The following is a 144,179-nucleotide window of genomic DNA, read 5'->3' on the forward strand; positions in this document are numbered from 1 at the left end:
AGGTGGGCTCTTTATCCTTGGCCAACAGAGCAGGCAGGTGGGCTCTTATTCTCTTGCTACCAGCGCAGGAAGCTGGGCTCCTTATCCCTGGCTACCAGCGCAGGAAGTTGGGCTCTGTATCCCTTGCTACCAGCGCAGGAATGTGGGCACTTCATCCCTGGCTACCAGCGCAGGAATGTGGGCACTGAATCCCTGCTTACCAGCGCAGGAAGGTGGGCACTTTATCCCTGGCTACCAGTGCAGGAAGCTGGGCTCTTTATCCCTGGCTACCAGCGCAGGAAGGTGGGCTCTTTATCCCTGGCTACCACTGCGGGAGAGTGGGCTCTTAATCCCTGGCTACCATCGCAGGAAGTTGGGCTCTTAATACCTTGCTAACAGCGCAGGAAGTTGGGCTCTGTATACCTGGCTACCAGTGCAGGATGGTGTGCATTTTATCCCTGGCTAACAGCGCAGGAAGGTGGGTTCTTTCTCCCTGTGTACTAGCGCAGGAAGGTGGGCTCTTTCTCCCTGGCTACCAGCGCAGGAAGGTGGGCTCTTTCTCCCTGGCTACCAGCGCAGGAAGGTGGGCTCTTTCTCCCTGGGTACCAGCGCAGGAAGGTGGGCTCTTTATCCCTGGCTACCAGCGCAGGAAGGTGGGCACTTTATCCCTGGCTACCAGCGCAGGAAGGTGGGCTCTTTATCCCTGGCTAACAGCACATGAAGGTGGGCACTTTATGCCTGGCTACCAGCGCAGGAAGGTAGGCTCTTTATCCGTGACTACCAGCGCAGGAAGGTGGGCTCTTGATCCCTGGCTACCAGCGCAGGAAGGTGGGCACTTTATCCCTGGCTACCAGCACAGGAAGGTGGGCTCTTTATCGTTGGCTAACAGCACAGGATTGTGGGCACCTCATCCCTGGCTAACATCGCAGGAAGGTGGGCACTTTATCCCTGGCTACCAGCGCAGGAAGGTGGGCTCTTGATCCCTGGCTACCAGCGCAGGAAGGTGGGCTCTTTCTCCCTGGCTAGCAGCGCAGGCAGGTGGGCTCTTTATCCTTGTCCAACCTCGCAGGAATGAGGGCTCTTTATCCCTTCCTACCAGCTCAGCAATTTCGTCTCTTTATCCCCGGCTACCATCCCAGCAATTTGGGCTACTTTGCTAACAGCGTAGCAAGCTGAGCTGTTTATCCCTTTCTGTCAGCGCAGGAAGGTGGGCTCTTTAACCCTTGTTGCCAGCGCAGGTATGTGGGCTCTTTATTGTTGGGTACCAGCGCAGGAAGGTGGGCTCTTTATCCTTGTCTAACCTCGCAGGAATGTGGGCTCTTTCTCCCTGCCTACCAGCTGAGCAAGTTCGGCTCTTAATCCCTGGCTACCAACCCAGCAATTTGGGCTACTTTACTAACAGCGTAGCAAGGTGAGCTCTTTATCACTTGCTACCACTGCAGGAAGGTGGGCTCTTAATCCCCGGCTACCAGCACAGGAAGGTGGACTCTGTATCCTTAGCTAACAGCGCAGGAAGGTGGGCTCTGTATCCCTTGCTGCCAGAGCAGGAAGGTGGGCTCTTTATCCCTGGCTACCAGCGCAGGAAGGTGGGCTACTTTGCTAACAGCGTAGCAAGGTGGGCTCTTTAACCCTTGCTGCCAGCGCAGGTATGTGGGCTCTTTATCCCTGCCTACCAGCTGAGCAAGTTCGGCTCTTAATCCCTGGCTACCAACCCAGCAAGTTGGGCTACTTTACTAACAGCGTAGCAAGGTGAGCTATTTATCCCTGGCTACCAGTGCAGGAATGTGGGCTCTTTCTCCCTGGCTACCACTGCAGGAATGTGGGCTCTTTATCCCTGCCTACCAGCTGAGCAAGTTCGGCTCTTAATCCCTGGTTACCATCCCAGCAAGTTGGGCTGCTTTGCTAACAGCGTAGCAAGGTGAGCTCTTTATCCCTGGCTACCAGCACAGGAAGGTGGACTCTTTATCCTTGGCTACCAGCGCAGGAATGTGGGCTCTGTATCGTTGGCTACCAGCGCAGGAAGTTGGGCTCTTTACCCCTGGCTACCAGCGCAGGATGGTGGACATTATATCCCTGGCTACCAGTGCAGGAATTTGGGCTCTTTATCCCTGACTACCAGCGCAGGAAGGTGGGCTCTTTATCCCTGGCTACCAGCGGAGGAAGGTGTACTCTTTATCCTTGGCTAACAGCACAGGAATATGGGCTCTTTATCCCTGCCTCCAGCTCAGCAAGTTCAGCTCTTTATCCCTGGCTAACATCCCAGCAATTTGGGCTACTTTTTCTAACAGCGTAGCAAGGTGAGCTGTTTATCCCTTGCTGCAAGCGCAGGAAGGTGGGCTCTTTATCCCTGGCTAACACCACAGGATTGTGGACTCCTTATCCCTGGCTAACATCGCAGTAGTTGGGCACTTTATCCCTGGCTACCAGCGCAGGAAGGTGGGCTCTTTATCGTTGGCTACCAGTGCAGGAAGGTGGGTTCTTCCTCCCTGGCTAACAACACAGGAAGATGGGCTCTTTATCCCTGGCTACCAGCGCAGGAAGGTGGGCTCTTGATCCCTGGCTACCAGTGCAGGAAGGTGGGCTCTTTATCCCTGGCTAACAGCGCAGGAATGTGGGCACTTCATCCCTGGCTACCAGCGCAGGAATGTGGGCACTGAATCCCTGCTTACCAGCGCAGGAAGGTGGGCTCTTTATTATTGTCTACCAGCGCAGGAAGGTGGGCACTTTATCCCTGGCTACCAGTGCAGGAAGCTGGGCTCTTTATCCCTGGCTACCAGCGCAGGAAGGTGGGCTCTTTATCCCTGGCTACCACTGCGGGAGGGTGGGCTCTTAATCCCTGGCTACCAGCACAGGAAGTTGTGCTCTTAATACCTTGCTAACAGCGCAGGAAGGTGGGCTCTGTATACCTGGCTACCAGTGCAGGATGGTGTGCATTTTATCCCTGGCTAACAGCACAGAAAGGTGGGCTCCTTATCCCTGGCTAACAGCACATGAAGGTGGGCTCTTTATCGTTGGCTAACAGCACAGGATTGTGGGCACCTCATCCCTGTCTAACATCGCAGGAAGGTGGGCAGTTTATCCCTGGCTACCAGCGCAGGAAGGTGGGCTCTTTATCCTTGGCCAACAGAGCAGGCAGGTGGGCTCTTATTCTCTTGCTACCAGCGCAGGAAGCTGGGCTCCTTATCCCTGGCTACCAGCGCAGGAAGTTGGGCTCTGTATCCCTTGCTACCAGCGCAGGAATGTGGGCACTTCATCCCTGGCTACCAGCGCAGGAATGTGGGCACTGAATCCCTGCTTACCAGCGCAGGAAGGTGGGCACTTTATCCCTGGCTACCAGTGCAGGAAGCTGGGCTCTTTATCCCTGGCTACCAGCGCAGGAAGGTGGGCTCTTTATCCCTGGCTACCACTGCGGGAGAGTGGGCTCTTAATCCCTGGCTACCATCGCAGGAAGTTGGGCTCTTAATACCTTGCTAACAGCGCAGGAAGTTGGGCTCTGTATACCTGGCTACCAGTGCAGGATGGTGTGCATTTTATCCCTGGCTAACAGCGCAGGAAGGTGGGTTCTTTCTCCCTGTGTACTAGCGCAGGAAGGTGGGCTCTTTCTCCCTGGCTACCAGCGCAGGAAGGTGGGCTCTTTCTCCCTGGCTACCAGCGCAGGAAGGTGGGCTCTTTCTCCCTGGGTACCAGCGCAGGAAGGTGGGCTCTTTATCCCTGGCTACCAGTGCAGGAATGTGGGCACTTTCTCCCTGGCTACCACTGCAGGAAGGTGGGCACTTTCTCCCTGGCTACCAGCACAGGAAGGTGGGCTCTTTATCCCTGGCTAACAGCACATGAAGGTGGGCACTTTATGCCTGGCTACCAGCGCAGGAAGTTAGGCTCTTTATCCGTGACTACCAGCGCAGGAAGGTGGGCTCTTGATCCCTGGCTACCAGCGCAGGAAGGTGGGCACTTTATCCCTGGCTACCAGCGCAGGAAGGTGGGCTCTTTATCCCTGGCTAACAGCACATGAAGGTGGGCACTTTATGCCTGGCTACCAGCGCAGGAAGGTAGGCTCTTTATCCGTGACTACCAGCGCAGGAAGGTGGGCTCTTGATCCCTGGCTACCAGCGCAGGAAGGTGGGCACTTTATCCCTGGCTACCAGCACAGGAAGGTGGGCTCTTTATCGTTGGCTAACAGCACAGGATTGTGGGCACCTCATCCCTGGCTAACATCGCAGGAAGGTGGGCACTTTATCCCTGGCTACCAGCGCAGGAAGGTGGGCTCTTGATCCCTGGCTACCAGCGCAGGAAGGTGGGCTCTTTCTCCCTGGCTAGCAGCGCAGGCAGGTGGGCTCTTTATCCTTGTCCAACCTCGCAGGAATGAGGGCTCTTTATCCCTTCCTACCAGCTCAGCAATTTCGTCTCTTTATCCCCGGCTACCATCCCAGCAATTTGGGCTACTTTGCTAACAGCGTAGCAAGCTGAGCTGTTTATCCCTTTCTGTCAGCGCAGGAAGGTGGGCTCTTTAACCCTTGTTGCCAGCGCAGGTATGTGGGCTCTTTATTGTTGGGTACCAGCGCAGGAAGGTGGGCTCTTTATCCTTGTCTAACCTCGCAGGAATGTGGGCTCTTTCTCCCTGCCTACCAGCTGAGCAAGTTCGGCTCTTAATCCCTGGCTACCAACCCAGCAATTTGGGCTACTTTACTAACAGCGTAGCAAGGTGAGCTCTTTATCACTTGCTACCACTGCAGGAAGGTGGGCTCTTAATCCCCGGCTACCAGCACAGGAAGGTGGACTCTGTATCCTTAGCTAACAGCGCAGGAAGGTGGGCTCTGTATCCCTTGCTGCCAGAGCAGGAAGGTGGGCTCTTTATCCCTGGCTACCAGCGCAGGAAGGTGGGCTACTTTGCTAACAGCGTAGCAAGGTGGGCTCTTTAACCCTTGCTGCCAGCGCAGGTATGTGGGCTCTTTATCCCTGCCTACCAGCTGAGCAAGTTCGGCTCTTAATCCCTGGCTACCAACCCAGCAAGTTGGGCTACTTTACTAACAGCGTAGCAAGGTGAGCTATTTATCCCTGGCTACCAGTGCAGGAATGTGGGCTCTTTCTCCCTGGCTACCACTGCAGGAATGTGGGCTCTTTATCCCTGCCTACCAGCTGAGCAAGTTCGGCTCTTAATCCCTGGTTACCATCCCAGCAAGTTGGGCTGCTTTGCTAACAGCGTAGCAAGGTGAGCTCTTTATCCCTGGCTACCAGCACAGGAAGGTGGACTCTTTATCCTTGGCTACCAGCGCAGGAATGTGGGCTCTGTATCGTTGGCTACCAGCGCAGGAAGTTGGGCTCTTTACCCCTGGCTACCAGCGCAGGATGGTGGACATTATATCCCTGGCTACCAGTGCAGGAATTTGGGCTCTTTATCCCTGACTACCAGCGCAGGAAAGTGGGCTCTTTATCCCTGGCTACCAGCGGAGGAAGGTGTACTCTTTATCCTTGGCTAACAGCACAGGAATATGGGCTCTTTATCCCTGCCTCCAGCTCAGCAAGTTCAGCTCTTTATCCCTGGCAAACATCCCAGCAATTTGGGCTACTTTTTCTAACAGCGTAGCAAGGTGAGCTGTTTATCCCTTGCTGCAAGCGCAGGAAGGTGGGCTCTTTATCCCTGGCTAACACCACAGGATTGTGGACTCCTTATCCCTGGCTAACATCGCAGTAGTTGGGCACTTTATCCCTGGCTACCAGCGCAGGAAGGTGGGCTCTTTATCCCTGGCTACCAGCGCAGGAAGGTGGGCTCTTTCTCCCTGGCTACCAGCGCAGGAAGGTGGGCTCTTGATCCCTGGCTACCAGCGCAGGAAGGTGGGCTCTTGATCCCTGGCTACCAGCGCAGGAAGGTGGGCTCTTTATCCCTGTCTCCAGCTCAGCAAGTTCGGCTCTTTATCCCTGGCTACCATCCCAGCAATTTGGGCTACCTATCTAACAGCGTAGCAAGCTGAGCTGTTTATCCCTTGCTGTCAGCGCAGGAAGGTGGGCTCTTTGTCGCTTGCTACCAGTGCCGGAAGGTGGGCTCTTTATCCCTTGCTGCCAGCGCAGGTATGTGGGCTCTTTATTGTTGGCTACCAGCGCAGGAAGGTGGGTTCTTTATCCCTGGCTACCAGTGCGGCAGGGTATGCTCTTAATCCCTGGCTACCAGCGCAGGAAGTTGGGCTCTTTATCCCTGGCTAGCAGCGCGGGAAGGTGGACTCTTTATCCTTGGCTACCAGCGCAGGAATGTGGACGCTTTATCCCTGCCTACCAGCTCAGCAAGTTCGACTCTTTATCCCTGGCTACCATCCCAGCATGTTGGGCTACTTTGCTAACAGCGTAGCAAGGTGAGCTCTTTATCCCTTGCTGCCAGTGCAGGAAGGTGGGCTCTTTATTCCTGGCTACCTTCGCAGGAAGGTGGGTTCTTTGTCGCTGGCTAACAGCGCAGGAAGATGGACTCTGTATCCCTGGCTACCAGCGCAGGAAGTTGGGCTCTTTATCCCTGGCTAACAGCACAGGATGTTTGGCTCTTTATCACTGGCTAACAGCACAGGATTGTGGGCTCTTTATCCCTGGCTAACAGCACAGGAAGGTGGGCTGTTTATCCCTGGCTACCAGCGCAGGAAGATAGGTTCTTTCTCCCTGGCTACCAGCGCAGGAAGGTGAGCTCTTAATCTCTTACTACCAGCACAGGAATATGGGTTCTTTATCCCTGCCTACCAGCTGAGCAAGTTCGGCTCTTAATCCCTGGCTACCATCCCAGCAAGTTGGGCTACTTTGCTAACAGCTTAGCAAGGTGAGCTCTTTATGCCTTGCTGCCAGCGCAGGAAGGTGGGCTCTTTATCCCTGGCTAACAGCGCAGGAAGGTGGGTTCTTTCTCCCTCGCTACCAGCGTAGGAATGTGGGCTCTTTATTCCTGTCTACCAGCGCAGGAATGTGGGCTCTTTATCCCTGGCTACCAGTGCAGGAAGGTGGGCTCTTAATAGTAATAGTAATAGTAATAGTAATAGTAATAGTAATAGTAATAGTAATAGTTCTGTTTCAGTTGCTGTCAGTCTTCAGTTTTTCTCCATCTGTTGCATTTGTTTATGGCCCAAGTCTATGTAAAATACAGGTCGTGAGGCAAGAGATTGCTGTTCTTCAGAGCAGAGGCAGGTGCTAAGCTGGATCATTTTTTTAAACACTGCTTCAGGCTGTGTCACCAGAAACCAGGGGGTAGAGCGCTGGAGAATTCTGAAAGCTTCTGTTTGGTACTCAGCAGCCTTTGGTTCTGCTGGCCTTGAGGTTCAGCTCCCTTGGACTTCTTTTGCCTGGTCGATACGCTTTCTCACAGTAAAGGCACCGTAATGGTATTTGGCAAACGAGGACAGGCAGACCAGACCTCATGTCCAGGGGGTAAAATGCCAAAAACCCAAACTAAAGAAAAGGCTGGTTTTAAACTTCTTGGTGTCAGCAGTGACTCCGCTCGCTTTCACCACCAAGTGGTGCTGCGGGCACTGACATCATGCACTGCCCGTGCCTGCCTGCGGAGTGCAGCATTGTCCTTTTAGAGTCGACGCTCTTTTGGCTGCATCAGTTCTCTGTGATATAAAAACTTGAGAGATATTGGGAGAGACTGTTTGGGACAACTTCTGTAAAGGAAGGAATTGCTGGTTTTATTTTGTCATGATGGACAAAAAAATAACTGATTCTAAGTCATGTCCGCTGCAGCTTATGCTTCCACAATACACTGCTCAGCTGATTTCTGTGTGTAAATGGCTTTGAAGAGGAATCCCAGGTGCCTGCTGTTCCCACAGGGACAGGCAGGGGATAGCACAGCTTCACAGGGACAGGACACACTTTGCCTTCCCGTCACCAGAAGAAGAAAGAAGAGTTGAAGAAGGGGGGTCAGGATTAACAAGGAGGTTGCTGTACTAGATGCTTTTTTTGCCTTGCTTTGTCTGACAGAAAAGCTGCCTTCTGCTAGCTGGGTCTTAGCTCAATACACTGTGAGGGCTTCTTGCTGTGACAGGGGAGAGGGACGCCCTCCCCTCTGTCAGGGAGTGTGTGACTTTTGACTCGCTTGTTCTGAATATATGATCTGCAGTTGTCATGTTTAGATTGTGTGGTGACAGTCTATCCATTGACTCCCGGAATGGGTTTCCATTTCTGTCCCTGTTTCCTTCTCCAGCTTTTTTTAATACATCAATTTAAAAAAAAAAAAAAAAAATTTTTAAATTTACATTTGATTAGAACATCATTTGTTGGTTTTGGCCACAAACACTTAATTGCTAGAAATAAGTCCCCTTTTCATCAGAACACTTAAAGGATTTCTAGCCAGTGTGGTACGATTGTTTTGGGGTTTTTTTGAATAAGATTCTGTACATGTTCCAGTGTGTGCACTTAATTTCTACTTCACTCAGTATTTTGAAAACAGTCTTAAATGGAAGAGACATTTCACGCTTGGGAGAGAAAACGAGCAGATCTTGACTCCAAAGCAACTTCTCAAAGGGAAAGGTAAACTATTTTGTTTCCTTTTGGATTTTTATTCTGATAGCACAAACATCTTGTTCTCTCAGGATTGTGTTCTCTCTGGGAAAAAACCCTTGGTATTGTCTGACTTCCTCCTTCTCTGGTTGGCTTGTTTGTTGGTTTTGATTTTTTTTTTTTTTTTTTTCCCACTCCCTCCGGAGGAAGAGCTAAGACTTATCTTTTAGGAATTTAATTTTTATCTTTTAATTCATGACTCGGAGCTCTGCAGTCATCACTCTAAAAACAGTTTCTCTGCATCCAAACACTGCTAATCCTCTATAATATGAAAGGAAAAATTTTTAACTTTCAGCTGTGGGCCAGGGCAGGCATCCATCCCCAAGGGTTTGGCAGAGCAGCAAACCCTCCTTCAAACCAGGTTTTGACAGGCACAGCCTCTCCTTCTTCATACTGAGTCTAAAATAATGAAGTACACTATGACTGGTTCAGTATGTCACGAGAGAATTATACTTACTGAATCATTTTACTGAAAAATGAAATGCATTTTTAAAGTATCTAGTAGTGCTTTGCATCTTCTCTGCTTTTCTGGACTTCTGAAGAAAAGAAGAAGCATTTTCAATAAAGTGTTGTTTCTTTGCACTGAGGCCAGTGTGTTTGGCTTGCACTCAATGTAGATTGCAGCTAAGTTTCAATTACTGACGTTATAAATAAGAGAAAGCATCACACATAAAGACTTATAGAAACATCACTCTTAATAAAAGCACCTAAAGTGATATAGCTGCTTAAATAAATGTTATAATGTGTGTGTAACATCATATGTAACAAATAAGTGTGCCTGGGTAGGCACAGGGGCTACCAGAGGTGTTGCGGGAGCTGAGCTGTTGCTCCTGGGAGCAGGGCAGAGCAAAGCCCCACGACAGCAGGACGGGGAAAGGTGCAGGGTTGATCTACTCCTTGCTGTGCTGTGCTGAGCATGTGATGGCTCGGGATAATCTACGTAAAGTTGTAGGGAAAAGACACATTTCTCTGAACGTTCTCAAATATGTATGGTGCACTTGAGCTTGTAAATTCATTTCAGCAAGGCCCTTGTTCTTGCCAGTGACATGGAAAATGAAGCCTTGAGTCCTAGAGCCTCAGCATGTGTGCTGCCTCCTCATGCAAAATTTAGCACAGGCTTTGTTTGAAAGTACTCCTTTGAACATAACTTGAACATGCTTATTTTTTTGGTTGGGATCCTAACCATCTGCAACCATCTGCTAGCAGGTGTTTCATTTTGTCATGGATTTTGTTTTATTACCTTTATCATCTTATCTTTGCTCTCTTTCTGTGCAATGTTGTACGGATCCTCACATCCCATCTAGTTTATGCAGTGGATGGAAAAATCTGCTGATCAGGACTGTTTCACACGGTCTAGTATTTTTATTTTTAATTACTTCGCCCTGACATCGTATCTGCCATTACACAGATAGGGCAGTCGTCATTTTCCAAGCATGCCCACTTGCTGAGCCTTTTTCTTCCTAGAGAAGAATAAAAAGAGTGTGTGATCAGTTGCTTTCACTATAATCCAAATTCTTTTATTAGAGGTTGATTTTTAGTGCTCTTTATGTTGAAAAATGAAATTTCTGAACCAGAAGTTCTGGTCTTACAGCACAAAATCGGTTATTGTTGCAAGAGTATTTTTCAGAGAATAGGATGTGCGTGTCTGATGTAAAATTAGGTAGTAGTAAAATGTGACATCATAGCCTCTGGCAAACTGTCTTTGAAAAATGTGAACTGCTATCCCGTTGTGATACACCAGGATGGGGCAATCTGAAGGTCTGCTAAACTGTAAAATGAAATTAAGCAGTGACTTACTATGGTGACACAATCTCTGTTCCAGTGGTGACCTGCAGTTAAAAGATACAGGTTTGAGTTAGCAACAAGCAACTCTTCAAAAGTGTAAGCAGCGGATTGTCAGTCTTCAGCTAAATGAATGGTAGGCATGGGGTGGTGATGTTTTAACGGGGTAATGTGATCTCTACTCAGGGGCTATTTTCTCTGAATGGGTCAGAAACACACAAACCAGAGGGGTCTGGTTTTGTCCTGCCCTTCCCTGCAAGAGTGGGAAAGCAGCTACTGGAAAACAAGTAGCTGTTACACTTGTGTGTTGGATCACTTGAGGGAGTTTAATGATTTATGAGCTCACCAAAAGACAAATTGTGCTATCCTGGTTTATTATTAGAGTACCTCAGCAGAGTACAGATGTACAGCTGTAATCAAAATACAAGAGATGCTGAAGAAGGCAGAAGAATACAGGAAAAAGTGATCAATATAAGCCCGACAGAGGCAGTGCTGGTGGTGGTAGTAATACCAACCCTTTGTGTGGATTTGTTACAAATTTTGCAAGCGCTTCTGTCCGTGGTGTGGCCATGGTCTAGTTGTGGCTTACTGGCAGCTGGGTAGGCGGTGAGGGAGTGGAGGTAAGGCACTAGTAAGGACAACAGATCAGCACTGGGCCAGGGAGGCTTTTAAGGCCATGCTGCTACCTGTGGAAATGCTTATACAACTTAAGTCTCGTAGGCACAGTGTTGAGGACAGCCCAGTGCGGTGGAAGTTGGTATGTTGATGTGTTAGAAGAAAAAATAATACTGGAGTTGAACTATGTGTTGCGATCCCAGCACCTGACAGTGGAAATAACCAGTGCTGGACCAGGATGCTCCATCAGTCAAAAAAATGTTCTGATGTGCAGTTACGTCAGTCATGGCTTGTACTGGCAAACAGAAGAACTGTTACAATTTTTCCTTATTTTCAGAGCCATGCACATTGTCTCCCTCTTTTTGGAGGCACAGGATTGCTCTCCCTTCACACGTGCTTGTTTCCCCTGTGTAGTCTGTGGGTTACTTGTTCAAAAAAACAAAGAATCCTCAAAGTTTTATGATTCAGAAGCATTCAAAGTTAAACATGTACTGGAGTGATACAAGTAGAAGCTTGTCTGCAAATCAAAGTGTTTGAAGTGCTTCTTTCTGATGGATTTGCGTTTCTGTTAGACTAGCCCAGGCAAAATAAACATTGTGGTTGTCAAGTGAATTCAATTTAGTTCATCAAACTGCCACTTGAACATTGATTTTTAAGACAACAAAAATAGAACAAAAGCTTTGCATTTAAAATTCAGTCATAATTACAATGAAATTAATGAAAAAAGTTTCCAGGGCATGAGCTCTGTGTATGTGTGAATAATGGGCAGAATTAAATTTTATTTGTAATAAAAAACTGAATTGAAGGCCATAGGAGTCACATGCAAAGTTGCAAGTGATTGCTATTGCCCAGGTTTTCACAACCCTAAATAATTTATTATAATTCTATATACTGGGGTGTTACATTAAACAACCACCCTTCTTTCCAGCTCCTTCTTTCCTTCTGAAAACTAGAGGGGAGCTTGTTCCAATGGATTGTTTGTTTCTGTAAAATTCAGCAACTGGTTGCAAAATGAAGCCTCATTTGAAATGAGAATTTGTGTTACTGTGAGGATGCTGTTATCTTATTTTCAAGAAATCTGAATTTATAAAGCAGATGCACATTTTGTGTCCGAAAGTCAAATCTAATATCATACTTTCAATTGTATCCAAATGTCTAGTATTTCTTTAGTGTCTTGATATGAGTTGGTTGATATAATCAGACACTCAGAAATCTAATTTTTTTTAAATTAATTACATATACATACTGTTAATGACACTGCAGCCCAGGCTGCATTGCCCAGAACTTTGGACATACAGCTTTCCATCTCACATTTGGTGGGTGTAACTCTGGTACATCCATACTTGTTACTTTTTGCTAGAATGATGTAGGCTTATTTTCTTCAGCAATGAGATATACCATTAATTGCCCTCTAACTTTACAGACACGATATTCTGACAATATTACAGGGTGTTAAGGTAAATGGAATAGCTTCATGCAGAGATTATCAGGTGTGTTTGTAATTGGACTCCTGTGCATATAGAAGTTCGATGACACAAGCTTGCTCACATCGTTGTGTGCATAACTTCTGAAATCAGATCTAGTTTGCCAGAGTAATACACACTCCAGGATTATTTTTGTTTTGTTTTGTTTTGTTTCATAGAAATGTTTGCCATAAAATCTGCTCTGAATGTTTTGCATGCTTGAACAGCCAGAAAAGTGTAACTGCAGTTCTGTATGAAGTCATATGTCTTAGAAGAGCAAAGTCAACATAGTCTGTGAGTCTTCAGCAAAACACCCATGTATTTGCTTAGTGCTCATGTACTTGTCTAAACTGAAGCATTAGCAGTTACCAATTACTTATGTACTGAGTGACTTAGGGTATGTGGCAGGATGGTCCCCTACAAAGACAAGTACAGCTAAAAACAAGGTGCAAATTTATTCAAATCTCAATGAAAGATTTGGGTGTGATACCACTGGGATCAGAGACTTTGCTAACAGAAGCTGTAGGGTTTGTATTTTACGTTACCAGAAAGTGTTTTAACTCATTACTTCTGCAAGTTCATTTTGGACACCTCTACAAGGCATTTCTGTTAATAATTTGCAGGCATTAGAGTATGTCATTGAAGGATAAAGATAACAAAATCCTTTTTTCCTAGTAAACTGACTGGCTTTTAAAGGCTTCAGATCAAAAGCACTGAAATACAGGAGGGAATTTTATGTGAAATACACATCTTGGTGATTAGCAACAGCATATACATCTATTTGCTGAACTCTGCTTTCTCCCAATGCATTGGGTGTTGATTATTTTTAAAACTGACTTTTTAATTGTAAGCCTCAAGGGCCACTTCATCAGCTCCCTGAGATGACCCTCTACTGAACAGTGAACTCAGTGATCTCATTTTGATTAATTAACCTGTTATTACATCCATGCACACAGCCACTGGGCCACCTTGGTTCATTTGTTTAACACGCACAGGCTGTAGTTTTTTGGGGGTTACAGACAGTGCTTCAGGGAGCTGATAATTTATGCCAGCTGAGTCATGTGCGTTCACAATCCAGTGTCTGTTCAGTATATCAACTTCTCGAAAGTACGTTAAAAAAAAAATCTTTGACGTGTTTGGGGTTATTTAACTGCAATGCCAGAATTGTACAGAATTACAATGATTTTAGTCTAATAAATTATGTTATTTATCAGTGGAGTTTCTTCTTATTCATCAGTACTGAAGCTGTGAGCATTGTTTAATTCATTAGTGTGTAAATTTTTGTTTTACTGCTGAAGACAGCACAATCTCTTTGGTCAGTTACATCCTTGGTAAAGAGCCTTTTTTCCCTACTTCAATCTGACCGGATACTCAGGTGATCCATGAATCATCTTGTTCCCTGGCTGATGAGCTCCACATGCTCATCAACCTTCTGAACTAACCTGAATTTGTCTGGCTGATGAAACGAGGTTGCAATAAAGAGGCTGCATCAACAAAAATAACTAAGTGGATTGTGTTTCTGTTAGTGCTGTAATTCAGCAGAAACACTTCTGAGTTGTTTGAAACAATGTGTCAGATTTGATTGGTGTGGAAAAAATGAGTATTTCAGAATACTTCTAACCCTCTCCCAACTGCTGCTCAGATGCAAAATACAGTTGTCCCTCTCTGTCTCTGCACTCCCCTTACAGGAGCTGCATCCAGTAACTTCTGACTTCATGTTGCACCACACACATCTTCAGTGGGTCCTGGAAGTTACACACTGGGTATATGGAAGTTAGCATATTATCCTCAAGTTTTCATAATCTAATACATCTCTGAGATCAAAGACACGAGCTACTTTCAAAAGGAAAGTTAGAAGAAGGTGATAATGGAAGCACCATTTAGAAACTGTTCCATTCTCTGCAAACAGACCCTGCCACTCATTTGTGAAAGCTGACCTATGCCTAGCTAAAGGTTTAACAGGATGAGGTACTGGAAGCAAAATTAACTACTTTTTTTTTTTTTTTTTTTCCCCCCCTCTTCATTTTGTTTTCTCCTTTCAGTGGGCGAGTTTGTGAGTGATGCCCTTCTGGTACCAGACAAGTGCAAGTTCCTTCACCAGGAAAGGATGGATGTGTGTGAAACTCACCTGCACTGGCATACTGTTGCTAAAGAGGTATATTCATCTGTCTTAAAATTTCCTGCCTCCCTTCTGTAGAGCTGTATCACTCTTCTGAGGATGAGTTTAAATATAACAGTGACATGGAAAACAAAAAGCAGTAGTTATGAATATTTGAGTGAATGGCTTTTTGTTCTGTTTTGTAAGGTAGGAAATAGGAGTCACTCTGCTGAGCACAATCAGAGTCCACCTTAGAACATTGACCCTGTTTCATAGCACTTTGGTTTTTTTCTTCACATTCACTTACACACTCACCATGTTTTCTGCCTCTTCCAGCTTCCTGTGTTAGTGCTGCTCTGGAACTAAAGACTAATCACTAATGCCTAGGCTTTGCTTTTATCATCATCCTCAATATGGATATTGGTATGCCAGGTGCTTCACAACAATCAAACAGGCCTCAAAGAATGCAATATATGAAGTTTGGCATAAAAGGTTAGGAGAGCTGATAGGACACAGGACTAGCCAAAGACATTTTGGAGTCAAGCACAGAGTTTTAATAATTTACCAGTGCTTTACTGAAAACAGAAATAAACCTAATATTATAATTGCTAATGCGTTTTGGACATTTTTGTCCTTATGTAGAGAGGTTCTAGGAATAAAAACCGAGATGAGCTTCAAGAAGCTTTCTGGCTGCTATTTGTTTTGGAAGCTCTTAGCTTGTATGTTATCCCACCTTCTGGAGATCAAAATTGAAATGTGCTCAGCAGCTTTTCAAATTTTCAGTTCTTGCTTGAATCATACTGTTGCCCCTCAAATGAAGGCAGCAACCTTCATGCAGGCAAATTTTAGTCTATTTTAGTACTTGCAAGCTTGGAACGGCATAACCGAGAACAACATCGTCGCTGTGCACCAATGAACTATTTTCCTTTTTTCATCTGCCTACATCACTATATCTTTCTGTCCTATATCACTATATCTTCAAGGTATAATTATGCACAACTGACTCTTTTCTCAACAAGGCTAGAAGGTGCTGTACTGGCAGAGGTGTCAGACCAGATATAGTGTGTTTCCAGTATAACAGGTATTTTAAATGTTAATCCATCTTGCAATGAACTTTTCAATAGCATTAGTACATCAGGATCAGGATGAATGCATCACATTACTGTTCTGTCTTAAGGTTTTCTGCTTATGAGGCAGACCCTGTGAGGATCTTAGACAAGAGGATATGGAGTTGTCACATATATGGGAGAGAGAAATGTTTGTATGCTGGGAAAGATCAAGGGCAGGGGAAGGGAGAGCTTGCGACTTACAATGGTCATGCAGACACAGATAGGGAGCTGCCTACAATGCAAATAGTGAATGCACACTTGACCACTCTAAATCATGTTTCAAAATTCAGAGATCATGCAGTTCACCAGCTTCAACCTCCTAAGGCAGTATGCAGCCCATTATGTTTTTTCAAGGTCTGTGATTTTTTTTGTTTGTTTGTTTCCTGCATGGCAATATTGTTACTGCTTTCTTTCTATTTTCTGTAGTCCTGTAGTGAGAAGAGTATGAATTTGCATGACTACGGCATGCTGCTGCCCTGTGGAATCGACGAATTTCGTGGTGTGGAGTTTGTTTGCTGCCCATTAGCGGAGGAAAAGGACAATCTTGACTCAGCTGATGCCAAAGATGATGATTCAGATGTCTGGTGGGGAGTTGCAGATGCAGACTATGCAGATGGAAGTTAAGAGTGACGTTTTACCCTTCAACTTGTTATTATCACTTTAAAGATGCCAGAAATCTATCTAAAAGACGTCAGTGTGGAAGTCACTGCTCCTTATAAGTGAACTTGCACATACAGTGGTTGAAAACATGTTCTACTCATTTATTTTTAACTTTCAATAGAAAAGCTTATTGTTAGGACAGTTATTTTGCTTTTGATGCCTTCATCTTTTCTTCAATGAGGAGTATTGCCATATTTATTACAAAAATGCTTAAATACATACTTTTTGACAACTAAATTATAAATACTGTACTCTAAGATGCTTAATGTTCAGTTTGGGGTACTGCAGCAGATACTCAGCCGACATAACCATTGGAGGTTTTGTAATGTCTTCATTCATAATAGGCATTAGCTGTATGCCATTATTACTGTAAGAATATTTTTCTGCTGACGATTACTTTCTAAATGTGATCTAAAAGAAAATCTGTTTTAATATCTAGCCTTTGACAGATTTGTTAATATGCTGCTGCTAAGATGGAGTACTGAGGTTTCATCTGCAAGACAGCAGTGGATGGGAAAATACCATGCTTGTCTTTACCCTTTAACATCCCCTGTGCATGTAGGCTAATTCTGAGCCAAATATGGGTTATGACTGTTGCAACTGAGAGGTCTGGTGCAGTCAAAGCCCTTTCATATCCCTCTCTTGAGCGTGCTAGCAGCCCTGAGAACAGAGTACAATGTTGCATCCTTGCAACTGCATTGAAACAACCCTCTAAGATGGCTTTCTGCATAAAACAGTAAGATCTGTGTTCGAATTCTGTTTGTGCTCCCTAGACTTCCATCACTTCATACTGTGCTAATGCAGTCTTTCTACTTCTTAGGTGATGATACGGCACCTTTTACAAATACTATACAAAATCCAATTGGGGCAGATTACAAGTGGTTTCAAGGAGAACCCTGAAAATAAATGGGGACCGAACAAAGTGAATAATGCTGGAAGTTAATAGTTCTGAATTGCGTTATGTCTGGGCTTTTTAATAATCCAAATGGAAACAAGTTCAGGAACAGTGCCGAGATGAAGGACAGAGATTGAATTGCTGTAATGTGGTGCAAAGAGATGCATTAAGACAATGGAAAATTAGAAATCATGGTGGGCATCTAAATCTTTCCCAACAAAGCATCAGTAAGTGTTGAAGGGAGGAGTTATTTTGTGAATAATGGAATAAACTTAATTAAAATAAACACTTTCCCATTGCGGTTTCCAGTTTTCTCTCATAAATGGGAATTAATGGTCACGACTGTTTGATGCAGGAAACCTGCATCAAGCAACATTGCATCTTCCACCTTGATACCTTCAGGCTTTTATCTGACTTGTACTCCCAACAGCTGTCGAAGTGTCACAACTTATAACCCTTTCAGTGGGATTTGTAAACCAGTCTTTGGACTGTTGCTGTGTTCACTTCTGTATATTTCTTTTAGGTTTGATTGGAATATGTTCTCTTAGAATAAGAAATTAGTGTAGACCTTGTTCCAATTGAGACAAATTTGCTTTTTTTCATCATATATATATATACACTCACAAGATATACATAGATCTATCTTTCATTCCTATTACCTGTCTTATCTATATATCTTACATTTATTATATATATGAAATACATAGATATAAAACTTTTCTTTCATATATCTGATCAGAGATTCCTAAAATATTTTAAATAAAAGAGTTCACAGGGGTGTACACAGTTCTGTTTGTAAATCAGATATCCCATTTATTTCTGTCTTTTTCATGTTTGTCACTGAATATTTAATTTTCTAGTCTGTTTTGTTCCTCATAAAGCAGTTTACTATCTGAAGAGATGAGTTCAAGAATAACTTCATAAATTTTGTATCCTCTAGGAATAGGAGCTGTAACTGCATTTGGATCCATTTCTGAAGTTCCAAGCAAGTACTGATAGGTTTTTTCCTCCCCTCCCATAGAAGTGCATAGAAAAGGACAATGAAAGGATCCTTTTATGGGGCACTTGCACTTCAGCTGCAGATGAAGAGACAAGCAATTTGTTGTTCTTTTACACTGACTCACTCATTTCTTGCTGCTTCTTCATCTTCCCGAGTGCGTTTAAACCATGTGTACTGGAGCCAGAAATACTCTTGAAATTTAGTCATATTAAAAAAAAAATACATTACTTGGTTCATATACAGCAGTAGGTGGTAGTTCAAATTTTTTGTGTGTGTATTCATACATAAATCAACATATGTTTGTATGTATATAAATATATATATCTTAGTCCTAAGCTGATTGTGAGGGAGGAAGGAGGAGAAGGGAAGTGAAATATAGGGGGACACTTTTCTAATGCTAAATTCCCAATACTCTCTGCTGTTAAAGCTCTGAAGTGCTTGCTAAAGTCTATGTTTTTCACCTTACATGAGTGATCTCACACTGGCAATGTTTGCTTAATCTTGAAGCCTTCCAAAGAGTCTAACATCCCCCTGTGTGTAAGTCCATCTTCGGTGTGACACTGTGTGAAAGGAACAGAAGGTGCTGGTAGCTCGTGCACCAGCTACCACCAACCCTACTGCTCAGCAGCGCTGAAGCAAAGCCCTGTGTCAGAGGAGTTTTAGGTTCATGGAGCCCCTCTCTGGGCAGGGAGGGAGTATGGTGTTGGGAAAAGTGTCCATCAAAGTATTTTGATCTGGAATCATGATAGCTTTTACTTGGGTCAGGTCAACTGAGTGCAAGTTGTTGGTGTCTTCCAGTTGATGGCTTTTAATGCACACAGGGTGCACTCCAGATCATGAGACACATGCTGTTCTTTTCAAGGGGGGGCACTTGCTCGTTCTGGAGAATTCCTGTGTTTGGTTTGCCAGTTGTTTTTGAGCCCACTGCAGCTTGGGCTGCGGTGCTGTCACAGATGGACGTTCTTCCTACCCAGCATCTGACCACCACCTGGGTCTGGGCATAAAAGGATGTGGCTTGCCTCGTGCTGTGGCTTGTTGGCTGTACTTGGGAAAAGGAGGAAGGCTGTATTTTGGTGACGGGTGTGATATACCCTCTTTTGTTCATGAGGTCAAGAGGCAGGATCCGCCTATGCTTTTGAAAGTGCGTCATGTCATGCTCGTCTTGAAATAGCATATAACTCTTATTAAGAGTTCACAAGCATTTTTTCAGCAGTGGCGCTCCTTGCTGTTATCCACATCTTTAATTAAAGTTTACCTTGAAGACTGCCTGAGGGACAGCCAGATGCAGGTGCTGGCTTTCAGTATAGCTGCAGAGCTCTCCCTGCATAGCTAGAACTCAGCCAAGTGACCTGCAGGCTCTGGCTGCCCTTGAGACTCGGCACAGCCTTGTGGCCTTCCTGCCTGTACCTGGGCTTTTGCTCGAAGCTTTGCTGTCCTTGATGTCCAACGTTGAACATCTTTAGGAGTGATGGCCAAGATGGAAACTTCCAGGTTTTCTCTGTCTACATCTATCTCAAACGTGCCTCTCCTCATCTTCCTGTCACTGTGTGTGAGACTTCCCAGGCTCTACTTCCCACCAGGGAAACTGGCTCCTGTCATTTTCCTTCTTTTGCAGTAGGGAAACTGAGGCACAATAAGTCTCACTGTTGAGGGTTATACAGAAAGCTTTTGTTTAAGTCATCCTGTGGCTCAGGAGCAGAAGACGGTGCCTTAACTTCAGCCAGGTCTCATTTTTCTAGACAATCTGAATATAATTTCAAGGTGCAAAATAGGAGACTTAATTTCTCATTGTTTTTCCCTCAGCAGGTTAGGGCAAATTAATTTTGTTCATTGGGTTTATAAAACATATGTTCAGGCTGATGTAATGATTAGGTAGTGTTGTAAATGTCACATTGGAGGGAGTAGTGTATTTTATAAGGATTTGGTTTACAGTTTCTCATAAAATTCTGCCAAGCGAAGTTTTATGGTTTGTTTTTACTTGCCATTAGGATAGTTAATACGGTAGGGTTTTTTACTACAATAAATAATCCAAAAGGGTGCAGTCCACTTTGTGCTGATAATTAGGCATCTGTGAAACTAAAATAAATGTGCTATATAGCATGGTAATCAAGTTGTTCTCTGGTTTTGCAACCCTGTACCAGACTGAGCTTAGGGATGAGGGCTCATCTCCCAGATGCTGAAAAAAAAAAAAAAAAAAAAAAAGTGCTGTATCCTTTTGGACTCCAGAAAGAGCTTTTTTCGTCAATGGTATTTGGAAAACTGACTTTTTTCTTAATTGCCTCCTCCAAGTCTAATCCAAGAAATCCTGAAAGGCTTTTAAAACTTGTCAATTTTTTCTAATGGTGAAAGCGGCATTGTATATGTGCCTGTTATGCTGAATTGTTGCCGGGTGAGACCTTATGCTTTTAATTATCAGTCTTGGTCAAGCATTTGGGGAAGAGGAGTCACAGGGGCCTGACAGAATTGTTCTGAGTAATTTGTTAGAGATCCTCACTTGACATGGAGGAAGCATACATTTAATTTCTTTAGCTTTCTACCTCTTCTTATGTCTTTATGACTTAAGTGGTACAAAGATGTTGACACACAATTTACTTAGTGTCTTCCCTTCAGAAATGTCTGCGAGTTAACCTCAACATCAAATTAGTTACAATCAAAATTCCCCAGAGTGCTGTCATTAAATCAGGCTGTCACAAGGTGTGTTTAAATTGGCCGCGGTCATATAATGCCCTGACCTGATGTAACAACTCACTGAGTTCTTGTGGTATGTTGCACTGCTGCCTTGGCACAAAGTAGGCAGACAGGCAATTGAGATGTCTGCCTGTGGCACATGTTTATGAAGAATGCCTAAGTAAGTCGAATTTAATGGGGTTTAGTAATTTCTGTACTTAGGAAATTCTCTTTCCTTTTGCAAGTGTAGCTTTGATTAGCTACTGTATAATTCCCTTTGTCTGGGTCTCTGCCAGAGCAGTGGGAGAGTTAATGCAGGCAAGAGTTGGGAAGCTGTTGATGTTTAATTGTGAATGCAGGTGAAAGCAGGGAAGCGCTACAAACAGTGTGACAGTTTTTTAGTGTTCTCTATGCTCACAGTGTCTTGTCCACAAGGACATTCGAAAACATGAAATCCTCTTGCCCCATTTCTCCCCATTACATCTCCCTGTGTTCCTCTCACCCTTGTTTTTCTCCTGCTCATCTCTTCAGAGGTATTTGGAAAGATAGCATTGAAAGAAGAGCCTTTAGGGGACTGTTTGACCCGGGCATATATCTGGCCATTGCATATTAATTGACCAGGGAGATTAAGAAAAAGTAACCAAAATGCTCTAATCTTCCTTATCTGTTACTCTGATGGGTACTTTAGGTTCTTTGGCATTCGAACTACATTCAACATGGAGGAAAAAATTGGCAAAACTAGGAGGATTAAGGTGGTGATGTTGAATGCATTGCCTTCTCCCATTTCAAAGAGAGGTTTCTGTGTTGCATCCCCAGAGAGCCTTAATGGGACAGGCTTTCAACCCTATGTCGTCAGCAGCTGGCTGTCCTTGTTTTAAGTACACTGCAGGGAGGGTGGCTTCTGACACCTGGAGTAAACCCCTGTTGCAGCCACATGGGCCCTGGGGTATCAGGCCCCATGCAGTGGGGAAGTGCTGCATGTCTGAGGAAGAGTCAGGGCCTGAGCAGTGTCTGGATATAGAGCATTCTTGATGCAGAAATCGGGGGGAGGGGTGCAGATCTTTCCGAGATTCTTGCTGCTACTTAAATCCTTCAATTTCTTCATACTTGTGTCTAGTATGTAGAGACATTGTGTTTCTTGACCATTCTTCCCTCCTCCTTCTCTCCCATTGTTCTTACTGTTAATGTCTTCTTGCAGCATTGAGCCAAAAATCTGAGGTTTAATTGGAAGTCCAGCTCTGACCCCAAAAGATTTGTCTGAAGGATGTAGAAATGGGATATCTAGAGTCCTTTTGAAGTTTTCGCTATTCTAAAGCTAAAAAAGTGTTATTGCTCAAGAAAAGGGAGAGTGCTCGGGCTAAATTCTTCATTGGAAACATGCTCACTGGAGGAAAAAAAAATTAATTTTGTCTCATGAGTATTCAACTGTTTTCAAGCCATCTTGTCACTCATGTTAAAAGAAACAACAAGTTCTCATTGATGTAAGCTTTTTTTCATTAAAGCGGAAAGTCAATTTCTAAAATTTCAGTGAGGAATGCTCCAGTGGAAATCTCCTAAATGATTCTTTAAAAAAGCAAAACATTAAAAACAAAAATCCACCCCCTACTCCCCAAGCACTTGAGCCAGTACAGCTGAACCAGGCATGAAGCTGGACCAAGGGTCTGCACCGCAGGCTCTGACGTAGAAGCAAGAAGTGACTTGCATTTGGATGGATAACAAGATTTCCCTTTTTCTGTACTGTGCAGACTGAGCTGTAGGCTGTTCATACCCCTGAAAATTTAAGGAAATTTAAGGAAAACTGAACTTTGTGCCAGCAATGGTATGCCTACTGCTGTGGTTCAGGGTCTGCTTGGTGGGGAGCTCAGTCATCTGTGACACAGGAGCAGGGAGGGGTGTGGCGAGAGGTGGTGTTCTCATCAGCTGTCCTAATACAAATTGTTCCTAACTGGGAGTCAGTGCCCTGAAATAAACAACAGGAATTACAAACTTGCTTAGCTTTTCTTGCTTTTTTTTCTCCCTCTTCTGAAGTTTGTCATCAGTGTAGGTTGACACCAATTATTGAAATAGGTAAAGTTTGCACTATGTGAATTGTCCAACTCTAAATTCATATTTTAGAGAAACTGAATTCATTTGGGGAGACAGTGTGGAAGGTGTTCTGATTTTCACAATATAATATTTCAGCTAATTGGTCAGAAGCTCCTATCTTGTTGATTTTTGTAGTAGAACTGTTAGAAACTGAAAAAGTGCTTCATACCTGTTCTAAAACATTATTAATAGTACAGTTTCTCCTAAGAACTTCTGTGTTTTCGTAAGTATTTTAATGATAAAACCTAATTGCTTTTCTTTATAAATTTAGCTAAGGCATCACGAAATTGTAGGCATAATGTTACTGCTTATGTTGGATAATTCCTGAAGTGTTTTGTCCTATTCACATATTTTATATGCTATTATCATATTGTGTCTCACATTGTTACATTAATTGGGATTGTTTCTCATGTTGGCTGTTAGTCAATATTTGGGTAGTTCATGATATATTTGTAATAACTTTTTTCCTTTTTAACATGGAGGTTGTTAAAATTCAGAAAGCGTAGAAACACCAGAGCATTCATGACTAGAAAGACTGGTAAGTGTTGGATTTCTTCTTAGGACAAGTAAAGTTAGCATGGAACTGATGAAACAGCGCATTGCTTTGAGAGGTAATTACAGTGATGCTGAGCTGGCAAATCCAATCACCATTTAAGTATAAAGCATTAACTGAAGTGATGGATGAGGCTATGGGTGGAGAGAATTAATCTAATTGAGGAAGTGATAAGTAGAAGATAGCCAGGTTTTCATTTGGTAGAAGGTTGACTTGCAGAGAAGGGTTACATTTCTTTGACCTCACGAAACAGAGCCATTGGCTGCCCTGTTGACCTTAATAGGCAAAAATTATATGAGCAAAAATTTTAAGTTGTCACTTGTAATGACTTGTAATGACTGAAATGTGGGGGAGGGAGAAAGCTTCCCTGTGTGTGTTCATGTAGTAATCAACTCAAGAAACCCTTCTGATATGTCTGCAACATGTTCTGAGAAGTTCTTGTGACATCGTGATATATACCACCCCATTTCAAGTGCTGTACTATTTATAATGCATGAAAAAATGGAAAGTGAGAAATTTACCGCTGGGTTTTTCAACATGTTGCACCAGCATGACTGCGTGCCGGTGGATGTGTAGCTGGATATCCCTCTATAAGTTACCCAGCAGTTCCTGCTCTATTTTACCTTTCAGTGAACCTGTAACAGTTTTTGTGGTCTGTACTAGAAATAAGACCTCAGCATTGGGGTGGCTTGTAGAAATTTAAGAATTCCACCTCTTGTGAGGCCATGCTATTAACAGCACAGTATAGTAAAGCATTTTCTGTATTTTTTTTTCTTTTGCCTTCTAACAAAGGCTACACACTTCGAATACATGGATGAAAGAGCAAAAAAATCTAGTTGTGTTTTTTTTTTTTTCCTGACAGAAAAGTTTTCTAGTCTTGAACACAAGTGTTTTGACTTTGGTTACATGATGACAAGCAGTTTCTTCACATAGGGTCTGTATTTTGATCAGTGCTGAGGAAAAAATAACACTCAAATTGTGACTTGAGTGAAGAAGAAAAGGTTAAAACAGTAAAATGTTGACCTGGAGAACTAGATCTATGCTTGCTTCTGCCATGAAGGTGGTCTGCTAGGCCACCATAAAAAGCTTGATACAAAAGGTGCTCCTTTTTCCTCTGGCTGCATGAATGGAGGTAATTTGCTCTGCAGAAGTCCTGGCCTCTTGCGGCTGCTCCTGGTGGCAGGTGTATTTAAACAGTTTAAGATGTCACATTCTCTGAAAAATCTTATTCAGTATCTTAAATTGAACACGCAGAGTTATTGCATGCTTCTGGTATTTTTTGTTTTGCTTTCCCAATTGTAAAACAGTTGTTGTTTGTGAACAGAGAAGGACTGGTGGATGATGTGGCGGTTGGAGGCCAACTAGGGCACAGCAATCATGAATAGAGTTCTCTATTCTTAGGGAGGCCAGGAGAGGGGGAAGCAGAACTGACATCCTGGACTTCCAAAAGGCTGACTTTGTCTTCTTTAGGCACCTGCTTGACAGGATCCCTTGGGAGATGATCCTGAAGGGTATAGGGATCTAGGAAGGCTGGACACTCTTTAAGAAGAAAGTCTTAATGGCACAGGAGCAGGCTGTCCCCAGGTGCTGTAAGAGAAGCCAGTGACAGAGAAGACCACCCTGGCTGAACAGGGAGCTTTGGCTGCAACTCAGGGAGAAAAGGAGAGTTTACAGCCTTTGGAAGAAGGGGCTAGCCACTCACAGTGATTACAAAGATGCTGTGAAGCTGTGCAGGGCAGAAATCAGGAGGTCTAAAGCCCAGCTAGAAATTAATCTGGCTTCAGCAATCATGGACAACAAGAAATGTTTCTATAAGTATGTGAGCAGCAAAAGAAAGACCAGGGAGAGCCTCAATCCCCTGCTGGATGCGGGAGGAAACATGGTAACAAGTGATGAGGAAAAGGCTGAGGTGCTTAATGCCTTCTTTGCCTCGATCTTTAATAGCAAGACTAGTTGTACTGAGGGAATCCAGCCTCCTCAGCCAGAAGACAGAGACTGGGAGAACAACCCCCCAGCATTCCAGGAGGAGACAGTCAGTGACCTACTGCATCGCATAGACACACACAAGTCTATGGGACCGGATGGGATACACCCGAGGGTGCTGAAGGAGCTGGCTGGGGTGCTCGCCAAGCCGCTTTCCATCATTTACCAGCAGTCCTGGCTGACCAGGGAGGTCCCCACAGATTGGAAACTAGCCAATGTGATGCCCACCTATAAGAAGGGTCGGGAGGATGATCCAGGAAATTACAGGCCTGTCAGCTTGATGTCGGTACCCGGGAAGCTGATGGAGCAGCTCATCCTGAGTACCATCACACAGCACATGCGGGACAACCAGATGATCAGGCCCAGTCAGCATGGGTTTACGAAAGGCAGGTCCTGCTTGACAAACCTGATCTCCTTCTACGACAGGGCAACCTGCTTATTGGATGAGGGAAAGGCTGTGGATGCTGTTTACCTTGACTTCAGTAAGGCCTTTGACACCGTTTCCCACAGCATTCTCCTGGCGAAACTGGCTGCTCGCGGCTTGGATGGGCACACGCTTTGCTGGGTAAAAAACTGGCTGGATGGCCGGGCCCAAAGAGTTGTGGTGAACGGAGTTAAATCCGGTTGGCAGCCGATCACGAGTGGTGTCCCCCAGGGCTCGGTTTTGGGGCCACTCCTGTTTAACATCTTTATTGATGATCTAGACGAGGGGATCGAGTGCACCCTCAGTAAGTTTGCAGATGACACCAAGTTGGGTGGGAGTGTTGATCTGCTCGAGGGTAGGGAGGCTCTGCAGAGAGACCTGGACAGGCTGGAGCGATGGGCTGAGGCCAGCTGTAGGAGTTTCAATAAGGCCAAATGCTGGGTGCTGCACTTGGGCCACAACAACCCCCAGCAGCGCTACAGGCTTGGGGAGGAGTGGCTGGAGAGCTGCCAGTCAGAGAGGGACCTGGGGGTGTTGATTGACAGCCGGCTGAACATGAGCCAGCAGTGTGCCCAGGTGGCCAAGAAGGCCAATGGCATCCTGGCTTGTATCAGCAATAGCATGGCCAGCAGGGACAGGGAAGGGATCTTACCCCTGTACTCAGCACTGGTGAGGCCGCACCTCGATGACTGTGTTCAGTTTTGGGCCCCTCACTACAAAAAGGACATTGACTTACTCGAGCGTGTCCAGAGAAGGGCAACAAAGCTGGTGAAGGGTCTGGAGCACAGGTCATACGAGGAGCGGCTGAGGGAACTGGGGTTGTTTAGTCTGGAGAAGAGGAGGCTGAGGGGAGACCTCATCACCCTCTACAGCTACCTGAAAGGAGGTTGCAGAGAGCTGGGGATGAGCCTCTTTAACCAAGTAACAATCAATACGACAAGAGGTAATGGCCTCAAGTTGCACCAGGGAAGGTTTAGACTGGATATCAGGAAGCATTTCTTCACAGAACGGGTTGTTAGGTGTTGGAATGGGCTGCCCAGGGAGGTGGTGGCGTCCCCATCCCTGGAGGTGTTCAAGAGGCGGGTTGACATAGCGCTGAGGGATATGGTGTAGTTGGGATCTGTCAGTGCTAGGTTATCGGTTGGACTGGATGATCTTCAAGGTCCTTTCCAACCTAGATGATTCTGTGATTCTGTGATTCTGTAATTGAATTCATTTTGGTGATTAAATTTTATTAGAGGTGAAGTCAAACAATGTAGACTAAAAAGTTAACTTTTTGTTTTAAACAGGAAAGGACTAAAGCTGGAGCATTATTCCTGAAGTCCCTGGAAATTTCTGTTTACTCGCTTTGAATTTAACAGCTGCCAGCTTAGTCTAACAGCTCTCAGACTAAACTGGCATCTCCCAGCAGGAGCCTGTTCCCCTCAAGCAGCAACATTCCCTAGCAGAGACTTGGCAGCTACCAGGAGCTGTGAAGCAGTGTCACTCTGCCTCGCCACGACTCCACATCTGCAGATTGAGCAGCGACATCACGCTCAACAGGGCTACTTTTCACACTTGTCCAAGCAGAGCTCCAACAGAAATGTTCAACAAAGCTGGAGCTAACAACATTGTTGATTCCTATTCCCTTATAGCACAAAACTTGTTTTGCTGCCAATGATGGCCAGTAAGTGGCTACTGGGCTTTTGCCAATCTGACCTGTGATTCAAAATAAGGATTCGATGAACTCAGAAAGCGTGCAAAAGCAAAGGAAGATTTGGATGTTTATTAAAGTCAAGAACAGAAGAAAGAAAACAGTCTAAAACTTGATATCTATTCTACAAGAAACAGTATGCTTGAAAGAGTCAAGGGAAAGAAGTATTTCAAGGAATGAGTGGAGGCAGATGAGTTAAACAATGGCTGCTTTGACTGCTGCCTCATACCGACTTAGAAATCTTAAATCAACAGTGCATTAGTGTCCACAACCTTCTTTCTGCGAAAAAGTACAAACAGCTCAGGTTATGCTCTGAAGTTTATACCGCTTCCCATTTAATGAACACTTTAACAACCCCATTTTTAAGTTCATCTATAATTCTGAAAATCTGCTAGTTTTAATAATTCGTGTCATATGTATGTTATAAACCAGTTATGGAGAAAAGTTCCTACTTTATTTTATGGTCTGCTTTAATCCACTATTTTGAGTCTGACAACATGGCAGAAGCATCTCTCTGAGCACTACCTAGAGAGGTATTTTCACCCAGATAAAGTACAGAAGCTCATCAGAGCAGAAGTCATCAGAAAACAAGCCTGTATGTGAAACAACAATGAAAAGCATTTATTAGGCTTAGGTGCCTTGCTAACCAGCTGTTACGCTGCTGGGGGAAGGATTTGCAGAGTAAGAGATGAAAATGACTATTAACATGCCAGACTGCCTCTACCAGAAAACAGGGGAACTCCCAAGAACACATTTTTCCCTTGCACTTAAAAATGTGCTTTCTCATTAGGTGATTTTTTTATCTCTTTCTAATTAACACCACTTGGTGACAAACAAATCATCTATGCAGCTGGCACTGAAAGCACTGCCTCAAAACATCCTGACTGAGCTACTATTTCCAGATTTTCAGCTCCCACCAGAATAGGTTCCAATGATCTCATCTCCAGCTGCTGTATCATCATTCCCTGAATTAGCAAGTTCAGTAGGCTAAACAGTTCATGTGCGTTATTATCATACAGTGCTGTGCTCCAAAAGAGCACCTATATTGCTTTGAAAGGATGAGTCGATAAAATCTAACATACTTTCAATCATTAATCTGATTATACAGACCGCCCGATGCCTGAATGTCTTATTGGCCCTGCTTGCCACTTCAGCGTGTGACTGGGAAAGCAAAAGCAATGCTGGAGACAAGGTGGTAATGAACCAAACTGAGCCTGGGGACACGACCCAAGCTGACAGCACATCCCAGAGAGGTCCCAACCTGCTGGTGACACAGTCAAAGCAGCCGACTCCCAGACAGGCAGTGCATGAGCTCCACCGTAACATCACATTTTGTGAACTCACCAGGGAAACAGGGAACTCCATCCCCTTTCTGAAAGCTCCACACAACAATGCTGCACGGCAGCCCAAGAATTCATTGCACTCCGAGGTGTAACCAAAGTAACTCCCCCACACTAGCACTGCAACACAAAACGGCACAGGGAAGGGCAAGGTTTAAAAGTTGTTTAAATGTTTTCTCTAAAAGCCTAAGTTTGCAGAGTGCTGAAGACATTCCAGTAGACAGACAGACATCAGCTGTGAGGCCAAATGATGTCACTCAGAGTTAGCATGAGTCTGTTTTGAAGACATCACACCGTGGCATTACTAAAACTGTCAAGTGCATGCTGCAACACTGAAGTCAGGAAAGTTCTGAGTTCAAGAGACAGTCTTAAAGAGCACTATTCTTCCTTAAAACTATTCATCTAAGACCAGTTCAGAGTCCCATTTTTGGTTTTCTATTTTTTTTGTATTTTGCCTGATAAGCAGAATAGCACATTCTCCAAGTGTTTTGAGTCAGAACGTTACAGGGCAGGAAAGAGTACTCCAGAAACCGGAGCTCTGGAGTTTGCAGTTCTTCCACAATATTGTGAGAACATCTATTATAAGAGACAGGTCAAGAAATTCAGATCAAATTAAAAGGAGGCAAGTTTAAATGCATCATTCCTGGGTGTTGGCTTTTTGAAGGGAATTCTGCCTTTAGAGAACATGCCTCTGTAATAAGCGTGGAAGATGACACACACACTTTCCCTCCCCCTTTTTAAAGTAGGTCCCAAACAGCCATTTTGCCTTCCCAGCATTTGGAAGAGTCCATCCTATAATTTTTCTCCACTGATATGTAAATTCCTGTTTACTTTTAGCTTATATTAGCATTGCTTCTATTGCTAGATTTCCATTAAGAAAAGTAACAGCCACTGAGCTGTAAAAAGAGTACTCAGAAAAATCTGAACAAGTAGGCCACCCTCACTCAAGGTTCACTTTGTTCTTTCCAAGATCATTGCAACATGTAGTCAGGACTCCTGCACTGACAAAGGTATAAAACCCCAATACTTTATGTTCACATGTAAGAATTCCAAACATCCCATTTAGGTGGGATATCCTGGTTTAGTTTTCTCCTTTGCTTTCTGAAGGTGAGTTTAAGCATTTACATCTGATTAATAGAAACTGAAATTCACTGTTATGCCTATAAAACAAAAATTTGGCATACACATATATTACACCAAAATGTATTCCCTAGCTTTGCTCTGAAAACCACGGGGGGATTTTTGCATTTTCACATGGAAAACACCCTTACAAGAGCTTCAATAAGCATCAGTGACACTAATATACAAAGTTCAAAATTTTATACTCATTTTACAAAGGCCAAAGTGCAACACAACCTACCTAGAGGAGGATCTTGTCACCATTAAACAAGAGTGATGCTCTTTAAAGTATGAAAGATATTCCTTCTGTAAGCTCACCTTTGGGCAACACCACATTTAACAGAACCTAGTGAAGCAGATGCTTTTTCTTCACTGGATTCTGATTACGTATGAAATCAAAGCAACACACTTTGTGAAACTGGTGTTATGTCTATTAGAGTAACACTTTATGGGGTAACAAGTTTATGAGCATAAATTCTTCTTCTAAAACTTTGCTTTCTGTTCCTCATGTACTATAACAGAATCCATGTGCTTGGCCTATTTCAAAACATTTTTTCTTCTGGTGATACTAATCAGGCTCCATTACAGTTTATTACTATCCAGTGTTCTGTTTTTAAGGCTCTGTTTTACACAGAACCAACTATTACAGGAGTGACGTCAGCCAGTTGGCCACTCAGCCTGCTAGCATTTGTGAAGCTGAAAGTACATTAGCAACTGAAAACAAAATGTAGAGAGAGCCTTCTGCAGCAAAGCCCTTAAAGCTAATTAAACAATTTTTCAAAAGCTCTTGGCAAATTTATTCAATACTACTAGAAAAATTCAAGACTTCTGAAATGCATCTCTACCTACACACATCACAGAATCCAATGGCATCCCTAAGACACCTAACGTTGTGCTGTTAAGTGTCTTCACAGACATTCTCCTGGAAATAATTTAAATATCTGTAGATAAACAGTGAGCTTTAGGTCCAACCCCTTTAAAGGCTAGGGCTGAAGTTACAGTTACTGCAGCGAACATATTATTTTGTTTAAGTGTGACAGGATGGACTCCACGGGCCCAGGAGGTGGCAGGAGAGTGGGCAGTGACAGGCCTGGGGGGTGACAGGAGGGACACCACAGAGCTGGGGGTGCGATGGGACACTGGGCAGGGACAGGCCCTTTTGTCAAAACATGCTGGGGCACGTGAGGCACAGGGGGTGGGTGCAGTGGATGGGAGAGTCTCCAGAAGCCCTTACATAAAACCCATTCTAACACGCCACCACGCTGTAGATTTGTTCCTGAATGGAGTTTATCAGGCCCTGAAGACTCCAATATTATGTGGATATTTGCAGACAGATTAACTGGGTATTCTGCAGGAAGCCATAATCAAACTAAAGGTAATGATACAATTTTCATTCCCACTACAGGCCTCGAGGATCCTGATTGCTCTGGGTCATCTACCCTGGGTCTGAACCTTACTGGTTTACCTGAACAAGCAAACCCCGCACACGCTAACCCTTTTACAGGAAATAATTGACATGATTCAGATTTCTATGAAGGTTATAGTACTCATTGACACAACCAGGGCAATATTGGATAGGTGGAGGAATGACATTCAAGGATTTACCCTCAACCTGAGCTGAAAAGTGCATTCTAAGTGCATTAATACCTGGTTAGAACCAGGATCTCTTCTGCCTCTGTGGCTCCTAACTACTGATATCTGGGGAAAAGTGTTACAGCCCTCTGAACGTGGCACTAAGCTCCACCTGTCTGTAACAGCTTTTATCCCACAGTTAGGGGTTGCAAAACTAGGAAGAGCTATTGCAAATATGCCAAGAGAATTAGAAAAAGCCATTCATGAAAGCACAGATAGTATTACAGCCCTACAGGAAGAAATCAAATTATTATCACAAATGGTGATACAGAATCGATCAGCTCTAGACCACCTTTCAGAAGTACAGGACAGAGTATGTGCAGTACTGAATAACAGCTGGTGGGTTTTTATGTAAATCAAGACCAGAAAAATGAAACTGATTGATAGAAACAAAGACTCATTTACAAATATTACATGAAGTAAGGCAGGGATGTCCCCTAAATCTATTTGGGTGGTTAGCCTCTTGGCTCCCGGACTTAGGTGAACTAAAAGGATTTGGGTTGTTGTATTCATGCTCTTGTTTTGCTTTGCAATTGTATATGTGTGTTTACAGAGTTGTATTACCTTATGCGCTCGACTTACAACTAAAATAATGGATAGTGTAGTGTGACTCTGACAGTGAAAAGAAAAGGAGGGACTGTTAGGAAAATCTTATTTCTTAACTAACGTACCAATTAGTCTTCAGAGTATGAAACTGTATGAACTTTCTGAAGATATATATAGTTTACACTGTATACTGCATAGCCATGGTTCAGTCAGCATGACTAAAGGACCCTGGCTCATTGCAAGGAGAAGGACAGCCCCCACCCTGAAGAAGAAAGGATACCCCTGGGTACCCAGTTCATGGCAGCATCCCAGCCCCTCTGACACCTTGGTGAAACCCTCCCCTCATCTGGCATCAGAGATAAGGAACTGCAGCAAGACCAACTCCAGGGACCTCTACATCAGGAAAGAAGCAGATGGATGATGATGCCATAGAATTAGAGTTGCTTTGTAAAACAGCAGTATATGTGTGTGTGTCCTGCTTTTGGCTGGGATAGAGTTAATTTTCTTCCTAGTAGCTGCTACAGTGCTGTGCTTTGGATTTAGTGTGAGAATAATGTTAATAACATGGTGATGTTTTAGTTGTTGCTAAGTAGTGCTTATCCTAAATTAAGGATTTTTCTGTTTCCCTTGTTCTGTCAGCAAGCAGATGCACAAGAAGGTGGGAGGGAGCTGTGACAGACGACTTGTAAAAAACAGGTCCTGAAAGAAACAGGCCTGTGAGAAACAAGGACTGAGAAAAACAGCCTGGGAAAGAGATAAAAGTTAGCAAGGGGAGCGGAGGCCCTCCAAGCTAAGGAATATCTCAAACACTTGCAAGTAACGAAACTACAGTCCCGGGGTGGATGGTGTGGAGGTCAAAGCTGATAAGGCTGCCCCAGTAACACAGGATGCAGCTGAGGGGGGAGCCCTGTGGAGACAGGACGGTTCTGCTCTGGGGCACCTGGTCAAGTTTCAAGGGCCATCTGTCCAGTGAATGACCTTTGCTTCATTATCAACGAAATGCATATTAAAGTTAACACCCCTCAATATGCTAACGAGGGCTAACATGATCATGCTAATTACATCATCCCATGAAACACCTCACCCTTCCCCGTACATGGGATATGTAGGTATGTGGGTCGACCTAGGGGACGGACCCAAGGAAAGTGGGTATAAATCGAGGGGGAGGAAGGGGCGGGGGGGGGGGGGGGGAGGGGTGCAGGCATGGACAGTGCAGTGAAGTGAAGAAGACGGCTGCCTCCTGGAACCCTCGCTGGTGGGATCGACGCAGGAACCCAGACCGGTGATCTCTGTTCCTCCATTCCCTCCATCTCCCTCCTTTCCTTTTTCCCCTTTTCCTTCACTACCATTAAGCAATGCAAGGCATACTTATTGCTTGCCACAACTCGTTACATACTTAGCCAATTAGCACATTGTGGGAAGTTAATAAATGTTTGGACTTTGAGACTTGTCTCACCGTTGTCCACTCTGCTGGGGATTTACAAATCTGAGTCACTTGTCTCCCTCATCTGAGCAGGATGTGACAGGAGCATGGCCAGGAGAGCTCACTTGAACTACCCCAAGGGCTGTTCCATACCATAGGAGGATGTCATGCTCAGTATATAAACAAGGAGGGGGGGGGGGGTGGCAGTCAGAAGGAGTGGATCATTTCTCAGGCATCGGTCAGCGGGTGGTGAGCAACTGCATTGTGCATCACTTGTCTTTTCTTGGGTTTTATTTCTCTCTTTGTTATATTCCTTTTCATGTTTTAAAAAATTATTATTATATTTTATTTTAGTTATTAAACTCTTCTTCTCTCTACCCACGAGTTTTACTTTTTTTTTTTTATTCTCCTCCCCATCCCAGTGGCAGGGGAGAGGAGTGAGCGAGTGGCTGCATGGTGCTTAGTTGCTGGCTGGGGTTAAACCATGACAGCGTGTTAAGTAATGATTGGACAAATCATGTTGTACCTGAATGCCGGAAAGGTGTAAGAACTGTGTGTAAAACTGCATTTGGGGTGCACCAATTTCTCTGGGACACCTCATGCACATGAATAGAGAACTACTCTTGTAATTCTATACTCTGTGTCCTAGCCTCTCTTCTCGGACGGCATGGGCCAGTTGCAAAATTTTCGTGACAATACCTCTCTCCCCATTCTGAAAGTCATTCTCAAAGGCTGAGAATCACCCCTAGAGGTGGCCCAGAAGCCTACCATTCAGCACGGGACACTTCACCTCCATCATCGTGCTGCCCTCTCAGGAAACGATAGTTCCGGAAGGACTCCCACTGAAACTGTAACTCAAATCGGACTGCCTCAAGAATGTGAGAGCAATGTGCCATCATCCCCTGTGCAAGATGCTCCCCCTTTTGACCCCAGTAATACTTGAGGAGTATGGTTTACAGACAGAAATGAAAAATGGTGTTTGGTTTGGTAAATCCACAGCCATTTCTGCAGATGGAAAAGCAGAGTTAACTGAGGAAATACAAGGTTCTGCCCAATGAGCTGAGTCCCTGACTCTCACTCAAGCCTTTGAAGCTGCAGCCAGCACAGTTTATACTGACTCTGATGCTGTAATGGGCTGGAGCCACCCAGTGCCTTGGGAACGGGCAAGAGCTACTGCACTCCCTTCAGATAAGCTGCAGGACGGAGACGTCTCCGCTTGTGTTTTGCCTGGGAGAAAGACGACAACAGCAGCGGCCTCGAGCCTATCCTGGTATTTGGGCCCCACACTGCTGCCATCCCAGTACTTACGAAAGGCAGTTAACAATTGCACTTGTGATGGATACCCCGTGCTCCTGATCCCTGACAATATGGTCAGCACAACCAATGCCATTTTCTGAGGCAAATGGCCATGCTCTGTGACGAAGCTGGTCATGTGTCAGTCCCCTTCCCCCTCCTCATCAGGTCCTGTGCACCAGGCAGATTTCTTCTCACCTTCCTTATCAGCCTCAAGGCTCCTGGGCACCAGGATGACATCTTCCCTCTTTACGGGCCAGGCTGTGATGACCCTGCCACAGAACAGGGAAACGCAGCAGCACACACAGCACCATCTATATAATCAAACAGCACGTTTTCCCTCTCCTCTTCCAAGGGCTAATTTGTGGAGAAAATGACAAATGGCACCTTTCCCTTCTGTGGGGCAGAGTTCTTCTGCCTTGATACAACACAAAATTGTACAGGAATGGTGTGAACCTCACAGAGTTGCTTGGGTCTTCTACCTGTCCTACAGACCCAAAGCTAACAGCACTTAAATAATGATGCTTTAACAGTGGGCAGGTACCCACTGGATGCCCAGTGAAATGAGCTCATTCTCCTGCTCTCTCCAACCCACAGACCCTTTAAAAGCCCCACTGTCAGCCTGTCATTTTTCTCACATTGACATGAGAAAAGGGCATATGGAAACCCACTTCTAAATGGGGAATCCCTTCATCTATCACTGAGTCCCAGACCCCAACCAACCAGGTTGTGATGATCCTGTCACAGAGAATTAACAAGACAAACGGGAGGGGGGTAAAAAGAAGGAAGACAAACAGGATGAACTGGTGGATGGCAGGAGGAGGAGGAGAGGGATGAAGAGGATGAGCAACACAGAAACAGAATGAGGACGGGGAAGAAGAGAAAGACAAGAAGAAAGAGGAGGAGCAAGAGGAGGAGAAAGAAGCAGTGGAGGAGGAACACAAGGAACAGTCAGAAGAGGAAAAGCTGGCCCAAGATGAGAAGCAGGAGGAAGAATAGGAAGAGAAGAAGGGTGAGCAGGAGGAGGAACAGAAGATAGAAGAACAAGATACAGAACAGGAGGAAGAGGACAAACATGAAAAAGAAGAGGAAGAAAGAGGAGGAAGAGGAGTAGGATGAGAAGGAGGAGGAGGTAGAAAGAGAAGGAGGAAGGAAAAAGAGACTGAAGAGGAGTGGGAATATGAGTAGGAAGAAGACAAGAAAGAGGAGGGTGGCATACAGGGTGAAGAGGAACAGAACAAAGAGGAGGCAGTGGAGGAGGCAGGGGAGAAAGAGGAGAAGAAGGAGAAAAAGCAAGAAGAGGATGAGCAAGAGGATGAACAGGAGAATAAGGATGACTAATGGGAGAAAGGGGATTAGGATGAAGTTGTGGAGGACGAGTGGAAAGGGAGTGGAAGAGGAGGAGGATGAGGACCACTACAGCAACAACAAGCATAACGACAGAAGGAGGAGGAGAAGGGTAAAAGAATGAAAATGAAGAGGAGTAGGAACAGCAGGTAGAGGAAGATGATCAAGAGGAGAAGGAGGGGGAGGAGAGAAGGAAGTATTGTGAGCTAAATTTTTCAAGGCACACCTACAGCAATGTACAATGAGAAATTTCAAATAAACACACTTGATAACAAGTCCCCATGGTCACCTTTTTATATTTTTCTCTTCCAGGTGACACTGGTCAAGCCCCAGGCATGTGCAGCCATTCCCTGTACACAACTCCCCTGATGCTGGGTACCTGATACACCTTTAATAAAACAACACATCCCCAGTGATTTTGTCTGTTCACCTTGAGCTGGGGAGAAGGTGTGTATGTGGGTGAGAGAGATTTGCTTTATCCCTTTAATTTTTACACCTCAGCAAAAAACCTGAAAGATTTGAACTAGAGGAGAGCACTGAAATCAAAGGGTAAGCGACCACGAAGGCTCCAACCGCACATTTCCACCTGATTGCCTTAAAAAAAAAAAAAAAAAAAAAAAAAAAAGAATATGGATCCTGATTGCTCACTCTCACTTAAGCCTGGAATAGTCCCATTCCTTGTCCAAAAGCTACTGTGTGCATGGCTGAGGACAGACACAATCCACACAGAGAGCAATCCAAGCTCAATCCTGCACTTCCCTTGAGCACATTTCCTTACAATACTTCTTTGCTGGCTTGTTTGAAAACCTGCAACTGCAACAGCCAGGAAGGATGGAACTTCCCAGCTGTGGTAAAACCATCTGCCCTCAGTACCCCCATTTCCCAAAAGCTGGCAGCACAGCCTGGGTGGGGGAAGGCACAAATCAGGGACCAAAAGAGGGGAACAAGCATCTGCCAAGGGAGCTGCATCCAACCAGGATCACTCCCCACTTGCTTCTCTGACAGCAAAGCCCTGGTGCGTGCACCCACCAGGCAGGAGAAACAACTTTCACTTCTCCAAATCCCTGTTTAGGAAAGGCTGTCAACAGAGATGAGGCTGTCCATGAGCACCAGACACACATGAGGGCCTGGGGACAGCAAAGGCACCTGGTCTGTGCCCACCAGAGCACGCCTGCTCCAACGCTTGCAGCCTCCTGTGGGAGAGGAGGCAACTCCACCTTCCCCTGCCCTGCTGGCATCCAACACCGGTCTGTGGATGTCAGGGCTCGGGCTGGTGACGCTTGGGGCAGCAGCAGGAACGCTTTGGCGTACGGGCAAAGTCTTCCCAGAGCTTTCTGCTGGCATTTGCACAGCTCACAGTCCAGGACAGAAGTGTCTGTGACCATCACGTGCTTTTCAGTTTGCCTTCCCAGACCAAGCCAGGCTGGGATACAAGAGCTTTCGTCCTCCCTGTCTCCCACAGAAAGCTATAAATGGCGTTATCACCATCGAGCTCCTGGGGGATATAAAGAAAACTTGCCAGGCAGCAGTTGTGTCCTGTTGTGTAGGCTTTGAAATAGTCCTGGTGAAAAAGCTGACCAGCAGAGTGTGGCACATAAGAAACAGCTCCTATATAAAGACGGCTTCAAAGACATGTGCAAGACAACTTGGCCGACTGTGACATCGCCTGTACAAGTGGGTCTATTGTTAGAAGAAACCAGACAGAAATCGCTGAAAGTGGCAAAGATGCAACAAAACAGTGCAAACTGAGCTAACGTGCATTAAGCGTGCTTGCACGGGGGTTGTGTGGACAAATACTCAAAAGTGAATGGTAACAAGCAGTCTCATGGCTGAGGCCAATAGTTTTTTTAGACTCTAAAAATGAGTACGTGAGTAGCCGTAAGACTGCATATAAGGAATCAAGAATTGTAACACAGGGTCCTTCTTGGGCTCCCAGCCGAGAGGCACCTTTATTGCTGGCAACACAAAGGGGTTTTAGGTTGTGTGTATATCTGCTGCCTTCTTCTCTGTACCTACAGACAAACTAGAAGAGAAGTGCAAGCAAATCCATTTTCGTGAAAGCTCAGGTCAACATTTAAACAGCCAAAACTCTGAATAGTTACGCTGGACCTTACTTAGATATTTATTTTATCTTCCTTTGATATGTAACTAGGCACATTCCCTCCTACCCATAGTCTTTCCTCCCAGCCTCACAACTCTCCTACATAAGAAACATAAGCTACGTAAGCTACAAAAGAAAAAAAGCCTCCTTTAGTGAACACCAAAACACCCATGACTTTCTCAGACTCTCAATCCAAGAGTCAAGGGACGGGATCTCCTAAAGGCTCTTTCACAGGCACTGCCCTGAAACCCCCGCACCGCTTCTCTACTTAGTGCACAAAGAGATTAGGAAGCTTTGTTTTTATGTAGATGGTTTCTGAAATTTGACAAGTAATTTCTAATGAGGAGAAGCCCTTTGCCTTGCATCTGGCAACCAACAGGGATGTGGACCCAGCAGCACAGACCAGTACCACACACAAACCACCACCCTACGTGCAGGGAAAGCACGACACGTCAGACACGGTACCCAGTAACGACAGAAAACGTCTCTGCACATCAGTTCTCTGTATGAGCAGGTGAGTTCTTTTAGTCAGACACAGAAATCAGAAGTGATTTCTTCTTCTTTCACTGAAGTAGACTTTTAAATAAATCCTGCCAAAGAATGCAAAAACAACCAAAAAAGCACATTTAAGCACATACTTCCATCCTCACTAGATGCACATCATTGAAGTGTTTCTCACATTCTCTCCTCTACTCTAAAGGGTCCCCACTTAAGATGCATTTGAGTTACACTGACCATTAAACAGACACCACTACGAGATACTTCTCTAGACTGAAGGCTGACAGCAGTGCACAAGGACAGTCTTTTCTGGACGTCTCACTCCTGGGTAGAAATCCTAGAGACTTCCTGGAATGAGAGGAGTCCAAAGAGTTACAATAAGCTTTTTAAATCAAGCACTGCAAATAAAAAGTGAACGGGCAAACAAACAAAAAGTGACAGGTAAACCTCTGGGGCACTAATGAGGAACAAAAGGTCTCCTGTGAAGTCCCTCACAAAAGAGACAAGTGGCTTAAAGAGACGCCTGCAAAGAAACTGCGGAAGGAAGTTAACCCTGATAACTCCAGCACCAATGTGGAAATGGCAGCACTGACCCTTCTCCTGCTCCTCCTAAAAGCTCTTTGCCAGCTACTTGAAGAGGCAAAACCAAGGATGATCAAAACAGATCTGACAGGAAATTGTGCCATCCAAATCAAAATGATGAGGAAATCTATTTGAGATACAGATTCACATCCACTGTCATGGATGGTGAGCTCACCCTAAGCACATGTTGTGCCTTGAGACAGGAGCTAAGGGCTGCATGATCTCACCGCCACGAGCAGATGCTCAAACCTGAAGCATCCAGAAGATGCAGACAAACCTCCACCATTTTTTCAGCAATGTTTCAAGCCACGCAGTATTCAGTCCAGGACGTTACAAAATGTCGCTAACCTTAACGATAGCAGCCTCTTTGCAGGTTTCTTACTGTTTTGCTGATTAAGGATACCAATTAAACTCGGACACCAGAGTGAAAAGAGTAGGCGTACTTTACTAGTGATAACCAAGTAATGTAACAGCGTAATACAGAGAACATGCAGTAAGAATAAGCAGAATAGTGCACTTAAAGCAACAGAGTAATGCATCAAATCATTACTACACAAGAAAGAGACAGAATAGTAATTAAGAGAAATACATCACCACTTGCATATATAATCATCATCATCCAGATCCGCAGTCGCTGGGGAGCCCCGGTTACAGCGAGGATTTGGAGAGCCTGTCCCGGCAAGTGGGAAATCCTACGCGGTGCGTCCACCCATAGGTGAGGCATCCAAAGTCGCTGTGAACGGGCCCAGCCTTATATACCAGAGATCGACAAGCCAGAATAGCTGGCACCTTTGTTTTGAGCAGAAAGGTTCTGGTTTCATTCTCCTGTTGGATTCCACCCAAAGCTTGGCCAGGGCTCGGGGGGGGAGACCAAGGGAGTTTCTAACAAGGCCAAATACTTAGGTTCTCAGCCTTGAAGAAGGCTGCGAAAGGAAAGTCGGATACATTCTCTCCTCTCTACTGATTATATTTTGTCTTTCACTAGTGAGTTTACATATTTTACTAATGACTACATGCTAAGTTAGCAGCTTCAGCTTGGGGCCTGTTGTTCAGGCTGCAGTATTTCAATACTTTAGCACTTTTTACACCAGCATAAGTGGGTTGTTATAACTTAGTACAATACCTACTAGCACAATGGTTATCAGTTATAAAATATACAGGATTCATCTATAGGTCAACTCAGGCTTGGGCCTGTTGTCCAAGCCTTAGCACTTCACTTACTCAAAAGCAAAAATGAAAAAGCCATGTACCCTTGGGGAAACCCTCGCCCTTCCGTGTGGCTGGTGTCTTCCCATGGCTCTTCCTCAAGGCAGGAGAAATGACCGTGAATCTGGAAGTTCACATAAACTGAGAAGTACACGTAGTCCTCTGGCAGTTGTTACCCAGGGGCCACAAGTCCTCTCAGCCCTTCCCAGAATTGCCCATTAGTCATCCGGCAGTCACTCTCCATGAACCGCAAGTTCTCCACACCCACCCACCTACCAACTCACCAGAAATGAGTGGGACTGCACCAGAAGGGACACTGACTGACCTGCTGTAGACTTATTAGGCCAGAGATGATGGTTTCAAGACAGAAAGCAATACAATCCACCAAAACAGTAAAAAATCAACCAGAAGAAACATCATACACAAATCAAAGGTCCCTATCCAATCCCTAAAAAGGCAAGCTAAAAAAGGACTCTCCACAAAAAAAGACCACACAGAACACAAGATAAGGTAAAAATAACCTGTTGGGGTTACCATTAGCTGGGGTCCTTATTTCTCCGTGCGGGAACAGGAACGACACAACACCAATGTGATGATCAGATCGTCCATCTTTATTTTTCCAGTCCTAGTTACATTTATATCCTACTAAGTTCCATACATGCACTCATCTATCTTCTAATAGGCTACAGGTCATCTACACGTGCTGTTCATGCTCCTCTACAAGCATTCGCATTGGTTAATTGCAATTAGCACGTAAAGCCCAAAACTTGCCAAAAACTCCCCTGTCTCATACCCTGTTTTGCTCAGACTTGTGTGCTTTTGCTGACCACAGACGTTTCTCACTTATCTATCTTGTGTGTTTTTGCCAGCCTTATTTTGCTGGCCTTGTCTTCATCCTTGCATTCTTCTGCCTGCACTAACTTTCCCTCAGCGCGGCCCAGACTCCTACAATAACCTAAGCCCAGGAACCCAGGGCCAACAAACCCAGATCTGGTCATAACGATAACACACTTTAATCCTAACTCGCTTAACCTCTGGCATACCATAACCCTGCCACCCCATAACCTATGCAAACTCTAACCCTAGCATCCCATAACCCTAGCACACTGTAGCCCCAAGATATCATAAAACTGAACTCAAACACCCTGGAAATCCCTGCCAGAGCCTCAGGTGGCCCAGGATTTCAGGCATCACAACTCTGAAGTGGGAGTGGGACAGAGCCACCAGGATGTCACCAACATCCATCATCCGTCACACCCTAAAAAAGACCACATGTTAAACACTCCCAGGGGGAAAGGCTGAGGCACTCAGAGACTCTGAACTGGCCAGCCATGGCCACGGGGCTTCAGCTCATCATTTCTGTGCCAGAGTCACCAGGCAGATGACCCCGTCCTCCTGAGACACCCCTCTGGGCAGCCGAACCCAGCTCTGAGGGGCTGGATACGGCCTTTGCTCTACGGGGATGTGCTGCCCAGCAGCAGCATCTCTTACAGGGGCACTGGGAAGCCTCCTCAGGCCTGGATGCCTGAGAAACACCTCGGCGCTGCTCCATATCTCACCAAAACCAGGGGCGGCGGAAGGCAATTTTGCTGGCCTCCAAGAGAACCAGCTCGCCTGGGCTGCTCTGTGGCCAGCGGGCACCTTTGCTGTCAGGTGGGTCTCAGCGTTGCTCTGCACTTGGCTGTCACCTCCCTGCAGGATGCTTTCCAGCGCACGGGATGGCTCCGCTTGGTCGCCCTGTGGACAGAGATGGAAAGGAGGGATGGGTTGCTTTGTCCCCATTCCCAGGGTGCCACAAGAGAGACCTGCCACCCCAAATGAGCTGTGTGACATGGACACCACATACCATCTGCAGACGTGGGCCAGGATGGCTCTGCGGTGTGGACAAGCCATTCTGCGGTGCCCCCGGCACTGGAGACAACGGGGGGAGACCCGGGGCAGCTGGCAGTTGGTGGTGGGGCCCAGCAGGGTGCAGGGCCTGCAGAAATGCCTGGGTCTGTCAGCCTCGGCGCCGGGACTGCAGCACGGGGCTGGCACCAGTTGGGGTTTTGCTGCAAAAAAACAGGCAGGGGTGACCCTGGAATCCCACACACGTACCCGGTCCTGGGACATGGCAACCTGCCCCTCTGCCCATCACCATCACGGGATCCAGAAAGCAGCACCGCCAGCCCTGGCGTGGACCTGAGCCGTCTCTTGACAGCTGAGTCTCTAACCAGCAGGCCTAGAAAGTGGACAAATTTCCCAGAATTAAGCTGTGCTCAAGTTTTTGCAGGCAGTACGTTTTTTTGAGCTGCCTGGTGGTGCTGTTCCCAGGGAACACTCAAGACACAGGGAGACTGCCTGTACCTGCAGGCAGGGGGTGGAATGTGCACAGCGAGAGCAAGCATGGTTTGTGCAGCTGTTGGATGTGTTCAGCTTTTAAATGTGTCCAGCCTGGTACGCCTGGTTCCTTTTTCCTTTGCAGGTTGTATTTAGAGCTTAAATAGTACTTTTTTACAAGCAAAACCAACAAGCAAACAAACAAAAAAAAAGCTGGGCAATTTTTCTTCCCCCCAGCTGGGCTTTTTTTCCCAAGTCCTGGCCACTTTGCAGCGTGATGATCTGCACCAATATTAGTGTGCAGGACTGGGCCCAGGGCAGGGCTTTTGCAGGCTGCACATTTCTTGAGGCTCCCAGTAACGCAGTTCCTGGAGAGCGCTCAAGAAATGGGGCCTTGCCCATAATTGCTCTTTTTGGTCTCTCCCCATTGCTCTCTGTCCAGATCCCTGCCCCCATTTTTTAGTTCCTCCCTCTCTGTCTTTAGCCCATTGCTATTTTGTCTTTTTCTTTCTCTGACTCCCTGTCTGTAGTTTCTCATTCCTCTCTGTCTGTCCTATAGCCTGTTGCTATTTTTTTCTTTCTCCACATCTCTCTCTCCCTCTCCCTGTCCTTCTCTTCTTTCTGTTGCCATGTCCTGCTTCCTGGCCTTATTTTTCCTCTCTCTCCTGCAGCCTGTCCCCTCTCTCCCACCTGTCTCCCCTGCTCAGCTGGCTGGGCCTTCTCTCTGGGCCTCTGTCCTGCTCCCTATCCACTTTTGCTCTTCCTCCGTCTCCATCCTGGAGCCCATCGCTGTTCTGACCTTCTCCGCCTCCTTGTCCTGATCCACACCCTCTGTTTCTCAGTCTTTAGGGACTGTTTCCCGTCCTTCTCTTGCTCTGTGTCCTGCTCTCTGTCCCTGCCTCTCCCTTTCTCTTTCCCTTCCCTCTTCCCTCTCACCCTTTCCCCTCCGTCCCTCTCTCCTGCTCCCTGTCCCATGTCTCTGTCACTCCTCTCCTGGTGCCTTTGCTGTCTCTCACCCCCAGTCCCGTTCACTCGCCCTGCCTGTGTCTGTCCGTCCCTCTGTCCTCCTTCCTGCCCTTCTCCTCTCTCTGTCCCTCTGTCCTGATGCTTACCACTCTCTTTCTTCCTGCACCCACTGTCCCCTTCCCCTCCACCCTCTTCTTGCTCTGCCCCTCTGCCCCTCTGCCCGGCTCCTCACCAGTATTTTTCCTTCCCCCACTCCCTGCCCAGCTCCCCCCATTCTCCTCGTCCCACTGCCGGTTTCCCATCCCTCTGTCCACCTCCCGTCCCTCTCCAGCCAGTCCAACGCCCTGTCCCACCTCTCTCTGCTGCTCGCTCGCTCTGTCTGTCCATGTCTGTCCATCAGTCCCTCCACCAGCCACTGGCCCAGAGCAGTGGCCATGGGCTGCGGGGGCAGGGCCGGGCCAGGGGACGGTGTCCCCACAGGGTCAGACCCCAGGAACTGGTGCCCCGGGGCATGCTGGGAGCTGTAGTCCTGGGGCCAGGGGCTGTGGGTGGCCATGTTGGTTCCCAGGGCATGCTGGGAGCTGCAGTCCTGGGGCAGGGGGCTGCTGGCAGACATGTTGGTTCCCAGGGCATGCTGGGAGCTGTAGTCCTGGGGCAGGGCACTGACAGGTGGCCATGTTGGTCTCAGGAGGTGCAGCCTCTGCTCCAGCTGCGGCCCGGCTGAGGTGAGTACTGGGGTCACCCGTGAGGAGTGAGGCCCTTGGGCAGGTGTTGGGGTTTCTCCTGCCCGCTGGATGCCTGGCGGTGGCGGGGGGGCGGCTCCTGGTCAGCTGGAGCCGGGCCCGGCCAGGGCAGGCCCGGGAGTGAGAGCTGGGGAGGGAAGGGGGAAGGAGACAGACCCCCCTGGGCACAGGCCCCCCTGGGCACAGGCACCAGGCATCCCTACTCCCAGAGCCCCCGTGAGCCACCCCAGCATAACATAGCATTACTGCAGTAACAGGAGTTGTGTTTTTCTCTTAACTCTTACAGGGCTTTTGTTCTCCTTCAAACAGGGTTCATTAACCTGTGTGCAAAAAAGCCACTCTTACACACAGAGCTGAGAGAGCAGTTTAATCTGCATTTGCGCAAAGATTGGGTTTAGGTGGTAATTCCACAAAGCTAGCATGCTACACAAAGGAACTACAGCCTATTTATCTTGTTACATGATTAGTAAAAACCTATCTAAGATTACACTCATGGGTCCGTAATTACCATTCCATCTGCTATTGGTTAGTTATATTTAAATTACCCTCGCTTGCTGTGTAAATTAGCACGCATGCTCCTTACAGGTGTGGGGGGCCAAGTGTTTTTGGTCTTGAATTGAGTCAGTGGCCATGGTCTCCACGTGTGCCCCCCCCGCCCCCCATGCCTTTACCTTTCCCCCCAGTTATTGCTGATTCTCCCTGAATTCATGCTTCTCAGACAATCATCCAAGCATCTGGCACCTTCTGGGACAGGATGTTCTGCTCTTATCACTCTTTCAGCTGCTCTTCAAAGGTATAGTTGTTAGCGAAGGCACACATTGTTTGTGCAAAGTTGGAGTAACTCACTCCCTTATCTCCTGGTTCCTTCTTTTCACTGCAACAGCCTTAAATCAGAAACTGCCCCTGTTATTCTTCTATTCACAAGTTCAGAATGAGCAGAGAACAAAATTTCCTAGAGACATCAGGGAGGCATGGCTGTGAGCTCTGCTGCTCCCCGGCTGCACCCTGGCTTTCAGCCTCAGGCTCCGGACCAACCAGCTCACAGCCTGTCGGGCAGCTCCTCGCCCAGGGGGTGGCAGATGGGGGTGTCTAAAACCAGCCCAGACAAACACCGCCGTGGCTGCAGAGCTGGGCTGTGCCCCAGTTTATGACCGCCAGACTTACTGTGCTCCTGGGGCAGGGCTGAAGCAGAAATGGGGCTGTGAGAAGGGCCCAGGACCAGGGCTCTGGCCATCTAACCCCCAGAAAGGGATGGCACCCCCAAGCCCAGGACATAATCTGCCAGCCTGGTGCCACAAGAGGATCCCGTGGGAAGGAACAGAGGTTCTCCCAAAAGGGTACTGGTTCAAGGCTGATTTACAGCAGGGGCATTTCCAGCCAGCCCATGAGAGAGATCCCTGTGGGAGCTGGAGCTGGAGATGTAGGTGCCCAGCTCCCAGGACACAGGACCCCTTTTCATCCCAGACCCAGAACCCCAAGGGATACCAGCTCCCAGGGGAAGCTGGCCCTGGATGGCCCCCTCACGAGGGGAACAGGCTATGCCCACAGGAGCCTCAGGGCTCAGGGCAGCCCCAGCACCACAACCCGGGGGTCCTGGTTGCCACATTGTCCCCTGAGCCCGGTGGGACTCTCAGGCAGGGCTCTCGCAGCAGCCCCCAGCCCTGTTCAGCCACCCCCACAGCCCAGCAGCTGCAGCTTTTGACAGTGGACGGCCCCACTGTGTCACCGAAATCAGGAATAAACCTCTCAACACCAATGTAGCACTAAGAAGCAGGCATTTCTTTATTCAGTGCTGGGTGCATGGGGGATCATGCACACACTAAAACAAAAGTTCAGTTTTTATATACCTTAAAGACATGAATATTCATACATTTCTCAAGAAGTTTCCGCCTTTCCACCTGTCTGTTGCATTTACATAATGCTGGTGTTGCAAAACTACACTACACATGCACAGGGGTCTTGGGTGGTCGTTTGGGTAGTTAACCCCCTACTCCTTTTTCCCTTTTATGGTCACGAGTCTTTTGAGGACAATTTCTTCTCCTTGGATGTTTCCCAGCTCTGTTGTCCAGCCAAGCTGTTCTTTCTTATCCGCCTTGTTTGAGCAATTCTGCCAGGATGTGTCTATTCTCAAGGTTAGGAGATCTTCTCTATACACTTTAATCACTCAGGCCTTGCTCCATGCAATGTTAAACATTGTTTGGTAAAACAGTTTCTCAACAACTGCAACCCTTCGGGAAAGAGCTCCTGAAAACCCTACCCATGCTGGAGAGCTGCAGGAGCGTGGGGAACAAACTGCACAACTCAAAGCTGACAGCGGCGGTGCAGCATCCCTCCATCATGCTTGCCGCCTCTTGCCCTCAGCTCAGAAAAAAAGATGCTCTTCACCAAGTGTCTCCTCTCCAACATGCCCCTGCCCCAGGGCTGTGGCTGTGGGGAAGAGGCTGCACTGTGAGTTCACAGAGCCCTGCGGTGCCACACCGGGGTGTGCAGTGCTGTGCCCAGGCACCACATCAGATGTGCTGGCAGCAGTGGCGGCGGCGGCGGCAGCAGCAGCAGCAGCAGCAGCGGCGTTGTGCAGGTGCAGGTGCAGGTGACCATGGCCCCCACCCTCGTCCTCATCCTGCTTCTGGTGGCCCTGCAAGCCCAGGGTGCTGGGGCTGCTCTGTGGCAAGCATGGGGATTAGGTAGGTGGGCAGGTGAGGGCCAGCTCGGGCTGACAGCGGGGCTGGGGTCGTGGTGAGGCAGGGCCAGGAGAGCAGCGGGGCCGGGCTGGGATGGGTGAGCTGTGTCCACTCTGTGGGCAGCGGGAGGCACATGCCCTGAATGGAGGCGCAGGGGGCTGCGTCTGCTGCGGGGGCATTTTCCAGGTGGACGGGGGGACTGGGAGCAGCAGTGAGAAACTGTCCCTGGAGCCGGCCCTGTGCTTCCTGCCCTGGGGCAGCCTTGCCCCGGTCTGTATGTCAGGGCCCGGCAGCATGGCAGGAGCCGGGCAATAGCCCGCGGGAGCACTTCTTTCCCGGGCCAGGCACAGCCACGTCCGGGTTTGTGGCTCTGCCGCTCCCCGGCTGGACCCCAGCTTTCAGCCTCGGGGATGTCCATCCTTGGGAGATGTCCACTCGGGAAAACAGGAGCATTCCTGCTCCAGCCCTGCAACGCTCTCCCCGGGCGAACCCAGGTCATCATGGGACACACAGCCCCAGCCCACAGCCCGGGGTACAGACGGGGCAGCGCTGGGGCAGCCTCTCCCTGGCCAGTGGGCTCTTCTCCAACAGATACGTGAACAATAATGTTTTCACGTGGGCTCCTTTTCTGCCCAGAAAATGTGTCCCAGGAAGAAATCCACAGGGGCCATACGTTTGTCCATCCGGTCCTTGAGGGCTGTTGCACAGGGCCTGGAAACAGTATTTTGAAAGCCTCCAGGTGCAGCTAACAGGTCACCCCGGCCCCTCTGCACCTTTGGAAATCTCCACCCATGTCTGGGTCCCATGGCATTACCTGACCCCCTCCAGTCACTGCAGGTCACTGGAAAAGGAGGTCACAACCTCTAATGGGAACGTGCTTGATTACAGCTGTGCCCGAAGCCAACGGCCACCTGACTGCTCAGCCGGATCTTCTCTGGGAGGATCAGGGCGATCCCACAGGTATGTCCGTTGAATGAGTGAGCACTTAGGTTTTAATATTCCATTCGTGTGAAATTTCACTTAACGGTCTCTTGGCCCATGCTCAGCCATGCAGAAGAGGAGCAGAGAGGGAATGGGTGCTGTGAGCACTCTGCCTTGCGATGGTGTCCGTGCCAGCCTCTCCGGCCCTGCTCTGCTTCTAGTGCCTGCTGCAAGGCCAGTGGTGGGCTTGTTGGGGTTGAGTTTAGAGCTGGTGCGAGCTCCAGGGAGTCCTTTCTCCCAACACTTCTGTGCATGTCTTGTTTTAGATCCGCCTGGTCCAGGCACCCAGTACCTGTCTGCACAACGCTCCTGATGGAGCGGGGAGACGAGTGTCATGGAGAACTCACATGTTGGAACTGTCTTCATGGCCATTCAGACCTGCAGAGGTGTACTGAAATAGTTCATGGGAGCTTCTGTTTTCTGTCTGTTCACAGATGTGGCTGGAGGCGATGGCTATGCAGCTTCCCAGCTCGGTTCCAGGGCGGATGCTCAGGGAGATCGCATGAGTACGTCACGGCTTTTGACTTCCTTTGAGAGCCGCTGGCTCAAAGCCCAGATGCGAGCGAGGTGTCTCTCGCAGCTGTGAGAACATCGACCTGCACTGTGTGTGCAGTGTCATTGCGTGATCCGCTTTTATGTTCTGCTGCTCAGTCATGGTGGTGTGTATCACAGTGCGTGATGGAAATTCTCGTGGGTGTTTGGTTGCAGATGTGGGTACAGGGAGGACTTTTCCAGATTCTCGGCTGGATCCTGCACTGGAGCTTCCCTGGCATCGCAGGGGTGAGTAGTCAGTCTTGACTGATTTCACAGACGAAGCACTCGTTTTCAGTATTCTATTTGTGAGAAATTTAACTTTGGATGTTCCGTTCAGGTCCTCAAAGAGCAAAATATAACACCGATCAGGAAAACCCTCCCAGCAGTCCTCAGAAGTCCTCCAGGGAATCCTGAAGGAACTGGACCAGACCATGTCAGCCCACAGTGGGTGTCTGTCCCCATTAAGCAGAAGCCTTGGGAAGCTGAGGTTTTAGATGCATGGATGGACAAGCCGTAGCCTGCACAGTAGGAAGGGGCGGCTCAGAGCCTCACTGCGGCGACGCTCAGTTTCACGCCTTGTGGGCGCTGGCGAGCTGCAGAGATGGTCGAGTCTCTGCTGGCAGTTAGGGTTCCAGCTGAGCCCCAGGAACAGCTGCTGCCCCAGTTACAGCCTTACTGGGGCCAGAGCTGTTCTGGGCAGACGGTGGTGTCCAGCTGGCAGGAGCTGGTGGGACTCACGCCTTGAGTGCGTGATGGACTTGCAAAGGAGCTGATTGCTGCTCAGTGCTGAGAGGGCAGCACCCTGCCAGTCGCTGGAGGGGAGAGCGCAGAGGTTGTGCAGGCAGCTGCAGGGCGCTGAGACCAGCAGACACTGCCGGAGCTGCGCCCTGGCCAGGATCAGAGCAGCCCCAGCTTCACAACCTGGTCCATCCCCCTTGTGTTCCTTGATGTCTGAGACCTCTTGGTGACAGCTTGGTGTCAGGGACAGGTGAAAGCTGGACACCTAGCATGAGGCCGGACACCTGACTTGAAGGCAGCGAAAAGGAAGGGCTGTGAATTCAGTCTCGGGTGGTTTAGCTCTCTGTTTCTAGTTGTGCTTTAGGAAACTGGCTGGTGGTTTTCCTCTTGTTTTGGGGGACTGTGGGAAGTGCTACTCAGAAAAGCTCTTTCCCCAGCTCAACTGGCTACCTCTTCCTGTCCTCTCTGAAGGACGTAATCTGGCATCACCTTGCAGTTTGCCAAAAATGCACTAAGTGGAATGTGAACAAGACCACATGTGGTCTCCTAGTCTCTGGGCAGGCATTTTGCTGATTAGGGATATCAGTTAAACTCAGACACCAGAGTGAAAAGAGCAGGCATATTTTACTAGAAATAACAATATAACAGAATAATACAGAAAACATACAGTAAGAAAAGACATAACAGTGCACTTAAATAAATAGGAAAATACAGGGTAATGCATCAAATCATTACTACCTGAGAGAGAGAGTAGTGATTAAGAGAGATCCATCACCACTTGCATACGTTACCATCATCCAGATCCGCAGTCACTGGGGAGCCCCGGTTACAGCGAGGATTTGGAGAACCTTTCCCTGCAAGTGGGAAATCCTACGCGGTGCGTCCACCCGTAGGTGAGGCTTCCAAAGTCGCTGTGAGCGGGCCCAGCCTTATATACCTAAAAATCAGTAAGCCAGAATAGCTGGCACCTTTGTTTTAAGCGGAAATATCTGGTTTAAATTTCACATTAGGTTCCCCCCAGAGCCTGGCCAGGGCTCAAGGAAGAAACTAAGGGAATTTCTCTGCTTATCTGATCGGATTATGCACAAGGTCTCACATCAGGCCTCGAGGACAGGCACCTGTCTCCATGACTCTGTTACTCTATTCATATACAAAGGAAGGGAAAGACACATTCATCACATCAGGTCTTGGAGACAGACACCTGCCTCCATGACTCTGTTACTCTATTCATATACAAAGGAAGGGAAAGATACATTCAAGATAGCTACATCCTCCATGCATTTTTCATTAGGGATTACATACTGAGTTAACAGTTTCGGTTCAGGGCCTGTTGCTCAGGCTTCAACACTTCCACCTTTTACATCAGACTAGGTAGTTTGTTATAACAGTATAATACCCATTAGCACAATGGTTATCAGTTATAAAATATACAGGATTCATCTATAGGTCAACTCTGGCTTGGGCCTGTTGTCCAAGCCTTAGCACTTCAGCAGGTCAGGATTTGCTGTCTACTGGTAAACTGGAGAGTGTCTAGTGCTGAAAGTTTTCTCGAGGAATGACACCTTCTTTGGACTAGTGACTAGGTGCACCCCCAAATGTCCAGGCCTTGTTTCTTAGCATTGTGAATGTATTTTGAGAAGTACTGCCCTCTGAAGGCATCATTATCCTGATAAGGAACAGTTATTTCGACTTAATCTGACCTTCTTTCTTTCTAAAGGGATGGACCGTGAGTCTGTGGAGAAGGAGGCTTTTTGGGAAGGAGGCAGTCAGGTGGTGCCAACCTCTTATGAAAGAACAGGGGCAATTCAATCAATGGGCGTGCCAGGTAATTGCTGTCCTTCGGTCAGCCGGTGTCATACATCAAAACCTCTCCCTGTCTGCAGGCTCTTCCCCCAGTGCCCACTACTGCACACCCTGTCAGCAGCACAACCCAGAACTGTTAGCACAGAGCAAGTGTTTTAAAAGAAGCCAGGAACGGCTCTCTGAGGAGGACTGTCACCTCTGGGGTGTGGAGTTTTTTTGTTTCAGAAAGACGCTCACCTCCCAGCACACCCCATCACAGGAATTTCAGAACTTTGCCAGTTGGGGAACAAGACCATCTCAGCCACGCTCAGCAGACAGTGGGAAATGTGACTCTTAGTCGAATGGGCCTCCCACAACACCTGCGTCCCAGAGCTTGCTGTGGGTGCCTGGAGGCCCCAGGACGATCGGGCACAGGCTTAGAGGGAATCTGCACCATCCTTCCGCACCCTCTGTGCCTGAGCCATGACCTTTCTCTGAGGCATTACCTTTCTCTGACTCTTGGCAGTGCTGAAAACTGGAGGCATGCGAGCAGTGCCCACGCTGGGGGAAAGGCGAAGAGGGAGAGCAAGGTTCAGGCATCTCCTGAGAGGGCCCGAGTCTGTCCCCTCGGGGTGTGGGTGCTGGGCTGGGGAGGGAGAGCTGGGGGGGGCACTCCCTGATGCAGGGATGTTTTCTGTCCCTCTCGCTCAAAGGGGCGATTGCTCTGCTCCCCCATGTGCTCTCCATCTGGCCCGATGACTTCGGTAAGAGGGACAACTTGTCCCAAAGGGTCAGAGGGAGCCTCCATGCAGCAGTGCTAGCAAGCCTCGGAGACTGACTGTGGGCAAGCGCCAAAGGAATTGTGCGCAGATGGGAAGGGTGACCAAGAAAGGGGAGCAAACCCGTGGCACTGGGAAAACTCAGTTATGGCCACCCCAGAGAGTAAGCAAAGCTGAGAGGAGAAAGGGACGCTCCTGAGTGCATTGATGTGCAATGGCTTTGGGAGTTGCCTTTCTTCTGCTGAAACCAAGGAAACATTGCAGCCCCAGGACAGTCACTGGCTCAGAGTTGCTGACAAAGTGAGAAGGAACTGGCCCTGGCCATGTCAGACCTCCTGTGAGATTACCAGTAGTGTGCAGGACACACTAACGTACAGAATTGTTCCTCCAGGAATGGATGGCAAGAGAAGAGCAAATGCTGCGGATCCTACAGATTTCCGGAAGTACTGCATGGAAGGGGCCGCAGCAATTCTGGGCTCCATGCTGCTTGGGATGGTCTTCTTCTGTGTGATCCATGTGTGGAGGAAGATAAAATGGTGAGTGTTGCCAAACTTCTGTATCAGATGGTGTTCTATTAGCCGTGAAACATTTAGAGGTAGGGTATTCTGGAGTGCCGAGTTAGTTGCTGGCCAAACTCTACTGAGATTTCTGCTGCAAGAACTGCCCTCTCAATTCATGGGCACTCTTTTCTGAAACCCCTTCTTTCTGTTGCAAGTGTTACTTAAAAGCGACCCTGCCCCACCAAGAGCAGACCCAGTGACAGAGGTAGGCAGGGCAAGGTCAGGAAGAAGAACAGAGAGGAAGGGCACTGCCATGGAAAGGGAGCAGCGCAATAGTGACATCTCCCTCCCAGTGAACCTCCCAGCAGAAATCACCCTGTTAGGCGAAGCTGTAAACCCCACGTGTTCCCCTCGGCCAAGGTGTCCTGGCAACCCAAACTGTGATGATGAACCTTCCCAGCTCTCAGCCTGGCTTTGGAGCAGGAGAGTCAGTCTGTCCCATCTGCACCCAAATGCTGCTAGCATGTGTGTTCTCAGCACAGGCGGGGGTTTTGTCTGTGCAGAGGTCTGCATCTCTTTGGATAAGTGTTCTGAAGAGAGGATGGGGGGCCCCTCCCCTCCCCAAGAGCCGAGGCTGTCCCCTTGTCTGGGCAGGGATGGGCAGGGGAGCCGAGTGCTGGTCTCTGGCAGCACCAGGAGCCAGGAGAACAGGAGGCTCTCCTGACCCCGCAGGGCTGTGCCCAGCTCTGGTCCCTTTGGTCTGCTGGGGTCAGGTCTCTTTCCCAGCACGTGAAGAGCAGGCAGGTTGGGATGGTGATGAGGGCTGAGAGGAGACGAGCCCCAGCTGAGGGGTGAGGGGCACCCCATTTTCTGCGCAGAGCTCTCTGTGCCCACGGCTCCCACATGCAGCCGGGCACCCACACTCCATGGGGTGCCCAGCGCTGCCCCACACTCTCGCACCCACCCTCAGGGGGGCCTCAGCAGTGTCCTCTCTCTGCAGGTGCCTCGCCGAAGCTTTGAGATCCTAGCCTGATACCAGCAGCTGTCCCTCGCACCTGGACAGCCGGACCGTCCACCCCGGCACCCCTGAGAGCTGGGCCCAACACCAGCAGCCACCGTCACCTGTGCTGGAAACCTGTCCCCCTGCCACAGAGCCCCAGGGGTCTGGCCCTTGCCAGCCCGGACAAACGCCCGGCCTGCCCGCCTCCAGCCCGGCCTCCACGTCCGGCCAGCACAGCCAGCCAGCTGCTGTGGGACCAGCCCAGCACCCTCCAGCCCCTGGAATAACGGAATCCACAGCCCCGTCCCTGAGCCCATTGCCCCGGCCCTCCTGCAAGGGCTGGAGGCAGCCCCCCAGGGCACGGGTTTGGAGAGATGACAGACTCCTGACTGACAGCTCCAGGGGCCGACTGTTTCTTTAAAATAACCTCATAACAATAAATACAGACCAGGAGCACAGTTGTCCACGTCTTAACAGCAGCAAACCCAGAAATTCACCAATTCTGGGCCAAACTTCACCACGGGGCACAAGGGTCAGCGAGGGTCCCCCCAGTGCAGCCCCACAGCCCCCCGACTCCGCTCCTGGCCGTGGAGCAGCTCCGAAGGGCAGCACTGGGGAGCCCCTGAGCAGCGCCCAGCAGTGCTCAGGCCTTGCTGGGAAGTGCTGGCACCGCCGTGGCCTGGGAAACAGTAACCCCCTTCCCCTCTGCTGCGGTACCAGCATCTAGTGCAGGGAGGAAGAAGGAGAAGCGTGGGATCTTATGGACAGAGAGGAGGCAGAGAAGTCCCGCAGGCTTAGCTCCAGCCACCTGGGATGGGATCTGCTGGTGATGAAGGTGTCAAGACACCTCAAGGTGTCTGTGAGCCAGGAGAGACCCCTTGTGCCCAAGCCCTGAGCAGGTCCCAGGGGTGGCTGCTCAGCTTGGATCTGTATCAAGTGCAGCCAAGACCTTGGGTGTCCCGTGCAGGTGTCCTGCCTCGGGGCAAGGTGTCTTGGGGCAGGACTGTGCCAGGGAAGGACACACTCACAGGTTTGGAAAGGGGAGAGCCAGCCATCAGAGGGATCCCTCTGTCTGCAGCCAGGACTTTTACATCCCACATGGAAAGCCTGTTCTGGGTGCCCAGGCAGTCCCCCTTGTGTGTCAAGTTGTCCAGCCCAAAGCCAGCCTCCAGACCCTGCTTCTGTCTCATGAGGGGTGTCAGAGAAATCCCCTCTTTCCCCCAGGGCTGCCCTCAGTGGAGGGATGGGCCTTGTAGCCAGGGGAAGTGCAGCCCTTTTTAGAGACTGTTACCAGGGAAGCTGCCACTGCTGCTCTTGATGCCGCCTGTTGTTCTCAGAGATGTGGTTGAATATATTCCTCCATGTGTGATACGGCTCCAGCCTTCTGAGGACCTGGACCGCTTGTGGGGACAGGTGACTGCAACAACAGGGAACAACACCCCTCAGCCTCTGCAGGAGACCCCCCCTGTCTCTCCCCTCGTCCAGCCCCTGCACCCCCCAGTCCTGCATGTACCCACCCTTTCACCCTGTGGTGAGTTTCGGGTCTTGGCTGGGGGTGTAACCCAGGTCACGGCCATGTTAGGAGACATCAGAGGGTCTCCTATGGAACCCCAGGACGCAGGGACAGGGGACCTGGCTGTCTCTGTGGGGTCACGGCTGCTCGACTGCCCCAGGCTGTGTCCAGAGCTGGTGCACTCTTACTCAGGCTGGAGTCTTCCCAGCTGGGCTGCTGCTGCCATCTGCTCTGCTGAGAGAGGGTTTTCAGTCTTTCTCCATCTCTTGTTCACCTCCTTTCTCCTGGGCTGGGCTGGAGGGTGAGGAGTCCAAGTGCCTCCAGTGCCGAGTGCCTGCCAAGGAGGAGACAGTCTCAGCAAACCAGATGGGAAACAGACGAGCTGCTTCCCAGGGGACCTCCTGAAAGGAGCCTGCAGCAGGACCTGGAGCCAGGAGACTCAGCATCCTGTGCCTGCCATCATGGCTGACGGTTGCTTCTGCCTCTTGGATCCTGCCGCCAATCTCTCCCCCACGGGGGTGAGCAGGCAAAGCCCTGTCCTGCAGCTGTGTGTTAGTCCTGCTCCCGTCCCCTGGAGACCTGCTGCCCTGGGTGCCCCGACAAGAGAGAGTCGCTGCTGCTCTCAGCAGTGCCCATCACTGCCCGTACCCGGGGTGGCTGTTGGTCCTCCCCTGCAGAACAGGCTTCCCACGCCTCCCGTTCTGCCTGTGCTTGCTCTCGCCGCTCTTGCCACTGGATCTGCACTTGCTCCCACTCTGCAGGCAGCTGCCAGACCTCCTGGACGGGACAGAAATGCAGCAGCAGGCAGGATTAGTCTCAGCTCCTGGAGGGGCTTCCCTCAGGTCTGACCGGCGTTACTGCCCCTTGCCTCAGCCAGCTTTGCCCTTAACAGATCAGGGGCCCTGGAGCCATGCCAGGCTCCTCAGCTCATGGCAAACACAGCTGAGTGGCCAAAGACATCCGTTGGCATCACCCCAGACAGGACTTGCACATTTTCCATAGCCCCTGGCCTGAAGAAAGTGTTTCATGACAACCTAGGAGACAATAACAGGCAGGGAGGGTGTGCAGCATTCCTTTTTGTGAAGAAGGTCTGAAGGAGGTGACAGACAGGTTACAGTGAATGCAAGGGATCCTTTCAGGAGGGCTCTCTGCACAAAGAGGCTTTTGCCGAGTCTCAAACAGCACGGTAGTAATGGCAAGGCACGTACCTGCAGCGCTCTCTTGCAGCCTTCAGATGACGGGAGCACAGCAGTGGGTCTGGCTGGAGAAGCTGTCCCCTGCCTGACTGTCTCCTTTGTCCTGGGGGAGCTGCCTGGGCATGGGGGGAGCACACTGCAAAGAGACACTGGGAGGAGTCGGCACAAGCATGGGGCAGGTTGGTCTCCCATTTTCACTGGGCATCAAAGCTCCCCAGGCTGGCAGAAGCAGCAGGGGAGGTGTGGCCATTTCCCACGGCAAGGGAGAGCCTTTTCTGAGCCCCACTGGGCTCGGGATGGGAGAGAGGTGACCCTCAGCTCTGTTGTAAGGACGAGGGAGGTAGGGTGCACAAACATCCTCTGCTTTCCCCACTAAGGGGCCTGTGATGGGGCAAACAAGCTCTGAATAAACGTGGGGCACGTGCCAGGGACCTTCCGGAGTCCCTACAGCCAGAGCGTCCCAAGGGGATGTCTCTCCTATGTGAGTGCAGGGATCCCTTTCATCCCTAACCCAAGTGTCTCAGCTGGCAGAAGGCTTCTTCCCTGTGGCTTGCTGCCTGGTGCCTGGCCCCTGCATTGGCAGCACAGGCAGGGAAAGCTTCACTCATCTCTGCAGCAGCTTGCCAGGACACCCGTCTGCACCTGGGAGGAAGCTCTCTGGAGCAGCCCCATGGGGAGGGCATTTTAACCGGGCTGTGGTCACCCCTGGACAGCACGGACCCGTTCCTGTACTTCTTCTGGGCCTGGGCTTTTCTGCAGCCTTCTTGTGCCAGGTGGAGAAATCCTTGGCCACTGCTCCGCTGATAACAATGAACTGAAACCTGGAAAGCAAATGATGACACAGGCCTGAAGAAGGGTGACCCCCACCCTCTGCAGCTCCCCAGCACTAATCCTGTCGTGCCAGGCATGGCATCCCTTTCCCTTTGTGGGCACGCACAAGTTCTGCTGGCAACCTCCCCCCAGCACCAGAAAGTGTAGCTTTAACCCTGTGCAGTTGGTTCTGTCTGATGTGAACGATGTCAGGCTGGGCATGACAAACACTCGCCGTGCCCGATCACTCCAGGAGAACACAGGCCTCGCCCCAGCTCAACGTTAGCTAACCAGAAACAGTCACTGCAGGGCTGATCCCTGACTTGGTGCTGCGTGCCAAGCCCTGACAGCTCCAGAGTGGGAGCTGGGAAGCTGCCGGCTCAGTCTGCCAAGGGCTGCAGAGGAAACGCACTCACCTCGGGTTGCTCCCCTGGAGAGAGCTGCGCCCGGCACCCACAGCCTCTGCAAAGCGGCACAGAGCTGTTAGAAGGTTTCCGAGGCAGTTTTCTCTTGGCTCCCAGAGAAAGCAGAGCTGTCTCCCACTCCAGAAGAGAGCCACTTCTCCAAACCTTTCTCCCAGATCCTCCCCCATGAACTTTAGCCCTTGCTCTGCTCTGGAGGAGCTGCACAGCAAACACTGAGACTGTGTTGTATATAATAACACTGCAGGGCTTTTTGTCGGGCAAGGACACAGAAACTCGGGGGAGACTTTCTTTGCTCGTGGAGAGGACAGTGGGGCTGAGCACAGGGAAAGGCATTTGACTGGCCTGCCACATCCAGGCTGGTGAATGGTAACTGGGTGTCTCACCCTTCACCAGACTTCCCAGAGATGCTGAAGCAGCCCTCAAAACCTGAGCAACTTACAGTGTGAAGCAGTGCGATCAGGCTGACCTTGCTCTCCAGTCCCGTGACGCAGTCGTAATAAAACCGCACACACAGGATGTCATCTCTGCAGGACAGAACGCCGATGTCCTTGATGAAGGCAAGGCGCTGCCTGTTCGTCTGTTGGAAAGAGTAGAAGGATATGGTCTCTTGCACACAATCTTCCACCTTGGAGGAGGAGGATGAGGGCAACTATAGCAATGACAAACAGGAGGACAGACAGAATGAGGAGAAGAAAGGTAAAGGAAAATGACAGGGAGTAGCAACAGGAGGTGGTAGAAGATGATCAGGAAGAGAAAGAGCGGAAGGAGGAAGTATTGTGAGCTAAATGTTCCAAGGCACACCTACAGCACTATCCAATGAGAAATTTAAAAAAAACCACACTTGGGAACCAGTCCCCATGGTCACCTTTTTTCCTTCTCCCCTTCCAGGTGACACTGGTCAAGGACAGGGCACCTGCACACAATCCCTGTACACAACTCCCCTGATGCTGGGTACCTGACACACCTTTAATAAACAACACACCCCCAGAGATTTTGTCTGTTCACCTTGAGCTGGGGAGAAGGTGTGTATATGGGTGAGAAAAATCTGCTTTATCCCTTCAGTTTTTACACCTCAGCAAAACCAGTGCAAGATTCGGACTAAGGGACAGCGAGAAAAGGACAGCTGAGAAAAGACTCAAAATGTTTTATTTAACATATAATTAATCTATGTCTAGCTTCTCCATTACCTAGCCTTTCTAAGTTACTTAAACACTCAGCCACACGCTCCGGCCGGCCCAGCTCCGGGGACTGTCCCCAGCTCCTCCCAGGGCACGAAGGAAGCCCTCCCCGACACCTTGGCTGGGCACAAAGGCCTCGCACACCTCCGCCCACCCCACCCCAAGGAGCTGCAAGATGCATCTCCCACTCTGCCGGCCAGCACCAGAGGCGCTGACGCTGCAGACCGCCACGCCAGCGGGACAAAAAGGAGCTGCCCCGTGGCCCTGCACCCATGGCCACCGTGCGGCCAATGGCCACCATGCGGCCAACGGCCACCTGGGGTGCCACGAGCCTCTCGAAGGAGGACCATGACCAAATCCAGGGCAAGCCAGGAAGGGGGAAAAAGCCCAGAGCGGAAAGAAAGGGGCGCAGGCCAAAAAGGGTGTCCCCGGGCGCTCTCTCATGCCGGTGGTAACCGGGGGCGCCCCTGCGGTCTCCCATCCAGCTACTGACCGGGGCCGCTCCTGCTTAGCTTCCCGGACACGCCCCTGCAGGGGAGGGTGGCTACACCCTGGCCCCCGCCAGCACCAGCCCCGGCGCGGCACTTAACTCCAGCGGCCCTTCCGCTCCAGCACCTCCACAGCTGCTTTCTACAACCTGCCACGCCTGACACTCTGCCCCCACAAACCCAGCCTAAACAAAAGCCTCTCACGCTGCCGCCACCCTCCTGGCACCCCAGGACACCACCTTCGCAGCCTCTCGCCTCCACACACACCACTGACGCCCACGGCGCACTTCACCTGACACCTTGCCGGCCACACGCACCCCAGCCTCGCTCCTCACATTCCCTCGGCAGAATGACCAGCAACAGACGGCCAAGGGCCGCCTTCTGCTGCAGGCCCTTGCTGCTGCGTGCCTTGATCAGCGTCGATCCTACCAGGGGCTGTGCATGGGGCGATCGACGTCAATCGTGGGGGCATCCTCTCCCTCCCAAACACTGACAATTCATTACACCCACACGCCTCCCGTCAAACGCCTTAAGCCCCTGCTGCCAATCACGGCTCACCTCTCACGATGGCCAGAAGAAACCTTTCCCACCAGCAAAGCTGCTACTGCGCACGGGCTCAAGACGCTCTTGCCACAAATCAGGCCCACGTACACAACGCCCGAAACCAGAGGGAGGAGCCGGCAAGGACTCTCCTTCTGCAGCACCAATACTAAGCAACATTTATCCAAGTGGAAGAACACAGCCACAGCTACAGCCTCCACGCCATCCGCCGTCCGCAGGACAGACGGAAAGAAGGAATAAATAAAAGGTGATAAAAACACTCCAATGAAATGGCCAAAAACACGCAGTCTGGGAGGTTTGAAGTGGCCTGAAATCTTAGGGAGAGCGCTTTGGGGTATTCCAAGGAACCCTCGCCAACCTCTAGGCTTCTCACCAGCACAAATAGCGTTTGGCAGGCACTTAGCTCTACCTGGGACCTTCGTCCCCGCTGGCGCCAGCCTCCTCGAGGGAGATGAACGGTTCACCCCATACGTCCTGTATCTACAGGGGAAGCTTCAGCAGAACGGGAAATACGCTCCAGGCTATCAGCCCGCACCCCCTGAAATACAGCTCCGTGACACACAGCCGGCACAGGACCTTCCCGTTCAAGTCTCTTCAGGGAAATCACAAGGAGAACCCAAACGGGAAGGGCCACATACGGTGGTAAAGGCTTTCACCACACTGTGGGTACCTCTAGGCTGCCTTTATTAACAACTCAGAGTTGGGCCATCACCTCGGTGAGTGGCAACAGCCAACAAAAAGCGCCCTCTCTACACATGAACTAACATACAATACAAAGAGTCTTTGGGGATTTTCCAGGAACTTTCAGCTCTCAATGCATCATCAGTTTCAAAAAGTCCATTGTATTCCACAGTTTCAGCTAGTTCTTCTCGTTCTCTTCTAACTCCCCTTCGGACACCGCTGTTCACTGATGCAGCCTTCGGTCATCGTGGTTACTTCTCTCCTGAACAATCTTCATCATAATTCACTTTTAGACTTCTGAGAAAAGACTCAAAATGTTTTATGTAACATATACTTAATCTATGTCTAGCTTCTCCATTACCTAGCCTGTCTAAGTTACTGAAACTCTCAGCGTTGTTCCTAGAGCATCGGTGCATACTGCATTGAACTGTCAGTGTTGTTCCGAGAGCACCTGTGCTCTATTAAACCTGCAAAACAGTATCTATTTATCGATTATTCCTCCTATGAGTAATATCCTAAGAGAAAAGAGTTCTCTAAAGCTTGTGCCTTTTACATACGGTTTCACTACGTTCTTACTTGTACTGTTAAAGATTCAGGAAGAGAAAACCGGATGCCCCATTCTCCTCCCCACCGGCACCCATAGTGCTGGGGCTCTGCCATCAGTGCCCTGCCTGCCTGCCTGCCCGCTGCCTCCTCCTGCCCGCGCCTCCCACCGCCTCCCGCGACGCCACACGCTCCGGCCGGCCCAGCTCCGGGGACTGTCCCCAGCTCCTCCCAGGGCACGAAGGAAGCCCTCCCCGACACCTTGGCTGGGCACAAAGGCCTCGCACACCTCCGCCCACCCCACCCCAAGGAGCTGCAAGATGCATCTCCCACTCTGCCGGCCAGCACCAGAGGCGCTGACGCTGCAGACCGCCACGCCGGCGGGACAAAAAGGAGCTGCCCCGTGGCCCTGCACCCATGGCCACCGTGCGGCCAATGGCCACCATGCGGCCAACGGCCACCTGGGGCGCCACGAGCCTCTCGAAGGAGGACCATGACCAAATCCAGGGCAAGCCAGGAAGTAGGAAAAAGCCCAGAGCGGAAAGGGCTGAGACAAACCCAGCTCTTGCAGCCTCTTCCCATGCCTCTTCCTCTTCTGTCCCTACTATTCCAGTGCTTGTAGTCACTCCCATCTTTCAATAGCTTTCTGGTACTGAAATGCCTGAACGTAGAAGTGTTGATACAAATACGGCCTCACAAGTGCTGGAGAGGTGTGTAAAGACTTCATTCTATCCTGCCGGCTACGCACTTCATAGCATCGCCCGGGATGTTGTTAGTGTTGCCTCGTGAAGAGCAACATAGGAAAACATCTGAGAGGTTCTCAGTCCAGGCTTGAGAAAATCCTGTGATCGAACTTATTGGATAATTTCAGTCACTTTTCCACTTGAGACATGTCATAGTGCTTTCACCCAACATGGCTTTAGAAAACTGACAGCATCTTCCATTCTGAAAACACAGCTTCTCGACTGCTCCAAAAAGCACAGCTGTAGCTGTCTTGTCATGGCCAAGTGACTCACTATCAGACAGTGTGAAAAGATAGTAGTAAGGAGGAGCAACTGTTTATATTTTTCAGAATAGGTAATGCACATGGGAAAGAAAACCTCATTCCATCTGTGCCCCATCTGTCTCACTCTATGGACCATCTTGAGTCTTTGGCCATCTCTGGCTCTGCCTGCCTGCAGGCTGTGGGCACGCGAGGTGTTGAAAGCCCAGGGGGTGCCTGTCATCTCACAGCTCTACTCTTGTTACTAGAAAAGTTCCAAAGTCCAGTTCTACTGAGATTTTTCTTGTGCTCCTCTGGAATACTTAGTCATGGGTTATTCTTTTACACAGCAGTGGAAGAAAACCCTTACTCATTGTACCTTTTCTCTTGAGAAATCTTTATCTTTGTAATACTACTGGAGGATGTTTAAAAATAAAGCAAGTTTCTAAAGAGTTTTTGATGCAAAGCAACTTTTTTAACCTGTAAGTAAATTCGCTCATTGTACGCTCATCTTCTCTCCTGTTTTCCCTTTCACACTGCCTTTTTTCTGCCTCTAGAATAAAGAACTATAGCATGGCAAAAGTCAGCCAAAAAACCTTGGCTACTGTAGCCAAGAGTGATCAGTACTGTAATAGTATTGCATTTTTTGTGCTGCATTACCATTTATCATGTATTTATAGAAACTATTAAAAACACCGTGTCTTATGATTAAAACAAATTAGGAGATGTGGACTCCCTTTTGAAATTCAGAAGCGTAAATTTCACACAGAAGTTTGCTTAGCTTCTTCCTGCATCTTGCAATGCAAGTGAGAAAACATAAAGTATTAAGAACAGAAGTCTAAGTTTTACAAGAGCACTTCATTTTATGTGGGAACAAGAGACACCATCTTAAAGTAACAAAGTTCATGGACATGGCATTTCATCAGTGACAAAGATATGCTCACAATACACAAACTACACTATACACACACACACCCCCCTCTGTGTGTGTGTTCCTAATCACTTCTGTATCCAGAGGCTTTTGAGCAGTGTCATCATGCTTCCTGTGTTAAAGAGCACAGTTTAAGGCAATGAGAACCACCTCCCGGTAATTCTGGCACACGTCGCCTACCAAAGATTGACAGAAATCTGTACAACACAGAACAATTCTGTCACTGCAACCAAAGTCAAATCAGGTGCGAGAAGCAACCACCAGTGCTCTCAAACGTAAAGCCCAGATTTTTCTAGCATTACTGCCCCACGGAATGCACTGAAACAACCCCTGAGAACAGGTTACCTCAGGGCAGGCTTTCTCTCCTCCACTGATGCTTCTACTCCCTGTCCCTGTAAGTGGCAGCCTGCGAGTCTACAGAGCAGGGAGTAGGAAGGCAGCCTGCTGCAGCAGACACGATGTCGTTGCATTCCTGGAACAAGACACAGAAGACAGAGCCAGCAGTGCCTTTCACTGTGTGCAGTGCACACGAGGTGCCACCAGGAAGGACCTGCAATTTCACACCTGAAGCATAACAGTGATTTCTGGTGAGTCACGTGAACTTCTTTCACTGGAACCATGACTGCCTGTCCACTCTAAAATTATTAGCTCATACTTATTACTTAATAGTTCCTCAAAGTCTAATAACAATCTCCTGTTTTAAGCAGTTATGGATGTATCAAAGGAAGGTTATCAAGCAAACCAACCAAAAAATAATACCAAAGCAAAACGGCCAAGCCTATGGAAGATTTCTTCCTAGGTTCTTCCATTCCGGTGCTTCTGATGGTCTCAGTCAATGGCACAAACATCTGAACAAGTTACTGAAGGCTACTGAGAGATCACATTTCACGTAGTACTTGATAACCATGTATGTTCTGCACACTTTACTTATGGAACTATCTTGCATTTGTCACAGCTGAGGAGTTTACAAGCACCCATATTAACAGTGGACCAGATGACTTTTGTCCCTGATAACTAGACTGCCCCATCCACACCTTGGTATCCCACAGAATTTTGGTTTCTTTGTCGAGGCCCTGGGGTTATGTTCACCATGGATATTTATTTACTTTTGTAACTACATGTAAGGGAAAGAATGTTGTTTTCGCATAATAAGCCAGATGGGAAGGGCAGGAGCAATTCACCAAAGCAATCAATGAGAGCAATTCACAACCATTGAAATCCCTGGCCTAGGGCTAGAAGACAAGTGGTCTTTTTGTCAACTGTGACAACCCAGTACTTGCAACTGGCTTTAGATGGATGCAGATACCGAAAGACTTGGGGAACCTGAACTTCAAACTTTTCCGTCTTAGTACGCTTGCGTGATGAGCTCATGCATATTAACTTCTCTGCCCTGGAGAAAGCCAAGGTTCATTTCCATGAACATGCGACGTATGAACACATACATGAAGGGGCGTATCGGTAGGCGGTTCGAGAAGTCTGTACACCCTGTAGTACTCAGCCAATGAGGAATCAGGGGAGGGAACTCGCGGTCGGGAAAAGGGATATAAACCATTGCACGATGGCTGTTAGGCGCGTCCACCTGATGGGGTGCCCGGTCTTGCAAGAACGTAATAAAGAGTGCTTCACACCGCATCCTGTCTGAGCCGTTGATAATTGGCAGCTGAGCGTTTCTCACACTACAGAACATCTCATCATCCATACACATAGATGACCATTGTGGTGTACTGTAGCAATGAGTTCCATACCATAGCCATACTATACCATAGAGATTTGGTCTCTAAAGCCCATGGCAGAAGTCTATTTCTTCCAACACACCAAGCTCCATAGCACTGTAAAGTGTAAAGCGACAACTGGGAATCTAAAACTCCTGCACATTCACACACGCACACTGCTCTGGTAGGTACCTTAACCTCTGAATATGCTTGCAGTTGCCTCATGAGACATGACCAGGACATTCATTATTGATTCGCTTTTAATTAATTTCAAACACTGTCCCAGGAAGAGTATCCTCCACCTGTTTCCTGCTTCCCCCAACAGCTTCTTCCAAGGGGAATAAGGATGCTCCTTTCTCATTCCACGCCACTCCCCCCAATACATATTTTTAATCCAAGGAGGTCACAACAATGTCCCATTTAAGTATTAGATCTGCTGTCAACCAAGCATGGCCCCAGCCACTGTAATTTAAAGTCAATTACACTTTTCCTAATTTGACTGCTCAAGATGACTTTCACGTTTCCACAAATACAGTTCTTGAACACACCCAGCACTTTCTGCTATGTAACTGCTTGCACCAATTCTGTAAACAATTCCTTTTTGCAGCAAGGAGATTTCAAACAAAATTGCTACCTAGTACAATTTTCAAAAGATTGCTCAAAGAATAGACAGCTATTCATCTATGCGGGTTTTTGCTGAAGACTTGAAGATCATCCTCTTCTGCAGGAGACAAACACTGAGCTTTTTGCTGTTAGGAAGATAAGTGTAAGCCACTGGATGTTTGCCAGGCAGTAAAATTTTTTGTTTCCAAAAAAATCATGGCCCCAGATGACAGGCTTTCCTCCAGATATGCACCCATTTCCCTGTATGCATATGGAACCAAGACCACACGTAAGAAAACAAGCAAATGAGAAACTATGCTGGCTCCTGTGATGCTCTGCAGGAACTCAGCCTACTGAGCCATGAGGGAAGAATCCAAAAAAAATCCCACTACCTGTACTGGTTTGGGGAACCACAGAGGCAGAGGTTTCAGTAAATGAAGAGCAATCTAAAGTTACTGGGATGATGGTGCCAAGAAAATGCCATTTTACAGGTTATGTACACATCAGCAGTTTCTTTAATCTGAAGGCAGGTATGTATGCATTTTCTGAGCAAGGAAGTTTGCTTGAAAAATGCCTAAATGTCAAAATACTCAGGGGTATAGAATTAGTTACTGCAATGAAGGATAAAGCTACAAGATACATGAAGCCAAGAAAAAGACACTCTGTGATCACTTTAACTTGACAGAAGTAAGACTGACAGTGCAAATGTGGTGACATTTAGCAAGGAGCCTAGAGAGCTGCTCCACGGACACCAGCGGGTGTCCGGACTTGCCTTCCCATGTGATGGACCCACGGCCACCACTGACAACAGCATGAAAACACCCTGTAGCCGAGAGAGAGACTCTCTTAGAAGGCCAGGTCCTTGGAGCTGTGAGCGTCAGTGCCGAGGACTGTGGGGACCTGCGGGTCCCCTCTGCCGCTGCGCTCAGATGTCTGGATTCTCAATGGTTTTGAGGTCTGAGAACAGGCTGAGACCAAAACTCGCTGCAGTGCGAGCGGTTGTGTCCGGAGCCCCTGAGCACACCACAGCGGGGTCACCACTGCTGGGCCTGTCCGAGCTGCGGAGGGGACAGGCGGCCGTTTCCAAAGGGACAGGTTGCTCCGTTTGACATTCCTGATGTGCTCAGCGAGGCGAGCAGAGACTTATGTCACGTCTCACACAAAACATTCTGTTCATGTCAAAGAATGAGCCCAATAACTCAGTTCACCACAAGATGCTCATGGTTGAAAATTAATCCTTCACTCTAAGAAGGGTCATCTCCCGGAATAACAGATAATAATATCAATTACATTCAAAACGCAAGAGTGTCCAGCTGGTAGCTCTGGATAGGTGATCTTTGTAGGATGAGCTGTTGCCTTGGAAGTAAAACAGCAGCAGACAATCTTTTAATAGAGAGTATTTGTTCTGCTACACCCAGAGTTATTGGACTGATAAGTAACACACCAACAATATCAAAATTTTGAAGCGTTGCATACAGTAAGCTGAGTGTATATATAAAGCTGCATATTTACAGAGCTGCATGTGGTTTTCTTTTAGTATTCAATTAAATATATTAAATACTTGTGCGTAGACTTTTCTGAAGTAGGAAGAATAGACAATGAAATCATTCCAGAGTGATGCCACAGAAATATTTAAGCTACTGAGATGTGCTGCAGGATCTAACAGAGAGGAAAAAAATCACCATAAAAATCAAACGTCACAAAATTTCATTACAATGCAAAACAATGCACATTTTCAGTCTAAATTTCTATAATATTTATTTGCTATGAACTCTTTGTACACAACAATCCTGAAACAGGCTGCCATTCTCTGGTCCACCCGCAATTACGCCAGTTGTTTCTATACAGCGTGACCCTCTTAGAAATTAAAACTTTCCAGAAAAGCAGAGGGTCTAACAAGCAACTAGTGTCACCAAAACAGGATAGTAGAACTTATCGACACCAATGTGATGTAGATAAGCAGATACTCCTTTACTAATGGACGGGTGCGCATGGGAGTCGTCTCGCCAACAACGCACACCTAACTGGTGTAGCATGCTGATTATATTGGATTCAGTCATACATATTAATCAAGCTCTCATGCATAAACATGCTAATTCCCGTAACTCATTTTCAGATTCCCACCTCTTCCCGGTCATGTGCACCTGAGTCCTGAAACGAGTTGGGGGGCTGCTTTCGCAACCACCACGGACTCGAAAGACCCCCCAATGTCCTTGACTCAAGGGCTTTGGCTCACATTGCAATTTTAACATGCTTTGAGGCCCTTTCACAATACAACTCTCAAAACACCTGGTCTACAGGGCAATAAATCATCCCCACCAGACAGTCTAACAATGGTACCTCGTCTAGCAGCATAACTGGTTGTATGGTTACTTTAAACTAAATATGACATCTCTATGACTACTTAAAACATTACACCACTATCTTTTATAAAAACCAATATTTCTGTGAGACTCCATTTAATTGATTAGTCCTAATCATCACCAAAAATCATCAACTCAAATTCATAACAAATCAATAACAATCAGTAACACTACTTGCTTTAATGAACACTGAATCTCAGCATTACCTCCTTTAACAACAGAGCAAAGGAATACCCCCGCTATTATTCATTACGAGATGGTAGTGATATAAATGTTAACTTTCCCTTTTGGATTGTTTTTTTAAATCATACCAAGAACTTGTTTACTCCAGGAAATAAGAGATATCATTATACTCCTGTAATTACGTAAAACAACTCTCAGTAATGTGTAAGCTTACTCCATACCAGAAGGGTGGTGGTGGCTTCTTCCATTTTAATTTATTTTGCTTCGAAGACAATTCACTGCAGAAAAATCAGCCACTGCTTTAGAATTATTAATCCCTCCAAAGGTAAAGTCCCTTCCATCTGTTTCTGTAACTCAGGATTATTTTTACAAATTAACCTATTATCTAACAACAGATTACAGGCAGATATACCTGCTCAGATTCATGTGCAACTGCTGGTCCAGTTAAATGCTGAACTCAAAAATCAAGCCAAATCAAATGGTTTGACCCTAGTTATCACTTTGCCAAATCCAGTTTCCTACCAACAGGCATTTCATCTGCACGCAGCCAAAAAAACCAAAAAAAAACCCCAAAAAAACAAAAACCAAAAACCAAACCAAAAACAACCCCAGAAAAATCTAGTACCTTTGCACCAGCCGGCGCTGGGGAGAGGCCGCAGAGCAGCGTGGGCCATCTCCTGCCTGACCCTGTGGCTCCCGCATCCCCAAAATGCCGTGAGGGGGGCATGGCTACCCTGGTGGGTGGGGGCATGGACCTGGCACAGGGCCACTGCAGGAGACAAGACACGAGCGACCTGGGCTCTGCTCCAGCGTCACCTCTGCGTGTTTCCCCCGCAGGCAGGAGGCACAGACCCCTTCTGAGCAGGAGACGGGATGTCTGCGCCCGGTCGTTTCATTTGGGGGGGGGGGAGGTTGGCTCATATGCACCTGCAGAACTAGTTCTGTCAGTGCTAATGGAAAAATACGTTAGGAATATTTTGTTAATCAAACCTTTTTGATCTTTAGAAGTATGTCATGGGAAAAGCACTACCGTGGAAGAGCCAAGGATCTAAATCAGCTATAGAAGGCCCCCAAAAAACCCACATATGCTGCTGGTAGATTCGCTTTCAGTCTTTTGCATTTTCTTTTACCTTTCCCCCTGTCCCTCACTTTTGAAGGAGCATAGGCACTTTGGAGTTGCTGCTTTATTCCCTTCACCACCACCACCACAGTCCAGTTGCAATACTTTCTTCCAGTTCAAGCAGAGATCACACCTGCACTGGGCAGCACAGACTGGCCAAGGGCACAGACACATCAAACCAGTGATACCAACCTGCCTTTGCAGCATCCTCCACCAGAAGCCACAAACAGGAACAGGAGCAACAGCTGTAGTGTCACTGCAGTCAGACACGAGATCTGTATCAATTTGTCTGTGTTTATAACATAGCAAACTGAACTACATCAGTAGAGAGAGCAATCTCACGTTTATAAAGATTAGAGGTCTTTTCCAAACAAGAAAAGGCATGTTTGGAATATCTTCTTCCTGAGAGTCTTCAGTAGAAAAATTAACATTCACCAGTTTAATTATTTCTACACATAACAGAGCATGGTAGAAATACAAATTCTAATGCAATTATTGTTGGAAAGAGAAGAAATATCCCTAGACACTTGCCAAACATCTTTAATAGAAGAAATAGAAAGTACATGCTGCAAAGCATAGGGCCAACGCTAAGTGGTCTAGTTAAGAAAAAAGCTTCACATCTGCACAACTGCTTGGTAACTGTCCTCAGAGGGGTTTTGTCCCCTTCTCAGAAATGCAAACTTCTAGTCACTCTCAAATACAAAGTACTGACCTGAGCGAACCACAGTAATTCCCAAATTATTTCTCCAGGGCAAATTATATCTAGTAAGGAAGCTGCAGGTAATTTCCACAAATTACCAAGAAAGTGCCACCCTCCCTTTTGCTCATCACACCCAGCCACCTTGCAAGGGAGGAGCGGCTTCTCTGGGGCAGAGGAGCAAGACTGTGCTTTTCTTTATTTTCTAACATGAAAAAAACCTGCTTAAGATGTAGAGCTCCAAAGCTTGTTGCAGAGACAAATCCCTGCTGATGAGTAAAGCCTCAGCTTCTCACGGAGGCAGATCACTTGTAGCAGTCTTGCCATACAGACCACTGTCAGCACAGGCCTCTGAACAGCTCTTCAAACACCCCAGCAGAATTCCTACTTCTCATTTCCGACACACCCATCCACAAATCCCCACCTCTGACTCCACTCATCCATACACCATAAATTCTCCCATACAGTTTGGGTCCAAAGAAGGGACTGCAGAAGCCTGGACCTTAAGCACTGTGAGAAGAGTCTGAGTAGGGCATAAATACACATCACCTTTTCCACCTTCTGCTTCAAGTTTATAAGTCCACAGGAGTCTTTCCTTCCCCCTCCATCCAAGTTACAACAGTCATCTCCTCCACTGCTCAGATGGTGCAAGTCTCCACTCCTGCGTCCCTAGAGTAAAGGTCCAACTCAGCTTAGGTAAACCAATGCTTTGCTTAAAATAAATGCAACAGTAAAGACTCATATTGGCTTAGAATCTCCCTGAGTCAAATGCACTCTTGTGAGAGAAGATGGGAACATACATAAAAGAGCGGTTTTAAAGAAATTTCTAGGTAATTATTTGATAGAGAATGAAAGAAGTTTGTTTCCAAGATTACAATATGGCTATATAAGGAGCCTAACAGCATTGGATACTGCCAATTACATGTTTCACACACCACCTTTACAGAAGTTAAATGAAGTCAGCAGAGAGTGCCAGCTTTCCCATCAGCAGAAATATGCGGTATGAGCCTTGCAGTGGACGTAGTCATGTCAGTGAAAGAGTTCTGTACACTTTAGAGCTTGTGCTCACTTCTTCCTGGCTTAAGGCAGCTTTATATCAATAGGACTACTAGAGAATGAGAGCATGACTTGAGGAAAAAAAAGGCCAATTAATTAAAATGGCACAATATTTGTATCACCTAGGAGCACTGCAGCTGCGATGCTTCCTCCTTGCTAACTCCAGAGCAGGGGTAACAGGCTCCAGCGGAGTCTTCCAGCCCCAAACTAGAACAGAGAGACTCACCAGATGCAGCTGCAGGGAAAAACAGACATTCATGCCACGAGGCAGTTCTCTGTCAAGTCAGCAGCTGCCTGACCAAAGCCATGCTGACCTAGGAACCTGCATGCAAAAACACATTTCAGTTGGGTTTCTTGGCTGCCCTTGTGTGGTCTGTAACTGGCTGCTGTGTCCTGACCAGCCTCTGTCCCAGACGACACTCTTGCTGGGAGCAGGACATTTCATAGGTCAGACGAAGCTTGTCGTGAGGTCAGTGACAGGCGCAGTTTATCCAGGTATGAGGAAAACCCCACAGCCAAGCAACAGAGCCCTGAAGGGGAACTATTTAACACAGAGGCAGCAGCAGCAGAGAATCAGCCTCTTTTGCAAATACACCAGCCAGAATCCACAGAGATATCTGAGCTGTGGTTACGAGCATCAATACAATCCTCAGAAATATCCTGGTTTGTCTGGTTTTGTATCTGCATGACTGTAAAGTATACTGAAGTCAAATATTTTGAGCCATGATCAATCAGTACTTCAGAAACAAACAACTTTCAAAAGTATTAATTTTCCCCCCGTATCCTCCTAAGAGTATCAGAGCAGTATCAACAAACAGCAAGACAGCAATTCTGAAGTAAATAACCAATCTCATGGTGTCCTGGTTTAGCTAGGATAGGGTTAAGTTTCCCCAGCAGTGGGGGGAAGCTCTAGCCGGGTTATTCAATACCATGTTGATGTCACCTCCTGGCGCCCAAGCGCAGGAGTGCGGGAGAATTGGTGAACGCATGTGTTGTGTGATCTCTCTCTCTCACTGTTGTATTGGCACATATCTTGCTCTGTTCGTTGTTACTACTGTTACTGTTATTGTTATTGTTGTTGTTTGTTGTGTTGCTGTCGCACTGTTGTATTAAACCTCTCCTTATCTCAGCCCAGGGGCTTTGTATTTCACTCCCTTTGTGGGGGAGGGGCAGCGGCCGCGTGGTCTTGGACCCCGGCAGGACCTAAACCACCACACATGGGTATTTCTCTTCAGTCGTATCTGTGGTGTTGTGTACTCAGATGTTATCTCCAAGATGTAGCTTTTCACATTCAAGTGTAATGCTCTCAGTTTCTCCTAATGTATCTGTGAGCACAGTTTCCTTTTTATATGTTTCCGTAACTACAGAACTGACACATCTGTGAACTGTTCAGAAAAACTCATGTTATTAACAAGGGAGTAGCAGATAGGCCACAGGCAAATTCATTAAATAATGTAAAAGCAAATTCTATTTCTCCTTCGAAGTATTACATCCTTACGTGCAGTCACTATCCAGAAGTGTATTCAGCTTAGTACCTCCTGAGAAGGAGATTATTTTCTAAAGTGCCCAATAGAAGTAACAACACGCACACATGCAATTTGAGGAGGTAACTCAGCCGGTCAGTTTAACCACTCCTCTGTTTCATCCTCTTAAATGCTTTACAAAACATCCCCGTAAGACTGAGATCTCTTCTGACTTTAGACATGTAAAAGTTGACGTGTCTTTTTAACTTCTGTAGGAAGCAACAGGCACTCCTCAGAAGCAATTTATCCCACTTGCTCTCATACTCATCTCCGGACATCCTGTGGCTGGGCAAAAATTCACTTTTCTAAACCTGTTTATGCACAGAGCAAATGGGAAATTTAACTGGACACATTTACCTGCCTCATTTCAGAGACACCAAAAGTAATTTAACAACCCTTCAAAGAAGGATCAATTACATATGTTATTCATATAAGGTACAGCTGTTCTCCACTGCATCCAGCACACCACTTCTGCTGCTGTTTTCAGTCTTTCCTACAAGGTGTTGGGGACAAGAGCTGGACATGTTAACTTCCTCCACAATCACTACTGCTTTTACACTCACCCGAGACCTCTTGCACCAGCACACCTCCCTCTGATTCCAGGGTACGTTAGTGTTACACTCACATCTGTGCCAGCACCATAACTAGTCTCCAAAAGCACCACATGCCACTCCCGTGCTGTTTAGCTCCTATGCCAGAGTTTGGAATGCACACCAGCAGCAAAGAAATACAACTAATAGAAACCTATTCAACTTTAAAAGGCTTTTGGGTTAAGAAAACCTTCACCCCGCAACAGCGAGTACCCTACTACCAAAGCTCCAATACACCCCGTCCCCTTCAGTCACTTTCCCAGCCTTCTGCTGGTATAGATTGAATTTCTTTCCACCTGAGGATCCCTGTACGGCCCCTCCAACTAATCTGGGCAGACAACTTCATTAGCCTTTACACAGCAGCCTGCTCAGTAACTGTCAGGTTGGGACACTGTTGGACTTTGGAAAAGTCAGCATCTGCTCCAAGGTCCCGAACAACCTGGATCATCTCTCTGAAAGGGAGGAGGGAATTTTCCGCACCATCCTGATGTATCGCCGTTGAATGTTAATTTACTTTGTGACCTGTAAGGCATCTGGAAGCAGAATATGATTACTGAGATGGAAGATCCTAATGCAATATACCCATCACTATTTGCTGCTGTGGTTACAATTATCAAAGGCCATAAGACACATTCTACCAGATCAGGGGGAAACAAGAAACTAGTGACTGCCATATCAATGTCCTGTCTTCTTCCACTGGTTGGAAACTGGTGTTATTAGACCTCACTTGGAAGTCAAGAGGCATTTTATCACTCAGCATTGTTACCAGTGATAGAGCAGAGAGAGAGTACAGCAAAGCTCAATGGAGAGGAGAAAAAAAAAAATCTTAAGAAAAAGAGCAGAGGCACTTTCATTCAATTTAAAACTATGCATAGCCTAGCACATACTCACTGGCCATAATTGACCTCGCATATTTTAATGCATAAAACAGCACTGAAGGCTGCCCCGCAATCAGACAACTACAGCTGGTGACTTGAACCATGATGTTAAACACCAGCGAGCCAGGCTGGGTAGATGGTCTCAGAGCTCTCTTCTCCCACCTCTGCCAAAAGTGCCACAGCAGGCAGACCCCCTTGGCCGGCTGAGGGCCCTGCTGAGTGCCTGCACCCACCACCTCTCTCCAGGGGCCAGAAAGAGTCTAGAGATTCAACAGATGCCCCCAACCTCAGGGCAGCACAAGGGAGAAGTCAAATGTGCAAAGTCCTGCTCAATGTGCAGCCCTGACCAGGTCTGCAAGAGCTAGGAAAGAATTTACCGAGGAACTCTGGAATCATCTCATATTTGATAGGGAAGCAACATCAGTGACTCAGAAGTCCTGTTGTCAAGCAACAAGAGGAAGAATGTGGTTGACTGAAGAAAAACCTCCAGTGTTTTGTGTTCCCTAAAACAATTTTTTTTCCCCAGGTCACATTCAATCCTTCTAAAAAAAAAAAAAATAGTATGTTGGTCTCATACAGCAAGGGTCTTCTACAATTTATGTTTATTTCCATGTGCCAAGATAAGACAGAATGAATGACAGGCTCATTCACTGTCAGCTTTTCATGTGTTATTTCACAGTTAACATATACATCAAGCTTCTGTACACCTAGCTGCTTGACATAAATGCCCCAGAGGTTTATTTTTCAGCCTGCCTAATACTCTTTCTGATCTTTTGGATTAGTGATATAGAGCATAGAATTCAGTATTTAAGGTTTTAAGTCCTCATGAAACTTTGTTACTAAGTTGACATCTGCCAAGAAAGGCAGCTCAGGTAACATTTTGAACAATTAATCTTAGAATCATGTATATAATATAATAGCAACAGCAGCAACAACAGGAAAGCATGCAAGATTGGAGGGAAAAAGTGAGCCTTGAATAAAGGATACTGCCAAGATTTAGCAATGACCTTGAAGATTCAATGCAGTAGGAGAAAATAACCAGAGCATGTAATGCCCTGCCACACCCTCTCCTTGTGCCAGACACTAAAGGAAGGAAAAGTAATCTCAGCAGACCCTGCTAATGGCTCTCCAGCCTTTTACACAGTCAATGCAATACAAAAATCTAGAAAATAGGGGGTACCCTGCATAATTATTTATTCATAGGCATTCTGTTTTTTCTGCTCTGCTGCTAACCTTGGTGTCAATCTCAAAATGCTTTCTGGAGTATGTATCTATAAGGATGAATACCTGTTTGCAATATCCCCAGTATAAACAACTGAGCTATTCATGACTCAGCTCAAGTCAAAGCTTGACCCAGCTGATCAGGAGCCTTCCGTGCTCACCATGTCTGCAGATCATCCTCTGATGTGGCTGTAACAGAAGACTGCCTCTCCTCCCAGATGGAGCAAGAAATCACCAGGAAAAGAAAAGCCACAGGAGGTGGCAGGAGGAGGAGTGCTCAAACACTTACACAGCAGCCAGAGCGCATCTGCTTGGGCAAGTGCCCTACCTCAGGGCAGGTACAGGCACATCCATGTGCAGAACCCCCTGCTGAGGCAAGCTCTCTCTTGCAAGCCGCTCCTGGCATCAGGATGCTGTGGAGGAATTTGAGTCATTCACACCTCCCAGAGCCTCTGCCTTAAGCAGCTGCCCCAAACTGAAGCAGACCCACACTACGGGGTGTCACCCATACTCTGTTTTCCGGACTTATTTATAACTGTGCAGTCTACAGCTTTCAGTTTCCGTTAAAAAAGGAAAAGGAGACTCTGATTCTCAAGTCTCTTGATAGGAAACGGTTTCCAGGTTTAAAAAGGGCTCGAGTGTTTATAGTAGGATTTGCCGTCAAAAATCTTAACTCTGCATTGCTGACACACTCTGGTGAGTTGCCACAGCAGTGAGAAATGGGGCGCCTTGTAACACAGCTGGCTAACGCCCTGCTGCTCTCCATCTGTGAAGCCCATTGTCACAGTGCAGAATAACCACAGGCTCACCTGGCTCTTTCTGAAAGGACTTCGAAAGCCACCTTGGTCCAGAAACCAGGAACTTTTCTCCGTCACATCCCCCTCCCTGTGACCTGAGAGCTATTTGTGGGCACGCTCACTGGTGTGGGCACCACATACATGGAGACCAAGTTTGACTCTGGTCCTGAGCTGAGCAAAGGGACCACTACATGGAGATAAAGGAAAGAAAAGGCCACAGCTTGGGTGCAAGGTCAAGGAAAGAGGGGAGAGGTGCTCCTTCAGGAACCCCAAAGGATAAGGGAAGTCTTGTTTTGTTGAAATTATGTTTTGTTTCTACTGGCAGAAGCTGTTATTTATCTACAAGGTTCTAGGGAAGTGATATTAAGAAATCCCCATCAAGAGGTTTCCACCATGCAAAGGAAACGAGGGATTTTATAACAAAAATAAAAATCATACACTTTGTTTCTTTCTTCTAGGACACCTCTATAACAGAGGCTGGCAGCACCCTGTGTGCTGTGCTCACCCAGCAGTGCTAACCTGTCCTTTCCTGGCAAACTCTGTTCATATCCTGGCTGCGAACAGTCCTGGGGGCAACAAGAGCAATGCAATTCAGCATCATTTGCTGCTCAGTGAAACAAAAGAAGCTGCTGAAGTAAAAAAAACAAAATTACATGCATGTTTCTTCCACAATGCTACTGATTGTTTCTGCATGTCAAGTCTAAGCAGCTCTGATTTTGTTGTTAGGAGATGTATTTGGACAGCTGAAAAAGTTACTCCAACCTTTTAGATACTGCCCCCACAGATAGAGTGCAAGAACATTTTATCCATGTAAATATTATTTGCATACGCAAAGGATGTTCATGTTGCTTCAGACAATATTTGTCCTTCTCCAGATCATCCCATGATGGGGGTTTCTGTTGGTTTGCAATACAGCACTTACTACACTTGGAGAGCAGATGTGTCAGGCTAAACACTTTAGACCCTTGCCCAAACCAGAACCTAGCAAGGTGGGGAGGTTGGTGGACATTGCAGGAGTACAACATAATCCTACTGGTAGTCCTGCCAGAATGATTGATTACTAATACTTTCAAGAAAACCACAAACAACTCTGTATTTCAAGCCCTTAGAGATGGTAACTCACTGCTTCTGTTATTTCTGTGGTAACAAGATTTGTGGTAACCATTTTTCATGAACAACTTTTCAGTCAGCAATAAGCTGCAGGCAAAAAAGCATATGTGAGCATTTAGAGGAATCACTTGGATTTTTTTTTGTTTTAAAGTGCCAAGCTTAACATCCAGCAGGACGTTTCCTGCTCCGCTCTAACAAGAAATGGGGAAGCTGAGTCCAGACTGCTGTATCACAACAGCTGACTCAGCTCTACTGCACACAGAGCCTGACTCTGTCACTTACATTGATCAGAGTTGCAAAAGTGCAGGAGCCAGAAACTCAAGTAAATAAAATCACCATTCCACCCCAGGACCCACATTTAAATATACAGATGCCCAGAAAGCTCCTACACTATATACAGTGAAGACTGTGGTCCACATACTGAAACGGTTTAGATGGAGTGCTGATGGCACCCTTCTATTGTAACATCTTTCCAAATTGATGTCATAATACAGCTGCGGAGATACAGTTATAATCTACACCAAGATATAAGCTATTGCTTCTCCTTCCCTCTTTATTTTTGTTTGAAACAAAAGGAAACTGGTTTTAACGTGGACTTAGCCTTTCAGAACACAAACACTTGCCAACTCCTGTGGATGGTGTTTTCCACTTCCTTTGGACCTCAGCTGTCTAGAATTGGAAGTTATGCTTTCCTTGTTAAAAGAACACTTTTTAAATAATTGATAAAATTGCTAATGTCTAAATTGTTTTCCCTTGGCTCCTTACAGCCAAGACAATCATACACAATTAATACATCTGTAGGCTTAATGACAAGTCTTCAGTCAGAACACAGCAAATTCCCTCCCCTCCCCAAATCCATATGTGTGCTGACAAACATGAAAGAAAACATTTTTAGAAAACCCTACACAGCCCAAGCGATGCGCACTAGGTTAGTATGCCACTAAATTCACTTGTTTGGTACACAAACGCTACCGAGCTTGCTGGGGAGACTCAGTGTTCTCAGAGCAGACTATCTTGCTTTACCTTCACTGGAAGCTTAATAAGTGCCTAATTTTTAGGGTCTGAAGTGAAAGTTGGCCCTCAGTCTGTGACCTTGGCAATAGATGCTCATCTAACACTCTGGAGACATCAGGCTCAAAACACTGACCCCACTGAACTGACGAGGGAAATTCCTGCCGGTTTCAGCGCAGCCTGAACCTCGCCCCAAGACAAGTCCTGCAGCTCAGGGCTGGCACATGGGCTCTGCCAGAGGAGCAGCACTGAGCCTCCAGCTCTTCCCTTTTGCTGGAGATCAACCCCAGGACCAAAGGGGCAACAAGAGCAACTGTGCAGCGTTTCTTCAGCTCCCCCCAGTTCACAGCGCTGACATGCTGGAGTGTACCAGCCAGCTTCACGCTGCGGGAGCCGAGGAGCCAGCAGCTGCTGGCTGCTGTTGCTGTGATGACAACCTCCAGAGATGGGAGATGAGCTACAGGCAGTAACACCTTCCACCACGGCTGCTGAATCCAACAGACTCCTCAGAGCAACAGAGCAGGTCCCCGCCAGGTGGAAGAGAAGGCGGCAGCCACTGAGACACGAAAACACAAAGACAAATGCTCGAAGGCTGTATATGCTTGGATCTGCCAAAACCAAAAGGGCCAGGACCAGAGAGAAGAAAGAAGCTGTAAGATCAATTTATTTTTCTTCAGGAACCTCCAGTCTGCACAAAACACCACCTTCCTGGTTGTGCTCAGCCCTACCAAAATAAAAGCAAGCTTACACACTTCAGTGAAGCTCCAGTGCCCTTCTATGCCTTCTGGAAAAAAAAAAAATTGCTAAATCATGGTTGACACACTTTACTTTTGTTTGAAAGTCTACAAACAACTGGACACAGACATCATAAAACTACCACAGAATCTGACACAACTGGCAGATGTCACACAAAGCAGTCTCAGAAGACGAAGGGGCAGGGATCATCAGGGAAATTGGTTTTGCATAGAAATGAGTTACCTTCTGATACACACAAACTTTTTCTAGAGAGACTGGAGCTAAGACCATGGGTGCTAGTTGATCTCTAACTCTATTTCTTCTGGGAATACTGAGAAGGTGGAAAAATTGTTTTCTTCTTGGAAAGCCGGTTATAACCATCAAAAATTTTCCATGCAACTATAACTTTTTTTCCCAGTTCATTCAAGGCATTTTGTTCTGAAGTTTTTGACAACTTTAAAACCATACTTCAAATAGAGTCAATAAAACGAGACTAAATCAGAAGATTTTAGTCTGTTGTGGTGACAGACTCCATACCTGCAGATCAGGATCGAAGAACTCCCACTAGCACTAATATAGAAAACCAAAGCAGTGCGACACATCCGATTTACCTCTCATCTTGCACTAGCATTGCTTACATTTTCAGAAGTCTGTCTTCAACTCCATTTCCCTACACCAAAGCAGGATGCTAACTTATAGACAGTTTTACTCTGAACACAAATAAGGAAGCAGTTAAGAAGGGTGAGTGCAGAAGCCCACAGTACATGTATGAGAAACAAGAGACTGCTGGCCTCTGCAGATGATAGTTTTGTACCATCCAGAATTTGCACATGAAAGAAAACCTGTCAGTCCGAGAAAAAACTGTCTTCAGCTGGGGACACAGAATCAAAGGAGTTTTAAGGCTCCAAGCAAGTAAATTTCCCCCCTGCTCACAGAGGCAACGGGAGGCATATTCTCATCCACGTTCTGGGATAATCGTACAAAATTCTGCTATTACAAGGAACTCCTCTGTCACAAAGCCACAGCCTGTCAAACAGCACAACAGCGGTCAGCCTTCAAGGCTACATCTACAGGGCTCAACAGAACAGGGCCACAGATGGGTTTGTGGCCCTGAGGCTGCCCTGCCTGAACTCCCATGGGGCCCAGTAGCCCCCAGGCACACCCACGAAGGGATCCAAGCCTTGGCCAGTGCATGACCACCGGTGAGAACAGCCCCTTGAGTGCCACCACCCAGCCCCATCCAGACACTCGTGCAGGCCAGCAGCACACCAGGGACGAGCTCAGAAGAACGGCTGAGCAGCGTCCAAGCTCATTCCTTTAGCAGCACAGGTACAGTCTGAGTGGACCTGGGGACTCTGCATGAGAAAGTGCAAAACCCTGAATGACGAATTAGATACCACACACTGATGCTACTCTGGCTGTAGAGGTCACATGGCAAAAAAACCACCCTTCAGATGGGACAAATCCCTCGGCCCATGCAAAACGTGCATCTGTGAGAGCTTTGCTTCTCCTCAATGTATTTTCAACAGCCCAAAAGGGATATCAGAAACCAAAATCTGGAGGATTATATGCAGGGCACAGGAGAACAACATATGCTGAAGCATGCAGTTGTATGTAGGAATCAGGAAAAGCCTAGGAGGGAAGAACTGAAGGAGGATTCAGCTTTATGTTGCATTAGCAACAATATAAGTTGTCTGTTGCAGCTCTATGCATTCATGCTTATGGTTAATAATAACTAGCAAGTTCCCTTCAAGACCCACTGCAATAAGATGAGCGCTTAATAATAGCCCAGAACAATAATCCTAGTGTCAGACTTTCATATAATTACACCCTTGATAAGCAAATGTGAGTCACAAGTGCTAACAGCAACTACACAAAAGCAGGTTCCTCTCTGGGGTAGCAAGGGTGAGCAGAGCAGAAAGACCTCAGTAATTTAGAGGCAGAAACACAAATCATGAGAAGATGCAGACAGGGAAGTATGCCTGTAACCTTCCTTGTACAGTTCTACAAATTCCACCTGAACACTTTAAGGAAACCTGTGAATCCAATGCAGAAAGAAAACCTTCACCCCCGACCTGTCACCCCCTAACACTCACTCCCAACAGGCAAGTCTCATGCAGGTACAGGCGACGGCGCTGGTGCACAGTCTGAGGGCAGCCAGTCTCGTCGCCTTCCCCCTCCCCAGCAGCCAAAAGAGAGATTCCCCTGAGCCCCTGACAAGGGGCACAACACAAGAACCACTGCAGTAAGTCAGCCCCAAGGTCCCTTCAGCTCAGCACACCGCCTGCAGCAGTGGCAAAGCCTCCCAAAACGGGTAACACCAGCAGAGGGGCACAGCTGCCATTTTCTCAGAAGAGCTTCCCAACATCCAACGTGCTCTTCTTGCCTGCCAGAAACTAACCTGAAAACAGACCCCAGAAGTCAAAAAAATGGGATGGGCCTTATTTACTCAGGAAGGAGACTTTTGCTTACAAAAGTGCAGAGACGCAAACATTCCTTTTATATTTCCACTAAACACACACAGGCTATGGACCTGCCGGCCCTCCAAAACCTCAGACAGAATAAAACTAAAACTTCCTGTCACAGGAACTCAGCGTACACTAGTTTGGAGCTGCTGGAACCTGGATAGCTTTACACCATGCATCCAACCAGCCAGGTCTTTTTGTGATCCTCAGGCCTTGAGAAGAAGCATTTTGAATATCAACAACCTGTGAATGGAACTGCTGCACAGATAAGGAGGGAAGTACTATTTGCACATTTACTAGAGTGAAATACTCTTGTGTTTGTTGTTTTGGATTGCCAACTGGAAAAAAATATATACAACTCTCACAGTTACATTGGCAGGGAATTTGTTATTCCTTTCCTCTTGGTTTTTAAATTCCAGAAATAAATTCAAACATTTAATTAGACTTTGAAGCCTCCAATCTTTGCCGATGGAGAGCTGGGTGAGCCTTGTGGTGTTTGTGGCTTTTTAGAATGCACCAAGCAGTTAAATAGAGATCCCAGGAAAAAGGTAAATAAATCACAAAATACATAATTAAAGCACCTGCCACCTTTACAGCTCGATCTTAATTCCACACCATCATACACGGACAATAGTCACGGGGAGTGTTCTGGGTGCCTTCTGCAAGCTTGAACTCACCACCAAGAAAAAACGTTGTCTTTTATTTTACAAATAAGGCATTGGAATTACTGCTCACGAGCAATCCACAGACATCCCCCACTGTCTACTTCTGCTATTCCTTCTATTAGCAAGAACCTCAAGAGCATTTCCAGTGTAGGCCAGGGGCACCGAGTCATCCATATCCAGATCTGCCGTAATCTCCCAGATCCCATAAAGGGCCACATACCCTGGTAGATGGAGCAGCTGAATAAAACAAGGGAGAACTGATTTATGTGCCCCTCTGCCACAAACCTTGGCCAAGCTGCTTCAGCCCTGAGCCCAGCACACACGTATCTGCTGCTGCCCAGCTGCAGACGGCAGCTCCTTCAGGCCCCGCATCTCACGCCCGTTCAGCTGGGTGCTCTGCTTTGATCTCCTCCTCCATCAAACAGGCATCATGACTCTTGCTTTTCTTGGAAAGTCTTCCAAGAGCTAGTTAGTGTTAAAATTAGGATCTGTGCTTTTATATGGACTACAGAAAAAGGCATTTCCTTCCTTAAAACGCTACTCTGGGACCAAAGCGAGGCCCAGCTGCAGCACAGGACTGCCTGACAGGCTGCTCAGCCTGCTGGGCCAGGTCGCACAGCGTGGCCTACGGCAACGCCAGCGCTCCTTGCCCCCACCCCAGCCTGCCCTCTCGGCAAGCAGTTTCCAAAAACTGTATCCCGAGAATTGGAGACAAGGAGAAAGGTGCCCTGAAACACGGAAGGAGCATCCTGAACGGCTGCTGGGCCTTGGGAACACTCTCCTCTGGACTATTTGGCCATCCCCCCAGGGAGGACACGTCTATGCCGTGTGGCCCGAGCCAGGCAGCCCCTGTGGTGTGAGACCACGCACTGTGCTGGCTCTGCCAGCCTGCACCCCATCGGGTGCACCTCTATTTGGGCAACACACCTCCCAGGGTAATCAGTCCAGCCTAAGATAATTAGCCAGGCACACTTGGTCCTGGAGTTCCTACTGCACACAGAGCCAGCTTAAGCCTCTCAAGGCTCGGACGGCAGACTTCCCTTCAGCAGTATTCATCCCCAGGCTCCAACCTATCCGAGGAAGGTGATGACATCTAGAGTCACAGGATTTCTATTGGAAAGTGGCACTATTGTCTCCAGACAAAAAATCTGGAATGAATCACATCAGGAGGAGGATGGACAAGATGACCTTCTGGGGTCCTCTTCAGGCATATTTTTGTAAGTCTACATTCCGCGACAGAAAACGCACCTGGATCAGAGCTGCCTGGGCTTACACATTCACGTGAGGAGATTTTGGCATAAGCCTCTGGCAGGAGAAGCAGCCCAGGCAGTTTTTCTATTGGGCTCTGTCTGCCATTAGTGATGGGATTCAATCACAAAATGGCTTCTTCCCCACACACAAATATCTAACCTCATGTGGGAGCAGGCATGGGAAGCTGCTCTCAGTATCCCGGCCAAGTCCATCTGACAGCAGAGCAGTTTACTTTCCCAGCCATCCAAGTCTAACTGCGGAATCCATTTAAAGCAGTTTGTAGTTAAATGTACTTGCTGAAAATACCTCACAGGCTCAGTAATTTAAAATGAGAGAGTCAAAATGTAATTAAAATGGCCAAATAAGGCTGGGTCACTCCTCCACCAGAAGAGTGCTGAGGAATGTTGCCTTTCCAGCCCCAAATCGCTGCTTCTCCTCCCGCCCCCCCCATTTCTGCTTTTCCCGGGAATTCAGCACCAAGATACACCAGCTGGTGTCCGAGGGGCTGGGGGGGGGAGCACTTTTCTTTTTTTTTTTCTCCTTTCAATTACAGAAATCCTGCCGTTTCGGGGTCCCGCTGTACTCACCCAGAGCGGCTGCTCCCTCGCAGGGGCCGGGCGAGGCTCCCTCCTCCCGGGGGTCCCCACGGGGGGGGGCGGAGGTGGCGGGGGTTGGGGGGGGGGGGTGGGGCAGGACGGAGCGGCGCTTCTCTCCCTCGGAGGGCACCGGGCGCGGGGGGGGCCGTTTTCCTGCTCCCCCCTCCCGGGGCCGGGGCTGTGGGGTCCGCAGGGGGGGGTGTCTCGGCCCGGGGCCGGGACGCAGCTTCTGCCCGGCAAAAGCGGCCGGTTTGCCGCCGCCGGCACCGAGAGCCGCTCCGCCCCGCCCCGTCGGGGCCCGGGGCTCAGCGTCCCGTCCCCCCCGCGCCCGCCCCGGGGCACCCCCCGCCCATCCCGCCGCCGCTGCCTGCCGAGCCCCCCCCCCGCCCCCGCCGGCCCCGGCGGGCACCGCCGCGGCTGCTGCCGCTGCCTCCGCCGCTTCGGATCGGCAGCCGGACGGGGCCGCCCGGGCGCGCACACACACACACACACCCCCCCCCCGCGGGCTCTCCGGGCCGTACCTGGGAGGCGGCAGCGCCGGCCGCAGCGCGCACCTGCCCGTCCCGCCCGTCCGCGGCCGCGGAGCGCAGCATCCACCGCGGGGAGCCCCGCGCTGAGGGACCGCCGGCGCCCAGCGGCAGCGCGGGCAGCCCCGCCCAGGAACACGCGTGCGAGCCGCGGGCAGGGCTCGGCTGGGCTGGGCTGGGCTCGGCTCGGCTCGGCGCAACGGGGCTCGGCTCGGCACGCGTGTCCCGCCGGGTGGCAACCAGCGCGGGGGCTGCTGGCGGGGACCCCAGGCGGGGTCTCTCCCTGCCCCGCTCCCGGGGCACCCAAACATTTGCAAAGGCAGAGAAAGGCGGGTTCATGCTCACGCTCCTGGGGTTTCAGGTCGTTTTCACTGCAAAAGGGGGTTCGTGGGGGCAGCTTTTGGGGAGCAGCTTTTTAAGCTGCCCAACTCTTCCCCACGTGGGCACAACGTGAGGTGGGAGAGACGGTTTGTCAGGGTTGGGGCTGGTGCCCTAAAAGCGGGTCCATCACGCGCTGTGCAACAGGTCAGTAAACCCACACTCGGGAAAGACAGTTATTTTAGGGTTGCTCAAGCCCTGGGGCTCAGTGGTTTCCCACAAATCAAGCACACCAATGGGACATTTCCCGATATATTTATACACAGAACTGGCAGAGTTAGTAATTTTCCAAGTCCATCCTCTCTAGGAGGATTGGTTAGTAATTTACATACAATTATAACAGTGCTGACACAAGACTTCTACTACTATACATGCTCAGGGAAAGGGTCTTCACCTGGCCAAGGGTCTTCTTGACCTCTAGACGTGATTTTTAGTATTATTATGAGGGTAGTTCACTGAAGGATACACGGACCTTGAGTTTGCTTGGCCAGTTGACAATGTCCCCTCTTCGAGATCTAATAGCTCCGGGATGTCCTGGGTCAAAGACAGCTGTCGACTTGTTCTGCTGATGAGGGAGGCCTTTGGCTTGAACAGAAAGAACGCTTTCTTGACCTAAGCTACATTCTAAACGTTTAACCTTCAACATCACTGCTTTAAAAACAGGAAAATTAGATCACATCTCAATTATAAAATAGTTTACTGAGAACAGGACAGAATCTAGGCAGAGACACTGTGCTGTTGATGCTCAAGTATCTGCCGTACATCTCTGCGTGCACAGGGGACTGTCGCCAGGTTCTGTAAGACTTCTTCATACAAAAAGTTGGTTCAATGATTAAAAGGGAAATTCCCATAGTACATTCCTTTTGTCATTCTAAGACATTTGAACATTTCAAAGAGGAGATGGCTCCTTCCTCTAAAAGGGAAGAGATGCACAATGCTACTCTTTGACTCCAATGGATAAAATAACTTGCTAGCCTACAGTTTCAATTCATTGCAACTCCGTCACTTTCTCCATCTTCAAAGGCAAAGCCTCTAACAGGAAAGGACTGGGATTGCCATCTCAATCCCCAGGGGAAGGACACTGGCAATTTACACTTTAGTATTAACTCAGAACAGATAAGGAAGGCTTAATGCCTGAGGCCACTGACCCTCCTGCCATTTTCTGGGAAACCAAAAGGTAAAGGGGAGAGTTGCAAGAAAGCCCAGAACAGACAGACAGACAGGCAAAGACCAAGGCTCTGAACAGCTCCTGACAGAGCCTCTTGGAACTTTCTCATCTATAAGTTGAGACTCACAGGCAGGATAAACAGACTGTTGAAAATTTGAAAATTTGCTGGACCACCAGGCTCAAAAACCAACCGACAGCAGGACACCCGGCTAGCAGCTGTAACATGCGGAGCACCCCGAGGACAGGTACTGGGGCCCACATGGCTCAGTATTTTCACTAGTTGCTGGCGTGTTGACACACAGCACACCCGGAGCAAACTGACAGGTGACACTCCACTACTTAAACTGGCTCATACAAGAAACTGAAGGACCTTAACACAGACCTCTGTGACCTGGAGGGTGAGGCAGAATCCAGTTCATGAAGCTCAACAAGGAGATGTGCCACATTCTGCAGCAAGGATAAAACAAACCCATGCACTGGTACTGGGAGTAACAGCTGTACGGGGATGCATCTAATAGTTATAGGGGACAGCACACTGAGTAAGAGACAGTGCAAGCTGTAAGCAGTTTAGGGTAGAGCCAATACTGCTAAAAAGTGAGTATCAGTTGTCCATAGTTTTTAAAATGTATTTTTCCAAGTATTTCTACAGTTGTTAGAAGATTAAGTCTCTTATGCAGTGGTCATTAATATGCGAGCCAGTGCAGTAACACTCTCAGAACTTGCAAATAAGGAGGAAATAAGTAATTAGCAAGCTGAAAAAAGAAGTATTGGGGGGTGGGGGTGATGCTATGTCTTTTAAAAACTGAAAACGCAAGTTACGACTTAATCACCATGACAGAATATCTTAAGTGAGAAGTGTGGGGACTTGAACTGAACTTGAGCTCTACAAAGGAAACTGAAATTGCATTTTCTTACAGCAGGCTGAGTTAGCTTAATGCTAGCTAACTGTCACGTCCCGCTCAGACAAGGGAGACAAGTGACTCAGATTTGTAAATCTGCAACGGACTGGACAACAGTGAGACAAGTCTCAAAGTCCAGACATTTAATAACTTCCCACGATGTACTACTAATTGGATACACAATAATTGGCTAAGTATATAACGAGTTGTGGCAAGCAGTACAGTATGCCTTGCATTGCTTAATGGTAGTGAAGGAAAAGGGGAAAAAGGAAAGGAGGGACATAGAATCAGCAAGGGTTCAAGGAAGCATCCGTCTTCTTTGCTTCACTTTACCCTCTGGAACTGAAGATCTGTAAAAAGATGAATGGCATAGAAAATAGTAATTGCTTTTTATATGCCTTTAAGACAACACAGGCATTAGCAGACAATTAAATTATCCAGCAGATGTTTTAAAGCAAACAAAAGAAACTACTGTGGAACTCAATGCCAAGGACATCAAATGTTCAAAAAGGAACTACAAAATAATAGCTAAATGTAAACCAAGGTCTAATAAAAATGTACAAGTGCAATCAGTCTCAGGAAATCTTTACAATGCTGCCTGCTGGAGTGGGACAGCAACTGAAGTGAACACTTGTCCTTTACTTACAATGTTTGTCTTAAGACGAATTACCAGTCACACTCAGAAACAGAGTCTTAGGCTACATGAAGTTTTTGGTGTCATCCTATACGTGTTTTTCCATACATTATACTATCAGTTTCTGTGAACTAACTGTGCAGAAGACTTGAAGAATTTTGCATTATTGTTGTTTTGTCAGAATAATTCCTTTTTAGTCATTAACCAGAGGTGGTATATATCTGATGGTGACTTCAGACAGTACATAAGAATCATGTCTCACACTAACCTAACAGAGAAGGTATTTTTGATAGGAGTACAGACACTTTAAATGACTTAGGAAGCAGAAGAACAGTTGCGTTGCTCTCTTCCCACACCATCACAATCTGATCCATCAATAAAGCAGTCAGGTCACAACAAAGCAAACTTCAGTTCCTTTCACTTTGGTTCTTATGCCACTTCCACCACTGAGAAGAGGCTGTGTGAGGCAATCAAGGAATTCAAAGATACTATCCTGATTTCAGATAAGAGGTTTAAAGAAAAAAAAAAAAAAAGAAAAATCTTTGAAGAACAACTCTGAACCTGGAAAATTCATGTCCTGTAGAGTCCTATAATTTTCAAACTGTATTTCCAACTCTAGTCAAAGCAGTCTTCTTAATGCTTGGCATTTGAGCAAAAACATGAAAGCCAAGAAGCGAGGACTTCTGACAACTAAACCAGTGCATCTTAAGAGGGAAAAAAAAAAAAAAAAAAAAAGAAAAATAGTTATTCTGAAACCTATTTTAAACCTGTAGAAGCTATCTGTTGTGAAATCAGCTAAGACTTCAGTTCTGCAAATTCTGTTACACGTTGTCCAAAACTAACACAAGGTACAACTGAACTAAACCAACAGGAAGCAATAAAGAGGAGGAAAAGTGTTACTGCACGTGAGAGAGATGGGATATATCAGTGGTTTCTGGACAACCGTCCAGCATGAAGAAAGGAGAAGGGGTTAACCAAGGCACAATTATTGCTACATACGTTATGGACAACAGCACACTCAGCTCCTCTAGCCAAATCAGCTGGAGAGTAGGAAGTTCAAGATGTGAAAGACCCTTGCCAAATGAACTCTCACTTAACTCCTGGTTCATGGTATTTGACAGTGCTTCATTTTTAAAAAGAGTATTTGTGCTCTGAAGGATTCAATTTGCATCACCTACTACTGGCAGAACATCAGAGAATTGGATCAACTCAAGGCTTCCACTGGGCATCTTAAGTCTTGGTTAAAAAGACGCTAATACAATGACAAATAGGAACCACAGAAAGGGAAATGGGAAAGAAAATTGCAAAAGTTTTAATGCATTTGCGCACTGTAGTGTCTACATAAGCCATACAATGCAAAAGGCAGGTCAGAAAGTTTTCACATTTCCAGTATCTTTATTTGAGGGAAGGCATCATACAGATTTGAGGACACTTTCATAGTACTCGGGTTGCTGAGGACACACAAGTTTAAATTAGGAAAGGAAAAGGATGGAAACAGTACTTGCCAAAGTTCGCAAAAGCCCTTTAAAACATTTCATAGAAAAAACAGAGATCACCAAAACAAAAATAGTTTACTGTTGCCAGTTCTCATATTACAGGAAATCATTACCTAGGCTAACTAGGGCTGGGATAATCCAATTTTAACAAAAATTACCACATGTATATTTTTTATAGGGGATGTGGAAGGATATTAACTGTATAAAGGAATTCCCAAATAATATAGGAATAAAAAAAAAACAAAAAAACAAAAAACCAAACAACACACCAACAATATCTACCGAGATTTTACAGCTTCAGCGATCAAACCAACAACTTAATTCTAGCCCGGTAACCTGTAAGCTAATACAACAGTTTAGTGACCTTCTCTACCTTTCAAAAGGACCTCCTCTCATATTTCAAATCTCGGAGTACTGAGAAAGCCTTGCCAAGTTCTCAACAGTGTAGATACCCACATTGTCCTGCTTTGGTTAATCTGAGAAAAACAGTTTATCAGCAGTAGAGAGCAGCATTTCTCCGTTTCCATTCTAAAGCGTTTCTCTGCTTGCTCACAGCAACATTTAAAGATAAGGATGTGAAACACAAGAATCTATAGTGAATTATATTCCTTTTTTATATTCATTTTTCCAAAGTCTTTATTTTATAGAAATACACTTCACAGCCTACAAAGACAAACCAAAAAATCCACTATGATATCCAAGCATCACAACTGAAGCAAAGACAAAACCAGAGAAAATACAAGGTGATTCTGATAAAGTTTTTTCCTTTCCTTCATTATAGTAACAAACTGCTACTGAAGTTGTTCCAGCATGTTGGTTATAAATTGCAGTGCACTGAACTGATGCACAAAAGCTCTTTTTGATTTTATTCTCTGAATGACTACATGAAGAAACAATTAATGGGAGCAAAAGTAAAGGTTTTTAGATTGACAGTGAGTACTTAGGAAGTTGAAACAATCCTATTTGGAAATTAACTTACCCGTTTAACATTATCAGACACATACTTTTACAATCCTTTTGACAGGAGAGTTACATTAGAATAAGCTACAAACAGTGCTTACATGATTTTAGATGGCTAACAATCCTCATTTTTGGATCCAACCCAGTCTGATGCTTTTCCTTTGAAATCATGCAATATGAGAGAGATTCTTCTGCTAGGTCTCTCAAACAACCTAAACCCTTAATAAAAAACTTACTATCATCTTGAAAATCATCCAGCCACATCACAATGAACTTGTGTTATCTACATCATTGTTACAAAAGGCTTTTATTGAACCAACTACTTTAGCAGCAAGGAAGCTTTTGATTTCCAGCTTTAATTTATTTTGGCTTAACTTTTATTGTTCCCATCTTCTTGTTTGAAAAGTCATTGCCATCTTTCCATTTGGAAGCATATTCCCCACCCTGTCAAGACAAGCTCTTACAGCTTTTTTTTCCCCTCTCCTCACCAGACAGGTCTTCCCTCACTGCTCTAATAGTACTTCCACCTGTGCGTGTGCAATTTAGAGTGGCATTTATATAACACCATATAAAACAGTGTTAACATTGTGTGGTGGTTTGACCTTGGCTAAATGCCAGGTTCCCACCAAGTCGCCCTATCACTTCCCCCCCCTTCCCCTTTTTATTCTCAACAGGGCAAAGAGGGGAAAGAAAATAAGATAGGGGGAAAAAAAACCCAACCCTTGTGGGTAAAACAAAAGCAGTTTTAATATAAGCAAAGCGAAGCAAAGGTCCGCACATGGAAGCAAAAAAAGAAAACAGATTTATTCTCTACTTCCCATGAACAGGCGATGTCGGGCCTTCTCAGGAAGCAGGGCTCCAATACACATAGTGGTTGCCTTGGAGGACCAAGGGTGACGCCACCCCCTTCCTCCTTTCTCCCAGCTTTATACTGAGCAGATGTCATATGGTCTGGAATATCCCTTTGTTCAGTTCGGGTCAGCTGTCCTGGTTGTGTCCCCTCCCAAGATCTTGCCCACCCCGTCCCACTGGGGAGGGGGCGGGGGGGGAAATGTTGGAAGGAGCCTTGGTGCTGTGTAAGCACTACTCAGCAGTAGCCACAACACCAGTGTGCTATCAACACCCTGCCAGCTCCCAACATCAAACACAGCACCATGAGGGCTGCTATAGGGGAAAACCAATTCCAGCTCAGCCAGACCCAGTACACGTTGTCACAATCAATCAAAGTAAGATCAGGAATGGGGTTATAAAGACCATGCTGCTTCTAGCCTGACCCCAGACTTCTCTCCAGTCACCGGAATTCTGGTTACTTGCATAAAACCAGCTGTGGACATCTGATCCTGTAAACAACCTATTAAGAAGCGAAGAAATAGAAAAATTGATGCATTTCTCACCATACAAGAGGTGACGCTTATTTCCAGGAAATTTTCTACAAACGGCTTTTAAAATGCATTTATTAGTAGTTGGTCACTAAGTTAACCACTCCTCCTCATCTTAACTGGAATTTTTACAGCATATAGAGTCAAACTTCAACAAAAAAGCCCCCAATAGCTAAAGTATTCCCTAGCTGTTTTCTTAGACTGAAGGAAGATGAAAGCAGCAGGTAAAAAAGTTTTATGTAATAAGATAATCCTACCTTTGCCTTCTTGAGTTACAGTTATTACCAAACTTAAAATACAAATAGCAGCAGAAAGGTGGTTTGGTTTTGTAGAGGGGTTTTTTTGTTTGTTTATTTTTTGTTTGGTTTGGGGTTCTTTTTTAATAAATTACACAGCACCATTACTCTAGATTGCAGGATTGTAACAGACATTTCTTCTTCTTTTAGGTTTTTTTTTGGACGGGGAGGGGGGTTTTTTTAGGAAAACTGTACCCGATTTTAATTACTTTTCTAAACTAAAGCTAAAGCAATTGAAGTAGACTTTCAGACTCAGTCATGTAGTAAATAGTTGCATTTTACCATATGTGAATGAAATCTTTATTTTTTTACAATAGAAAAGTAGCAAATTGAAGAATAAGAAAGAAGTCTCTTTCTGGCTAAAACATTTACAAAAAGATACAGGAATATACTATGAGTCCAACATGCATAATTTTGAATTACTATATGATTTGCCTTAAGTTAGTCTATTTTCTCATGCTCTCTTAGTACAGCTTTTCAGATTTTGCGTATCAGGTCCCTTTATCACTTCCACCACTGTCACACCTTGCCAGCTTCAGCTTCTTCATCACTCTTGGTGTCCTCATTCATCACCTTCAAACCTTTTCATCTTCAAAACTCAGACAAGCCACCTTCAGTTCCACCCACAGAATCAAAATAGAGTATTTCCTAAGTTCTTTAGCTACAAACTCTGGATTTAACCAACCTCATGCTATCTTGTATTGCATTGAGCTTATTTGCCATGTAGGGGTTAGAAGCGTGACCCCCTGCCGAAGTCCATTCTGTGTATTAAAACTTCAAGCTATTTAAAGGCTTGTTCACAACCACAAATACACACAGTTGGGACATCACTTCTCCTAGCATGGCCACAAGATCAGTATTCTCTGCTTGTATTCCACATTGTTTATGTCAAATACCCTTTAAACCCACCTATGGCATACACTACTCACACACTTGGTTTCCTATTCCAAATGGAAGTTAGGCAATCCTTTACTCTGCAGACAACCATCCTTGATTTTGACACTTATCAACTATCTAGGAGGCAGCTGTTTCTTTGGCATTGCATTATACTTCAAGATTACATGTAGCAATTTGTGGGGAACGAGACAAAAGATGATGTAAAAATGGCTTTAAAAGAAGGCTAAAGTAAGTACAGAACTTTTCAAACTCAGAGGAGATTTAAAATAATTTGATTTTCTTTCTCCTCTGACACTGTAAAAAAACGCAGTTGTGCTACAATTACTATTTTCAGTTTCTCCTTTGGCCTGTCTTACACATGAGAGGTCCAAAGAAAAGTTAAACAGGCTAGCTATAGCTAAATAAAAAACCCAAAAAACCATCCTAAATCCATGTAGCAAATTAATTAACAAAAATAAAAACAAGTTTCATGTTTCATTATAGGGTTTTTCAGTATGCAAAAAAATGCAACCTGACAAGTTGAAATGTCTCTCTAAATTCTAACAAATAATTTTTTACCTTGACATGCCTCTCTGTAAGAGGACAGGTGAGAAATAATTATATACATCTACCAGCATTTACAAATATGCAAAACCAAGCAAAAAAAGAAGCAAAAAGAGATGGGATGGAGTTGTTCCTTTCAAACTTCTCTTACAATAACAAATAATAGCAGATTCTTTAAAAATCATTTCGGTAGATACTACCCATAAAAATGGAGTTACATACAAATGTAACAAATGGAGCATAAAAATAGAGTACACCACTTCTCAAAAGAGAAGGCACGTCCCATGTCCCGGCCTGTCACTGACAGAAGCATTTCAGGAGTCTGAGGGACACCCTTGACAAACGAGAGTAAAACTTTCAAGATATGCTTTTCCTCATCCTGACATCAATACATATAACAGAAATTAGGTTAAAGAGCTTTAGGCCAAACTTGAAAGAAAAAATATGGTTTCTTCGTCCTATTAGCCAGCAAAAGACAGGAGAGAGAGTGGTAGATCAGTAAATGGAAATGAACTGAATTTGGGGTAATGAATAATAGTAATAAACTTTTTAACAGCCATGAAATTATAAACACAAGTTTGTCAATATATTATAGCCATAGAACAAAAAAAGAAGTGAAATTACAAAAAAGAAGAAATTAGAGGTTTCTCAAGTATGTAAGTTCTGTAACACTTCATAACTGACATCTTTCAAAACTTCTAGCTTAAAAAAATCAATCCTTTTTTCTAATGAATATTAGTAATAGTTGAAGAAAACAGTTTAAACTTTCAAGAGAAATACTGACCAAAGTCAACAAGAACAGGAACACAGTCCTTGGTGGTAACAGAAAAGATCATCGCAAAAATCTAATAGCACTGCTTGCAAGAGGCAGAGAATGAAAATCACAGCTGAATCACAGCAGAATAAAAAACACAATCCACCGGAGAAGTAACTTTGCTCACGTCTTCAGAGACACAGCAACTTTAATCCAAATAAAAAGAGAAGCAGTAAAAATGAAAAATATACCTGCCTTTGTGGCATATCTACTGAAATAGGTATCTGGAAGAGCAGGGAGAAAGAATGCAAAAGCTGAAGCAATATGGTCATCTGAAACACAAAGGACACCATGATTCCACAAGTAAATTAAAGATGCTACAACAGAGCAATACACTAGAAGTTGGTGCTTAACAAGCAACAGCTGTAGTACCATCCCTACAGGAAGATGCCTCTTCTAGCATATGAATCAGAAGACCTGACATTAATAAAGCAAAATTATGTTCAAGGGGAAGAATCTGAAAGAAAAAGACCCCAAAAACCCTGGAGGATAAATTAGTAAGCCAAATATTTTCCCGTGAATTTAAAAAGACAAATCTCAAAAGGAAAGTTTATCATTTTTTTTAAGAACACGTACAGTGTGTATTTAACACCTACAAATAATACTTCTCGTTTTCCAATAAAACAAAGCAAAGGATGGAAAAAGTGTCAGGAAAACAGTAATTTGGAGGAAGAAGAAGAGGCCAATTGCGAAGAATTCATTAGCTTCTCCAGAGAAAGGAAAATGAGTTGGAAGAAGAAAGCAAAGTGTCTGAGTAAGATTCACGAAAGACAATCTGGTGTTGGGCAGAAGATCATCAAGAAACACATTCTGGGCTGTGCCCACCTCAGCCTGTGACTCAGTAAAGCCTCAATCTGTACGACCAACAAGAAGACCACCATCTCTTGATACTTAGTTCTGGTTTAGTTTTTCTTTTCAGTAGCTCAACTAAGCAAAACATTAATCAGTGTCACTGTAGAGTACGGACTACAGCTTAAACATGAGCAATTATTAAAAGGTGCAAAGTGTTAGTGTACATACATGCACACACAAACACAGCTCGCAGTCTGACTCAACTGAGTCCAAGGGATCCACTGAAATGATAGAAACAAACAGACAAGTAGATAATAACCAGAGCAAATGAATCAGGAGCTTCAATTGTAAACATGAAAATAAATCTAAGGTTGTACTTACCGTTACTGTACACTGAGAGCTTCCAATTACAAAGGATAAGATAAAACGGAGAAAAGAATAAAACCTACAGTGAAAATGCCAGAATATAATTAAGTTCAGAACTGCTGCAAAGCTCCAAAGATGGCCACCATGGTAATCGGACTCAAACAGCAATAAACAGTTACTTGGGTGAAGCTGCAAACGTCTGGGAGGGGGAGAGGGAGCAGAAGAGGTGGATAAACCTATCAGGCCAAACACATCTCACATAAGGAGGAAAGGAACTAGAGCTACCAGAAAGGGAAGGGAACATCATCAGGGGAGGGAGAAGACCTGTCTCTTACCAGCCGTTTAGTGCTGCCAGGAGCAGCAGCTGGCACGTGGGCATGGCTGGTCAACACCTCAAATGGATCTGCAGCCTTGAATGGTAACACGCCCTGCAAATAAAGTCCTGGTCCTGCCTTCTCTACATTGCACTAGCCACTAATGCAGAGGCACCCGAAGCAGCTTCAAGCATGGAGAAAGAGTCTTTTGGTGTCATGAAGGAAACTGCAACCACTCACAGCACCATCACCAGGCACTACTAGACGTACAAGTGTAATTTGGTCTGGATATAAGCAAAACTTAACATTCCAATAAATGAAGAACTATTCCAACAGTATTTTATGAAAAAATTAATTGTAATTGCAATTCCAAACACTGTCTTTGGACAAGAGTTATTATTCACATGTATACTGAGATAACCAGTATGTTGTCTCTTTAAAACTGAGATAACCACTGTATTGTCTCTTTAAAAGGGATGAATAAAGCCACTCCAGGAGACCCTCTCTCTCATTTAGAGATATCAGTGTGTGTGTATAAATATAGATCTAATTTTTTTCAGAGGGATACACACACACACATGCCTCTATATATGAAGAGCAGCTAAACTGAGTCGCTGAAGGCACGTGCTTTTGAAAGCCTGGGTAAGAATGCGTCTGTCGTTTACTTCATCTCACACAGGTATGCATTCCTATCAACTGTCTAGACCACAACGACAAGGATACCATGATTCACAGCTCTACATTAAATGGCCAAAATCCCAGTGCACTTTGACCAGGTCTGAAGAGAATGAGCACTACAGCAGGAATACCCTTCCCTTCCCCTGCCTGGGTAGCTCGGAGGAATGCTTCCCCTCCCAAGGCCACAGGACAGTGCCTCCTTGTCCCACCCTGTCAACAGCCTGGAAAAGAGCAATACAGCAAACAGTGTGCAATGCACTTCACGTGTTCCCCTTCCACAAAACCATACCACCCCGAGAAAAGGACACCACAGAGAAAGAGACGTTATCCCGACCTTCCTGACTCTTTCCATACAAGAACCAGGGGACATCAAATAGAACTAGCAGCACTCTGGTTCAAAACATATTTTCTTTCTTTCTTTCTTCCCCCCTCCTTAAAAAAGGTGGTTCTTTACACAGTAAATGCACATTTGCTGGGGGATGCTGGGGAGGCCACAGGTTTACAAGGATTTAATCAAAGGCAAGAAAGATCCTCAGGAGACAACCCCACTGAGGTTTCCCAAGCGGCTGAGCCCACATCCAGCGCAGGCAGTCCCAAGACCAAGAGTGCTGAAAGCCTGGGAGACAGTAAGTGGCATTTCAGTGATGACTGTCTCTTTTACCGTCCCCAGCTATCCACTTAGGGACATCAATCTGAACCAGTATGGCCTAGATTCTATTTCTTGTTCCTTCTAGAGTCTCTCTACCTCCAGACAGAGACAGAAAAGAATTATTTGGCTTGATACCTACCAGATCATCTTGCTAATGCTTTTTGCACTGACAAGTGAAAACAAGAAGTTCTATTTTCACCTTTCCCCAGACTGTTAATCCAGTCCCACAATATTGTCAGTGGAACAAACTCTACATATTACCTTATTTATTTAGACCACAAGATGGTATGACTTAGAGATGCAGAATCAAGCCACAGACAAAAAGCAGGCATTATGAGATGCTAATCTCCTTCAGCAAACAGCAAATTCAAAAAAACCCTGCACAGTTCACAGCTGATTTTTGTCCTTTCATGATTTTAGTAGATCCTCTTTCTTCAATTACACATAGCAGACACTCTGTTTCACAAAGTGTCACAAACACCAGACATTTTCAAGAACTGTTTCACCTGTAAATAAATTCTCTGCTGTATACATTATCAGCAACGGCTGCTGAAGAGCAATGTAGCACCTTGATGCTGACACATTGCTGCTGATGAGCAGAAACTGCACTTTGCACTGAACTGTGTTGTTAGAAGTGTGGAAAACTAGAAGGAATTTTTCACTCTATATTTATCCATATTTAAAACATCTAAATATGGCCTGAAATGACCTTTATTTCCCCCCACCCCAAATGTGAGTTGCATTCTAACAAAACTACTGTAATGAAATTTTCTCATCTCCAATATAGCACTGCTCTAACAGAACAGGGACATAAAACCACATGGCTTGTTAATTTGTGACACAAAATAAAAGGCCAACTGAGTGGCAAGCCAAAACTATCATTGAAAATTAGGGCATATGACAACCCTTATGTTATTTGAAATTCAGATTTATATTAGGCCTCATTAAGCAGTTTAGAGAAATTCATACATCTTTTTATTGGGTCCTGGTTTTGTTTTTTTTTTTTTTACATAATTACCTTTACAGAATTATGTACTTAAATACATAAACAAAAACACAGTATTTCTGAATCATAAAATATTTTATTATTACATTTTTTGAAGTCCTATCATCTGTCAGCTATGAAAGTGGAAAAAGACAAGAGCCTTCACGGTTCATTAAAAAAACCCAAACAACAAAACAATGATAAAAAAATCTGGCATATGTATTGGATGTTGCTTCCAAAATAATTTCAAAGTAAGCAGTATCAAATAACCAGAGAATTAAGAAGCAAGTTGCCAGTTGCCTTTTAGGTAAGGGTTCTATTTATCATAAGACTGAAGCCAACTTACTTTTACAAATTGTAGTTTAAAGAGAGATTTGCTTTTTTTATGGAGGTTCTGTTTATTGTTTCAGGTCCTTGCCTCTTACAATACCTGTCAGCTTCTCAGAAAGCGAAAATCCTCCAGGAGCTATTGCAATTTGATGTAACATTTTTAAATATTTGGAAATGGCACAGGACATTGTGTTTGGTTTGTCGAGATTTGTTCACATCAGCACAACAGGCAGTGTGAATCAATGCACAGACACCTCCTTGTTGCAGGGTGAGCATACTGAGTACTAGACAGTTTTGTCCTGCTATCAGAGCTAAAGAAAAATTCTCCTGTTGCAAGGCTAAAGTGGCATCTGCTGTGCGACTGTCTGTGGCTTCCACGGTAGCAGATAGATTTTTAAGACTTCTTTCTAGTTCGTTTAGAACAAGCCTGGGAATTAATGTTCTGATTAAATGTCTCCACCCAGAATCATGGGGGGTTCCTCACACAGTGGGTGAAGAGGTGAAGGGTCAGATCCACACCTGGGTCAGGGGCTGCATTAACCCCCCACCTCCTGCTGCAGGAATGACCCCAGGCAGAGGCACTGTGAAACAAACATCGAAGCTTTAATAAATTAAGAAAGAAATAGTGACATGCGAGAGGCTTGCGTCTGGAGTGTGCGGGTGCAGGTCACATGTTGCAGGGATCTGTCAAAATATATCAGCTCGACACAAATAGAAGACCTTGGACCCAAATGCAAAACTATGGTAATACTTACATGTAGTGTATAAACTGAAAATTTTAGAATTATTGTGGAATTAATAATTTGAATTAATGGAATTAAGATGGAATTAACAGAGCACCAGAGTACTAATAATATTCATTTTTAAGCCCGTTTTACAGAAAATGGTTAGTCATTAGGCAGCATACTCTGATGCAAAATCAACTGCCCAGCACAAAACCATAATATTGCCTTGTGCCTTGTGCTTTCTTCACAAGCAGGGATAAGACAGGAGATTGGCTTATGGACTCATTCACTCTAAAAGCAATTGATGCCTTTGGGCAGATTTTCAACACAGGAACATCCCCTTTGTTGGAGTCAAGGATGTCCATGATGGGATCACCTCAGTTGGAAGGTCCTGTGAGCCCCCTGGGAACGCTGTGAGATTACAAATGAGCTTTAAACGACTAGAGAGGGAGTCTGTATTGAGTACTAGCTGGTATTTCAGAGGTGATGTGGGATTCACCCGATGCACTCACTGGTCCTTCAGTTGACGTCGTACTGAATTCACCTATCAGACTCAGAGAGTCTTTCCTGCCATTGCAACTGAAAGTAAGAAACAATGTCTGTGTGTTTTCTACAGACAAATATACGTCAGGATCCCATAATGCACCAACTTCGAGATGAAGAAATCCACATGTAAAACTGTTCTTTCAGTTTAAAACCACCATTCGGGTAACTGTTTGATCCAATTCCATCTTTTTAGTAAGGTTTTAGAGGAAAAATACTTGAATGGAACGTTTTGTAACACAGGTGAATTATATTAGGATGAAATTATATTTTCTTCTGTTGCTTCTAGAATTGTTGAATGTGTACTTCTGAAAATGTTTCTGAAAGAGCATGTTGTTTTATTCTAATGAGTTACACACAAAATGTTCTGTCTCTCTATTTTGACAGCAGAGCCAAGAAGACATGCAGGTCAATAAAAAAGGAGAACGCTAATGTACACAGGAGAAAGAGATGAAGCGAGTACTTCAATTTACAAGAAAAATCTAAATTGAAACTGTTGGTCTTGGTCCAGCCGGGATCGGAGCGACACGCAGAAGAAAGACAAACTCACACCAGTTTGTTGAAGGGGGGGCACTGCCAAGGGCAAATGCCGCCACACTGTGTGCCAGCTCCCAATTTATTACCACTTGTTTATGTAGGTTTCTTTTTACTTCTACATCCTACTGACCTTCAGGTTTTATCTGTTTATTGCTCACACGCTCACCATGCATTCTACAGGCGGTGTTCTGGCCTGCTGTTTCTGACGCTTGCAACATGGTGTTCCGAATGTTGCCTCAGTTTCCCACAATCATTCTTCTAACCTCAAGGTCAGTTTACATTTTGCTAACCACCAGCAGTTCTTAATTCCCACATCTCCCCCTTCTTTGTTTTATTGCTTCATTTCCATGGTGATCATTGCAACCAGTCACAGTTCAGCCTTCCGCACTGTGGACAGAAGGTGTCATACGTGTCGCAGGATGGCAAATCCTGTAAAAAAAATCAAACATCCCAGGCCTGCTAAAGCCCACATCCGTAGGTTCAGACCTACAAATCAATGCCAAGGGTTGAGCCATGATAAACTTTTGCTTAACTCTCTCATGATGTCATCATGCATTAATTTCAAGGATGCCAATTAAACTCAGACATCTGAGTGAAAAGAATAGGCTGATTTCACTATCAATAATTAAAGGATATAACTAAGTACTACAAAAATAAGCAGTAAGAAAAATACAGAATAGTACACTTATTACTACATGAAATTAAACAAGGCAAGTGCACCTAATCGTTACTACACAATGGGGTACTAATATCCAGATCCGCAATTGCTGGGGAGCCCCGGTTGCAGCAAGGATTAGGAGTACCTTTCCCTGCAAATTATTATCAAGGCTAAGGCTATAAAGTGAATTGAAATTATTACTAACATATTATCCATTATTTTTCCGCGGTTCTGGCAATATACCACTGAGTGTTGGTGGCCCTGGCAGTCCATGCAGTCTGTTGCCCTGGTCTGCCGAAGTTGGGGTCAGCATACGCAGCAGGAAAATCGCTTTCCACGCCCCTTTATCCTAAAGCGCATGTGTCATCTGGGCCTAGAAAATTCTATCCCAGATTTAAACAAAGGTAAATGAGCAATAACACTACAAATAACAAATAAACCAATATTAACACTGACAATGGTCAACAACATCCTAACCAAACGTATAATAAAGGTAACAGTAACAATAACAATGTCAATTAACAATATTTTAACCAAACATATTTAACTAAAATGTGTCCCACGCTGGGCCTAATGGATGTACTCCCGGTCCTTGGGGATTGGGGGGAGAAGGTGGTTGTCTGCATGAACAAGTACAATTACAGGATGTTTTACATGGACACTTATAAGACCAACACATACATATCACAAGGGAAAATATTCTAGTTGTTGCTGTCCATTGTGGAGCTGAAGATGGTCTGGCTCGCTGTAGCTAGGGTCTGCCTTTGCAGCAGGAAAATGGATTTCCATGCCCCCAGCCCAGAGTGCATGTGTGGTTTAGGTCTTGATACCTCCACCTCGCCTTCATGGGTCCAGTAATGACCTTTTAAAGCCCAGGCCCCATTAGCAAAGGGACCTTGCCCTGGTTTGGTGTCTGTTGTTTGTTCATAATACTGGTAACAGAATGACTTAAACCCACAAATTCGTTTTCCTCCCATTCTTGGTTAACACTTAGGAAGCCGGAGCTTCCCACAGAACCAAGGGAGAGGGGAACAGTTACACAAAGCAATTTTTGCAATGATAGACAATACATCCTAGAAATATTAATAAGACAATGAACATCAACACTGTACAAAAATTTAAATCTACATAAGGATCCCCCGTCGTGACTCAGGATATCTTTCTCCAGGGGTTTTACCTGCAAGAAAAAGGAAAGAAAAGCTTCTCAGTTCATTTTGAGAACTAGAAGTGGGTTATAATTAGAAAGATGGGATAATCCACCTTGTATTAATTTTGTGCTCCTTTCCATGAGCATCTTTGGCTTTCCAGGCACACTTGTTTATTTGGGTATCCAATACCAATAGTACTGCTCCCACCGTGGGGAGTTCGACTAAGACAGGTTGTCCTGGAAAATAAGATGGATTTCTGGGGTGGTCAGGGCCATGTGGAGCTGGCTTGATGCCCGCAATGCCACTGAATTCCCAGAAACTTCACTGTCTCAGACGGTCCTTGGATTTTTGCAGAGTTAATTTCCCAACCCTTCTGTTTCATATGATCTACTACTAATTCAAGAACTTGTTGTATTTCCTCCTCATCATTTCCTTGAATCAAAATATCATCTATATAGTGGCTTAATTGTGTGTGAGGAGGCAACTGTATTTCATCTAAGCGTTCAGCTACAATTCTATAACAGATAGTGGGGCTATGCAGCCACCCTTGTGAAAGCAAATGCTTTTCTGCAATTGGGATAGTAAAAAATGCACTAGTTAAATCTATTACAGCATACCAAGTTCCTGGATGTTTCTGAACTTCTTCTATTAAAGTGACAGTGTCTGGCACAGCTGCTGCAAGCGGTGCAGTATGTTTGTTTACTTCTCTAAAATCCACTGTCATTCTCTAGGATCCATCACTTTTCTTGACAGGCCACATCGGACTGCCACCTCAAAACTTCTACATCTAATAAATTTCTAATTGCCTGTGATATCTCTTCATGTCCTCCCAGAATTCTATATTGCCTCATTGTAACTAACTTAGTTGCAGCCAGGATCTGCTCAGGAGGCATTTTTTTTTTTACTTTGCTGACTGTAACAGGTCTGGTACTAATACAGGGTTTAACTCCAAATTGATACTGACTATCAGAAAGATTTAAAGTTAGTCTTTTTAGAATGTCTATATTAATTTAATACTCAGGAATGGGGACAATCATGACTGAATATAATAATTTTGGGAGGTTTCCTGTTTTCATTTCCATTTGTGTTTGTACAGTTTTAATTTATTTTCCTCCCAAACCTGTAATAATTACAGGTTGTCTTTTAGATTTCCTGGGATTCCCATATATTAAGGAGGCCTCTGTTCCAGTCTCAATTAGGGCATTTACAGTTTGTGGGGACTGGTTGTTCTAAATAAAAACAAACAAATAACAACAACAGAAGAAAAAAAAAAACCAACCCAAAAAACTTTAAGCTCTACATGGGGTCATCAGTCCTTCTGCACCCACTGCCCTGGAACTTGGCCATTAATTCATATGTGCTGATTATAATATTGATTCACCTCCCTTGCCTCCTGCAAAGGGTACAAGTCAGAAAACGCTGCCCAATCCTGTTTCACCCCCGGAACCGGTGATCTCTTCACAGGGGGCCCTCCGTGGGCAGATGGAGGGTCCTGATGAGGTTCGAGAAGGGGTGCCGTAGGCTGAGGTGTCCCTGGATTCTTAGTTTTAGCACTCTGCACTCTCTTGCTAGGTTTATTCAGCCCTCTCTGTGTATATATTCGCCACGGCTCGTTAGTTGGAACACCATAAATTTTTTCATGAGACATGCTGTCTTTTAACAAAGCCGTAAACATTTCCTTACGAGAAATCCTGTTTTCACTGCTCTTGGGGCTGCCTCGAATGTCCCGATTCCCTGCACTCCCTCGGGGGCCCCATTCTCCGAGGTCACGTAACTGTTGCACTTTTTCTATTACTTCATTGAGGGGATCCCCCATTTCGTTAATGAAGAGGGGCATAATTACATTTTTATATGCCAGTGGAACGGTTTTAATCACTCTGTTTCTCACAGTGACCGACAAAAGATGCCACATCATAAAGTCAGCGTCTCCTACAAAAATAGCTGCTTTCATCCCTTCCTCTTTCATTCGCTGTATACAATCTCGCAAAGCACACCACTGATGGTCAGATGCCAGCCAATCATTCTCTGGAGGATATTTGGTATTACATCCCAGAGCAGCCAGTGCTAACAAATTAATATCCTCAGTGTTGTTTTGAAATGCATCCTGCACAAAAGAATCTGAACTTAAAATCAAAAACCTTTTAGAATCTCCTGCGTCTAGGGTTACCCCTGCCACTCCCTGATCCTGCAAACATACCGTCCAAGAGAGCAAGGATTCCCCCGGTCTCTGCTTAAATCTTTCAATTATATCATTTACTTCATACTGTGTATAATCCTCTATCATATCCTTCCTCACAGCTTGCCCACTATTAGGATCTCTACCAGGATCCCACTGCACACCCGCTTCTGCAATCACCGCATGCGCTTTCTTACACTTTCTCCTTTTCCTATACTTATATTGCGCTACTCGCACCGCAGCTTTCTCCATCACTGTCTAATAAGTACCCAGCTTATCAGCAAACTTCTTCTGGCATTGCAACATCACTATTTGACTCTGTAAATCACATATCTGTCGCTCCATCTGGGAGCGCTCTAACAACAGCCTCTCCTTACTCTGGTGTTGTTTTCTAAATGCAGTTAATGAAATCCACCCTCGTTTACTTGAATTTGTAGTTTCTTTTCCTTTTTCAATAGGAACCTTTTCATACAATTTAAAACATCCAATAGTTACTTTAAATAATGGCATTTTTGTCGAATCCCACTTCTGACACCAATTTATGTTTTGCTGATCATGGATATCAATTAAACTCAGATACCAGAGTGAAAAGAGCAGGTGTATTTTACTAGAAATAACTAAATAATGTAACAGAATAATACAGAAAACATACAGTAAGAAAAGACCGAACAGTGCACTTAAATAGGAAAATACAGGGTAATGCATCAAATCATTACTACCTGAGAGAGAGAGTAATGATTAAGAAAGATCCATCACCACTTGCATACGTTACCATCATCCAGATCCGCAGTCGCTGGGCAGCCCCGGTTACAGCGAGGATTTGGAGAACCTTTCCCTGCAAGTGGGAAATCCTACGCGGTGCGTCCACCCGTAGGTGAGGCTTCCAAAGTCGCTGTGAGCGGGCCCAGCCTTATATACCTAAAAATCAGTAAGCCAGAATAGCTGGCACCTTTGTTTTAAGCGGAAATATCTGGTTTTCATCTCACATTAGGTTCCCCCCAGAGCCTGGCCAGGGCTTAAGGGAGAAGCTAAGGGAGTTTCCCTGCTTATCTAGTTAATTTATGAGCAAGGTCACAAGGCCAGACAACTGTTTCTGTGGCCTTGTTATCTTGCTCACACATAAAGAAATATAAGGATACATTCAGGATAGACATGTTTTATGATGTTTAAGCTACATCTTCTATGCATACTTCACTAATGACTACACACGGAGTTAGCAGTTTCAGTTCAGGGCCTGTTGCTCAGGCTTCAGTATTCCCACCTTTTACATCAGAATAGTTGGTTTGCTATAACTTAGTATAATACCTATTAGCACAATGGTTATCAGTTATAAAATGTACAGGATTCATCTATAGGTCAACTCTGGCTTGGGCTTATTGTCCAAGCCTTAGCACTTCACACTGTTACGGTAAACCACAAGATTAGATTGAATGATTTTTAACAATATTTAATCATCAAACGGTTATCAGAGTGATTTAACAAAATTTGTTATAATCATCACTACGAAGTTTCCTAAATCGAATGTGCAAACACAAACACACACACACAGATACAGAATTTAACCTATGATAGTAAATTATTGGTACCAAAGATCTTTGAAACTTTGGAGAAATCTAATTGTAGTGAATTACTCACTATTCTCCATCGTCAGCATTTGTCAGCAGACGATCTTTGAACCCTTTATCTTCACTGGCATCTATCAGCAGATGATCTTGGAAATCTTCCTTTGAAATCTTCAAGAAATCTATTATTTGAAATCCTCGTGATATCTACCCTGAGAGGCATCCCAACTCAGAGATACTGGGTCACAGCCTGCTGTGATCCCGGAGAGCTCAAAGGGTCTTACTCAGGATTGCTATTTATAGGATCACAAGATGATTGACTTTGGTCAGTATTTTTTTTTCATTTTGGCCATATTGTTGTTTAAACCCGGCTGGCAGCCAAACACCACACAGCCGCTCACTCACCTTCTCTGCACAGGGGATGGTGGAGGCAACTGGAGGGGTAAAGGTAAGGAGACTTGTAGGTTGAGATAAAACCAATCTAATAATTTAAATGAGATTAAAATACTTATAATAATTATAGCAATAATAGAATATACAAACAAGTGATGCACAGTGTGACTGCTCACCACCCACCGACTGATGCTCAGCCCTTCCTGGTTAGCGATCTCAGAGGAGAGAAAATCCAGGAGCTGCAACCGTGGAAGAGAGGGAGAGAAAACTTCCTGGCCAGACCTCCTCTATACACCGAGCATGACGTCGTATGATACAGAATATTTCAGTGGCCAATTTGGGTCCATCGCTCTTGCTGTGCTCCCTCCCAGCTTTTTGTGCACCTGCACACGGGCAGGACATGGGAAGTGGGAAAGTCCTTGATTCCTTAGCAGCAACTGAAAGCATCGCTGCATTATCAAATTTATTCTCATACCAAATCCCATACTGGATCTGAAACACAGCCCTGTTCTAGCTGCTGAGAAGAAAAATTAGCTCTATCCCAGCTGAAACTGGGACAGTATCCACCCCTTATTCCATAACATTTACATTATGCTCAGGTTCCATGTTTGCCATTACATTCTAATTAATCATATCTCTTTTCCTTTTTTTTTAATGTACACACATAGATATCATTCCCTTAGGCTAGTGTTGGGGAAAGCAGCTGGTTTGCCGATAACCTGGTTGAAGAAGAGTTTGACCTTGACAATATTCCGCTGTGCCCTTCAGATAAGGAAGCTATGCTTAAAGCAGAAAACTTTCAAGGAGCTGCTGACTACATAGCAGGATGAAGCAAACAGGGAGGAAACTGATCAAGGTTATCCAGTGAGAATGTTAAAAACAACTTTTTGAACAGTTACACTATAACACTCTGGCACCTGAAACATATAAAAATGCATGCTTTTAGTAATAAAAATACTAGGCGTTTCTTCACCCATGTGAGTCCGTGTGTGTTGCTCTGTCTGTCTATAAAGCGACACTGTTAGCCAGAGAAAAAGAGCCCACCTTCCTGCGCTGTTAGCCAGGGATAAAAGGCCCAAATTTCTGCACTGGTAGGCAGGGATAAAGAGCCCACCTTCCTGCGATGGTATCAAGGGATAAAGAGCTCACCTTCCTGCGCTGTTAGCAAAGGATCAGTAGCCCACCTTGATGGGATGGTAGCCAGGGATTAAGAGTCCAACTTGCTGCACAGTTAGGAACGGATTAAGAACCGAACTTGCTGCGCTATTAGCCAGGGATAAAGAATCCACCTTCCTGCACTGGTAACCAGGTATACAGAGCCCACCTTCCTGTGCTGTTAGTAAGGGATTAAGAGCCCAGCTTCCTGCGCTGGTAGCCAGGGATTAAGAGCCCACCTTCCTGCGCTGGTAGCCAGGGATAAAGAGATGATCTTCCTGCACTGTTATCCTGAGATTAATAGTCCAACTTGCTACACTGTTTGCCACGGATAAAGAGCCTAACTTGCTGCACTCTTAGCCATGGATAAATAGACCACCTTCCTGCGCAGTTAACCAGGGACAAAGAGCCTACATTGCTGTGCTGCTAGCCAGAGCTAAATATCCTAACCTACTGTGCTGTTAACATGGGATGTCCCAATTCACTCACCCCTGGCAAATCAAAGCTGTATCCTAATGACAGAAAGCAGAGCTGAGCTGAGAGATGGGACCCCTGTGAAAGCCACTGCCTGACGTCCAGGACAGAAGAGCAGAGGTCTCCAGTCTCCATCACAAGGGGCCACTCCCAAAGTGACTCCTAACTTCTGGTCAGTACAGCCATAACTTACAGAGCGGTGACATCTTTGAGAAAGGGTCCGAAACCTCCACTGCGAACAGCAGACGAGCCCCAGATGTCTTCAGCACAGGGTTGGCTGGATTATTCACAGCCAGGGAATCAGCTAAATGCAGTTTAACTCAGTTGCCTGCTTAATCCAGAGCACTTTTAAATCCCCATACACTGATCCAAGTTGCCAGAGGTATTTTAACCCCTGAGACCACAAGATGCTAAACATTGGTTAAGAAAGCAATTTTAAACACACAAATCGAATATCCTTCAGTGTTTCAGTAACTGTGAATGAACTGCTCATCCATCCTGGCTACCAGCTCTTGCTACAAGGAGGATTCATTCAGCTCCATCTTGCTTAAAATACTGAGCTGAAATCAGCAGATCCTGTCCTGGAGGAACAGGTAACCCTGCCCTGAACCTCTGTGCATCACGCAGCCCCAATCTGCTGCTGCAGATTAAGGGCCAGAAGCAAAACACAAACAGGACAAAGAATAAACTGACAAACTGCTGGATTTGGAGGCCTGGTAGCCCCCTCCCAAAAGACATGTCCAAAGACACCTGGGCTAAAGGATTGTTCCTTCAGGTACAAGAGGTAATACAGTAAACCCTCTTGTTTTCTCCTGGATTTGGTCACCAGAGAGCTGCCCACCAGCCCCTGGACAGAAGAGCACACATCCTAATTAAGGGCAACATGTAAAAGCCCAAAACAACAAAAGTAGAGATTCATTGGTGGCATCTGGCGAGTGACAAAGATACAGAAGCTTTTGGTAACAGTTCTTTGAAGGGAAAGCCAGAGTTGATAGGCATCACCGCTGGAAGGCTCTTACAGAGGAGAGTGTTAAATAGCGTCAACTGGCAGGTTTAAGCATTGTCTGGGAAATATCAAACACTGTCAAGATACCACAAAGCTCTCTGCAGCCAAGCCCCAGCGAGGGACTCCTGTGGGCTCATCTCTGAGAACACAGACTGATGGGCCACCAGACCTGCCGACAGAAAACACCTTATTAGCAGCTGGTGCAGAGAGTACAGCGCCCTCAAAACAACCAAACCAGCCAGGTCAGCCCACCCAGACACCCAGCATCTCCCCGCAGTACCTGCAGCCACAGCTGCAGCCCAGCCCTGCTGTCAGGAGTCCTCTCGGACTGGTCGGGTCAGCGCTCCCAGCCTTCCAAACCCCGCCCTTCTGGGAGCTGCACTCAGCCCAGTCCAGGGAAAAAAGATGAAGACACCCCTTAACTCTATCTGGAGACTTCCAGGAATTCTCCCACCTCAAGGAAAAGGAAATGGAACGAAAATTCTCATTCAGTTTTTCCAAAGTAAAAGAAAACACAACCACTGCAGCAGCGAGACAGCTGTCACAGGAGTACAGATCTTCAAAGCTCTGAAATAAATAGTCTTGCCTCTGGCTTCCAGCTGCATGGGATTGCTTTATAGCACCTTACACAAAACCCACAATAAAATACCTCCTACAGGTTGTCAAAGCAACAGCATTAAGGTTGTCCACGGGATTAGGCACTGGCTTCTAAACCCCCCATTCTTTGGTACCTTCAGCAAACGGCCAGCTCTGATTCAGCCCTCGGTTGGTTTTCTGAAAGGGTGACAAAAGCAGCTTCAGCAAGATCAGAGTCAGACCACAAAATCTGCTTCCTTTAGAGATCAGGCCCTGCTGTCTCTGAGCAGCTCAGATCCCCCTACAGCCGCTGGGCCTGCAGGAACTGAACAACTCAGGTCTGACCAGGGGACGAGGCAAAGCCTGGGGAAGAAGGCCAGCTGTGAAACAGTTTAAGACAGAAGAAGGGAGAGAGAAAATGTGGGGGAACCAACCTTCCGAAGGAGATTAAAAGAATCAGGGCTTCATTGCTGCTGAAACATTTTGACTCCCCAACCCTACACTCTGGTTCTGCAATAATTCCCCAGACAGTCAAACTACAGTTTCAGGCACATCCCATTGCCTGCCCAGGATGGAATCCCCAAAGTGCGACTGTTCCCAATTCCATTTTTCCCGTAGGAAACAATGGGATAGAGAGGAATGTGTGCAGGCGCCTCAGCAATGCACACAGCTGAACCACACAGGAACAGCTGGTGTGATGTGGAAGATGGTGAGACAAAAGCGAGACCTCTGGGGTTGTCAGCTGCCAATTCAACACCTCGTAATGACAGAAGTAATAGAGCAGATTCTAACTGCTTTTAGTATTCCAAGAAACAACGGCTACTTGCCTGAGGTTTAGAGTGGAAAATCCCTTTATAACATGAAATTAAACTTCATGATGTCCTGGTGACCCCGTGTGACCCATCTTCAAACAAATCACCATTCTGAAACCTCTCAGCTGCTTCTCCTGTGACATTGAACACCTGACAACTCTTTCACTGCCAGTTGTCCTGCTGCCTCTCCTGCTCCATCACATTTTCATCACCACCTTCAGATGCCTGCTGCTCACCACGGTCAGTGAAGGATGAAGGAAAACAGGACCATGACAACAGTAACCAGAGCAGGGTATTAAACAACTGACAGCAGAGCTCTGAAACAGAAGGGTCAGACAGCAAGGCATTACTGTGCACAAGCTTTCACAGTGCAGACGCAGTATAGACAGGGTAAGAATCTGCTCCCCAGCTCTGGAAAACCCAATCCCCTGAGCAGCAGCACTACTGACACCTGCAAGCTTCCTTCCTTAAGTTCTAAGGACAGAGGAGCATCACCTGGATCCAGATGCAGCCCACCTCTGACTACTGCCATTCTGAGGTGTTGCATTTTTCATATCGATCAGCAAGAACTTAGAAAGCAAGATTTCAGTTAACTGTCCTAAAACCTAAATCCCCAACAGGACTTGCCTCAAAAGGTCGATCAGAGACGAGCCAGCTCCATCTGCTGCATGGCCTCCCCTGACCACCACACACAAAGCTCAAGACCTCCCCAGCCTGTCCCAGCCAGCGCCCCAGGAAGGTGTTGTCAGACCTCTCCGCTCCCCTGACAGCCCCCCGGCCAGCTCCCCGGCACAGGGCACACGCCGGCTGCAGGCTGCCAGTCCGCCTTAGGGACAGGGAGTCACTCCAGGAAAACTCACGTTTTCCCCAAAGACCAGGTTCTGCTCCGAGCCCGAGCTACCGCCGTGAGCCCACAGCACCCTGCCTCTCCGCAGCACCCGAGGGGTGCAAACCCTGACCCGGAGCAGACACCAGCCCTGTCCCACCTGCTTCACACGGCATCCCTGCAGCCACAGGCACCTCCTGAAAGGGGGGAACCTGCGAGAGCAGTTTTTAAATGTGTTTCCACGAAGACCAGGCAATTACAGAAAACAGATTTGACAGGGAGAAAACCAGAGAAAAGGAGGAGGAGTAAACTGGTCTGCCTGGCTACATGAAATCGGGGTGAGAACAAGCAGAGATGCAGGGCACAGCAGAACTGAACAGGAGCTTGAAAGCGACAGGAAGAAAAAACAGGCAAGATGAACTACACAGGTGTTCTGGACAGGAGCTTGGTTTTGTTTAAATCTTGATTAATTCTTCCTTATCAGTTATTCTGATGATTAATTCTATTTCCACATGGGCATTTTGTCAACATTTAAGAAGATGCACAGGAGACCCCAGGAGAAGCCCCAACAGTCACCTAGGAACGAGGTGACGATCTGCAGACTGACAGCACATCAGGCGGGACAAGCTTGCAAAGAAGAACGATGGCAACCAGTTACATCACGTTTACAGCAATCCACAGCTACATGCAGTGAAAAGCGACTATTTTATGCAGAGCTGGTGCAGAGCAGAGAGCTGGAGATGAAGGAGCGGCTGACGGGGGAGGCTGAAGCAGTGCCACCCACGGCAGGAGCTCTGCCGGCTGTTTGCAGCCTGAGAGCAAGTGGTGCTGCCGGATTTCGCAACCAGAAGCACTCCCAGGATCCCAGCACACAGAAACTTGTCCTTTAATTACTTTTCAATTACTTCTTGTACCTTCATTGTGTGAGACTTCTGCTCTGCCTGCAGATGTCAAGAGATTCTTTTCTGAAAGCAGAGCAGGGTCGTTCCAACTTGAAACAAACAGGATTTGTCTCTTGGGAAAGGTGCTGTGTAGAAACTGAAGTTTGTCCAGAAGGCCAGAGGAGCAGCAGGGCTCTGCAAAGGGGCTGGGCTCCAGCACACCCCCCTGCTCACACCTCCCCCCCCCCCCCCCCCCCCATCTCTCCCAGCACCTCCGAGCTGGGAAAAACTGTCCCACAGCCAGAAGGCAAGAGCCCGCCTGGGCCAGCTCTCGCCCTCGGGCTTAATGCCGGTTTCTGATCAGCACCTCTTGGCTCTGGTGACTGGCAACCTCTGAAGCACCACTCTGAGGTGTTCATCAGATTGAACCCACCCAACCCAAATCACCACAGACAGCAGAAAATATTAAATGTGTCACTTCTTTCACACTTGAAGTAAAAATAAAGGGCTAAAATTCACTTTCCCTGGGGTAACCTGACAGATAAACCCTGCAGACACAACAGACCCTTACAGACAGCAAAGACCCACCAAGTTCAAGGTAAAAGGACAAGCACAGTCACACATCAGAACGTCTGAACAGCCCGAACTGTGACAACAAACCTTTTTTTTTAAAAAAAAATCAGAACCATGAAAAAGTTTGTGTTTTTAGAACAAAGCTTCCCCTTCCCCGGCGATCCCACCACCCCTCCAGGGAAATCGGCCCCAGCCCCTGCACTCACCCACTGCTAGGCCGGAGCCACCACCACTGGTGCTGGTGCTGGTGCTGGTGCTGGTGCTGCTGGTGCTGGTGCTGCTGGTGCTGGTGCTGGTGCCACCTTTGCAGGAAGACTATTCATTCAGCCATCCAGAACAAAGCGAGTGTTTTAAAAGGAGGAATTCCCACTTGCTGGGTGAACCAAACTGTCTTCCTGGAACATCCCTCAGTGCAGACCACAGAGAGCTGGAGGACCTCCTGCCTAGGCCGCCTCACTGCAGACCATAGGCCCTCGCAGACTGTCAGCAGGAAGTAGGCCCTGTGGGGGCCAGGGGACCCCCGGGGGGGCTCCAGCACGTTGTCCCCCCCCCCCAGCACCTGCCCACATTCCTGCCTGTGCCGTGAGTGGGGGATTTGGGAGCTGGGGGGATTCTTGGGGGGGTGTTATTGGGGTTCTGTGGGAGTTGTGGGAGTTATTGGAGTCCTGAGGGGGTTATTTGGGTCCTAGAGGGAGTGTAATGGAGTCGGGGTGGGTGTCCAGGAGGGGTTTGGGAGGGTTATTGGGGTCCTCGGGGGGGGTCTTGAGGGAGATATTGGTGTCTGAGGGTGGTGGATTGGGGACATCCTGGAGGGGGTTCTGGGAGAGGTCTTGGGGTCCTGGGGGGGTCTTGAGGGAGGTATTTGGGTCTCGGGGAGGGTCTTGGTGCTTGGGGGGTGTTATTGGGGTACTGGGGGTCTCCTGGGGGGGTAATGGGACTTAGGGGAGTCCTGGGGGTGGGCTGGTAGGGTCCCGGGGTAGATATTTGGGGGGTACAATGGAGAACTGGGGGGCCAATAGGATCTGGGGGGGGCACTAATGAGGTTGGGGGGGTTTGGGGGGGCTGAGGGTGTTTTGGAGGGACCTGGGGGTGGCAAATGCAGTTTGGGTGGGTTGCAGGGGGGATTTGGGATTCCTGGGTGTCCCAGGGGTACCTGTCCCCCACTCCCCACGGGTGCTGCTGCTCCAGGGGTACCCCAAGGGCGTCAGCCCCGACTACCTCCAGTACTAGTGCTGGGACGCCGTGGGAGTGGGGGACGGCGCCTCCACCATCACCAGGGCCACCCTCACCTGGGTGCTGCGGGGTGAGTCCCCCTGATCCCAACCCCCCCTTTTCACCCCAAAATGGCCCTTGGTCTCCAGATCGATGTTTGACCACCAGATCCTCCAGTTTTACCCCAGAATTTCTGTTTGACCTGATTCACGGAAACAGACTCTACAACTTGAATAGAGTTATAAAGCAGGTATGTTTAGTCCGGCGCCGGGGTGCAAGAGGATTTCTCCACAAAGCTTGCACCCCAACAGCACATTTTACCAGAAACTTAAGAGGATTGCCTCAGTTTCAAATTCAGTGTTAACACTGAAGTACTTTACATATAGATACTCTGAGTTACCAATCATTAACACCAGTGTTTAATGGGATGCGTTCATGTATCACAGAAGGGTTTGGCTTGGAAGGGAACGTAAAGCCCATCCAGTCCCACCCCCCTGCCCCGGGCAGGGACACCTTCCACTAGCCCAGGTTGCCCAAAGGCCCGTCCAACCTGGCCTTGAACCCTTCCAGGGAGGGGCAGCCACAGCTTCTCTGGGCAACCTGTGCCAGGGCCTCACCATCCTCACAGGGAGGAATTTCTTCCTGATATCTAAACTGAATATATCCGTATGTTGGTTTATTTTAGGATGGATAGTATATACGGGAATACACAAGTCATTTTACTCTGTGGAGGCTTTTGTTCCTAGAGCTACTGAAGGTTCATGTTACCTCTTTGTAAACGTTTTTCTGCCTCTAGGCTGTGAACAACTTCAAAAATGGAACTGGTTACACACAGAGGATCCGTAAGCAGAGGCAGCAGCAGCCACCAGCACCTCCACTGCCCCTCTCCAGATGGATTGGGTGATTCCAGGGGTTAGGAGGGAGAGGAGTTCCATATGTAGGTTACTAGCTCAACTAGGTCAGAGATTACAGTTGACTGAGAGTTACAGTTTGGCAGCAGTTGCTGAGGAGCAGGTGTCTCTTTCACTGAAGCTTCTCTGCAGTGACACCCCTCACCTCCTGACAGCCGCAAGGAGGCCAGAGCCTGAAGAGGTCTAGTTGCTGGATTTTCTGCGTCTCCCTGTTCTGATTGTAACCGTTACCTCAAAGCACTTGGGAGGACATATGGGAGAGAAATTGTCTTCAGCTCCTCTTTTGTTTATCTCCTGTGGGTACACGGGGAGATGTCAAGCTGGACTTGCAAACCGGTGGCTTTCCTAGGAATTTCTTGACGTTGATCAATTTTTCTTAGGAACTAAAAGATCAGACTTGTTTGTAAGGAAATCTTAAATGGGTGAAGGACTTTGAGAGGAGGAATGATGCTAATGAAAATATGCGGAATAATGTGAAATGGTTCTTTAAAAATAATGAAAGAAAAGATTGTGAAGAAAAGACTCGGGGTAGCTGATGTTTTCTGTGCCCAGAATTCACTTGGGCAGGAGTCTGAAGAGCTCTCTCTTAGTAATGCTGTCAGCATCTTTCCTAGAGTAAGAGCATTGAGTCCTATCACTAGAGGCTGACTTCAGAAGCTTTTAGAAATTAATTTTCCTGCAGTGCAGCCACTGCCCTTGGTTAGAGCCAGAGGTATGTGAAAATTTTGCTAGGACGTCTGGGCTAGAAGTGTGGGTTAAATGGTCCTGTAGGTAAGATTGCAGTACCAGTATTTTGCATCCTGTACAAACTGCCGAATAAGTAGTGACATGTTGTTACATGTGATAGAAGCCCATGGAAATAGAGGTTCCCTTCGTGCATGTTTTTGCACTAACAAAGCAGTGGCTGTTCTGTCTTGTAAGCAGAAACTGTTACATGTTGGCAAGTTCTTCAGTTTGCAGTAGTAGTATGTCAGCAGCTGAAGGAAGCTTTGACATGAGCATGCGGAGAGTCAAAAACCAAAACAAATTTGGAGGAAATAAATGGGGAGAGTGACTGCTTAGAATTAACTTTACTTATTTTATTTTTGTGTTGTGTTTTCTTTTAAGGTCCACGTCTCCATCTAGAAGTTCACACACCCAGTGTGAGGGAAGATCACGTTCTTCCTGCCCCTGCTGCTGACTTTGACAGTGCTGTTGAATTCTAACTCAACTGAGCTTATTATAATGATTTTATTTTTAGTAATACAATTTAGTAATATATTTATTAAATGTAAAAAATATTAAGACATGATTTCAAACAATAAACAACATAGGATAGAAAGAGACCTGGCTTGGTGTGCCTTTAATTAGGTGTGTTGTATATTACAAGCCATGTCAGGTCACTGGAAATTGACTTGGTTGGTCAGTACAGCAGAGAGCTCGCTTCTGTGTTTTCTGTCTCGTATTGTGTGAATCAGAAAGCTCAAGAAATTAAAGATAAGAAAAACTCAGGTAAAGTAAAAAGAGGCAATGGTTATTAAAGACATACACCTAAGAAAATATGCCACAGGTTAGTTGGAGGAGTTTTTGGCGAAGAAAATAGCAGGAGGTTGCTGACAAACTCGGGATGCAGCAAGTAGATTCCCTCTGCATGTTTTAAGGTTTCTGAGTCCTTGAAATGAGACCTGAGAGGACTCAGTGTTTTTTTTCCTCCTCCAGCTCCAAAGTAAGCTCTTTATCACTTCATCATAACGTCGCTGCCACGCAGCTTTGCAGAATGAAGCATTAAAGGGGGACAGTGAAGGAGGGCGCTTTTTTGGGGGCGGTGGGTGGTGCGCAGAGGGTTGGTGCTGAAGAGAAGAGCTTCTTTTTTCTTCTCTAGCAGTCTTGCCCCCTTGGAACCACCAACTCCCCCCCAAGCCCCCCAAAATCGCTGGGGACCCCCAGAAACCCCTTGAGGCTGCCCAAAATAGTGGGGACCCCCTCAAACTCCCCCTAGGACCCTAAAATCCCCCAGGCTCCCCAAAATCAGGGGGACCCCCCTTAACCCCCATGGGACCCCTAAGCCCCTCTGGGACCACCAAAACCTCCCCAGGACCCCCCAAAATTGGGAGGACTCCACCTTAACCCCCCAGAGACCCTCAGTTCCCCATTTGGGATCCCCCCCATCCCTACTGTCCCCTGCAGGGGTCTGGGGGAGGTCCCAGTGATGCCACCCCTCCTCCTGCACCTCCAGTTCCCCCACTGGGACCACCAACCGCCTCTTCCACATCCCTGCTTTCCCCTGCAGGAGCTTTGGGGGGTCCCAGCACTGTCTCCCCCCCCCACACCCCCCTGTTGCCCCACACACTGTGTCCCTGCTGTCCCCACCATCCCCTGCAGGGTTTTTGGGGGAGTCCCACCGATGCCACACCCCTATCCCTGCACCCCGAAACTCTCAAGGACACCTGGGAAGGGGGGGTGTCCCAGTGACCCCCACAACCACTCCCCTCAGATTTGGGGAGCCTGTTGTCACTCGTGTGTTCCCCCCCCATCCCCCAGGAAGGGGACAACACCAGGCTGACGAGGAAAGCCACCAACAGCCTCCGCTTGTGCATCCATGGCATCAACCAGGATGGGGGACACAGGGACACCCTGGGGGGCCATGGGGACACCCCACACACACCGCCCAGGGTCTCCTGGAGGTCCCCAAATCATCACCCTGGGCATGGGAGGGGACATGGGGACACCAAGAGGGCTCCTGGGGACATTCCCATCCATGAGGTGTCCCCCACATTGATGGCTCATTATGCTGAGGGACCCCAAGGCGGCTCTTAGTGATGTCCCCATCCTCGGGGTGTCCCCCCATGTTGACACCCCTTTGAGGGGACACAGGAGACCCCAGGCTGGATCTTGGGGACATCCCTCTCCCTGGGGTGCACCCCACTTTGATGCCCCACAACTGGGAGGGGACCAGGGTGTCCCCAGGGTGTCTGTGGTGACGTCTCCAACCCTGGAGTGTCCCCAACATTGACACCTGTTACCTTACAGGGTAATTTGGCAGAAGATAAACCCCCTTGCGTCCCAGTTTATCCTCAGGTGTCAGAGGGGCTGGGGGCGGCTACGTTTAGATTCTGAGTGATACCAACTTGTCACTGTTCTTGTCACTTGCTCCTTCCAACCTCCACCCTCCCGCGTGACTCTGGGCTTGGGTTTCCCTCCTACAGCACCTCGACTCAGCCCTGACGCCCACTGGGAAGGGTGCTGGGACAAGGGACCAGCCCAAACCCCTCCCTGAGGATTCATCTCAGAACAGCTCCCCGCTCCAGAATATCTCGTGGCAGACTGTGGGGACGGATTCCCGTGCAGGTCACAGGAGACAAGACCACAGACAATCAATATGATTGGAAGTCAAGCTCAAACTTTTATTAGCAAGCAAGCCCTTATAGACTCTTGTGTCTTCTAAAAATAGCAGCAAGCCCTTATATACTGTTGTGCACGTTTATTTCTAAAAATAGCTCCCCTCGGTACTTTCCACAAACACTGCTACCCGCACGTAGCCAGTAGATAAGTTCCTGATTTTGCAATTCCAAAAGGTCCCTTCTTTATCAGCTTCTTCCTTAACGAGCACCTTCTTTTCTTCTGGCCGTCTTGTAACTATTTCTTGCTTTTAGACATCGTTAATCTTCTGACCCGAGTGCTGGTTGTACTTTTCCATTGTCAGTGTGGGCGGAAAGTTCAGTAAAGCAGCATACACACCCACAGCAGACTCAGTCGCAAGAGAGAAAAGATCTTTTTATTGTAGACAGCAACTGCGGGGGCCCCGGAGTCACAGCGGTTCAGGCAGGGAGAAGGAATCAGCACCTGCAATGACAGAGTCAGAAAGCTCTGGTGAATCCCTGACGGCAGGAAGAGGCAGGGTTTTGTTGCCCTCTCTTTGGGGAACACCGTTTATGAGGAATTGCTTACAGCCCAGAGCAGAGAGACGTTGCTGGCATTGGCTATGGGCACGCACCTGGGCTGCCTGACCTGCTGCACCTTCCTGCATCTTTGCGCTGCCCCCCCAGCACCTGTGGAGGGAGGGCTGGGGCCACCCTGGCCAGGCTGGCTGACCTGGGTGGGCCAGGGCAGCGTGCCATCCTCCTCCTCCTCCTCCTCCCCCTCCTCCCCCTCCTCCTTCTCCTCCCCCTCCTCCTCCTCCTTCCCCTCCTCCTCCTCCTCCTCCTCCACCTCCTGCTGCTGCTGCTCCCTCCTGACCTGGGTGGGCCGGGGCAGCGTGCCCCCCTCCTCCTCCTCCTCCTCCTCCTCCTCCTCCTCCTCCTCTTCCTCCTCTTCCTCCTGCTGCTGCTGCTGCTCCCTCCTGCTGCAAAGGGAAAGAGAGAAGAGCCCGTCAGTGGATGCCGCCAGGCCAGCGCTCCCGGAGCCTGCCCTGCCCTGCCCTGCCCTTCCTGCAGCACGGTGCTGAGCATTGCGGCAGGACGGGCAGGGACCGGCAGCTGGAACCGTGGCTCTGGCTCAACAGCTCCGGCTTGGGGGCTTCTGAGAGCCAGTGTGTCCCCGGGACAGCCTGGCCCAGTCCTGGCCTGTCCTCCTCCAAGCTGTGGGCAGCACCAGAGGCTGCGTGTCCCCGCAGAACCACGTCCAGCGGCCGCTGCCAGCGCTGTCCTTCCTCCTCCGGCTGACGTCCTCCCTCAGGCTGCCCAACCTGTATGGGGACACTCAAGGGACAAGGGAGCACAGCCCAGCCGCTTGCAGGAGGGGTCTTTCTTTCCCAAACTCACCTGGTGATTGGCAAAGTCCCCCTTCGCTTGCTTGAGATCAGCCTGCAAGAGCCAGGCTGCGCTTAGAGAGCAACCCCACAGCAGAAAGGGCCACCGGCCAACCATCCCACTGCTCGCCCATTCCTGCACCCCGGCACAGCCAGAGGAGAAAGACAGCCGTTCTCCCCTCTGCCTGGCCCTCCACCAGCCTCTCCAGGCTGCTGGTGCTGAATGGCCTCCACTAGGCAAGAGAGAAGCACTGGCAGAAGGGGAGCAGTGATGCCTGTGCTGCTTGGTGGGAGGAGCAGTGCTGGGGACAGCGCCCGGACCAGAGGAACACTCACGGCATGGCGGCGGCTCCGCTTCTTCTCCAGGAGTTGGAGTGATGGGACGAAGGTCACTCGGGGTTTTTTGGCTCCTTCTGGTGTCCTGTGCACAGGGAAGGGACAGGGAGAGAGCTGGGTGAGCCCCAAGCTGCCTCAGCATAGAAAGCTGGTCATCCATGGTGCTGTCACCACTTTGACCGTCCTCCCCGTTCCTTCTCCCTCCCCCAGATTCCTGTGCCGAGCATGACCTCGTACGGTACGGAGTGTCCCCGTGCTCAGCTGGGGTCAGCTCTCCTGGCAGCCCTGCGCCCTCCCAGCTTCCTGTGCACCTGCTCGCGTGCAGAGCCTGGGAAAATGAAAAATCCTTGACTTAGGACGAGCACTACTTAGCACCGACTATAGCATCAGCATGTTATTAGCATCATTCTCGTACTAAATCCAAAGTACAGCACTGGACCAGCTCCTAGGAAGAAAACTAACTCTGTCCCAGCCAGAACCAGCACAGGCATCTGCCTTCTTTGGTGCTCTGCTGCTCTCCTCTGCGCACTGCCAGGGCTCGTCTGGCTTCCCCTTCACGCACCCGTTGGGGAGCTGAGATGAGAGCTGGGTGAGGACAGCCACCCCCCATGGGCTTCCTCATCCTCAGATTGAAAAAATGCCACCTCCAGGCCCCAGTTACCTCGATGGCCTCCAGGGGAGTCCAACAGCCTCCAGTGGTACTTGGTGGTCCTTGGGCTTCTCCGGCGGTCCTCGATGCTCCTCAGCGTTCCTTGGTGATCCTCAGCGGTCCTCGGTGGTCCTCAGTAGTCTCTGGCTGTCCTCGGCGGTCCTCAGGGGTCTCTGGCACTCCTCAGTGGTCCTCGGCAGACTCCAGCAGGCTCCAAGGGACTCCTCCCGGCGCTATGGCGCTGCCAGACAGAAAATGGCAGCCCCCCTCCTCGCCTCTTTGGGCTCAGGGCAGAGGAGATGGCCCCCGTCATGAGGGGAGGGGGTGGGGGTGGGAAAGCCGGGCTCATCTGCGGCTTGACATGAGGAGCTTACCGGGTGTCAGAGTGGCTGGTCCCTTCGGGGCTAGCACCACTTGTTGGGGGGGGGGGAGCTATTGGGAGGCTGGCTGAGAGCCCCCCCGTGCCCTGCGGCGCTTCGGGCACCTGCGGCGCTTTGGGCACCTGGGCATGGTGCTGCAGTGCCCCATCAGCCCCGCAGGAGATGGATCCACCTCCATGGGCTCCTCCTCTTCTCGAGGTGGATCCACCTCCATGGGCTCCTCCACATCTCCAGGTGGATCCACCTCCATGGGCTCCTCCACATCGCCACATGGATCCACCTCCATGGGCTCCTCCATATCACGAGGAGGATCCACCTCCATGGGCTCATGGCCCTGCTGTGGCAGGTCAACCTCCATTGGCTCGACTGACCTGCCAGAGCTGCTGCTCCCGTCAGCCCTCTTGCGTTTTTGGGGCTGGGGAGGCATCCTCAGGGGTTCAAAGAACCACTCTTTTTGCTCGTCCCACTGTCTGTGGGCTCCTCTACTAAGCACGTCTGCTGCCACAAGCTCAACTGCGCAGCGAGCTGTGGGCCAGCCGCAGGGGTTGTGTAATGGGCAGCTGCTGACGTCACCAACGGTCACTGCTGGGATTGGCCCCTGAAGCCCTAAAGCCCCCTGAGGCCCAGGTGGCCCCGTGCTGGGCACAATTTTCTTGCCAGAGAGCAGGGCTGCCCCTGCACCCTTAGCACCCCCAAATCACCCCAAACCCTGCCATATCCCCACTACCCCTCATATGCCCCCAAATCACCTCAAAACACCCCCATATGCCCCATATTACCCCAAAACCACCCATATCCCCCATATCACCCCAAAATGCCCCATAACCCCCCAAATCACCCTAAAACACCCCCATATGCACCATATTACCCCAAAACCACCCATATCCCACCAAATCACCCCAAAACACCTCCATATGCCCTAAATCACCCCAAAACATCCCCATATGCCCACAACCCCCCCATATCTCCCCAAATCCCTCCAAACCCTCCCATACATCCCTAGATCCCCTCAAATCACAAAACCTCCCCATATCCTTCCAAAATCCCCCTTATATACCCCACCCCCCAATATCCCCCAAATCACCCCCCAAATCCCCCCAAACCCCCATATCCCACAGAACCACCCCGAAAACCACCCATATCCCCCCCAAACAACCCACATATCACCCCAATCCCCCATATGCCCCCAAATCACACCAAAACCACCCATATACTCCCAACCACTCCCCCATATACCCCCAACCCCCACATATCCCCCCAAAACACCACAAAATTTCCCCATATACACATATATCCCCCATATCCCCCCAACCCCTCCAAATCACCCCAAAACATCCCCATATACTCCCATATCCCCCATATCAACCCAAACACCCCCATAACCCCCCAAATCACCACCAAAACAGTTGCTTGGACATCCAGACAGACAGTTGCTTGTACAAACCAAAGGGTTTCAGCCAGAAAATACTAAAGAGACGCCAGAGTCCCAAACAACCTGATAGTAGAGCATGTGGTAAATGGGCTGATGGAAAGGAGGAAAAGGGTTCCTCAAGCCCCCAAGGCCCACGAGGCAGGAAAAGTCAGAAAGCAGGTAGCATTCCTGAGAGTCAGGCCAGCTGTAAGTGAGCCCAGCTCACGGGCTCAGAGAAGCAGAGCTGTAACTCGTACTGAGCGCCAAGATCTGCTCAGCTAAGCTATGCCAAACAATAAAACAGCAGTTGTGGATTGGGTTTTTTGCCCCACTGGATGAATAATCTTTTCTATCTGGGTGCAATCAGGAACCCAACTCCAGTTTGGCTGGGACAGCCTTTCCTCTCATCAGGAACCTGGAAATCTCAGCTCAGCCACTCACAAGTTTCTTGCTCGCAGAGAGACTGCTTATAACAGCGCAGCAGACTAAACACAACAAGCAGTCACTGCAATAATCAAGGCAAACCCAGAGCTGCTGCTTGCCAGCAGAGCATTTTAGTTGAGGGAGCAGAGCAAAGGATCCTCCTTTCACTGATCCCTTGAAAGTATGCAACTGCTTTCCATCACTCATCGCCACCCAGATTGAGAAGGCTGAAGGGGTTCAGTTCTTCCTGCAGTCAGGGCCAAATAACGGGGACTAGTCACCACACACCTGCACTCAGAACTTGTCCACATCTGACTGACACAACCACTGCAATAACACAGCGCAAAATCCAAAGTCTGTGCTAACACTTGATAACCACACCTAGAGGGCACAGCTCATGGAACAGCAGGGCCAACCCTGAAACAGAGATCTGCCCAGGGCATGGGGGAGAACGCGGAGGAAGATGCAGTGCTGGAAGCACTGGCTTCCTGAAGCTAACAGCAGCACGGATGCAATCTAGACCAAAATCTCTGCCTGCTGCATTCCCATTGAGTAATTAGTGGGAGGTTCAGCTTTCTGTATTTGTAAGGTTGTCCTGTACCTTGCTAGAGGGGTATGTCTCGTGCAGATCTGCAGTAGGGGATGTGCCAATTCACTCACCCCTGGCAAATCAAAGCTGTATCCTAATGACAGAAAGCAGAGCTGAGCTGAGAGATGGGACCCCTGTGAAAGCCACTGCCTGACGTCCAGGACAGAAGAGCAGAGGTCTCCAGTCTCCATCACAAGGGGCCACTCCCAAAGTGACTCCTAACTTCTGGTCAGTACAGCCATAACTTACAGAGCGGTGACATCTTTGAGAAAGGGTCCGAAACCTCCACTGCGAACAGCAGACGAGCCCCAGATGTCTTCAGCACAGGGTTGGCTGGATTATTCACAGCCAGGGAATCAGCTAAATGCAGTTTAACTCAGTTGCCTGCTTAATCCAGAGCACTTTTAAATCCCCATACACTGATCCAAGTTGCCAGAGGTATTTTAACCCTTGAGACCCCCAAGATGCTAAACATTGGTTAAGAAAGCAATTTTTAATATACAAATAGAATTTCCTTCAGTGTTTAAGCAACTGCGAATGAACTGCTCATCCATCCTGGCCACCAGCTCTTGCTACGAGGAGGATTCATTCGGCTCCATCTTGCTTAAAATACTGAGCTGAATCAGCAGATCCTGTCCTGGAGGAACAGGTAACCCTGCCCTGAACCTCTGTGCATCACACAGCCCCAATCTGCTGCTGCACATTAAGGGCCAGAAGCAAAACACAAACAGGACAAAGAATAAACTGACAAACTGCTGGATTTGGAGGCCTGGTAGCCCCCTCCCAAAAGACACATCCAAAGACACCCGGGCTAAAGGATTGTTCCTTCAAGTACAAGAGGTAATACAGTAAACCCTCTTGTTTTCTCCTGGATTTGGTCACCAGAGAGCTGCCCACCAGCCCCTGGACAGAAGAGCACACATCCTAATTAAAGGCAACATGTAAAAGCCCAAAGCAACAAAAGTAGAGATTCATTGGTGGCATCTGGCGAGTGACAAAGATAACAGCAGCTTTTGATAACAATTCTTTGAAGGGAAAGCCAGAGTTGATAGGCATCACCGCTGGAAGGCTCTTACAGAGGAGAGTGTTAAATAGCGTCAACTGGCAGGTTTAAGCATTGTCTGGGAAATATCAAACACTGTCAAGATACCACAAAGCTCTCTGCAGCCAAGCCCCAGCGAGGGACTCCTGTGGGCTCATCTCTGAGAACACAGACTGATGGGCCACCAGACCTGCCGACAGAAAACACCTTATTAGCAGCTGGTGCAGAGAGTACAGCGCCCTCAAAACAACCAAACCAGCCAGGTCAGCCCACCCAGACACCCAGCATCTCCCCGCAGTACCTGCAGCCACAGCTGCAGCCCAGCCCTGCTGTCAGGAGTCCTCTCGGACTGGTCGGGTCAGCGCTCCCAGCCTTCCAAACCCCGCCCTTCTGGGAGCTGCACTCAGCCCAGTCCAGGGAAAAAAGATGAAGACACCCCTTAACTCTATCTGGAGACTTCCAGGAATTCTCCCACCTCAGGGAAAAGGAAATGGAACGAAAATTTTTGTTCAGTTTTTCCAAAGCAAAATAAAACCCAACCACTGCAGCAGCGAGACAGCTGTCACAGGAGTACAGATCTTCAAAGCTCTGAAATAAATAGTCTTGCCTCTGGCTTCCAGCTGCATGGGATTGCTTTATAGCACCTTACACAAAACCCACAATAAAATACCTCCTACAGGTTGTCAAAGCAACAGCATTAAGGTTGTCCACGGGATTAGGCACTGGCTTCTAAACGCCCCATTCTTTGGTACCTTCAGCAAACGGCCAGCTCTGATTCAGCCCTCGGTTGGTTTTCTGAAAGGGTGACAAAAGCAGCTTCAGCAAGATCAGAGTCAGACCACAAAATCTGCTTCCTTTAGAGATCAGGCCCTGCTGCCTCTGAGCAGCTCAGATCCCCCTACAGCCGCTGGGCCTGCAGGAACTGAACAACTCGGGTCTGACCAGGGGACGAGGCAAAGCCTGGGGAAGAAGGCCAGCTGTGAAACAGTTTGACAGAGAAGAGGGGAGAGAGAAAATGTGGGACAATGGAGCTTCCAAAGGAGATCAAAAGAATCAGGGCTTCATGAACCCAATCCATGAACTAGAGGTTCTGTATCTGTACAGATGTTACTGTACTTGGAGCGGCAGAACACTAAAATCCATTGCCCAGGGAGAGCAGAGAAGCTTTGGAGATGAGCACAGAGCACAGCGCTGCCAACTCTTTTAACAGCCAGCAGAGCACACCTCCTCCCAGGGGTGGCCAGCTCTAACTGCCACACTGCTGCTCAGGGAGGACAGGGAAGGAGAGTCAGGACAGCTGCAAAAAGTTCATGAGACTTCTCAAAGGGGGAAAAAAGGAAAGAGAAAATAACCAAGATCTTTTTACCAGGCTGTCTGTGACAAGAGCCATCAAAACACGAGAGTCGGTGATAGACAGCTGGGGAGAACAGTCAAGATTTGACAAAACAGTTCAGGCTGCATGAAATCAGAATGAAAATGAACATTCATAAAAAAAAAAATCACATAGTATTTTGCTTTGCCCGAGAGGTACCTCTGTGTCACAAGGTAAATATCCCATGCCGCTGCCCAGATGCAGATTTATTCCAACAGAGAATTATTCCACTAACCAAGGGCTTTTCTACACAATAACCTCTGCAGCCTGGGGCAATGCAGCCGTGCATTCGAGTACATGCACACCCACTGTGTGCAGGCTTGCAGCTGAAACCTTCCCATACTTCTCTCTTCATTGCTGCTGAAACATTTTGACTCCCCAACCCTACACTCTGGTTCTGCAATAATTCCCCACACAGTCAAACTACAGTTTCAGGCACATCCCATCACCTGCCCAGGATGGAATCCCCAAAGTGCAACTGTTCCCAATTCCATTTTTCCCGTAGGAAACAATGGGATAGAGAGGAATGTGTGCAGGCGCCTCAGCAATGCACACAGCTGAACCACACAGGAACAGCTGGTGTGATGTGGAAGATGGTGAGACAGAAGCGAGACCTCTGGGGTTGTCAGCTGCCACTTCAACACCTGGCAATGACAGAAGTAATAGAGGAGATTCTAACTGCTTTTAGTATTCCAAGAAACAACTGCTACTTGCCTGAGCTTTAGAGTGGAAAATCCCTTTATAACACAAAATTAAACTTTATGATGTCCTGGTGACCCCGTGTGACCCATCTTCAAACAAATCACCATTCTGAAACCTCTCAGCTGCTTCTCCTGTGAGACTGAACACCTGACAACTCTTTCACTGCCAGTGGTCCTGCTGCCTCTCCTGCTCCATCACATTTTCATCACCACCTTCAGATGCCTGCTACTCAGCAAGGTCAGTGAAGGATGAAGGAAAACAGGACCATGACAACAGTAACCAGAGCAGGGTATTAAATAACTGACGGCAGAGCTCTGAAACAGAAGGGTCAGACAGCAAGGCATTACTGTGCACAAGCTTTCACAGTGCAGACGCAGTATAGACAGGGTAAGAATCTGCTCCCCAGCTCTGGAAAACCCAATCCCCTCAGCAGCAGCACTACTGACACCTGCAAGCTTCCTTCCTTAAGTTCTAAGGACAGAGGAGCATCACCTGGATCCAGATGCAGCCCACCTCTGACTACTGCCATTCTGAGGTGTTGCATTTTTCATATCGATCAGCAAGAACTTAGAAAGCAAGATTTCAGTTAACTGTCCTAAAACCTAAATCCCCAACAGGACTTGCCTCAAAAGGTCGATCAGAGACGAGCCGGCTCCATCTGCTGCATGGCCTCCCCTGACCACCACACACAAAGCTCAAGACCTCCCCAGCCTGTCCCAGCCAGCGCCCCAGAAAGGTGCTGTCAGACCTCTCCGCTCCCCTGACAGCCCCCCGGCCAGCTCCCCGGCACAGGGCACACGCCAGCTGCAGGCTGCCAGCCAGCCTTAGGGACAGGGAGTCACTCCAGGAAAACTCACGTTTTCCCCAAAGACCAGGTTCTGCTCCGAGCCCGAGCTACCGCCGCGAGCCCACAGCACCCTGCCTCTCCGCAGCACCCGAGGGGTGCAAACCCCGACCCGGAGCAGACACCAGCCCTGTCCCACCTGCTTCGCACGGCATCCCTGCAGCCACAGGCACCTCCTGAAAGGGGGGAACCTGCGAGAACAGTTTTTAAATGTGTTTCCACGAAGACCAGGCAATTACAGAAAACAGATTTGACAGGGAGAAAACCAGGGAAAAGGAGGAGGAGGAAGTCGGTCTGCCTGGCTACATGAAATCGGGGTGAGAACAAGCAGAGATGCAGGGCACAGCAGAACTGAACAGGAGCTTGAAAGCGACGGGAAGAAAAAACAGGCAAGATGAACTACACAGGTGTTCTGGACAGGAGCCTGGTTTTGTTTAAATCCTGATTAGTTCTTCCTTATCAATTATTCTGATGATTAATTCTATTTCCACATGGGCATTTTGTCAACATTTAAGAAGATGCACAGGAGACCCCAGGAGGAGCCCCAACACTCACCTAGGAACAAGGTGACGATCTGCAAGACCGACAGCACATCAGGCGGGACAAGCTTGCAAAGAAACACGGTGCCAACCAGTTACATCACGTTTACAGCAATCCACAGCTATATGCAGTGAAAAGCGACTATTTTATGCAGAGCTGGCGCAGAGCAGAGAGCTGGAGATGAAGGAGCGGCTGACGGGGGAGGCTGAAGCAGTGCCACCCATGGCAGGAGCTCTGCTGGCAGTTTGCAGTCTCAGAGCAAGTGGTGCTGCCAGATTTCACAACCAGAAGCACTCCCAGGATCCCAGCACACAGAAACTTGTCCTTTAATTACTTTTCAATTACTCTTGTACCTTCATTGTGTGAGACTTCTGCTCTGCCTGCAGATGTCAAGAGATTCTTTTCTGAAAGCAGAGCAGGGTCGTTCCAACTTGAAACAAACAGGATTTGTCCTTTGGAAAAGGTGCAAATTAGAAGCTCAGCACAGAAACTGAACTTTGTCCAGAAAGCCAGAGGAGCAGCAGGGCTCTGCAAAGGGGCTGGGCTCCAGCACACCCCCATGCTCACCCCCCCACATCGCTATCAGCACCCCTGACCTGGGAAAAACTGTCCCACAGCCAGAAGGCAAGAGCCCGCCTGGGCCAGCTCTCGCCCTCGGGCTTAATGCCGGTTTCTGATCAGCACCTCTTGGCTCTGGTGACTGGCACCCTCTGAAGCACCACTCTGAGGTGTTCATCAGATTGAACCCACACAACCCAAATCACCACAGAGAGCAGAAAATATTAAATGCGTCACCTCCTTCACACTTGAAGTAAAAATAAAGAGCTAAAATTCACTTTCCCTGGGGTAACCTGACAGATAAACCCTGCAGACACAACAGACCCTTACAGACAGCAAAGACCCAACAAGTTCAAGGTAAAAGGACAAGCACAGTCACACATCAGAACATCTGAACAGCCCAAACTGTGACAACAAAACTTTTTTTAAAAAAAATCAGAACCATGAAAAAGTTTGTGTTTTTAGAACAAAGCTTTCCCCTTCCCTGGCGATCCCACCACCCCCTCCAGGGAAATCGGCCCCAGCCCCTGCACTCACCCACTGCTAGGCCGGAGCCACCACCACTGGTGCTGGTGCTGGTGCTGCTGGTGCTGGTGCTGGTGCCACCTTTGCAGGAGAAAAATTCATTCAGCCATCCAGAACAAAGCGAGTGTTTTAAAAGGAGGAATTCCCACTTGCTGGGTGAACCAAACTCTCTTCCTGGAACATCCCTCAGTGCAGACCACAGAGAGCTGGAGGACCTCCTGCCTAGGCCGCCTCACTGCAGACCATAGGCCCTCGCAGACTGTCAGCAGGAAGTAGGCCCTGTGGGGGCCAGGGGACCCCCGGGGGGGCTCCAGCACGTTGTCCCCCCCCCAGAACCTGCCCACACTCCTGCCTGTGCCGTGAGTGGGGGATTTGGGAGCTGGGGGGATTCTTGGGGGGGTGTTATTAGGGTTCTGTGGGAGTTGTGGGAGTTATTGGAGTCCTGAGGGGGTTATTTGGGTCCTAGAGGGAGTGTAATGGAGTCGGGGGGTGGGGGGTGTCCTGGAGGGGTTTGGGAGGGTTATTGGGGTCCTCGGGGGGGGTCTTGAGGGAGATATTGGTGTCCGAGGTGGGGGGATTGGGGACATCCTGGAGGGGGTTCTGGGGGAGGTACTGGGGTCCTGGGGGTGTTTTGAGGGAGGTATTGGTGGAGGGTCTTGGTGCTTGGGGGGTGTTATTGGGGTCATGGGGGAGTTCAGGGGGTTATTAGTGTCTGGGGGTGGGAAGGGGGGGGGGAGTGTCTAATGATCGTCTCCTGGGGGTGGTTTCTGGGGGAGATATTGGGGTCCTGGGGGACAGTAATGGGGTGCAAGAAGGGTCCAGTGGGGGCTGCTGGGGTACTGGGAGGGATCTTGTGGGGGATAAACCCCCCCATAACATTTCAAAACACCTCTTATATCCCCCATATCCCCCCAAACCACCCCATATCCCACCAAATCACCCCCAAACCCCCCATATCTCCCCAAATCACCCCAAAACACCCCATATCCCCTAAATCAACCCCAAAACCTCCCCATAACCCCCCAAACCCCCATATCTCACCAAATCCACCCAGATCACCTCAAAAGTTTCCCATAGCACCCCAAAACCACACATATCCTTCCAAAATAACCCTTATATCCCCCATATCCCCCAAACACCCCCATATCCCCCAGGTCTCCCCCGCATATCCCATCCAAACCCCCCATATACCACCAAATCACCCCCAAAACCCCCCATATGCCCCCAAATCACCCCCATATACCCCCAACCCCACCATATACCCCCATATCACCACAACCCCTCCATATATCCCCAAATCACCCCTAAAATTCCCCATACACCCCCATATCCCCCATATCCCCCCAAACCCGCATAAACCCCAAATCACCCCCATATCCCCTCAACCACCCCCATAACACCCCCAAACTTACTATACCCGCTAAACCTCCTCTATATCCCCAAATCAACCCCCAACCCACCCATATCCCCTAAATCACGCCCCAAACCTACCCATATGCCCCCAAACCCCCCCATATCTCACCAAATCCCCCCTAAATGCCCCATATCTCCCCAAATACACCCAAATCACCTCAAAACCTTCACATATCACCCCAAACCGTCCCATATCCTTCCAAAATACCACTTCTATCCCCCATATACCCCCAAACACCCCCATATCACCCCCAAATCACCACTCAATATCCCCCCAAACCTCCCCATATGCCACCAAATCACCTCCAAAACCACCCATATCCCCCCAAATCACCCGCCATATCCCGCCAACCCCTCCCATATCCCCCATATCCCCCCAAACTCCCCATATATCCCAAATCAACCCCAAAACCTCCCCATATGACCCCAAACCCACCCATATCCCCCAAATCACCCCAAAAACTACCCATATCTCCCCAAATCACACCACAATATCCCCCCAACATCCCATATCCCCCCAAATCACCCCAAAACCACCCATATCCCCCCAAACCCCCCCAAAACTTCCCCATATCCCCCATTTTACCCCCAAACATCCTGTATATCCCCAGATCACGCCAATACCTCCCCACATCCCCTAGATCACCACCAAAACCTCCCCATAAGCCCCCAAACACCCCATATCCACCCAACCCCCCCAAAACCCCCCATATCTCCCCTATATCCCCACAAATCATCTCAAAACCTGCCATTACACCCCAAAACCCCCATATCCTTCTAAAGTCCCCCTTATATCCCCCATATCCCCCCAAACCCCCAAATATCCCAGCAAATAACCCCCCAAAAACCCCATATCCCCCCAAAACACCCCCACATCCCCCAAAACCCCCATAACTCCCCAAATAAACCTAAAACACCCCCATATTCCCCCATATCCCCCATATGACCCCAAAACCACCCGTATCTCAACAAATCACCCCAAAATTCCCCATATCCCCTAAATCACCCCCAAAAAATCCCCATATCCCCTAACCCCCCCCAAATCCCTCCTAAATCCCCATATCCCCATAAATCACCTCAAAACCTGCCCATATCCCCCCAAACCCCCATATATACCCCAAATCACCCCCCCATCCCCTTAAACCACCATACCCCCCAAATCACTCCCCAAACCCTCATATCCCCTCAAAACACCACATCCCCCCAAACCACCCCAAAAACCCCCATATACCCTAAATCACCCCCAAAACCTCCCCATATGCCCCCAAGCCCCCCATATCATCCCAAATCAGCCCATGTACCCCAAATCACCCCAAAACTTCCCCAAACACCCCCGTGGCCAACCTCCACTCCAGTGACCCCCACACACACCAGGGTACCCCCCGGACACCTGGGTTCCCTCAGAGTGGGGCTGGGGACTCCCCAGGTGCCTGGTTCCTCCCAAGACACCCCTCTCTGTCACTCTGTGTGTGTGTGTGTGTGTGTCCCAGGCACCATTATATTATTATTATAATATTATTGTATTATTATATTGGATGAGAAAAGGGGCTTCTGTGTTCATGGAGGTGCTGGGAATGCCGCAGCACGTCCTGGAAACATGAAGGAACGAAGGTCATTGGAACTAGGCGTCAGCATGGAGTCAGCAGGAGAAACCCTGCTGGCCCCACCTAATAACCTTCTGTGGTGAAATGACTGGCTGGGGAGACGAGAGGAGTGCGGTGGCCACTGTCCACCCAGACGTGAGGAAGGCTTTCCGCAGCGTCTGCCAGAATAGCCCCGTGGAGACGCTGAAGCAGCGTGGGCTGGCTGAGGAGAGGGGGAGGTGGGTAGAAAGTGGCTGACCAGCCAAGGCCAGAGGGTGGTGAGCAGCGGCACCAAGTGCAGCTGGAGCCCGGGAGCCAGCGGGGAAGCCCAAGGCAAGAGGCATTGCCAGCAGGTGGAGGGAGGAGGGGTCCTTCCCTCTGCTCCGTCCTGCGCTGGGCTCCCCAGGGCAAGAGAGGCGGGGCCATGCTAGAGAGGCGGGGCCATGCTGGAGAGAACGCCCAGCCTGTGGCCCCTCCCACTGTCCGTTGGGGTTGGGCTGTCAATCAGTTGGAGCCAACAGCCCCCAGCGCCGGCAGCACAGAGCTGTGCTGGCACAGAGCGGCACTGGGAGGAGGCAGGGTCTGGCCGAGCAGCGCTGACCAGGCTCCGGCAACCCGCTTCCCATCCTCGCTGTCACCGGCTGGGCCGCATCCTTGGTGCACAGCGAGGGTCCTCCTGTCCCGGGCAGGATGGGCCAGGCCAACGGCTGCTGCGGCTCCAGGTGGGCTCCCCCCGTGGCTCGGGGACAGGGGGACACGGCCGGGCCCCGCAGCAGCGGCCTTTCTGATGCCTGCCGTGCTCTGCTCCGCAGGGACGCTCTCGCCGATGCAGAGCCGGTGCTGAGCGCAGATGTGCAGCTGACCCGGGGCTGCAAGAGGAGCGAGAGGCGCCTTCTCCTCCTCCAGGAGGAACTGGTGGTCACCAAGCTGCGGTAAGACCCTCCGACCGAGTTGCCCTTGCCCCATCCCTGGCCCCGGCTCAAGGGCTGGGACACCCTGGCCCCCGGCCCCAGGACCTGTGTGCTGGATGCACCAATGCCCATCCCAAGGGCAGGAGGGGAGCAGGGCTCTGCCCGGGGGGACACCCCAAGGAGACCACCTCCAGCTCACTGCCTGCCTCTGCTCTCTGCAGAGGTGGCACCACCCTGCGCCCACAGCTCCGCCTGGCCCTGAACCAGCTGTGGGTGCTGAGTGACGGGAAGGAGGCGGCGTGGGAGGAAGAGGTGGAGGGTGTCGGCAGCCGCGAGGAGAGGAGCTCCCTCATCTTCCTCTGGCCCAGGGGCTCCTGCACTGCCACTTTCGGGTGAGTCGTGGTGCCACGTCCCACAGCCGGGCAGGAGAGGTTCCTGTGAAGGGCCTCTGCCCTCCGTGCAGAGCCTGGGCAGGGAGCGGGCAGCACGCCGGCAGGGAGGGGGCATTTCTGCATCCTGCATCCCCTGGTCACCTTTTGATCCCCAGAAGGGAAGGGCCAAAGCAGGTGCTGTGGCAGGACAGAGGGAGCCAGGGCTTGGGCAGCAGCTCTGTCCCACCCCATGGCGCTTCATCCTGCCCCTGTGTCCTTCCCCAGGGGACAGGGCTGTGCAGGCATCCGCCTCTGCCCACGGGCTGGGGGGCAGCGGGGCCTGATGCTGTTTCTCCTCTTGCTGCAGCTCCCAGGCGCTGAAGGAGCTGTGGGTGCATACATTGCTGGGGTAAGCTGGGGGGTGCTGCAGGCACAGCCAGATGGGGGAACACAGCTCCCCAGCTGGGGAGAGGTGCTCCCGCGGCTGTGGGCAGCTCTCGGGGAGAGCTGCCTGATGAGAGAGAAGAGGCGGCTTGGGGCTCACCCAGCTCTGTCCCTTCCTGGTGCACAGGATACCCGACGCAGCCAAGAAGCCCCGAGTGACCCTTGTCCCGTCACTCAAGCTCCTGGAGAAGCTGAGCCGCTGCCATGCCGTGAGTGTCTGTCTGGCCTGGGCGCTGTCCCCAGCACTGCTCCTCCAGCCGAGCAGCACAGGCATCACTGCTCACCTTCTGCCACTGCTTCTCTCTTGCCAGTGGAGGCCGTTCAGCACCAGGAGCCTGGAGAGGCTGGTGGAGCACCAGTCAGAGGTGAGAACGGCTGCCTTTCCCCTCTGGCTGTGCTGGGGTGCAGGGATGGGCGTGCAGTGGGGTGAGCTTGTGAGGGAGGAAGGGAGGGTCCCCTGGTGCAATTCAGGGAGTGGGGAGGGTTGAGGAGCCACCAGGAATGCTGGCATATCCTTGCTGGTGGCACTGGGAGGAAACCTGCCACACGGGTCAGAGAGCCCAGGAGGGCAGAGGGTCCCCACTCCGTGGTGCTCAGGCTGCTGGTGCCGGGTTCTTGCAGGCTGATCTCAAGCAAGGGCCTCCAACGGTCCCGTCGAGCAGTGAAGGGAGACTTTGCCGCTCACCAGGTGAGTTTGGGAAAGAAAGGCCCCTCCTGCAAGCGGCTGGGCTGTGCTCACTTGTCCCTTGAGTGTCCCCATCCAGGTTGGGCAGCCCAAGGGAGGACGTCAGCCAGAGAAGGAAGGACAGCGCTGGGCAGCGGCCAATGGACGTGGCTCTGCAGGGACACGCAGCCTCTGGTGCTGCCCACAGCCTGGAGGAGGACAGGGCCAGGACTGGGCCAGGCTGTCCCAGGCTCTCAGGAACCCCCGAGCCGGAGCTGTTGAGCTGGAGCCGTGGTTCCAGCTGCCAGCTCCCTGCCTGTCCTGCCTCACTGCTCAGCACCATGCTGCAGGCAGGGCAGGGCAGGCTCCGGGAGCGCTGGCCTGGCGGCATCCACTGATGGGCTCTTGCTCTCTTTTCCTTTGCAGCAGGAGGGATCAGCAACAGAAGCAACAGCAGCAGCAGCAGCAGGAGGTGGAGGGGGCTGCCCTGGCCCTTTGCTCTGCGGCGGAGCCCGGCCTCTGTCCCGGCGCCAGGGCAGGCGGGCTCCGGCTGCAGCAGGGCGCTCTTTGGGCAGCCCCTGGCAGCCCTCTGCGCGGATGGCACACTGCCCCGGCCCATCCAGGTCAGCCAGCCTGTCCAGGGGGTCCCCAGCCCTCCCTCCGCAGGCTCCGGAGGGGCAGCAGGTGTCCCCAGGAGCTCCGGGGATGGGGCACTGGGCTCTTCACCCCCAGCACGGAGCCAGCTCTGGGGCAGTTCTCTGGCCACCGCCGCTGGAAGGTGGCTCCTCAGCAACGCAACTGTCCTCCTGCCTCTCCTGCAGGAGCTGCTGGCTGTGCTGAAGCAGGAAGGACCGTCGACGGAGGGGATATTCCGCAGAGCCGCCGGTGGGACAGAGCTTCGGGAGCTGCGGGAGGCCTTGGACTGCGGCGCAGACGTCGACCTGGGAAGCCAGCCCGCGCTGCTGCTGGCCGCCATCCTGAAGGTGAGCGCTTCTGCCCTGTGGCTGGAGGAGCTCCTGGCTGGCCCCGAGTGCTCAAAGGCTCACCTGGAGCCCTGGGCCTTGCAGGACTTCCTCCGGAGCATCCCCTGCAAGCTCCTTGTGACTGACCTCTACGAGGACTGGATGGCGGCGATGCAGAAAGCCAGCAGGGAGGAGAAGATCAGGGAGCTGAGAGCGTAAGTGTGGGCAGCAGCCTGCCTGTTGAGCAGGAGCCCTGACCGCTGGCCCAGAGCACCTGGAAAGCTGCGCTGGCTCCCACCAGCCTCGGGCGAGTCTGGGGAACGCTGTGGGCAACATCTGCTTTATTAGCGCCGTGTTCCTGTTCCCCCAGGGTGGCCGAGAAGTTGCCTGCAGCCAACCTCCTCCTCCTGAAGCGGCTGCTGTCCCTCCTCCAGCACATCGGCCACCACGCAGCCACCAGCAGGATGGGCTGCAGCAACCTGGCTGTCTGCGTTGGGCCAAACCTGCTGAGCCCAGCCCACGCAGACCTGCTCCCACTGGAGGCCATGCTGGAGGTGACCCACAAGGTACACGTCCCCACCTGCCGGGGCAGCCTTCCCGGCCCACCAGCGCTTGGCTGCGCAGAGGGCTCTGCAGGCCTCCTCCCACCAGCAAATGCTGTCGGGGTGGCTGCCTGGAGGAGCAGCCCCACAGCCACAGCCTCTGGGCAGGAGCAGGGGGCAGGGGTGGGAAAGGCTGCTTGGTCCCTTGTCAGGCAGGGGGATTGAGACCCACGGTTTGATGTGTGCAGGTGAACGTGCTGGTGGAGTTTCTGGTGGAGAACTGCAGGGATCTCTTTGAGGAGGAAGCGGGCAGCCTTTCCAGCCCAGCAGACAAGGAGCTGCCAGTCCCCCTGGAGAGCTTCAGAGGTGAGAGGGGGGACTGAGGGTTGGCACCGGCTGGGCCTTGGGACACCAGAAACCTCCGTGTTGCTTCTGACAGGGCTGGGCATCGAGTGTTGTCCTCTCAGCCCCGCTTGTCCTGTGGCCTCTCTTGCCACTGCTCTCCAAACATGAACGTCTTCCTCTGCAGGATGAGCTGAAGCCTGCAGACAGGGCATCGGAGGGCTGACCACAGAAGTGTAGGGCTTCGGGTGGGGGTTGCTTTAGCTCTGTTTGCTTCCAAGAAGTCACCATGTTGCACATGCTTTTGCTTTCTAGACCTGAGTTTGGAAGAGAAAAGTGTCCCTGCAGGCAAAGTGGACACCGAGCACCGAGCAGAAGCTTTGCCGCATGCACCCCCCTCTCTGCTCGGTGTCCTCACGGAAGATGGGGGAGATACGGCGGTGGAGTCTGAAGTGGGAGAGGTACGTCAGCTCCCCAAACACGGTGACAGCGTGTCTGGGGTAGGAGGGGAGTCGCTGCTGTGCCTCTGCCTGGCAGTAGAGGTGGTGTGGGTTTGGGTTATTCCTCCACCCCTTGGGATGATACATAGCAAGGGAAATTGGCAAGGTTGTGTCTCAAATGCACTCGGCAGGTGCTTAATCAAACCAAAGGCCCACAAAATGCCTACAAAGAGGCAGAGGGGAGCAGCTGTCAACTTCAGGGGGGTTTTGCTCAGGCCCTACTTCATCAGAGCTTCCTCAGGTCTATTTGGGGGTCAGCAGGGGGACTGTGTGAACTGTGGCTGATGCAAACCAGCCCAAGGCATCTCCTCTGGAGATCTCGGGTACCAATTTAGCAAAGAGTCGCTTACCACTCCAGGTCACCCCTTGCCACATGCCAACTGTGACATTTCTGGTTTAGGCACCGCCAGCTTTGCCTCTAGCCACCCCCGAGAGCATGGCAGACTCCCTGGGGCGCCCAGAACAACTGGCCAGGTTTCCAGAGGAAAGAAGGTAAAATGAGCTCGCTTTGGTTAAAATCAGAACTGACTCCAGTGGGTCGTGGCTTTCCCCATATAATCCCGCTGTGGGATGGAAAGATTTGCAGGCTCTGCCCACGACGAGGAGAAGAAGAGGAGCCGGAAGAGAAGAGAAGCCTGGGGAGAAGAGAGCGAAAGCTGCGTGGAAAAGAAGAGGAGGAAGAGAGAAGGTGCTTCTGGCGACGGACCAGCGAAAAGACGCAGGAAGGCGCAGCAGGTCGGGCAGCCCAGGTGCGTGCCGGGCTCTCTGCCCAACTTTCACACCTCTCCACACTCCTCTGCGTCAGCCCAACGCGCTGGCGAGGGACAGCGAGGGACGGTGCTGCGCGGGGTCTGGAAATAACTCCCTGGCAGGGCCCAGGGGCTCCCGGCCGAGCCCTGCGGCGTGGCACAGGGGCACTGCCCGTCTCTGCGCGCGCTCGGGGCTCGAAGGGCATTGCCCAGGGGACAAGGCGCCAGAGCCACCCCGTAGCCAGCGCCAGCAACAGCTCTCTGCTCTGGGCCGTCAGCAATTCCTCACACACGGTGTTCCCCGGAGAGGGCAGCACAACCCTGCCTCTTCCTGCCGCCAGGGACTCACCAGAGCTTTCTGACTCTCTCCTTGCAGGTGCCGATTCATTGTCACCGCCTGATCCGCTGACTTTGGGGCCCCCAGCATTGCTGTTTGCAATAAAAAGTTGTTTTCTCTCTTGTGACCGAGTCTGCCACAAGACATTCTGGAGTGGGGGCTGTTGTTCTGTGATGGATCCTGGGGGAGGAGTTTGGGCTGGTCCCTTGTCCCAGCACCCTTCCCAGTGGGCGTCAGGGCTGAGTCGAGGTGCTGTAGGAGGGAAACCCAAGCCCAGAGTCACGCGGGAGGGTGGAAGTTGGACGGAGCAAGTGACAAGAACAGTGACAAGTTGGTATCACTCAGAATCTAAACGTAGCTGCCCCCAGCCCCCCTGACACCTGAGGATGAACTGGGACACAAGGGGGTTTATTTTCTGCCAAATTACCCTTTAATGTGACAGGTGTCAATGTTGGGGACACTCCAGGCATGGAGACATCACCACAGACACCCTGGGGACATCCTGGTCCCCTCCCAGTTGTGGGCCGTCAAAGTGGGGTGCACCCCGGGGATGGGGATGTCCCCAAGAGCCAGCTTGGGGTCTCCTGTGTCCCCTCAAAGTCATGGGGTGTCAACGTGGGGGACACCCCGAGGATGGGAGCATCACTAAGAGCCACCTTGGGGTCCCTCAATTTCATGGGGCATCAACGTGGGGGACACCTCATGGATGGGAATGTCTCCAAGAGCCCTCTTGGTGTCCCCATGTCCCCTCCCATGCCCAGGGTGACAATTTGGGGACCTCCAGGAGACCCTGAGTGGTGTGTGTGGGGTGTCCCCATGGCCCCTCCGGCGTGCCCCTGTGTCCCCCATCCTGGTTGATGCCGTGGATGTACAAGTGGAGGCTGTTGGTGACTTTCCTCGTCAACCTGGTGTGGTCCCCTTCCTGGGGGGTGGGGGGGACACACGGGTGAAAACAGGCTCCCCAATCTGAGGGAAGTGGTTGTGGGGTGCATTGGGAAGCCCCCCCTTCCCAGGTGTCCTCGAGAGTTTGGGGGTGCAGGGATAGGGGTGTGGCATCGGTGGGACCCCCCCAAAAATCCTGCAGGGGGTGGTGCGGACAGCAGGACACAGTGTGTGGGGTAACTGGGGGGTGTGGGGGGGTGACAGTGCTGGGACCCCCCAGAGCTCCTGCAGGGGACAGTAGGGATGTGGAGGAGGGGTTTGGGGGTCCCAACGGGGGAACTGGGGATGCACAAGGGGGTTGACATCCCTGGGACCTCCCCCAGACCCCTGCAGGAGACAGTAGGAATGGGGGGGGTTGGTTCCAAATGGGAAACTGAGGGTCTCGGGAGAGTTAAGGGGTGTCCTCCCATTTTTCGGGGGTCCTGGGGAGGTTTTGGTGGTCCCAGAGGGGCTTAGGGGTCCCAGGTTGGGGGGACCCCCTGATTTTGGGGCACCTCAGAGGGTTTTGGGGGTCCTAGGTGGAGCTTGAGGGCATCCCCACTATTTTGGGGGGCCTCAAGGGGTTTCTGGGGGTCCTCAGCAATTTTGGCGGGCTCGGGGGGGGGGGGGTGTTGGTGGTTCCAAGGGGGCAAGACTGCTAGAGAAGAAAAAAGAAGCTCTCCTCTTCAGCACCAACCCTCCACCCCCCACCCCCCCACCCAAAAAAAAAAGCACCCTCATTCACTGTTTCCCCCTAATCCTTCATTGTTCAAAGCTGTGTGGCAGCGACAGTATGATAAAGTGATAAAGAGCTCACTTTGGAGCTGGAGGAGGAGAAAACCCACAGAGGCCTCTCAGGTCTCATTTCAAGGACTGAGAAACCTTAAAACATGGAGAGAGAATCTACTTGCTGCATCCCGAGGTGAAGGGTGTCACTGCAGAGAAGCCTTAGTGAAAGAGGCACCTGCTCCTCAGCAACTGCTACCAAATTGTAACTCTCAGCCAACTGTAATCTCTGCCGTAGCTGAGCTAGTAACCTACATATGGAACTCGTCTCCCTGCTAATCCCCGGAATCACCCCATCCATCTGGAGAGGGGCAGTGCAGATCCTCCTGATTCCTCTTGAAACAAAGAGCTTCACTCCACAGTCAGTATAACTGTTCAGCAGGGATTCTTTATTCGCAGCGCTGGGCAGCACTGGGGATCGCTCCACCACAAGTGCCGCACTTACTAACAAAATTCTTGACTAACATACACCAAAACATACATATGCATCAGATTTCTTAGAAAAGGCAGTCTTATGCTAATGGGTTCTCAGAATCCATTTACATAGAATCACAGAATCACAGAATCATCTAGGTTGGAAAGGACCTTGAAGATCATCCAGTCCAACCGATAACCTAGCACTGACAGATCCCAACTACACCATATCCCTCAGCGCTATGTCAACCCGCCTCTTGAACACCTCCAGCGATGGGGACGCCACCACCTCCCTGGGCAGCCCATTCCAACGCCTAACAACCCGTTCTGTGAAGAAATGCTTCCTGATATCCAGTCTAAACCTTCCCTGGCGCAGCTTGAGGCCATTCCCTCTTGTTCTATCGCTTGTTACTTGGTTAAAGAGACTCATCCCCAGCTCTCTGCAACCTCCTTTCAGGTAGCTGTAGAGGGCCTCAGCCTCCTCTTCTCCAGACTAAACAACCCCAGTTCCCTCAGCCGCTCCTCGTACGACCTGTGCTCCAGACCCTTCACCAGCTTCGTTGCCCTTCTCTGGACACGCTCGAGTCATTCAATGTCCTTTTTGCAGTGAGGGGCCCAATACTGAACACAGTCATCGAGGTGTGGCCTCACCAGTGCCAAGTACAGGGGCAAGATCACTTCCCTGTCCCTGCTGGCCATGCTATTGCTGATACAAGCCAGGATGGCATTGGCCTTCTTGGCCACCTGGGCACACTGCTGGCTCCTGTTCAGCCGGCTGTCAATCAACACCCCCAGGTCCCTCTCTGACTGGCAGCTCTCCAGCCACTCCTCCCCAAGCCTGTAGCGCTGCTGGGGGTTGTTGTGGCCCAAGTGCAGCACCTGGCATTTGGCCTTATTGAAACTCCTACAGTTGGCCTCAGCCCATCGCTCCAGCCTGTCCAGATCTCTCTGCAGAGCCTCCCTACCCTCGAGCAGATCAACACTCCCACCCAACTTGGTGTCATCTGCAAACTTACTGAGGGTGCACTCGATCCCCTCGTCTAGATCATCAATAAAGATGTTAAACAGGAGTGGCCCCAAAACCGAGCCCTGGGGGACACCACTCGTGTCCGGCTGCCAACTGGATTTAACTCCATTCACCACAACTCTTTGGGCCCGGCCATCCAGCCAGTTTTTTACCCAGCAAAGCGTGTGCCCATCCAAGCCGTGAGCAGCCAGTTTTGCCAGGAGAATGCTGTAGGAAACGGTGTCAAAGGCCTTACTGAAGTCAAGGTAAACAGCACCCACAGCCTTTCCCTCATCCAATAAGCAGGTCGCCCTGTCGTAGAAGGAGATGGGGTTTGTCAAGCAGGACCTGCTTTTCATAAACCCATGCTGACTGGGCCTGATCATCTGGTTGTCCCGCATGTGTTGTGTGATGGTACTCAGGATGAGCTGCATAGTCTGAGCGTGTGTAGTAAAAATAGAGTGAGGGTCTTCTCCCCCTCTTAGTGGTCCACATTGTCTTCCTCACACTGTCCACTAGTTGAGCTTCAGGTTTCCCGTGTCCATACATCGTCACGGAGTGACCTCATCTGTCCTTCGGCTCCTGTTTGTTCCAAGGAGGTTAGTTTAGATCAGCTTCCAGTCACTTAACACTGGTGTCTTCTTAGACACTTGTTTTTAGGTTCCTGTTATCAGGGATGTACCCAGGGAGTTTTTCAGGCTGTCCAAGGTCTGTCTTATCTCCACTAGGCAAGGAGTTAAAGGTTTCAAAACATCTTACAAGTGGGTAATGAGGGTAGTTAGGAAAACTGTATAAATTAAATTATATACATTGCAGTAAAATATGGGAAAAATAAAAGCTAGTGAAACACAAGTGATGGTTAACGTTAAAGCTAAATGTTCTACTTTACAGGTCCATGTACATTAGCAATTTCAAGTATACTTGTAGCAACTTCCCTTCACTCTAGACAGCCTTCTTCTCCGTTACAGACATGTAAAGCAGTTACCTGGAAAACGAACGCCTGCGCTCCTTTGGAGTCTTTTTAGATTCCATCCGTTCCTGAACCATCTGTAACTCATCAAGTCTGGACTTCTTCTTCTCCCTGTTAAAAGAAGTTTGACCTTTATTACAATTACAGCTTGACCTTTATCACAAAAAGACACCAAGAAACAAAACATGGCCAGTATGAGAAAATGTACTGCTTGCAGATGCAAAGGTGGATGTGCTATTTAAGCAAAAACTTTCTTAGGGACAGTTTTAGGATGACATTCGTCTTGTTTTAGTTTTGCATGATTACCATCTGCACCCAGAAAGTCTATTGGAGAAAACACTCTGTCATTTTTGCTGATGTCAGATGCACTTGAGTGTAACTGCCGTCCGACAGGCCATCGAAACACAAACATGAAAAACAGCCCAACTTCATTGAATCAAGCCCCCACTCTTCTTTAAGTCTCGTTGTTCTCTGTCAAACTCCTCCCTAGACAAGGGAGGCCAAAGGCATCCTGCTTGTGTCAGAAATCGCAGCAGGACCAGGGGAGCGACGGTCCCCCTGTCCTCGGCTCTGGTGAGGTTTTTTTCCAACCTCAGTGATTCTACGATTCTCCAAAAGAGGTTTTTATGTCATTTGGATGGCATTTGAATGAGCCATTGGAACTGCTGCTGGTCCTCAAGCTGGTGACATGTCTGCAGGAGCTGGGGCATATCCTGGAGAAGGGAGAGTGCACCCAGCAGACGGAGACTGCCCAGGTGGAAACTGAGGAGGAAACGGTTGTGGTGGTACCCCCGGGGGAAGAGGACATGCGCGGGGTGGTGGAGGATACAAGGGAGGTGGAGGCACAGGCACAGAGAGCGGTGTTGATGCTGGTAGTGTTGGGGCCTGAGTCCTCTGGGTATGTTCACTGTGCGGATGTCCTTGATTTGAGCTTCTAAAGAAACCCCAAAACACGAGTCACTGTTTGTTACACTCTGCCCTGATTTTAAAGGGGAAAGTGAATGGAGGAGGAGCGTGGTGGCAAGCACTTCTTGTTCTCAACTGAAGCATTTTTCTCCCCGCTTTTTGTTCATTTGAGACTACGCTCATTTCTTGGTCCTCAGACTTGCCTTCCACATCGTCACTCCCAGCAAATCCCTCAGTCTCCCCTTCTTATGGTCAGTTTGGCAACTGTGGCTGGAGGCTGCCCGTGCTAAAAGAGACACATGCCAAGCGCTCCTCTGACACACCTTGACACCCTTAATACTTCACAGTTCTGATCTTCAAAGTACTGCACAGACATTAACTCATCTTCTCTCAAACTTCTTTTAACATCTTCCGCACACGCTTCCTAGGTTGTTGCCTCATGGTGACATCTTTGGCCTGTTCTTGGCCCTGAATTTTCATTTTTTGCTTACTGAACTTGAGGTTTTAGACAATCTGTGGGATGGATCCTGGTTTTTGTTTTGACTTATTTTTAAGATTTTATACACACAGTGCACCCTTACAATCTCTCTATAACACACAGATACCAAAAGGAAGGACTAACCTGACGCTGCAATAAACCAAAAGAGACTCCTCTCTCTCCAACCGAGAGAAAGCAGCTTGGCTATTTGAGATGACTAAGTAGTAAAATAACAGCGTTGCCTTTTCCAGTAGTTTGTTCAATCAGTATTAGTTAAGTTGTTAAAAAAAGAATATTGGAGGCTGATTTCTATTGGGAAATCAATTTCTTCAGCCCTATTCAGCCAGTAACCAAGAGGGTGCCTTTCCATCTGATCCTTTAATTATGTTTCATTTTTACACGTAATTATGATTTCCTCACAAAGACTTCATTCTTCAGAGCCCTCTTTTCAATCATGTACTGGAGTTTTATTTTAAATAATCTTCCTGAGAGCACAGATCCCCTTTGTGAAGGCCAATTCAAATTAAGCCATTTTAAAACTAATTACCACATGTATTCTCCACAACGATCTGTGCATACTTATTCCCTTATAAATCAGCTGTTGTGTCCGTTATGTGTTTAACATGGTTAACAAGGTTACAAGCAGCAATATATTGAATTTCTGTAGCATACTTACACTTCCCAGTCTGGTCTGCCACTCGCCGAGCGAATTTTGCCAGCTCTCATTGGATGACCTTTTGGCATGGGGAGAGAAAAAAAATCCCCTTCAGTTTACCTGAAGAGAATTTTTTAAGAGAAATTTGTAAGTTACGGTTACTTACCAGTTGTGGGTATGGATCGTCCTTGGTAGCCCAGAAGACTCGGCAATGCTGGCCGTGTCAGTGCAGGAACCTGATAGCCCTTGTGAATCAGTGCAAACAGTTGGAAAATAAGCTCTACTAAAATACGAGAATCGCTGCATATGGTGGAAGAAAACCTACCTTCTCTTCCCAGAAACCGTGGATTGATGGGGGGAAGATTGAGGACGTCCTGTGGCAGGAGGGTTCAGAGCCACGAGTGTTGGTGGAGGTGCTGGTGGCTGCTGCTGCTGCTGCCTCTGCTTACAGATCCTCTGTGCGTAACCAGTTCCATTTCTGAAGCTGTTCACAGCCTAGAGGCAGAAAAACATTTACAAAGAGGTAACATGAACCTTCTGTAGCTCTAGGAAATAAGCTCTAGGAAAGCCTCCACAGAGTAAAATTACTTGTGTATTCCAGTATATACTATCCATCCTAAAATAAACCAACATACGGATATATTCAGATTAGATGTAAGGAAGAAATTCTTCCCTGTGAGGGTGGTGAGGCCCTGGCACAGGTTGCCCAGAGAAGCTGTGGCTGCCCCCTCCCTGGAAGGGTTCAAGGCCAGGTTGGACGGGCCTTTGGGCAACCTGGGCTAGTGGAAGGTGTCCCTGCCCGGGGCAGGGGGGTGGGACTGGATGGGCTTTACGTTCCCTTCCAAGCCAAACCCTTCTGTGATACATGAACGCATCCCATTAAACACTGGTGTTAATGACTGGTAACTCAGACTATCTGTATGTAAAGCACTCCAGTGTTAACACTGAATTTGAAACTGAGGCAATCCTGTTAAACACAAGTGTGACCTGAATTTGCCAGATTGTCTCTCAAGGGTTGCCAGCTTCTGTAACAACAGGGAATGTATTTGCAAAGTAAATTTAGCCTTATTCCATTTAGCCTTGTTTAAGGAGGTGTAAATTAATATTTTCTTCCCTTTCAGCTAATTGACTGACTAGACTTTTCTTACAAACAGTTTATCTAAAAGTCACTGCATTACCTGGCGTAGGCACTTGTTGGCAACTAAAGCACCAGGAGAAACACCTGCCTGATGACACGCTGGGCATGTATGTTCCTCACATTCCAGTAATGCCGTTCTAATACCTGGGTATAATCAGAATCATCAAAATAGGTTTTAGCTAAACTAAGGACATTGT

Source organism: Strix uralensis, chromosome Z, assembly GCF_047716275.1.
Source record: "Strix uralensis isolate ZFMK-TIS-50842 chromosome Z, bStrUra1, whole genome shotgun sequence".
NCBI classification, from domain to species: Eukaryota; Metazoa; Chordata; class Aves; order Strigiformes; family Strigidae; genus Strix; species Strix uralensis.